The 121,896-nt window shown below is 38.8% G+C and overlaps 1 protein-coding gene and 1 pseudogene across 1 annotated transcript; both read left to right on the plus strand.

Moving 5' to 3' along the window:
* The first annotated feature begins 11,734 nt into the window (after positions 1-11,734).
* CPE (carboxypeptidase E) lies at positions 11,735-120,545 on the plus strand. The gene is made up of 9 exons (XM_030847008.2): positions 11,735-12,224; positions 90,787-90,983; positions 92,639-92,806; positions 101,926-102,043; positions 103,483-103,665; positions 110,070-110,209; positions 115,323-115,422; positions 117,964-118,082; positions 119,686-120,545. The coding sequence occupies exons 1-9, from the start codon at positions 11,921-11,923 to the stop codon at positions 119,782-119,784; spliced, it is 1,428 nt and encodes a 475-aa protein (XP_030702868.1). The 5' UTR covers positions 11,735-11,920; the 3' UTR covers positions 119,785-120,545.
* Positions 88,619-89,558, plus strand: LOC115847313 (ubiquitin-conjugating enzyme E2 K pseudogene; annotated as a pseudogene).
* Positions 120,546-121,896: the final 1,351 nt, after the last annotated feature.

Here is a 121,896-nt window from a genome sequence, read left to right on the forward strand (position 1 = left end):
CATCCAGCAGTAGCTCCCTTGCCGATAGGTGACAGTATCTTGCTTGAAGCCCTGAGGTCTGAGGAAAGGGCACAGGAACTACAATGGACCCTGGTTTGGAGTCAGTTTATTGTGCGGCCTGTCTGTGTGACCTGGGTGGGTTGCTTAACTGAGTCTCTGCTTCTTTGTCTATAAAATGGGACTAGTAATGCTTGCCTTGCACAGTTACCTATAAAAAACTTTTTTATAGCAAAATGCCCAACACAAAATAGAAACAATAGCAACAAAAAGCTGAAAATTAAACAAAGCAACCAAGGTTTGATTTTCTAAATTAATTGACTAATGTTTTTCAAATGCACTGTCAAGGAAATGAAAAATTTTGAACCAATACTGATCGTTTTCATTGGAAAGTCCTATTTTCCCATATGCACGCTAATTGATAATATACAGCTTTTACAAACATTTTTCTGTAAAATGTGGTGGGTAGATATACTCAATAAATTAAATTGATATAAGTACCAAATGCACATTTAAACTTATAATAGTTATTAGTTCACAATATTATAACTTAGCATATTTATTAAAAATAACAACTTGAAAAATTTGTCTTCAATTTTTTTGACTCTTTTGGGGGAGAGGGTGGCATGCTGCGAGGCATGTGGGATCTTAGTTACCTGACCAGGGATTGAACCCGTGCCCCCTGCAGGGGAAGCATGGATTCCTAACCCCTGGACCACCAGGGAATTCCTGATTTGTCTTCAATTTGATTGGAAAGTTTATGCTAGAATGATGTTTATCAGCCATTTTACCAGGTTTTCTTAGTCTAGACAAATCATGTTTTATTTTTCAGCATCTCTTATAACACTTCAAAAATGAAAGTGATTTTCCTGCTGGGAGGAGGACTGTCCTGGACTGAAAGCATAAAATAACTCTGGAACTAGATGGTCCAGGTGGCTATTCCCCCTGACAATTTAGTTGACCAAAGTTAATGGTCTTCTTAAATTGTGTTCATTCTATTCCACTTTATTTTTACCTTCCCTTCCCTCCCTTCCTCCCTCTCTCCCTCCTTCCTCCCTCGGTCCCTCTCTTCCTTCCTATTTACTTATGCAGTTTTGAATTCAGTTTATTTTAGTTGCAACAAAGCGAGTACTGATCAGTTCACCTACTCAGGACCTCACAGTCAATGGACTATATTCCAGGTTCTGTCTGGCTCCAGGTGTATTTCCACATAAACTGGCTGAAGTAGGCAGTGAGGAGGGGGTCCTTCCTCAAGCTCAGAACGCCACTCCTCTCAGATCTGCATTCATCCATAACTATGAGCTGCTTCCTGTGGTGACGGAAGTGGTTGCAGCTTAGTGAACATAGATTTTAACCAAGTTATTTTTGAATTGTTGAGGCGTAACTGGTGGTGTATCAGATGTCAACTGAGAGCAGAGCTTGATGTCTAAGAATTTATATATTCTTTCAGTCAAATTTTTTATTTATTTATTTATTTTTTTTGCAGTATGCGGGCCTCTCGCTGTTGTGGCCTCTCCCATTGCAGAGTACAGGCTCCGGACGCGCAGGCTCAGCTGCCGTGGCTCACGGGCCCAGCCGCTCCGCGGCATGGGGGATCTTCCCGGACCGGGGCACGAACCCGTGTCCGCTGCATCGGCCGGCAGACTCTCAACCACTGCGCTACCAGGGAAGCCCTTTTCAGTCAAATATTTACTTAGTTTCAATTATGTATCAAACTCTGCTAGGCACTGGGATACACTAGTAGGCGTGAGAGAGGTGATTCCTGCCTTCACAAAATGTAAAGTATAAGGGAGATAAAAGTTGATTAAACAAATAATTATGAAAGAGCTCTGAGAAGGGAGAGAGGCACAAGGAACTTTGGGGTCACAGAGCAGCAGGATCTTTCTTGCCTGATGGAGGCTGTTAGAGAAAGTTCACATAGGAAGTCATGTTTATCTGAGACCTGAATGACAGCAAGTTACCCAGGAAGTGGGGGGGGAGGGAGGGCAGAAGGGGATGATTCATCCAAGTCAGGGGACTTCATGCTAAGATCTGGTGATGAGAGAGTATGGAATACAGTGCCATACACTGAAAGAAGGATGGAAGCAATAGGGGTGAAGGTGAGAGAAGCTGTGCTTGTGCTTGTTCTTGGAGTTGTTTGAGAGACACTTTAGACAAGAGAGATTGCCCTGCCCTGTGGCCGGCAACTAGAGGCCAGCTGGATGGAAGAATGGCCGAGGGTCATGTGGCTCATTTTCCATCAGAGCACCCGTGACTCTCACTGGCTCACTCTTTCCTCTCCTACGTAATCCCATCAGTTCAAGGTACCATTTCTGTGCTGCTGTTGCTCAGCCCCTGTCAGCTGCCCTGCTGAGCCTGAGTCACTCGTAGACATCCAGGGGTGGATGAGTTAAATGGCTAACGAAATAGCAGAGGTTGGTAGGCAGGCTGAACAAGATAAGGAGATAAAAACTAGCTCCTAGGAAGAGGTGAAACTAGACTAAAGATGGGACAGTAGTTGGGCTATCAGGGTTTCGCAAGTGTAAAATAAAATATAAGCAAAGTCAAGAAGTCAAAAGGTTAATTTCCTGAGGCCAGGAATCAGACAGAAGTAAGACACTGAAGTTTGGAAGAATCTTTCATAAAACAATTTGAGCAATGTGGTGGCTGAACCTAATTTCTTTACCCAGCTAGGAAGACTTAATGACTCAGTGTGTTTGGTGACACTTCCTGCCACAGGTGGGTTACCAAACAGCTAGAGTGTAGTGCATTCTGAATCTGTGAATTAATTACTTGACCAATCTAGTTATTGGATATTTATTGTATATCGCTTTCCAGGTGTTTAAAACACTCAACAAGTCACTTCTTAATAGTATGTGTTTTTCCCAGACTTTAATTCTGCTAAATCCCAATTAAAACAAACTCTCCCATTCACAGTGAACACACTCATCATGGACAAGACTATCCTGGGTTTCCACACTGAAGAGTGAGCTCTGAGCTCCTCTCTGGCAGGAGCTATGTGTTAATCAATTTTGTATTCCTCACTGACCACATTCCACCAAGTAACTACCAAGTACCTGGTTCTAAATAAAAGTTTGTTGGATGAACGGGTGAATTTAAAGCCCTACAGTACTCCATGGAAATAAAGCCATGTTTCTCTACCATCTTGCTCTCATCACTTCCTATTCATATAAACTTGTACTAATTATTTAACCTCTCTAAACCTTAGTCTTCTTATCTGTAAAATGTGGTAAGTTGCTGGAGGATTAAAGCCAATAATTAGTACAGTGCTTAGTTCAAAGATTTTAGATATTGAGACTATTAGAAATGATACTCTTCTTTTAGAGGTAAATTGGTTATTTCCATGATATCTTTAAAGTTTAAAAGGCACAAAGTTCTTGTGGACTTAAATTAACATGTTAGGACATGTCTCATTTTCCAACAAATATTTATTATCTTTTTTATGGGCTAGACTCTGGTGGTAGGGGCCTACCATTAAGTTGCTCACCTTCTCAAGGGAAAAGAGACAACACAAGTAAAGAAACATTACCTTGTGATGAGTGTGAAGATGGAAATGAGCCTGAAGACTTGACAGGTGGTAACAGGGGTGCCTGGGAGACCTAGGAGCGGAGATGGGAGAGAGGAGATGGGAGAGGGAGGGGGAGGGGAGGGGTGATGGGGGAGAGGAGATGAGGGAGGGATGTGCCATGAACACCTGGGCAATGTTTAGAGTTACCACTGTAGATTCCTGAGCAACTTAACTCACACCATAAATAAAGATCTTATTTATTTACAAGACTGGTTAATTTATAATACTTAAAAATTTGTAAGATGGTCAACATAAACATCATAGCTAAAGAGTGTATTTGTGACGTGGTAGACATAAACTGACAACATAGACAATAATAATGAAGACAGAAATAGGAACTACATTATATAAACTGAGAACATTAGCAAACGACTTGTTACATGCAAGCAACTTGGTAAATATGGTTGATGAGTGCAGAGGGAACTGAACTGGCTGTGTCACACCTAGGAAGGGATCCTGCAGGAGAATGTAAGAGAATGTAAGAGCCCAGGAGTTTGCAGAGTGAGCAAAGCATTAAAAACACAGGCATAAGTCTGAGTGCCAAAGGTAGAAGGTAGATGGTGGCAGTAGTAGTTCATCCACTCTTGGCAAGCCCAGTGGCCGTGGCTCTCACTGTGCTGGCCTGTGGAGGCAAACACACAAGCAGGCCAGTCTCTGTCTCTCAGTGGGAGGGAGTGGATATAGGACTCAATCTTAGGAGCTACAAAGAGGGCAACAGAGAGGTGATACTTGACACCATGAGCACAGATAAGTTCACCCAGACAGATCACGTGAAGAGAGAGCAGAACAATAGGCTGAGTGTGGGCTTGAGGAAGCCCAGGCAAGGCCAGAGGACATTAAGTCTGGTTGGGTGGGTAGAACCCACAGAGTAGAAGTCGAGTGGGAGGGGAATGAGCTGTGAGAAAGTTGAGGTGTTTGGATGATAACTAATGGGGAAAGGAAACTCAAATGAGAATTTCAGGTTTTTTTTCCAGAGGAGAGAAGAGGGTTGACCAAAGGGAAGTGCAAGGAGAGCAAAGAGGTACAGTTTCAGGAGAGAGGAAGCCTGCCTAGTGGGGACGTGGGGCAGGAGTTGGGTGGGGATTAAGGCTGGCCTGGGGAGGGGGAAAGACGGCACAGCGTAAGGATGGGGTAGGTGTAACTACGTTGTGGCTTGGGGGATGACGGTGCAGGAATTTGAGAGAGAAAGTGTGGTAGTGAAAGAAGCAGGAGGGGGCGCAGGAAGGAAGTGAGCTTTCCTAAGGCTCTCTAAGGAATTCTCCGAGGAAGAGGACCACGGCTTTGGCTTTGGTCCCTGAGTGATGGACAGGACAGGATGGTGGATGGCATAATCAAGGTGAATGATGGAGAAGGTGGTTTTGGCAGCAAGATTAGAAACTGAGATTAACTGGTGATGAGAGGAATAATCTCCAGGGGAGGATGTTGCCATAGTCCAGGCAAGAAATAACCAGAGCCTGGACTAAGGCATTAACTGGGAAGATAAAACAGGAGGAATAATTTTAGAAGATAGGAATATAAGAACAGCAATATATCTCAACTGTCCAATACAGCTGTCACCATCCACTTGTGGCCAGTGAGCTCTGGAAATATGGCTAGTCTGAATTGTGATGATGTGAATTACACAACAGGTTTTGAAGACTTAGTATGAAAAAAGTATTTCATTAATATATTTCTATTGTTTACAAGTTGAAATGATAATAGTTGGAATATACTGGGTTAAAAATTTTACTATTAAAATTAATTTCCCCTCTTCCTTTTTACTTTTTTTTTTTTTTAACAACGTGGCTACTAGAAAGTTCCAAATTACATATACGGCTCAAAATATATTTTTGTTGGGCAGTGCTGCTGGGAGGTCAGTAATACTGGGGTGGCCACTGGGATACGGAGGAATTGGTACAAGGCAGAGCTGTAGTGATAAACCATATTTAATTTGAGTTGGTAATTAGGTTTCAGGCTGTGATACCTATACATGGAGTTTTGTCCTGCTGATTCATTCAGGGGGTTCAGAGTACCTTTGGCTGTTACCTGTCTGCTATGGTACATCCACCCTCTCGGCTGATAGAACTGGATATGCGGTGGTGGTTAATGGAAAAAAAATCAACTAAAGGAGAGAATCATAAAAAAAGAAGCACAGGGCTTCCCTGATGGCACAGCGGTTGAGAGTCCGCCTACCAATGCAGGGGACACGGGTTCGTGCCCCGGTTTGGGAAGATCCCACATGCCACGGAGCGGCTGGGCGCGTGAGCCATGGCCGCTGAGCCTGCACGTCCGGAGCCTGTGCTCCGCAACGGGAGAGGCCACAACAGTGAGGGGCCCGCATACTGCAAAAATAAAAATAAAAAAAAGAAGCACAAAGCACACTTTAATTAGTTTATTTAAACTTAAAACATGTGTCCACTCATCCATCAGTTGGTTGTTGGTTGTTGGAACGAGGCCTTCTCCCCACAATGTGTTTTCTACTGTTACGGTTTCTTTAAAGTGACAGGTTTTGAACAAATCTAAGAGCAGAATCCTTAAAGATTTTTATCTTTTCCTCAGTCCTTCACTGTTTTTTCATTCATACCTAATTCCATTTTTAAAATTCAAGTGTTTCCTGGACTTTCCTGGTGGTGCAGTGATTAAGAATCTGCCTGCCGATGCAGGGGATACGGGTTTGAGCCCTGGTCCGGGAAGATCCCACAACCTGCAGAGCAACTAAGCCTGTGCGCCACAACTACTGAGCCTGCGCTGTAGAGCCTGCAAGCCACAACTACTGAGCCTGTGTGCCACAACTACTGAAGCCCACGTGCCTAGAGCCCATGCTCCATAACAAGAGAAGCTACCACAATGAGAAGCCCACGCACCGCAACGAAGAGTAGCCCCCGCTCGACGCAACTAGAGAAAGCCCGAGCACAGCAACGAAGGCCCAACGCAGCGAAAAATAAATTTATAAAAAAATTTTAAAAATTCAAGTGTTTCCAAAGCATCCAACTTTTTTCTACTCTTGTATTTATCAGTTTACCCAGTTTTTTAACTTAATTACACAATGACAAGTAAAAGTGGCATGAACATTTTGGTGACACCTGCCTGACGCTTGGTTTGCACACAACCCAGTGATGAAGGAAATGGGAAACGGGAGAAATGAGAGACCGGTGAGACCAGCTGCAGCCCCGGTCAGGTTGGGGACACAGGCTCCCGACAGTGGCTTCATGGTGTGGACGGGAGAAGGTCAAGCAGAGTTTGGTCAGAGAATTTCTTCAGGGCTTCCCAGGAACGCCCGGCACTGGTGCTGGGAGTTCACGGGGGAGGGAGGATTCTGAAGCAGGATGTCTGGATGGGGCTGCAGTGCCAGTGAGACGTACCACGCCTGAAGTCTGTCCCAGCAGGGAGTGAAGGGGCTCAGAAGGCTTTGTTTAGCCAGCACTCCTCTTGTGAGCGCCCGCCTTGCCGGCGTGGGAGGACGGGTATGACGTCGAGCTCAGCCCTGTGGACCAGGGCTCACTGAGTCTCCTCTGGCCCAGAGCCCCTTCTTCGAGGCGCTGTCTGGGCTGGGAGCCAAGGAGCTGTACAGGAATGCGGGGACGACCACCTGCCGCCCTCGTGACCCGCGCCCGCCTGCGGGGCATCCATGCGGCCTCTGTGTCAGAAACAGAACAGTGTGGTCGTTGAGCTCTTTTACAGAAAATGAAGTGCGTTTGTATGTAGATAAATTCTTATTTATTCAGCACGTAAGCTGGGGAAAAAAAAACAAAAAAAGGCCTTAGTTCGTTTTCCATCTTCTTTCCCCGGCCTTCCTTGGCTTGGCGGCTCTTTCCTCCATCTTCCAAGCCAGGAGCATAGCATCTTCTCTCTTTAACTCTGCTTCCCTCTGCTTCCATTATCACGAGTTCATGGGATGCTCATCGTGCCCCTCATTTTGGGGTGAAGTCACTGAGCAGCTTCCAGAAACAAGCAGACCTGGGATTAGAACGCTGTCTGTCAAACCTCAACACCAGTCTCCGGAACCAGTGTCCCTCCAATCCTACTGTGCATCAGAGTCACCCTGAGGGGATGGGGGTGGGGGGAACTTATTCAAGTGCAGACTTCCAAGCCCCACACCCAGCTGAAAATTGGATTTAACCGGTCTGGCATGTGGCCATGCTCACCAGGTGATTCTGATGCAGCAGGTTCATGAACCCTGAAGTTCAACGCTACATGGCCTCTCCGGGGGGCCAGAGAGGAGGGCCAGCCGGAAAGGGATACTGCTGAGTGAGGAATAGGGCCTGGAGAGGGAAGAAGAGAGATTTGCTGGAGCCGGTCATACCAGCTTGTGTGGAAGGAAAATCAAATGCAGGCGGGACTGCTAAGAGAGCTCTGGAATGAAGCCTCAAGGCCACTGAGGAAGTGATTCCGGATGAAATCTGACCTTTTGACCACTTACTCTCTTAACGCGGGCATGCAGAACACCTGCCCAATGTTCCAGAAACTCGAGACGCTTATTGGACCCTTACCCCAAATATCTGCTTGCACCAGGGTCAATCATGATTCTTGCCAGACAACTTTAACAACCTTGTGGCTTTTGCCTTTATAAGCCCCTGACTCTTTCTCTTTCTTGGAACACTGGGTTTTATCTGAATCTGTGTCTCTGGTATTGTAATTCCTAAGACCCCCCAATAAACTCTTTTCTTATTTGCAGCCTTGTGTGTTTCTTGGTTGACACTTGCAAGAGCCAATTGTTAAAATTAAAGGAATCTTATGAGTCACTTGTTAAACACAGCCATTATTTATAAAAAATAAATTATATAAACTTGCAATTAAATAAATTATATGAAGAAAAAGGGAATAAACACTCAAAACCCACCACTTGTTCATTATGCTGCTATATTTTATTATCCTCTGTGCTCTCGAGGTTTTTGTGTCTATTGTATCTGTACAGGAGAGATGCTGTATGTAGTAGTTATCCTCAGCATATGGAGCTTGAAACAACACACATTTATTCTCTAACAGTTTCTGTAGGTTGGGAACCTTTTGCTGCCTAGCTGGTGGTTCTGGCTCAGGGTCTGTAAGGAGGCTAGAGTCAAGCTGTCAGTCAAGCAGCCCTCCCAGACTTGACTGGGGCTGAAGGATCTGCTCCGTGGCTGTTGACAGCCCTCAGTAACTCACAGCTGCTGGGCTACAGACATAGGTCCCTCTCAGGCTTCCACAGAAGCCTTCCCAGTCCTTGCTGTGTGCATCTCCACAACATGGCAGACAACTTGCCCAGGACAAGTGATATGAGAAAGAGGGGGAGAGAGAGTTTTGTCATAACCTAATTTTAGTAGATATATCCCATCAGTTCTGCCATATTATGTTCATTAGAAGCGAGTCACTAAGTCCTGCCTAAACTCAAGTAGAAGGGAATTAAGCTCCCCCTCTTGAAAGGAAGGAGTGTAAAGAATTTGTATAAAAGTGTGCTGTGTGCCTCTCCTTAACGCTGTGCTCAGTGATATCACATCGGCAATTTGGAATCAGCCACGGTGGGAATATTAATACCACAGAAATCAGCAAACACTCTAAATCAGATTTTACCACGTATGGAGAGCTGAGTGTCAAACATTTACCAGCACACCACTAAAAGGATATAAAGCTATGTGTTTACAGAACCTTTGTGGACTAGATCAGTTTTAGACATGGCTTCGGAAGGAGGGAATACAGGGTTTGGGATATAGGAAGAGACGGTTTCTGGGTTTGAAAATAGTGGAGGTGATGCAGGAAGTGAAGGTTTGGGGAGCTTAAATATGCTCATACAGATGTTCAGAAATAACACAAAAAACAGATCTCTTCCTTGCATGCGTGTGCGTGCATGTGCATGATTTAAAGTGTGGGTGCACACTAGATTTAACTATGGGTACACAGGGTCAAACACATTAGGCAGTTAGCATGCAAGATTTTCTATGTAGCAATCGGGATGGGTATATAACCTTTTACATAATTGCTTATGAAACCACAAAAGTAATTATGCTCCGGTGAAGCTGTCCTACACATAAAATTGCCCAGAAATTTAAAGACAAAGTTTTAATTCCTTTGAACTGATTCCTTGGTGTATGTGGTGTGTCCCAGAGCTTTGGTGAGCAGGAACTTTTCTCAAAAAGAAAACTTCCAGGATCACAGCATTTGAGATTTGAAAAGACTTCAGAAAACCCATAGAACAAACACTTTGTTGAAGTATGTTTGTCAATCAAACATCAAAATCAGAAATACCTGGTATTCTTGTTAAAACCTGGAACATTGTTAACACCTGAAACCCATCGCAGGCTTTCTGCATTGGTGGGGGATTGGGAATCTGCATACTTTACAAATTCTCTAGATGATCCGGCTGCACACAAATGAATCCAAATCTTTCATTTTATAGATAAAGAAAACAAACTTCTAAGATTCACAAAAATCTCCCTCAAGTGAGGCCACAGAGCTGGTGGGATTCCATCCATTTTCAAAAAAAGTTTAAAAAGAAATCCATAAAACTGAGATTTGGGAGAAAATAGAAAACACCCTTTGTTCGAAGAGAAGCTTAAGGGCAACAAGATTTCACTGAATCATATGTTGTTTATGTGTGTCATTACCAGTATATGGCCCACCTTGCCTCTATTTAGTGTGGTTACCTTAAATTGCTAACATGAAAATCCTAACCTTCTACTTCTGAAGTTATTGGCTTTGGCTACACTGTTTTCTTTTTCTAGATTTCCAAGATTGCTCTTTTGGGCATGATTTTAGAAATCTAAGTATAACTCTGGTTTCAACTTCTGGACCATGTAATCAAACTCAGACTGGTCATAGAGAAAAATATATGGTTCTTAGCTCTGCCTACATTGACAAGGATCATGGTGGCGTCCAAATTCAACTGAGTGGCATGTCTTTATAGTGGCAGCTTTTCCCAAAAAAATCCAAAAAAGAAGATCCATGCTGCTGTGGAAACGTAGACAGTCAGAGGGTTTTGAAACCAACCTCTCCAGCAGCATTTTTTTTTTGATCCAATAAAGTCATTTAAATATCTGGATTCTTTTCCAGGAGAAAGTTTTTATTCAGTGCACTGCACTGTTAGACAGGTGGAGAAAGAGTAAGTTAAGAAAAAAAATGGCTGACATGAAAAATCACCCACATGATGTCCAGTTTTACTGTTTGGTTGAAATATCCAATGGGTTATTTATTTATTTAGATTTGTGCTATTTTTTAATCCAAATGGCAACCTCTTCAGAATAACATCTGCTCCAGAGTTGTTCCAGGACTACAAATCCTGTGTAAAGGCTGGGTATTTAAAGCTGTAAATGATTTTATATTTTTGCAACAATTATGGGAATGGAGATCTTATCTTTCACCATCAGAGTTTTCTTTCTATAACAGGATTTGATCTTTTATTTTTTTCTTGGATGAAGACTCTCCAGCCCCATGCAAGCCTTTTAGATGACTGCACTCCTGGCCAACATCTTAGTTTCAACCAGGTAGGAGACCCTGAGCCTGAACCACCCAGATAAGCTGTTCTGGAAAGATTTAACCTTAATATCAAACTAAATCCCTTGTCCAGCACTCCCCAGCGGCACTCTGTTTTCCCCACAGGAGTTAGAGAAGGGGGTAGGCACTGGCAGATGACATTATCTCATTTGTGCGTCCCCCCACCAAGAATCCAGGAATGTGCATAAATACAATTAAAGACAGTATCTACAAATTGATAGAATGCATTTTTAGTCTCTTAAACCTCTGAATCACAGTGCATTGTGTTCTGTTTCCAGCCAGACCTTGCAATCAATGAACATCCAACCCGTGGGTTTGTGTTTGGACTATCAATACAGTTATTAAACACACATCACGGGGAGAAGGCAAGCGGCTGCCAATACTTCTTTTGTGCTTCTTTTTTTCTACAATATTCTCTAGTTTTTGGAGCATCAGGATAGAAACCTGGTCGGCTTGGGATTCATGGCACATTAAAAGGCTGCACTAACAATCCCAGAGTGTTTTTTCCACAGGCAGTAATCACGGGTCTCTCAATGACAGCAACATATCCAGACCCAACCTTAGCTGTCATCCCACATGGGTCGTTCCGGCGCCATTTGGCTCTGACGTAGCTCCGAGCCCGCAAATCGTGCAGCTGCCCCCGGTTATCCGCAAATCCGGCCCGCGGCACCGCCCCGCCCCGCCCCGCCCCGCCCGCGCGCCCGCGCGCCCCGCCCGGCTCCGCGCCACCTCCCCTTCGTCCCGTGCTCGGCGGCGGTGCGTCCTGCGGTCCGCTCAGGCTCCGCGCTCGCTGCTTGGGTCTTCCCTCCGCTGCCTGCTCCAGGCCGCCGGGAGGCGAGGCAAGGGGACCCGCGGGCTGTGCGCCCCGAGGCGTCGGGCATACAGGAGGCCGCACGGGAGACGCGTGGCGCGATGGCCGGGCGAGGGGGCCGCGCGCTGCTGGCGCTGTGCGGGGCGCTGGCGGCCTGTGCGTGGCTGCTGGGCGCCGAGGCCCGGGGGCCCCGAGGGCCCCCGGCGGGCGCGAGGCGGCGCCGGCGGCCTCAGGAGGACGGCATCCCCTTCGAGTACCACCGCTACCCCGAGCTGCGCGAGGCGTTGGTGTCCGTGTGGCTGCAGTGCGCCGCGGTCAGCAGGATCTACACGGTGGGGCGCAGCTTCGAGGGCCGCGAGCTGCTGGTGCTCGAGCTGTCCGACAGCCCCGGCGTCCACGAGCCGGGTAAGGGCGCCGCGCTGGGTGGGCTGGCGGTGGGGGAGGAGGGAGAGGGGCACCCGGGGTGGAAGATGGGACGTGGAGGGAGGGATGGCGATGGGGATTGCCGTCACCTAGTCTCGGCCAGCCGCCCTCCCCAGCCTCGAGGCCCCCCCTTGGGTGAGCACCGGCCCGAGGGGCTGCGGCGGATGGAGGTAGGAGCGCAGCGAGCAAATCTGCGCGCCTGCAAACCCGCTGTCACCCCCACTTCGCTGTACCGAAGACCGCAGAGAATAACTTCGAGGCCTCTGCAAGGAGGTCGCCCTTCCTTGCAGACAGGAGTAGAACGATAAGGTGCAGAAGGCAGGAGCTTGGAGGAAATGAGGAAAAGTCAATTATCATTTGTTTCCTAATTTCCAGTTTATTGGTGCTGATGACTCCACGTACCCGCCTCTACCTGTATGTGCGCATTAGGTACACGCGCTGCTGGGATACTCAGAGAATGTTAAGGACCTTGGCAACACTGGGTGGTAGAGGGTGAGAAAGTGGCCTCTGGCAGGCATTCGGATCTTGAAACTGCACACAGTTTTTCTAAGGAAAAAGGAATATTCCATTTTCTCTGCTCTAACCCTTGGAGATGAGTAGTTTGTGACCAGGATTTTATTCCAACAGATGTTTCCATATGACCATCTTATGCATCTTCCTCCTGAGTGTGTTAGGGCACGTTTTAACTTATGTTAAATGTTATGCATTTGGTATTAATAAAGAGGTATTTTAAAAAATGTTCTTGGTGCTTCTTTTTCATTGCTTTTTGGAAATGATATAACTCTTAAGGCCTGGTCTTATGTCTTATGATCATAAAGGTACTGTTGAAGTTATCTGGGCTAATGACATTAGCATGGGATGCTTGGATTTTTGTTTTTAATGACAAAGAAAGCAAGAAAACAGGTAAAAATTCTCAATGTAGCGCCAGGATAGTTTTATAATGATATTTATAAACTGAGAAGGGATGAAAATAGGTGATCGATGGAGACACTTTGATCCTGAAATGGAAATAGTATGGGTTGATAAATAATAAATCGTCAAATGGGAAATATCTCTTATCTTCAAATAATGTATACAAAAATGTGTGATTTTGCAGTCAAAACCCTAAAATCAGATCCTAGAAAACATTTTCAGTAATGCTCTCTAGCAGGATTCAGCATGTAGAATTGGAAATTTGGAAAATTAGTTTCGTGTTTGTATCTAAAGATAAAGAAAAATTTTAAATGTGACAACTCATTTTCAGTTTTTTCAGATAATCAAAGTCAAGACATCCTAGGCTTAGATGAAGATAATCTAAATATTTGTGATTCTCCTGCCTACTTAATTAGAACCTTTGGTTATTCTGTTGTAGATTGCTCCTCACATTTTGTTAATTGTTTCTTCAAAGAGATTATATGAAAGCGAATATTAACTTTTTGTTGTCTTGCTTCAAGTTTAGAAACAAAATTGTAAAGCGATATTACTGTTAGAATGCGATATGCTTTTGAAAATGAAAACCATAATTTTTTTGCTTAAATATCCGGAATGTATAGTCTGTCAAGATCTGCAGATCCCTCTCAGACTAGGCTCCATGAGGTAGGGCTGTATCTCCAGCACCCAGGCCGGGTCTGGCACATAGCAGACACTCAGGTCACATTAGGGAAAAAATGAATCAGTCATTTGCTGAATAACACAATGCCTTCAATGTTTTATTCCTTTTAAACACAAAATACACCAATTAAATTCATCTTAAGAAGGTGGACAAAGAAGCGTTTACATGTTAAATGAGGGAAACTAAGTTCATGGTATTACTTAATAAATAGAATACAAAATGTCTACCCATTGTATTTTTAAAGGTTGAAGTAAACTATTATGAGCAAACACTAAAAAACCACAGGGTGATTTCCCCCTCCACCACCTTTTTAGAGGAGATGAGCAGGTTGGAAATCTTCAGGGAACTAGTGTTAAAAAAAAATTCAACTGGGTAAATTTTAAAGATCTTATTGACTTTATTCAGTGATTCATGAATTAAATGTCATTCAGTCTAGCAGATAGAAAGGTGTTCTAAGATCTGTACAAAATGAAAGACTTTTATAGGCAGAAGGGAGCAGGAACAAGGAGGTTACACTAGGCAAAAGATGGGTTGGTTATCACAAGGTTACTTTCTTTTAGGGGTTGGCAGGGGTCCTTGATTACCTCACTTGTGCTGATCACAGGGTTCCTGATTGACTGGTTTAAGATTCCATTTCTGGGAGAACCAAAACTGTAATTAAGTTTCAGTTTGGTGATGTGGGACTTAGCATAAGGAACTCCATTTGGGGCCTATTGTCTGGTTTTTAACATTAGTGAATGCAGAGATCTGATCAGTATATGAGTTTGATAGCACTTGTGGGGATTAACTTTTTAGGAAGTTTTGAATGAAGGAAAGTATTCACCATTCTTAAATGGCCTTCATATTCGTTTTTAGATTAAAATATTTTAAGAAATGAGAAGGGAATTTCCATACTTATTTTGAGATAGAAATGGATGCAATCAGTGTGTTTTGAACCATCCACACACTGTAGATGGGGCAAGTTGTATGGGCTGTGCAGCGATACACAGGATGGTCCTTGCCCTGTCGGGGATTGAGAATTGGGAGGTTGGAGGACAGTGTAAAGGTGGTCAGTGCTGCAAGAAGGGAGTGGGGGGCCCAGAGAAAGGAGACTGCGAACGTTAGGTCAGGGCATTTGGTTATTGAAGAATAGATGACAAGAAGCCAGGAAATGTACAGATTAGTGAAATTTACCAATTCCAGTGTAGCTCATACAGATGTATGTTTTAACAGAGCCCCTGCTTTTGAAAGAGGGCAACTGTCTTCACTGTTTTCACATTATAAGTGTTTTGGGGAAGGTTAAAATAATGTTTCTGATGATGCTATTCAGAAATAATATTTAGCTTAACGAATTCATTTACTTGACTAAAACTTTGATCAAGTTGCCCATATTCATTTTATCCTCCAACAAGAGAGAAGTGTCAGGTTTGTTAGTCCTCTTAGTTTAAATTCTTTTTCTGAACTTTAAAAAAATAGAGCTAATGTCTAAGTATTTATCATAATAGAAAAACTCTCCCAAAACAAAACAACATGTATACATCAAGTCTTTCCCTGTGGTAGAAGTTGATGTGGTTAGATTTGCAGATTATGGACAGAGGGAGTTCCTGGATCCCACCAGCTCCCTTCCTGAGTGGGAAAAAGTGATCATTGGACTTGTTTGGTACCAGGCCATGGGCTGAATTTGAACTGATCTCCTGAAAGTGATCAATTCTCTCAGATATTCCACATTTGAATTCATCAAAAGGGAAAGAAAATTCTATTTGGAATTGGTCAGGGAGGAATATCCATACCTATTCTGTCTGCTTGATTCCTGACCAGCTGGACGTTGGGTCTCAGTTTTCATTTTGATCACTTTGGAGGCCTGCACAAATCTACTGGAGGAGGGTGGTGGGTCTCAGCCATTCTCAGAAGAACTGCGCGTGGTCTTGGCCCCAGTCTCATCTCCTCACACATCATGAATCTGGACGCCAGACGTGGGGCTGGGATGGAGCATTGGCTGAGATTGAGTCTCTGCTCTTGGGTATGTTCCCATGAGGTGTGATAACTGCCAAGCCTGATCATGTTTCCCATTTTTCTTTCTGCTTGCTTATATTTTATACATTTAAAATGTTTCTACACATAGGGACTCATGTTCTCAAACCCAAATATATGCGCTCCTAGGCATGCATAGCAATTATCGCAGTACTCATAAAAGAAGCCTTTCTTAATTTATGACTAAGCAATGGAATCTGTATTCCCAGACCAATCCTCCTAGGGTTAAACGTGAGTTAAGATTAGTTTGTTTAAAACACTAATTCTTTCACGTGTAGTTTAAGATTGCTCTTGGGGAGAAAATCTGATTTATAGCTAAAATGTTATCTTAGAAACATTCTTTAGGGCATAGATTTTCCTCTCTCAAAGGCTGGAATGATTATTTTGGACTTGTTCCTCCCCAAACATGTTCACATTTAAAGTGTATGAATGCCAGTGTGCATTTGCCAAATATCGTGAGCAACATTAAATGCTGGCAAAATTTCTATACAACTCAAAAAAAAAAAGTGGGGTTTTGGTTATTTCGTATGGCCTCTTTTAATACCAGATTAGTGTGAACTAGTGGGCAATGATTACAGATGAGTAGCACCTTATAACTGGTGAATATTGACATTAGATTGTGGAGAAGGATCTAGATATACCACATGTGGTCAAGAGTTATTTTTAGACCCAAGTGAGTCAATGTAGCTCTTGCCAGAAATAATGTACTTGATTGACTTGTGATTGGCTAAAGGAAGAGAGGAAATTGAGCTGGCCCCTAACGTTATATCCTGTACTCAGACAAAGTAAGTGTCTTTCTATGGAAACTGATTTGAGAGGTGGCAAAGGAATCATCTGCCCGCATCTCCCTCATTGTGTAGCACAGAGGATATTCCAATACCCACCTTTACCGTTCTTTGGGAAAGATATTTTTGACAAATACAAAAACAGCTCCAGTAAGAAGCGGTGATACATAAACCAGCTTTCCCCAAAGTGTATTCGATGGAACGTTAGTTCAGCTTGGTTTGAGAAGGATTAAGTAAACAAAGATAAACAGGTTTATATATTGCAAGACTTATCAGAGCCTTTAATATACTAATGTATGTTTCAAACCTCCAACTTAGATGTTTGCTGTACAGTATTTTCCAATCTTTTTCAGCATGGAACTCCCTTTTATCCCCCAAGGAGCTTATTTTGTACCTGGTATTGCACTAGTTAGAGAAGCACAGCACTAGCTCATTATTATTCATTATCATATTTTGAAGGATTGATTTGGTAATTCTGTAGCAGAGACACTCAAATAGGGAGTTCCTTAGGGGTGGGGAGCATATGTTTTCCATTTTTTTGCCCATAAACAGCTGACTTATTGATTTATGTAGAGTAAGCTCTTAAGTTATGCTTATTGAATTGAGAGCATGATTTTTGAGGCAACGAGGCATAGGACAGATGCTTTCGATTGGAAAGATTAAAGTGACAAGTGCATTACCATTGTTTTATTGTTACGTAGCTTCATGCTTTTAACTTCTGTGTACCTCCTTTTCTTGTCTATAAAATAGGAATACTTTAAAAACTCAAACCTCACAGGGCTGCTGTGAGGCCAAAGTAGTATAGAAAAGAATTTAATGCAGTTGCTTTCATCTGGTTTTTAAGAACATGGGGTAATTTGTTGAAATGTTTCTTCCCAACTGGAAGTTGGTCTGGAGTGTGCTCCATCAGCTTTCATCATTGGGAGGGGGCCTCCTTGGTGTGTCATCACAGGAGACCTTGGATGCTTCCCTGTTCCAGTGGAAGCCCATCTGCACAAGCCCGGCAGGCAGCCCTAATGGACTTCTACCCTCTCATCGTCAATGTTTCCTTGTTCACAAACGTTTGTCTTCTATCGATTTTTAAAATGTAGGACATTCCTGCTTTGCTTCAGCGTGACATCTTATTTTGCTTCATTCAATGGAAACAGTGTAAGTGCTCATCGTTATTTGATGAACTATATCTTCAGGTAGCTAAACAAATCTAGGGCAATTCCAGCATTTACTTTGGCAAACTAACTTATTTTTCTGAAGAATTTATAATAAAACTGCTCAGGTCCTGACTACTTTATTCTTTTACTGACTCAGTGTAAGTGAAAGATCTTCGAAACCTCCTTTCTCACCCCTCCCTAATTTTCTTACCCCTACTGGGGTCTTTTCTTTGTGTTTCCACAGTTCTTCGAAGAGAGGTGAGGTAGCATCAAGGTTTACAGTATATGCTTCAATGTCAGGGGACCTGAGTTTAGATCAGGGCTTCCTATTTTAAACTAAATGTTCTTGGGCAAGTCACTTAACTTCTCTCAAAGCCCCAGATTCGTCACCTACAAAATGACAATAATGTGATGATTAAATGAAGTAGTAAATGTAAAGCTCTTAAGTAAGTATGTCAACAATTATTATTATCTCTATTATGGCATTTTCTGTTGTTGGTATACGTGTTCCCCCAGTAAGCTGTGAGATCCTTGTGGTCAGGAGTTGTATTTTGCACATTTCTTTATCCCAAATGTCTAGTTCTATGCTTAGGACATAGCAGCCACTCAGTGAATGTTTGTGGAATAATTGAAATTTCTCAAACAGGCAAGAATGGGCATCACAAAACAAAGCTGTGTTGAAGTTCGGTGTTGAGTTAATACATGTTAGCAAGCCAGAAGCATGATATCAAGAAAGGATAGAAATGGTATTTTCCTTATGTGAACACTTGTATTTTGTTGTGATGCATCCGGTTTTGCATAATGGAGAAATCCATCTACTGCATGTCTTTTCGAGTGTGTTTATTGTAAGTGAAGTAGTTTGAGGCTCGTTTCCTCTTGGCCTCTTTCCTCTTGAGACATTTTATTGATAGAAAGTTAAGCTGCTTTTTAAGCGTTAAATAAAAGTTCTGAAGATAATTAGTAAAAATTCACTTAGTAAAATTTTTGGCTTTTAAGATATCTATTCTGATTCCTTAGTATGGCTGTTTTACACATAGAAGCCATACATCTCCAGGTTTTAACTTTCCTTCCCTCATGAAAATGGCATTCAAATCATGCACTTGAAAATGCTGAAGAGGAGGAGATTTATCTGAAAGTTAGCTGATGGGTCAAATGAGCTCAAATTTGAGACATGTTTAAATTTGCTCTTTCCTTCCCATCTCATTAATTACAGGAATTGCTGCCAGTCCATTGCTCTGCAAATGTTTCTTTTGAAATTCAGGGTGTGGTGTTTTGTAGGCCTTCCAGCAGCCAGCTCTTTCTAATACAGTGTGGCCTCAGAGAAGAGACTGTGTTGCCAGTACCTCTGACTATGTTCCAATGCTTTACCTACAACTTTAACTGTCCCTACGTAGTAACTTTTAGGGTGGCTCGTGTAGAGAATTACAAAGTTGATTCTTAAACAAAAATAAATAAGTTAATTATGATAATAAACCCTGAAACAACTTTCTACTACGGGTAAATATTTTGTTATTTTAATAGAAATCTGTTTACTATGAAATCACTCTGAGCATCATAGTTCAATAATAATAATGCCATTCACTTTAAAGCTGTTTGAGTTCAAACAGAAGCTGTTTATTTAAAAAGTGGATACAGATTACTTATTTTTTAAATGGGATCTTTAACTTAAATCCAGGTTCTAAAAAAATCCCTTGCTGTGGTGATTCATGTCAAGGTAATTGGGAAAAGCAACAATTATCTCATGTATTTGCACATGCAGGCAGCTACTCAGATGTTCAGATCCCAAAGTGATGCCACCAGAATGGGCCTACACAATTTCCCTTCCTGCGTAGCCTAAAGTATTCAAAACCAGAAAATCTTCCTTCACTGCCATTCTGTAATTTTTCCCCAAGAAATATCTTGTTTCTAGAGCTCAGTTCAGCAACTTGTACAAATCATAAGCTTTGACCATGAGTTCAGGGTAGGAAAACTTGAATATACAGGTTGGACCATCACATCCCTGACCAATGTCCTCAGTACTGTTATTTTTTTTTTAGATAACTTCTTTTTTTTTTTTTTGCGGTACGCGGGCCTCTCACTGCTGTGGCCTCTCCCATTGCGGAGCACAGGCTCCGGACGCGCAGGCTCAGCGGCCATGGCTCACGGGCCCAGCCGCTCCGCGGCATGTGGGATCTTCCCGGACAGGGGCACGAACCCGTGTCCCCTGCATCTGCAGGCGGACTCTCAACCACTGCGCCACCAGGGAAGCCCAGTACTGTTATTTTTATTTTCCTAGCCAAGGGGTAATTTTTAAAACAACCTTTTCTCATAACCTTTATAAAAATTGCTGTGTATCATTCTAAGCTAAAATTGACTTTCCAAGAGGAAAAGAAGCTGTAGGCTTTTGTCTATATAGCTAGTACTGTCAATTTAATTTAGGGAATAGTTAACAAATGCCCACTCTGTATATGCTATTTTACTCTGTCTGCCGTTCACCCTTTTAAGCAGTTCCTTTGCATATTGAAATATGTATTTGGGTACTGGTCTTGGATTCACTCTTTCGCATGTTGAGCTTAACTGACGTGTTTTATAACCAGTGGACATATCCCTTGATTCTACAAAATATATGCTGCATATAGATGCAAGGGTCAAATAGTTCCCTATACTATTCTTGATGTAGCAGATATAAAGACAGTATCTGTAGGTGAAACTACTGGGAATGTTAGACATTTGCAAAATAAAATGTTTTTTTGCCCTTTTGTGTTTTAGGTGTGGTGTCGGACATCTGATTTTAAAGTACAACAGATCTATTGAAATAGTTCTATTTGTCTTAAGTCGTGACATTGTTCAGCATAATTTTTAAAAATTTTATTGGAGAAAACCAGTGTTATTCATTGTGGGAACTCAGTAAATGTCAGGCCAGATTCTGCACATAATCAGCATCATGGGAATTAAGTTAATGTACTTTTGGAAACAGCACTAACTCTACGTAATCAGCAGAACCTATACAGCAAAATATATAGAGAGAAATTGCTTGTTAAATGTATTTTCTGGAGTCAAATTCAGTTTTTGGAAGATGTTAAAGCAATACAAAATATAGGTAGATATTTCTCATGTGAATATTTTATAGATGTATAGTGACTAATGCTATATTGACACATGGACTGAAATACTGTATAGACATGTAGGTTTTGTCTAAGTCTTGATGACAGCAGGATAATCATGAGTGGAGCCGTCATTTTACAGTATTTTAAATTTCACTTGCATCTATAAAATACCCTTCAATTTAGTTGTTTTTACTTCTTTCTATAGCTTTTATCAGGAATTGAAGAATTTTCTCTTTTATAAGTGGCTTATATGGAAAAAATCATTTCTCAAAAGTTTTTTTCTTTCAGAAAGTTTTCTTGGGCTCTTGTTGCCTTCTTTAAGTACGGTCAGATATTCCACCAGGATTTTAAATATTTGGCCAAATTTGCCTTTACTTTCACAAGGATTCTGACTGGGTACCCACTGAGGCGGGTTTGGAGACCCTAACAGATGGATGTGGCCCTGCCTGTTCTGCTCCCCCGTACCCCTCTGCTTCCCCCTCTTCTGTGGGTATTAGAATAAGAAAGGGTCATTGCCTGGGTGTCAGCTGGGAGGCTTTCATCTGATAAATGTGGGTCATGAACCCACTGGGACACGTGTTGGCTCATTTGTCAGCCATTTACTCGATGGTTCCCCATAAACAACCTCGTTTAGTCCTAAATGAACAGCTTTTTCATACCTATCACAGGTGAGGAATTAGATAATATTTACCTTTATGGGGACTTAAAGGTACAGGAAGAGTCTGCCTATTGTTGAAAAGTATTTAAAAGAAAAATTAGAAATGTGGATTTTCTTGTTTTTTAAAGATCTTGTCACAATGATCTTAATTCCCTCTGAAAAGGTACATAAATTGCTGATATTTATGGTGTTATTAATGTTTTGGAAAATCTTGTGAGTCTTAAAATATGCACATTTTGGTTAAGTCTGTGTAGTCATCCCTCATTATCTACAGGGGATTGGTTCATATGTGTGAGTTATACACAATCTTACTGTATCTCTCAAACCCACATTAGTGCCTCATTTGCTCTTCATTGGTACCTGTGGACTGGCCTGGAGAAACTTCGTTGACAGAGTATATTAATTTCACTTCAGTGTCCACATGGGGGGCTGTATGTTGAGGACAATGCTAAGCCTTGCACGAGTGGTAAAAGCCATGAACTATGTGATAAGTGTTTTTAATATTTTTGAGACCTCTTTTCCATTATTTCTAGATTTTTTGGTGTGCTTTTCATAGTTGATTCAAATTCCTGGATAGATGGGAGTTGGGGGCACCTGGTATTCTAATAAACCATTTCCCCTTCTCTTTGTACTCTACTTCAGTTTGCACAAACTGTATTTTAAAAAGTGACATGTAACTTTTAGGAACATCAAGCATTTTTCCTGAATAGTTTTAAAACTTGTATTGTTGCTGTTGTTATTTTAACATTGAAGCTGAATCGCTGGCAGCGGTAATTCTATGACCTGTGTGCACAGGGAGAGGGAATGAATGAGAATGTGTTTCTGAAATGAACGTACAGGGGGTGAGACTGGCTGGTATTTTCCCCAAACTTATAGAATAAAGGTAAAATGTTTTATAGCCTCTGTAAAGACAGTAGCATAAGCAAAACATTCATACACCTACCAGCATTTCCAAGAGGCCAAGAAGGCTCTCCTTTATAGCCCATACCACATTTTCCATGATGTCCTCAGTTCCCAGACCAAGGTAGTAACACTTTATTATTTTTAGACCCTACTAACAACTTGCAGGTATAAATCACCCTAATTGGACAAATCACCAAGAAAACTAAAGTCATTCATTCACTAGACATTTGGAAACACCAGATAGAAATGCTTTTAAATCAGTTCACGTTTAGAAATCAAACTCTTTTGAGTACTGCAGGTCAGAACGAAGTACATCTTTCATTACTGGTGTGTGTTATTATATTTGTAGTTCGAATGTACTTCACAAGAGTTGCCAAGTACCTGCTATATTAGTGACATTTTGCAAATTGAAGAGATACTTACAAAAGGAGCAAAAAACAACAGTATTTTACAGAGTACTTAAGATGAAGATATTAATTCAATTTCCACAGGAAGTTGAGAGACATCATCAAAGGAGGGCTTTCAGAAGGAGGCGGGGACTTGAGCAGGTCTTAACGGATGAACCACATCTGGAAAGTAGAAGAGAGGACTTCATTCTATGCCAGTGTAAGATCATTCATGCTTCTTGTGTGTTTTTCTCCACTATCCCCCATAGCGGTGACATACCAATATTCAGTAAGTATTGTGACAGATAATTACATTCCATTAACATGTGAAATTTCCACCTTGTTAGAGAGAATATAGTTTTTAGGGTGTTGCCCTTTAGGGTTGATTTCCCTCATCATAAGAGTAAAACTATTTGGGATGGAGATTATGATATATATATATATATATATATATATATATATATATATAATGATATGGCTATATATAATATAAATATAATGATATGAAGCATATAATGTATATTATATTGTAATAGGCAATAATTGATTACAATTCCTTTTCCCCTCTAGGTAGCTGTTATTGAACTCTCTCTTGAAGGCATGGAGTAAAAAGATGTCAAGTAATTTTGATTTTATTAGGCCAATTCCCAGCAGTTATATACTGCTCAATTCATGTTCTGTTTTGATTATGCATTTCAAAAACTGTATTTAACAAAAATAAGAACCACAGTAAGAAAGTGCTATAGTCTGAGTTATTGAAGGAGGATGCAGCCCATAGCTGCATCCATGCCCCGCAGCCACTCCAGAGCATTCATCTAGCTGCTCTTGTCTAACACTTATATACGACCATGTAGTTTGTTGGATGCTTTTGGGAGAAAAATTCACTATGCAGAAATGTTTATTATTTAAAATTTCCAACTATACATTTTTGATTAGGGTAAATTTATTTTGAATCACTCCTTGTGTTAAGCCCAGTTTTCATTAATGTTACATAGAACTGTGAACATTGAATTATAGTTTTTTTTTTTCCTAGCTGGAAGGAACACTTTTATAGATGAATAAATTTTTAAACATAAATTAAAAAAAAATAAATTTTATTTATTTTAAACATATTTTAAACAAATTTATGTTTAAAACAAATTTTAAACATAAATTAAAAAAAAAATAAATTTTTAAGAGATTTTAAACAACCTGCTCGAGCTTGTGTAGCCTCGGAGGAGGCTAGAACCCATTTCCTGATACAGGAAGTTGGGCATTCTTTTCAGAATATTCCTCACAGCAATGTATACAGATGGGGGATAAACATAACTTCTGTGGCCCTTGAGGGTCATGAATTATTTACGTGGACTGAAGTCTGTGAGGGAGTGTACAGGAATGTAACTTATCAGTGTGTTTTCAATTTCTTAGAGCAGTTTCCTGACCTATGTGCTGTAATGGGTATGGATGTTTCCAGGTGGAGGGACCGGGCCTGGGTGGCGGGAGAGTATGTTGAGTGGCAAAAAAATCCAGAAAGGATTGAAGTAAATCACTTTAGTATACTGTAAATATATACAGAAAATATTATTTTTCTTGGCAGTAGAATCCTCTCTCAAGGAAGAAACAAGCTTTTGTTGAAAGGCTGTTCTGATGAACTCCTTTGAGGTCTGGGCCTTCAGAGCTCAGGAATGGGCTAAACTTACTCAGTTTAAATACATAAAAATATTGAATAAAAAGAAGAGGCATATTTTCAGAGACTGGGTGGAGAGTCAGAGAGGGAGAAAAAGACTTAATGGCTGGTGGCTTACAAGAACTTTGGGGATAACAGACATGTTGAATGGTGACGTCACAGAATCTTCTATGCTCTGTGATGCTTTTGTGGTAGATTGCTTTGGGAGATGGGATGAAGTACTTAATCTTGCTTCAAGATTGGCAAAACCAGAGGTTGTCCAAGGAAGGACAGTTACACAGAAGTTATAAAACAAGAACTTATTAACCTTATTAATAAAGATCAGATATATACTATACTATAGTGCTTCCTAGAAGACATAAAGGCAATTTTTTTGGAATGTCAGCCAGACATCCCCCATCTCACTGACCATTTACAGTGAAATCCCACATTCCTGAGTTGTGTATTCCAAATTGGAATCCTGATCCCAGGAGAATGTAAACACTGGGAGAGAGCCTTTAGGTTATGGTTTGTAAGCCAATTCGAGGTTCGTGTGTGCCAAGCAGAATGAATTATATGTTGGAGATTAGGGGCATGGAGTATAAATAACTTAAATTGGGTGAGGTTTCCTTTCAGGAAAGTAGTGCTCATGTTGACCTGTTCATGTGTCTGCATTAAATTTTAATGTTAAAAAAGTTATTTGTGCTAAAGAGGATTACGTATTTGTTCAGAATTTTTCCACACCAACGGTCAGCATACAGTTTCTTAAAGAACTTTCTTTCCATATTTGTGAATCCTTTATAAAACATTACTATGGTATAAGAATTATTGATATATTACATATCTAACAAACAGCCTATATTAAAAGAATAAATATGTATAGGAACGATACCTGGAATAAAGCACCTCCTTAAATTATTGTTCAGGGGCTTCCCTGGTGGCTCAGTGGTTGAGAATCTGCCTGCCAATGCAGGGGACACGGATTCGAGTCCTGGTCTGGGAAGATCCCACATGCTGTGGAGCTACTAGGCCCGTGAGCCACAACTACTGAGCCTGCGCGTCTGGAGCCTGTGCTCTGCAACAAGAGAGGCCGCAATAGTGAGAGGCCCGCACACCGCGATGAAGAGGGGCCCCCGCTCGCCGCAACTAGAGAAAGCCCTCGTACAGAGACGAAGACCCAACACACACACACACACACAAAAGTATAAGTAAGGTAGAAAATAAAGTTTAACGATGAAATAGAAAGGCTAAAAACAAGCGTATTTAAATGTTGTGAAAATAAAACGAGTATACTTTTTCTCCCTCATACTTAAATAATGCTTAGTATATGTCAAGTACTGTTTAAAGGTTTAACTCATCTAATCCTCAACCCCTATGGAGTTGATACTATTATTAACCCCATTCTATAAATTAGGAAGCTGAAGCACAGAGAGATAAGTGATTTGTTCCCTTACCTGAGAGATCATGGGCTTATAAGTGGCAAAACCAAGATAAGAAAAATATATTTATATATAGCTACATTGTTAAATAAATACAAAAAATCAGTGCGTTAGATACCATTTGCTTCATCCCCTTTCCTTCTTCTGAATTGTCTCCTTTCTTCTTGCCTTTCTCCCTTTCCTTTTTGGAGAATTCTTCTTACCATGTGATTTGAGTGGGAGTTGCTGCCATGTTCTAAGATACCCTGTCTCCTTGCTTCCAAAGTAAGCCTCCTTTCCACACCCCCCCATCATATCTTGATTCTACAATATATTTCCAAACATTATTTCAGATACCCTGCATTTTCATGAGGTAAAACAAGATCATCTCCCTTGGGGAAAATTATCATTTCAACTTAAAAATGAGGCTGTATTAAAAGTAAGATTTAATTGTTACTTTGAACATTCATATTAGGTATCTTAGGTAACAATAGGAATGTCATTCTGGTCTTTCCACATTATTTATTTTTTTGATTATTCTCTTGAATCAGATATAATAACAGACTGATAAGAGTATGTACCGGTGAAAAATTTCTAAGTAACATTTGTCATTATATTTAGAACAGTTAGCCTGCAAGTATATGCACATACACACACCCCTTTAAGTGGAGTGTGTTTATCTAGGAAGTCAATAAAGTTAGAAACTGAATGTACATAAATATTTTTAAATGGAAGGGCAAATGGCTTTTCATAGGTAGACCTGATTTGAGATGAGTGAGAAGATCTAGGCAGTTCTTTTAGCTGAAGTATCTGATCATAAGCTTGGAGGATACTGGAGTTTTAAGACGGGTGGCCCATTTATCTTGAAAATCCAATATTTTTTCTGAACTAGGTGTTGCCATGGTGACAGAAAGGCTTAGCAACTGAAGACTAATTTCATTGGTTGAGTGTCTGCAGACTTGCTTGTTGAGTAGCATTAATATGTTGCCTCCTGCTGTTTTGTTATTGAGGAGACCATCTGGCATTAGCCGTATTTAAAGGTACAGTTCTGTTGGACAAAGAATACCGGGTGACACACACTGAGGTGTTAAAAATAGGTTTTGCTGGCGTTCATTGTTTTAACTAGTCAGTGACTAAGAAGTTCTACTTCAAATCACTGCCTATTATAGCCAATTAGTAATTCATAATTCTAGGCTATGACACTAGGAATTAAAGGGCTTTACTTTTGAGCTTGCTTATGTTATACAAATTTAATTGTTTAAATATACACCTTTACGTGGTCACATTATTTTTGATGTACCTGAAAATGGACCCATTCAATAAAATGTTCTCTCACATTGCATGTCCATAAACTATATAGTTAGAGATATATTTTTCAAAATAATGATTACTAAGGATGCTTAATATGTCAGAGCATGAATAGTCAGTTTTTCTTTTGTATTTGAGGGTGATAAACATAATGGATTTTCAAGTAAGGAATGAAAAGATGTCAAGTGCATCTGTTACACAAATGACAACTATCCATTCTAAATAATAAATAGCTGTTGTGTGTCTATTAAGAGACATACCCTAATTTTAAGGAGCTTCCAAAATAGTAGGGAGGATAATGTACATGTTATGTACATGTTATGATAATCAAGACAGAATATGTCTTAAGGACTTGCAGTGCCATAGAAATACAAAGTTGAGTTTGAGATTAAAGAATGACGTGGGACATTCAGTAAGGATACCAAGAAGTCCCTGTGGAAGAAGTGGGGCCTGATTGGCCAGAATCTTAGCCAGTGTAAGATGAAGGGAGAATTCTAGAAGAAGCAGTAGCATTCATTAAAGTTATAACCCCCACCTCTCTAAGAGTGGATTCCCACATAATGTGCAGTGAATACTGACAGAACACTTTGTGTCTAGAGCTTACTGCATGTGTAGTAGAAGCAAAGTCTTAACAGGTAGGCTCTAACCATACCTTGACTACCAGGCTGAGGGTTTAGATGTCATCTGTGTGGCAATTTGTAGAAAAGAAAACATACAGATCGCTGGTTTACAAAGAAGGTAATGTGCAGTTTTGACAGGTTTGGTGATGTGTTGTGGACCAACTACTGGAGAGAGATGTATGGTCCTTCGTTTGAAATGAGGATCTTCATTTTAGGAGAAAGTTTTGAGGACAGAGGAAAAGATTTCAGACTCATTTGTGTGACTGGTGAAGGTGAAAGTGGTGATAGTGGATGAGACCACGAGGGAGAGAGAATAAACAAAAGAGAGAAGGTGTCTCAGGGCAGAAACTTAGGATATATTGATGATTGTAAGGTTAGGAGAGGTAGATGAGAGCAGAGAGTAGTCAGAGAGATAGGGACAATTGATAAAATTCAGTGCCTCAAAATCACGGCAAGAGAGAGTTTCAAGGGCTAGCGGCGTAGGACAATGCAGATGCTGTGGAAGTGGTTGAAGCAGAGGACACTTATTCTCTGCCTGAGCTGGTTGGAAATCACTGGTGCCATTTGGGGAAGCAGTTTCAGTAGAGTTGAGAGGAAGGAGCCAGACAAAGGAAGAAGGAGGAAGTGGGGGGTGGATTCCCCTCCAACAGTAACCTTTTTGTTACCCATCAATCAAACCAAAGTTCTTGAAAGACTAGTCTCTCTCTCTCTACCTCTTCATCGCACATTTCATTCTGAACGCACAGCAGTGTGTCTTGCACTGCATCTCTCTATTGAAACTGTTTGTATGAAGGGCACAGGTGACCTCTTTACAGGGTGTCCATGTGTCCTGGTTTGCACGGGACAATTTTCCATGGTCCTGGGATATTTGCTAATAGAGCCCTCTTTCACTTTGAAAACTGTTCAGGTTTGGATGATAAGTTCTGAGTCACCCTAGCTCTTAACCAACAATTCCAGTGAGCGGTTTTCAATCTTGACTTTACTTGACCTTACTTAATTTTTTTTGCTTTGTGGGTTGATCGTGCTCCTTAACTGTGACTTGAAATTCCTTTTCTCTGACTTGTGCTGGGTAAGTCTCCTGGTTCTCCTCACATCTTCTCAGTATTTTCCGAGCTCCCCTTTTGCTCAGAATTCTGTTCCTGTTTTTTCTCTTTTTATTATACTCCCTCTCTGTGGACAAGCTCATTCTTAGAGATAGGTACAGCTAACCATAAGACAATAACTGCAAAATATCACTCTAGTTTCTCTTCTTGAATTTCAGATTTGCATATTCATCTGCCCAGTGGACAGTTTCGCTGTAAGTGAAATTCAACACGTGGGCAAGAATTTGAGTGTTGGAGTAAGACAGACATAGGTTGCCAGCTGTGCCATTTAGTTGCTTAGAAACCTTGAAGAAGATATTTAATCTCTATGTGGCTCAACGTTCATTCTATAAAATCAGGAAACCTCTCACACACACATTTATGTAGGGAGAGAATGAGATAGCACATGTAATGTGCTTTATGTCGTTCATGGCACATGATAATCTTTAGTAAATAATGGGGACTGTTATTATTCCCCAAACCTTATTGTCTTACCATATATCCCACCTTGATGAAATGTAGAACACCTACCTATCTGAGTGGAGGAGGGTCCATGGTTGCGGGAACACAAAATATTTTTGAAAAGACTGAGTGTTACCACAGTATGTGAGACCCTGAAAGCTGGGCAAAGAAGCTTAGAGACAATGGTGGATAATAGGGGCATCCGTAAGCTTTTAAGTATAGGGGTGGCTCTATGAAAAGTGGTGTTTTACTAAACTTAGTTATTTTATTATCAAGCCAGATGTATTAAAAGTTGGGACAGGGAAGAGGGCCAGGAGGCTGTTGAAATAATAGTGGCATAATTTGATGAGGACTTAGAAGAGGGTGGTGACAGTGGGATAAAGAGGAAAAGATAGGTAGGGGAAGGTGATAAATCTGTAGATTACTTTTTTTCATATCAGTTTTCAGAAGATGATAACTTCATTGATATATTTATTAAATATTTAGTAAAACTTCATTATAGATCAAGATATCATGACTTTTTTGAGCCACTATATGTGTGAGAGAGAAGGAGAATGTGTAATAATGATGGAAAATGTCTTCAGCCGGATTCACCCACTGTTTACTTAGGTGTTAATTTGCCTCTTCATATCTTGCATGACTTTTGTAAATGACTGTTTCCAGTTGTGATGTCTTTATTATTCTTACAGTTACAGAGACTTCTCCTGATACATAATTCACTTTTGGAGGATATTTGTACCTCAAGTGATTCTGGTCTGTTACATGTTGCCATGTGAGTTAAGATATAGACTTTGAAATATATCACAGAAAGATTTATCTCTACTGAAGAGGAGGAATGATTCAATATGGAAATCTAATAAATTTGGCAAGTTGAAGAATGGAAAGGAGAAAACTACCGATGTCTTTAAAGTACTTGTAAAAGTTTTTCTTTTTCTTTGGAATAATTATTGCTTTGAAATCTGGAATGTAAATTGCCAGACTTCCTCCTCTTTTCAAGATTTGAAACAAATACTGGGAGATGGTCTTGAACTGAAGTGTAGACACACCAAATTTGAGCTCAGATTTAAGAAGTCCAGCACGGGGAAAGAACTAAAAATGAATGGTGATTATGAAGAGTTTTTAGGTTGCTACTTGATTCTTTTGTAGTTCTGTATAACTATCTAGACAAGATATTAAAAGGAAAAAGCTGAAGGGTGAATGATTATGATGTATGTATATCACAAAGAAAACCATCACCACCTACCAAAACAACAAAGGTTCAAATGAGCAAAGCTTGAAAAGAAGACAGTGTGAGAAAATTAAGATAAAAATAAATCTGCATACTTGAGGCCATAAAACACATGTTCCAGAAGACAACTTATTAGAATTGCATTAAGTAAAAACTAATGTTTGCATACTAGAGGGGAAGTAATGTGGAATGGTATGAAAAATGGTAGAGAAGTTTATTTTTGTAGAAACTGGGAGTTGAAATAGACAATCACTAGGGCCCCAGCTCCAAAATCTTGCCATTACTATTAATGTGACAATGGTTTAATTTTTGAACAAGATTTAAATGACAGTATATGCCTTGGGAGATGTATTTTCTGGTTGCTAATGACATAAAAAGATGAAGTCACTAGCCCCTTGTAATTCACATTTTTAATCTCATTTTCATCTTTTAAAAAAATTTCCTTTGACACACTGTAATCAAGAAGAATATAATTGAACTGACGTCACAGTTTTTTCCCTGAGATTTCAGTCATTACTGTTATCAAGCTGTATCCTAAACCTTGCTTCTTTTATTTTAATGGCCAAAAAGCCTTGCTGTTTTATTATTATTTTATTACAGTATATTTATTACAATAAATTTTATTTATTGAGATAGATATCACACACCAAACAATTCACACATTAAAGGATGAAATTCATTGGTTTCAGTGTATTCACAGTGCTGTGCAGCCATCACCACAGTCAATTTGAGAGCATTTTCATCTCCCTAACGAGGAACCCTGTATCCATTAGCAATCATTCTCCATTTCCCCATTTCTTCCAGCCCTCGGCAATTACTAATCTACTTTTTGTCTCTATAGATTTGCCTGTTCTAGGTATTTCACATACATGGAATCATACAATATGTGGTCTTTTGTTAACTGGCTTCTTTAATTTAGCATAATGTTTTCAAGATTCATCCATGTTGTAGCATGTATCAGTACTTAATTCATTTTTATTGCCAAATAATATTTCTTTATATGAATATGCCACAATTTATCCGTTCACCTTGATAGACATTTGGATTGTTTTCCACTTCTTGATGATTATGAACAATGCCACTATGAACATTCATGTACAAGTTTTTGTGTGGACATATGTTTTCATTTCTTTTAGGTATATTCCTAGCAGTGAAATTGCTAGGTCATATTGTGACATTTAGGTTAACATGTTTAGGAAATGCCTGACTGTTTTCCAAAGTGGCTGCACCATTTTACATTCTTACCATCAATATATGAAGGTTCCAATGTTTCCACATCCTATTGACCTTGTTATTTTCTGTCATTTTGATATGGCCATTCTACTAGGTGTGAAGTGGTATCTCATTGTTATTTGATTTGCATTTCTGTAGTGGCTAATGATGTTGAGCATCTTTTCATGTACTTATAGGCCATAGTTATATCTTCTTTGGAGAAATACCTTTTCAAATCTTTTGCCCATTTTTGATTAGGCTATTTGTCTTTTTAGTGTTAAGTAGTAAGAGTTCTTTATATATTTTGGAATCAAGTCTGTTCTCAGACATGTGATTTGGAAACTTTTACTCCTGTGGATTCTCTGTTCTTGATGGTGTTTGAAGCACAAATGTTTTTAATTTTGATGTAGTCCAATTTATCTATTTTATCTTTTGTTCCTTGTATTCTTGGTGTTACATCTAAGAAACTGTTGCCTAATCCAAGGTCACAAAGATTTACACCTATGTTTTCTTCTAAGAATTTTATAGTTTTCACTCTTTTACTTAGGTCTTTGATTCATTTTGAGGTAACTTATATATGGTATAAGATAGGGGTCCAGCTTTCTTCTTCTGCATGTGGATATCCAGTTATCTCAGCACCAGTTACTGAAAATTATTCTCTTAAAATAACCTTCCCCCACAGTATTTTCAGCTGTCATGAATGGGTTTTATTGGTTTCCCCAGATATCAGGGATAATTCTGTGAGGTCAAACTTTTCTAAATCCTGGACTACAATATGGGAGGAAAGTTAGCTATTTCCAACTGAAAGGAGTTATTTAGCAAATAAGTGCTATAGTATAAAGTTTATGTGGGTACCATAACTTATTCCCAGTGAGTATTACAGAATTTGGGAGATTGATGGGATATTTATCTCTAACAGAGAATGGAATTCTTATTGTGGCAAAGATATGGCAGGAATTTGAGATTACAGGAGGGTCATTTTGAGACAAAGCAGTCAAGATTACTGACCTGGCATATTACCTCATTGGTGTTTTATGTGACTTTCCTCCTTATCCATTACCTGTATCTTTCAGTGGTGTTGCTTGCAGGTACACTACCGTTTGGTTCCCAGGGGTTGTGTCTATTCTTCTCATTCCATTCAGTTCATTTCATTCAATTAAGTAAGTACGTATGGAGGGCAAAGTATTTTCACAGTGTTGACTAGACACCAGTTTTGAAGATACAAAATATAAAGGCAGTAGTATTTACTGAGGTCTTATTAAATGTCAGGCATTGTTTAATATTCTCTCCATTTCACAGATGAGGAGAGGCAACTCAGAGATGTCAAATGACTTGCTTAATGTCGTCATCAGTGGTACAGTAGGAATTAGATTGTCTGCTTCCAAAACCCAGACTTGTTCAAATATACCAGAGGTTCTCAAACTTGACCCTGCATCAGAAGCACTTAGAGAACTTGTTGAAACATAGGTTGCTGGGCCCTACCTCTAGAGTTTCTGATTCAGTAGGTCTGATTTGGGACATGAAATTTTGCATTTGTAACAAGTATCCAGGGATGCTGATGCTGCTGGTACAGGGACCACACTTTGCGAGCCATTGTAAGACACTGTCATGCTTCCACTATGTATGATTCCTGATACTCAAAGAACTTTCAGTTGGGATGGAAGGAGACTTGAGAGAAAATAATATAAAGTCAATATAGATAAAAGGGGCCTAGAGGGCACAGAGGAGGGAAACATTAATTCTGGTTAGACAGTTGGAAAAAGTTTCTGTAGGAGGCATTATGGGAATGGATTAATTTATGGGTAAACTCAAGAGTGGGGAGAACAGGATCATATGGTAGCTCTATTTTTAGTTTAACGAACCTCTATGCTGTTCTCCATAGTGGCTGTACCAATTTACATTCCCATCAAGAGTGTAGAAGAGTTCCTTTTTCTTCACACCCTCTCCAGCCCTTATTATTTGTAGACTTTTCAATCATGGCCATTGTGACCAGAGTGAGGTGATACCTCACTGTAGTATTGATTTGCATTTCTCTAATAATTAGTGTTGAGCATCTTTTCATGTGTCTTTTGGCCATCTGTATGTCTTCTTTGGAGAAATGTCTTTTTAGATCTTCTGCCCATTTTTTCGTTGGGTTATTTTTATTTTTTTGATACAGAGCTATATGAGCTGTTTGTATATTTTGGAGATTAATCCCTTGTCAGTCGTATCATTTGCAAATATTTTCTCCCATTCTATAGGTTGTCTTTTTGTTTTGTTTATGGTTTCCTTTGTTGGGCAAAAGCTTTTAAGTTTAATTAGGTCCCATTTGTTTATTTTTGTTTTTATTTTCATTACCCTAGGAGACAGATCCAAAAAGATAATTGCTGTGATTTACGTCAGAGTGTTCTGCCTATGTTTTCCTCTAGGAGTTTTATAGTATCCGGTCTTACATTTAGGTCTTTAATCCATTCTGAGTTTATTTTTGTGTATGGTGTTAGAGAATGTTCTAATTTCATTCTTTTACATGTAGCTGTCCAGTTTTCCCAGCACCACTTATTGAAAAGACTGTCTTTCTTCCATTGTATTTTCTTGCCTCCTTGGTCCTGCAATCCCACTCTTAGGCATATATCCAGAGACAACCGTAATTTGAAAATATACATGCACCTCAATGTTCATTGCAGCACTGTTTTCAATAGCCAAGGCATGGAAGCAACCTAAATGTCCACCAACAGATGAATAGATAAAAAGATGTGGTATATATGTACAATGGAATATTACTCAGCCATAGAAAAGAATGAAATAATGTCATTTGCAGCAACATGGATGGACCTAGAGTTCATCATACTAAGTGAGGTAAGCCAAACAAAGACAAATATCATGTGATATCGCTTATATGTGGAATCTAAAAAAAGGATACAAATGAACTTATTTATAAAACAGAAACAGACTCACAGACATAGAAAGCAAAGTTATGGTTACCAAAGGGAAGGGGGGGACAGGATAAATTAGGAGTTTGGGATTAAAATATGCACACTAGTATATATAAATTAGATAACCAACAAGGACCTACTGTATAGCATAAGGAACTATACTAAATATCTTGTAATAACCTATAATGGAAGGGAATGTAAAAAAAGAATGCATGTATTTACATATATATGTATAACTGAATCACTTTACACCTGAAACTAACGCAACATTGTCAATCAACTATATTGCAATACAAATTTAAAAAGTTAAAAAAGAAACCACCTCAAGCCTTTGCCTCCAGCTGGTGAAATCACGGAGCAGAACTATCATGTTTGTTTTGTCACAAATATGCCTAGAGCAGCTGAGCTGTTGAGTGCATGGGCAAGCTTATTGTGGAGGGGGTGGTGGTTGGGGAGTGGTTGATGGGAGAAGTACAGAGAGAGCAGCTGGACTGTGAATCTGAATCAGGAAAGTAATGTGAGTGAGGCTGGTTATAATCTTCTATCCCACAGTCGGGTTCAGTGAATTGACGCCATTTGTATGAGAGACTAAAAATAAGTAATGGACTTAATTTGATGATTCTTTTTGGCTTTAAGTCTTTCAAAGTACAAATGAAATCTCGGTAAAGAAAATATAAAAATAGCAGTGTATCAATGCTTTTCTAAGAAGCTATGAAATACTGTGGTGATCTCGCTCATCCTGCAGCAGACATGAATGGGCCAGTCTTTATTGTTTTACACTATAGTTTATTTAGACTTTATGCTCACCTAGTAACCTTCATATTGCTGAGTTCTGTAAATTCATTGCAGAAGCAGTATTAATGGGATTTACAGAATCTCAGGATTGGACTGGTTGCCCCTCTATCAACCATACAAGGCTTTTAAATTAATAAATTAAAAAAAATCAGAGATCTTAATGGATCAGTCTTGCACTGTATGAGCAATCCATTTCAGAAGAACAATTCAATTTATAAGGATCAAAAAATAATCACTGACGCCCAGAGCTATGAACTGATCCCTTTTTGATGCAGCCTGACTATTAATGGTCCTATTCACAGCTGTGCCCAAAGTAGAACTCACACCCTTGCTGGGTGAGTAAATGAAAGAGACCAGTAACTCTCTCAGCTGCCAAAGACCCAGCTATTAATGGAGATTTATTTTCATTATACATTTGGATGGATTCTTGTCATCCCAGAATGTGCTGAAATAGAATCTCAGTACTACTTGAGTTGAGACAGAGGTTTTATAAGTTTGCCGCTATTAAAAAAAAAAAAGAAAAGATAACTAAGGGGAGTGGACCAAATTTGTCTTCACTTTTGTTCCTTTCCCCAAATGGAAGGTGGAATAATTTACTAACAGATATTTTAAAGGCTTAACTGAAAGCCTGGGATTAGTTTAGATAATGAGAAAATCTTGCTCTAAATTTCTTTTCTTTTCGCTTATGGTGCTACCTTTTGCCCCTTAGGTACATGGTTTCTGTGTGTTTGTTGGGGTTCCCTTTCTGTGGATGCTACCGGATTGAGGCTAAATGACAACAGTTCAGCAGGAAACCTGGTTTGGGGGATGTCAAAGGTGATTGACGGACTACATGGGGAGATGAAACCAGGACCAGAGAGAGTATGAATGGAGGGCATTACTGTCTTTCAGACCTGAAGGAAATAGGGAAGTGATTATTTCAGCATTACCATAGGGGATCTTGACCACACTGTTACTTAAGATAATAATCTAGCTCATTGTTTCTGAGAGTTGGCCTTTTTTTTCTCTGGAGGAAATATTTCTGCCCTTTTTCTCCTCTGTGAAGAGAAATTATTAAAACAAAGAAGTATTATCAGGGAGTTTTTTTAGTCACATAAGAGAGGTGCCGTCAGTACTTGTTTATTTAAGAATGGCCTTTCTTTGTCAACTTTTTTCCTCCATCTTTCCCATTTTCTCTTCCTTTTCCTCTTTCTCCCTCCCTTGCCTCCTTTCCCTCTCTCCCCTCCTCCTAACTCCTTCCTGCTCTTTCCCCTCAACTTCCTATAATCCCTTGTTTCATTGAGTTTATCTCATTTTGGGGCTCACAGTCAACCATCTGGTAGAATCCACTTGACATTGAACACAGTTGGTCAGTCAGTGCCATAGAAATTGCTAAATGGCTAACAACAGCCTTGATCACTGAATGTACCTTCCCCTCCTTATTCTCCATTGAATGAAGAGGGAAACCAGGGTTTCCTCTTTTTTAGGTATGGCCGCTTGAATTCTAATTCTTTATGGTACACAGTGGAAACCTTGTGATGTGATTGAAGCTGCTTTCTCATGGGCATCTAGCTGCCTGTCAGGGGGTAGGGGTACATGGCAAACACATTTTGTTTATGATCAAGTGATTAATTCAATTTTATTCAGAGTGAAGACTTTGCTCTTATTACAGTATATGGTGAATTGTTCAGTGGATTCTGGCCCTGCTGGATGAAGCACTACACCTGTTGCTGGTGATTCGAGGAGAAAACCCTTCTTTACCCGAAAGAGTGGGGAGAGGGGTATGTGGAACAGTAGGGTCTTAGTATCTCTAAATTCCTCCACGAGAATGATCCCTCTCTTCAGATATGAAAGCCCTTTCTTTCTATAGCAGAACCATCTTTTTTGTAATCATTCATAACTTTTGGCACAGCAAGTGGCTGCCATCACCCAAGAAACAGCTCTTCTGGTGGAACAGCATCTGTCCATGTGCAGAGCAGTTTTAGGTGATGTTAGAGGGCATTTGGGCCCCAGCCAGCCTGAAACTTACAGTTAACAAATGCATTCAACAGAAGGGGTTTTGTTTGAAAGAATAAAGCACATTATGGAAAAGTTAAGGAAGAAGCAAAGGAGAAGGATGTAAACTTACATTTTATGTTTAAAAGAACAGATGTGCTGTTAACAAAGATTGTGGATTTTTTTAGTACAGTTTGTTGGTGGGGAAAATTGGAGATGTTAAATACATTTTATAGTTATGGTGACTCCTTACAATTACATAATCCTTTATAATTTTCAACTTAATATTAACATTAATAAGCACTTACTACATACCAGGCACAATTCTAGATGCTGGAGATAAGGCAATAAATAAAACAGGCATTATTCCATTAAATCCTGTCAACAAACACAATTTATTAGGTACCAGTACTATCTCTATTTCACATATTAGGAAACCGAGACACAGAAAGGTGACATAACTTGCCCAAAGTTTCATAGAGAAGGCAGAGCAGACAGGATTGGAACCCAGACTTTCTCAATCCCGAGTCTGTGCTCCTACGCACCGTATGGCCCCGTCCAATGCAGTCAGCACCCCGACTGTGTGGTGTCTTAGCCTTAATGATGGCCCATGAAGCAGGCAGGGCAAGTATTTTTCTTCACATTTAAAAAATATGAAAAAATAAAAAATTTAGAAAGTGCCCTATTTGAAGAGGTACATCAGGGAAGTTCTGGAGACTGCTCCTCCATCTGTAGCTTGGTTAATGCCCCAGGCTGCTCACTGGCTTCCCAGCCTCCAATCAGCACATCCCTCCATCCCCATTCACCCCTCTGTAGCAGAGTGGTTTCCCCCAAACACAAATCTATACTGCTTCTCTGCTCAAAACCCTCCAATGATCCGCTTGTACTCAGGTCGAACTCAAACTTCTTAGCATGTTCTCTCTCTCTCTCTTTTTAAATTGAAATTTAATTGCCATACAACTTATAATGGAGAGTCTGAGGGACTTCATAATCAGATAGCTCTTAATTGAATTATGGCTTTATCACTTACTACTTTTGAGACTTTAAGCCAGTTACTTAACCTTTCAGAGCTTGTTTTCTCAAATAAAAAAGGGATGACTAAAATGGCTTGGGAACTTTTGTGTGGGAAACTGACTTAACATAATTATGGCGCATGATGCATATTATGGGATAATGCTGTGGGAACACAGAGGATGGCAGCTAGGGCAGCCCAGGGGTCCGGGAAGCCGACATTGAAGCTTGTCTTCGTCCTCCTTAGAGCTTCTGGCATAGACGTGCCCAGAGATACTGAACATTGGCCAGCTGTTTATCTCTCTGGAAAAGTGTAGTCCAGGGTCTTTCTGAGTATTGAGATAGAGCAAGTGATCTTCCATTCATGCATATTTATGATTCTATTCTAGGTTAAATTATTAATAGCACTTGGAGACTACTGTTTTTAATATGGACAAGAAGAGTGTTCAGTTTGAAACATTTTCTGAGCTTTCTTATAGCTTACTGGGAAAAAAAAAGTCTTAGCTTTATTATTTTCTCAAAAGATTTGTTTATTTTTCCTGGAATAGAATAGCAAAATAAAATCCATGAAGGATTTAGAATTTTTAAAGCTATGTAATTCACATTTTAAGTTTTTACTCTTTCATCAGTTTTCCTAAAATAACTTGAGGAATTACTCCTTGAAGAGGCTTCATGTATCAAATTGGTCAGATGAACATATTTTGAAAATAGTTCTGCCTCTTTGGATAAAATTTATTTTATGCCAAAGGAAGCTTTTTCATGACAAATGCAAGCAAAGCTATAAATTTTAAAGAATCTTGTAATGAATAGGATGACCTGCTTTAAAGAAGGGTGAATTTAAATAATGAGTGTATTTGTATACAACTTAAAGCCAGATGTTCTTATTGAAAAACAAAATTTCTTATGCTTCTAAGAATAGTTTTTATGTAAGAAAAATAAAAAGTGATGCAGTCAGGAAGCTAAGAATATTTTTCTTGCATAAATTGTATGTATTAACAGGCTGAACAGTGATCCCTTGAAGGCTGCCTGGCTCCATCGTTATAGTAGTTTGACAAAAATCAACTGGTTTATACTATTTGTCCAAAGAAATGTTTGACAAAAATAACCTGGATGACATATATGTATATATACATATGTGTGTGTGTGTGTGTGTGTGTGTGTGTGTGTGTGTATCTATGGAGTAAAGTAATTCAGACAAATGCATCCAGAAATAAAATTGAGCTTAAAAAGTACCACCTCACATGACCGCAGTGACAGCTGGTCATTTGCTTAGAATAATATTTGCATTTTGAAGTGAATTTTAGTGACTTTACAAAGTGCCAGATTGGGAGGGCAGGAAGACAGTTTTTTTGTTTGTAGCAAAATTAACACTAAGAATGAGTTTTCCAGTAATTACTTCATTATTATAAATTAATTCCAAATTAATATGTTTGAGGGCTTCTCTGGTGGTGCAGTGGTTGGGGGTCCGCCTGCCGATGCAGGGGACGCGGGTTCGTGCCCCAGTCCGGGAGGATCCCGCATGCCGCGGAGCGGCTGGGCCCGTGGGCCATGGCCACTGGGCCTGCGCGTCTGGAGCCTGTGCTCCGCGACAGGAGAGGCCACGGCGGTGGGAGGCCCGTGTACCGCAAAAAAAAAAAAAAAAAAAAATATATATATATATATATATATGTGTGTGTGTGTATGTGTGTGTGTGTGTGTGTGTGTTTGAAAGAAACATTGGTCTAGAATCTTTATTTCATCCTTAGCCTTGCTGATCACAAATCTTAAACAGGTAAAATTAGTGAAAATGTTAATAATGCCAAACCTGAAAGTTTCTCTGCATCACTAACCTTCTGGTTGGGAAAACCTTCACAGAAAGGTTTTTACAGGTTTCTGTGGCAGTGAGCTAATCTGCTTCTAAACACACAGGAGTGTGTTTCTTCCCATGTCACTTGTAGAATCAGTTGTTCTCTAGGGAGCGATTGTGTAAGAACAGACTTGGATTTTCTTTTAAAGCTACTACTACCTGGAGGGTAATTTTAATAAATTATTTTACCATTTGGATTAAATACAGCAAAATGAAAGCGTCATTATTTAGGATAGCTGTCACCACAGTCTTTAATACTTTAATACTTTCTCAGTATTATTTTCCCTGAAGGTATGTTTTGGGATAATTAACAATGACTAATACTTAAATTTTCACCACAAGTATAGCCTTTTTGGTGATCATTTATATTCTGTGTCTGTCTCTGTTTCCCTAGCATCACCTAATTATTTCATAACTTGAAAGTATATAATCTTGATTATGTAGAAATGTATAGATCAAAATTAATTCAAGTATATCTTTGTCACGCATAAGTCCTTTGTCTGCTTTGTAAGTAATATGGGAGAACTGGACTAAACTTCATTGTCCTATTATATATAGCTCTCAAAAGGAGACAGCCTTTTTGGTTGTTTGTTTAGCTTTTTTTTTTTAGGATCTAGATCCACTAGATTTAAACAGTAAATGTAAAATAGAGAATTCGAACTTGGCTTGGGTTCTCCAGTTCTAGGCATGGCACTTATGCTGTTTTGGAGACTTAGGTGCTGGTCCAGGTGAGGCACGTTCCCACTTGTGCTCCCTGCCAGCTCAGTCACCATCCACACTCCTGTGCCAACTCAACCATAACTTTAACTGAGACCAAATCAGTGCCTTCTGGTTCAGTGCCAGGAGACTCTGGCCTCTTTAGTCAGCCTGATCTTCCATGCTGGGTGATGGAGGGAGAAGATGTTTCCACGGAGGGTGTAACCAAGCCTGGCCCTGACTCTGCCCACTCTCCTCCACTCACCTGCCCCTCTGTGCTCTCAGCAGTTACGCTGTCACCACTGGGCTGGTTCCGAGGGGCTGCTCTCCTAATGCTCTCCCCCACGTGGGGACACAAAATACTGTTTCAAATTTCCAGTAGCACAGCTCATAGCAGGGTGAAGCACTTACACATGGGGGAGGTAGGGTTAACAGATTGGAAACCAGAAAGGGGAGAAAATGCAATAGACGATTTGAGCCCTTCCATGTAACTTGCTTCATTTCCACTGCTCCAAAACACTGTTCCATTCCAGGCTTTGCACATGCTGTTTCTTTTGCCTAGACTACTCTTCCCACCATTGTCTGACTAGCTTCTTCTCATTCTTCAGATTTCACAGTCAATAAGATGCCCCCAATTCCCAAGGCCTGGCTTAGACTGACCCCATAAGCTCTAGTAAACCCACAGCTGCCTGCTTATCACTCTCTTTTGCAGTCACACATCCCATTAGGCCTTCCATTTGGAGAGGTGGGCACTTTGTCTTTTCCAGCACTGTATCCTCAGCACCCAGAACAGTGCCTGATGCACAGTGGGCATTTAATAAATAGGACGAGAAAAGTCAGAATCATAAATCATTTTCTGTTCAGTATTAGCAAAGTCTGACTTTTTTCCCCCCGTGATTCTGTGTAAGGGGCATTTCACTGAATGTAAATTATGAAGGACTTCAAGGATCAAATTCAAGTGCTACTGTTACACTCACTGTTGGAATGAAATTCTGAGAAGAACTGAGTTTCTTGTCCTCTACACCTTTACTCTAAGATGGAGGATTCCAGGACTTCACTGGTGGTCCAGTGGCTAAGACTCCATTCTCCCAATGCAGGGGACCTAGGTTCGATCCCTGGTCAGGGAACTGGATCCCACATGCCGCAACTAAGGGTTCACATGCTGCAACTAAAAATCCTGCATGCCACAACTAAGCGTCCGAATGCTGCAACTAAAAGACCCTGCATGGATCAACTAAAGATCCCACATGCCTCAATGAAGATCTTGCACATGACAACAAACATCCTGCATGCCTCAACTAAGACCCAACTCAGCCAAATAAATAAATAAATATAAAAAAGATAACAAGACAGCATACCAATGCAGCAGTCGTTCAGAATAATAGATACAGGAATTTAATAAATGTGTTGGCTTAAAACGCAAGCATCATCAGCTGGCAGCAAGGCAAACACATTTTGTGTGAATGAGAGCTTAGCCCATTGATTGACATTCAAAACCCACTGGAAAAACCAGGAACACATGAGTACGAAGAGCTGAGACTTGATCAGACTGCAGCAGCTCTCCAAAAATACAGAAGGCCAGGAGGTGGTGAGAAAAATGCCAGACAACAGACTGTGCAGAAAAGGAAGCAAGCCAAGAAATGTTCTATTTGGCCTTAAAAGAGGCAGAGGGTGACAGGAAGTATTCAGTGAGCAGTGATTGTGCTAAAAATCACAGACTATAAAATTATCCATCGGTATTTTGAAGTTTTGGGGAAAAGTTAAAACTCTTGGCTAGTATTTATTACAAGAAAGGGCGATAGTACAGAAACAGAATATTAAGTGTGTATTTGTGTCAGGATGCATTATTCCATTAGAAGTTTTGTTTACTTAGAGATTGTGACGAAAATTATTTTAAAAGTTTTGTGTTTCATAAAAGGAAGGACTGATTTGTATTAAATCTGTCCCTTTCACATTTTTGTTGTAAGAAACAATTCTCCTAAGAATGGTAATAAGTTGCTAGGATGGCAATAATAATTTTCCAACTGAAAGAATATACAAAATATTTTTTGATTTTTTTTCCCGTAGAAAGGTCTTTGGTGTGGGATATAGAAAAGGAGAAATAAAAATGTTGAGACTTAAGGTACAGAATTTTAATTAGAAAGTTGAGGAAAAAATATAACAATGAGAACTGATCATTTTGCATTATTGGGAGAATTTGAAAAAAAATTCATTGTCAATATTTTAAGGCAGATGCAGTCAAAAAACATTTAGAATTAGGATTTGTTTTTAAGTAAATTAGGACCTAATTCTCTATGCTTCAATTTTTTATTTATTTATTTATATTTATATTGCTTTATTGTCTTATTTTTGATTTTTCTGTGGACTTTCCCCCTCTTTTCTTGACTTCTTTTTGTTTTGACTTTTATTTATTTTATACAGCAGGTTCTTATTACTTATCTGTTTTCTACATATTAGTGTATAAATGTCAATCCCAATCTCCCAATTCGTCCCCCCCCCACTCCATTTCCCCCCCTTGGTGTCCATATGTTTGTTCTCTACATCTGTGTCTCTATTTCTGTCTTGCAAACTGGTTCATCTGTACCATTTTTCTAGATTCCACATACATGCGTTAATATACAATATTTGTTTTTCTCTTTCTGACTTACTTCACTCTGTACGACAGTCTCTAGGTCCATCCACATCTCTGCAAAGGACCCAGTTTCGTTCCTTTTTATGGCTGAGTAATATTCCATTGTGTATGTATGCCACATCTTCTTCATCAGTTCATCTGTCGATGGGCATTTAGGTTGCTTCCATGACCTGGCTATTGTAAATAGTGCTGCAGTGAACACTGGGGTGCATGTGTCTTTTTGAATTATGGTTTTCTCAGGGTAATGCCCAGTAGTGGGATTACTGAGCCATATGGTAATTCTGTTTTTAGTTTTTTAAGGAACCTCCATACTGTTCTCCATAGAGGCTGTATCATTTACATTCCCACCAATAGTGCAAGAGGATTTCCTTTTCTCCACACCCTCTCCAGCATTTGTTGTTTGTAGATTTTCTGATGATGCCCATTCTGACTGGTGTGAGGTGATACCTCATTGTAGTTTTGAGTTGCATTTCTCTGATAATTAATGATGTTGAGCAGCTTTTCATGTGCCTGTTGGCCATCTGTGTGTCTTCTGTGGAGAAATGTCTATTTAGGTCTTCTACCCATTTTTTAATTGGGTTGTTTGTTTTTTTAATATTGAGCTGCTTGAGCTGTTTATATATTTTAGAGACTAGTCCTTTGTCCGTTGATTTGTTTGCAAATATTTTCTCCCATTCTGAGGGTTGTATTTTCATCATGTTTATAGATTCCTTTGTTGTGCAAAAGGTTTTAAGTTTCATTTGGTCCCATTTGTTTTGTTTTTATTTCCATTACTCTAGGAGATGAGTCAAAAAGATCTTGCTGTGATTTATGCCAAAGAGTGTTCTGTGTATGTTTTCCTTTAAGAGTTTTATAGTGTCTGGTCTTACATTTAGGTTTTTAATCCATTTTGAGTTTATTTTTGTGTATGGTGTTAGTGAGTGTTTTAATTTCATTCTCTTACATGTAGCTGTCCAGTTTTCCCAACACCACTTATTGAATGGGCTGTCTTTTCTCCATTGTATATCCTTGCCTCCTTTGTCATAGATTGTTTGACCATTTGACCATATGTGGGTTTATCTCTGGTCTTTCCATCCTGTTCCATTGATCTATATTTCTGTTTTTGTGCCAGTACCATATTGTCTTGATTACTGTAGCTTTGTAGTATAGTCTGAAGTCAGGGAGTCTTGTTCCTCCACCTCTGTTGTTTTCCCTCTAGGTTGCTTTGGCTATTCGGGGTCTTTTGTGTGTCCATACAAATTGTAAGATTCTTTTGTTCTAGTTCTATAAAAAATGCCATTGGTAATTTGATAAGGATTTCATTGAATGTGTAGATTGCTTTGGGTAGTATAGTCATTTTCACAATATTGATTCTTCCAATCCAAGAATATGGTATATCTCTTCATCTGTTTGTGTCATCTTTGATTTCTTTCTTCAGTGTCTTATAGTTTTCTGAGTACAGGCTTTTTACCTCCTTAGGTAGGTTTATTCCTAGGTATTTTATTCTTTTTGTTGCAATGGTGAATGGGATTGTTTCCTTAATTTCTCTTTCTGATCTTTTGTTGTTAGTGTATAGGAATGCAAGAGATTTCTGGGTATTAATTTTGTATCCTGCAACTTTACCAAATTCACTGATTGGCTCTAGTAGTTTTCTGGTAGCATCTTTAGGATTCTCTATGTATAGTATCATGTCATCTGCAAACAGTGATAGTTTTACTTTTTCTTTTCCAATTTGGATTCCTTTTATTATTTTTTTCTTCTCTGATTGCGGTGGCTAGAACTTCCAAAACTATGTTGAATAATAGTGGTAAGAGTGGACATCCTTGTCTTGTTCGTGATCTTAGAGGAAATGCTTTCAGTTTTTCACCATTGAGAATGATGTTTGCTGTGAGTTTTTCATATATGGCCTTTATTATGTTGAGGTAGTTACCCTCTGTGCCCACCCTCTGGAGAGTTTTTATCATAAATGGATGTTGAATTTTGTCAAAAGCTTTTTCTGCATCTATTGAGATGATCATATGGTTTTTATTCTTCAATTTGTTAATATGGTATATCACATTGATTTATTTGCATATATTGAAGAATCCTTGCATCCCTGGGATAAATCCCACTTGATCATGGTGTATGATCCTTTTAATGTGTTGTTGGATTCTGTTTGCTAGTATTTTGTTGAGGATTTTTGCATCTATATTCATCAGTGATATTGGTCTGTAATTTTATTTTTTTGGTATCTTTGTCTGGTTTTGCTGTCAGGGTGATGGTGGCCTCAGAGAATGAGTTTGGGAGTGTTCCTTCCTCTGAAATTTTTTGGAAGAGTTTGAGAAGGATTGGTGTTAGCCCTTCTCTAAATGTTTGACAGAATTCACCTGTGAAGCCATCTGGTCCTGGACTTTTGTTTGTTGGAAGATTTTTAATCTCAGTTTCAGTTTCATTACCTGTGATTGCCCTGTTCGTATTTTCTGTTTCTTCCTGGTTCAGTCTTAGAAGATTATATCTTTCTAAGAATTTGTCCATTTCTTGCAGGTTGTCCATTTTATTGGCATAGAGTTGCTTGTAGTAGTCTCTAATGACGCTTTGTATTTCTGCGGTGTCCATTGTAACTTCTCCTTTTTCATTTCTAATTTTATTGATTTGAGTCCTCTTCCTCTTTTTCTTGATGAGTCTGCCTAAAGGTTTATGAATTTTGTTTATGTTCTCAAAGAACCAGCTTTTAGTTTTATTGATCTTTGCTATTGTTTTCTTTGTTTCTATTTCATTTATTTCTGCTCTGATCTTTATGATTTCTTTCCTTCTACTAACTTTGGGTTTTGTTTGTTCTTCTTTCTCTAGTTCCTTTAGGTGTAAGGTTAGATTGTTTATTTGAGTTTTTTCTTGTTTCTTGATGTAGGATTGTATTGATATAAACTTCCCTCTTAGAACTGCTCTTGCTGCATCCCCTAGGTTTTGGATCATTGTGTTTTTGTTGTAAATTGTCTCTAGATATTTTTTGATTTCCTCTTTGATTCCTTCAGTGTTCTCTTGATTATTTAGTAATGTATTGTTTAGCCTCCATGTGTCTGTGTTTTTTTTTCATTTTTTTCCCTGTAATTGATTTCTAATCTCATAACGTTGTGGTTGGAAAACATGCTTGATATGATTTCAATTTTCTTAAATTTACTGAGAGTTGATTTGTGATTCAAGATGTCATCTATCCTGGAGAATGTTCATGTGCACTTGAGAAGAAAGTGTAATCTGCTGTTTTCGGATGGAATGTCATAAATATCAATTAAATCTATCTGATCTGGTCTATTGTGTCATTTAAATCTTTTGTTTCCTTATTAATTTTCTCTCTGGATGATCTGTCCATTGGTGTAAGTGAGGTATTAAAGTCCCCCACTATTACTGTGTTAACTGTTGATTTCCTCTTTTATAGCTGTTAGCATTTGCCATATGTATTGAGATGTTCCTACGTTGGGTGCATATGTATTTATAATTGTTACATCTTCTTCTTGGATTGATACCTTGATCATTATGTAGTGTCCTTCCTTCCCTCTCATAACATTATTTTAAAGTCTACTTTATCTGATATCAGTATTGCTACTCCAGCTTTCTTTTGATTTCCATTTGCATGGAATATCTTTTTCCCTCCCCTCACTTTCAGTCTGTATGTGTCCCTAGCTCTGAAGTGGGTCTCTTGTAGACAGCATATATATGGGTCTTGTTTTTGTATCCATTCGGCGAGCTTGTATCTTTTGGTTGGAGCATTTAATCCATTCATGTTTAAGGTAATTATCCATATGTATGTTCCTATGACCATTTTCTTAATTTTTTCGTGTTTGTTTTTGTAGGTCCTTTTCTTCCCTTATGTTTCCCACCTAGAGAAGTTACTTTAGCATTCGCCGTAGAGCTGGTTTGGCAGTGCTGAATTCATTTAGCTTTTGCTTGTCTGTAAAGCTTTTGATTTCTCTGTCAAATCTGAATGAGATCCTTGCCGGGTTGAGTAATCTTGGATGTAGGTTCTTCCCCTTCATCACTTTAACTATATTGTGTCACTCCCTTCTGGCTTGTAGAGTTTCTGCAGAAAAGTCTGCTGTTAACCTTATGGGAGTTTCTTTGTATGTTATTTGTCATTTTTCCCTTGTTGCTTTTAATAATTTTTCTTTGTCTTTAATTTTTGTCAGTTAGATTACTGTGTGTCTTGGCATGTTTCTCCTTGGGTTTATCCTGCTTGGGACTCTCTGTGCTTCCTGGACTTGGGTGGTTATTTCCTTTCCCATGTAAGGGAAGTTTTCGACTATAATCTCTTCAAATATTTTCTTGGGCCCTTCCTCTCTCTCTTCTCCTTCTGGGACCCCTCTAATACGAATGTTGATGCGTTTAATGTTATCCCAGAGGTCTCTTAGGCTGTCTTCTTTTCTTTTCATTCTTTTTTCTTTATTCTGTTCCGTGGCAGTGAATTCCACCATTCTGTCTTCGAGGTCACTTATCCGTTCTTCTGCCTCAGTTATTCTGCTATTGATTCCTTCTAGTGTAGTTTTCATTTCAGTTATTGTATTGTTCATCTCTATTTGTTTGTTCTTTAATTCTTCTAGGTGTTTGTTCTTTAATTCTTTCCATGTTTGTTAAACATTTCTTGCCTCTTCTCGATCTTTGCTTCCATTCTTTTTCCGAGGTCCTGGATCATCTTCTCTGTTGTTATTCTGAATTCTTTTTCTAGAAGGTTGCCTATCTGTACTTCATTTCGTTGTTTTTCTGTGTTTTTCTCTTGTTCCTTCATCTGTTACATTGTCCTCTGCCTTTTCATTTTGTCTGTCTTTCTGTGAATGTCGTTTTTATTCTACAGGCTGCAGGATAGTAATTCTTCTTGCTTCTGCTGTCTGCCGTCTGGTGCCTATCTAAGAGGCTTGTGCAAGCTTCCTGATGGGAGGGACTTGTGGTTGGTAGAGCTGGGTGTTGCTCTGGTGGGCAGAGCTCAGTAAAACTTTAATTCACTTGTCTGCTCTTCAGTGGGGTTGAGTTCCCTCCCTGTTGTTTGTTTGGCCTGAGGCAACCCAGCACTGGAGCCTAGAGGCTCTTTGGTGGGGCTAATGGCGGACTCTGGGAGGGCTCACACCAAGGAGTACTTCACAGAACTTCTGTTGCCAGTGTCCTTGTCCCAGTGGTGAGCCACAGCTGCCCCCCACCTCTGCAGGAGACCCTCCAACATTAGCAGGTAGGTCTGGTTCAGTCTCTTACAGGGTCCCTGCTCCTTCCCCTGGGGTCCTCACGATGAGCACACTACTTTGCGTGTGCCCTCCAAGAGTGGAGTCTCTGTTTTCCCCAGTCCTGTTGAAGTCCTGCAGTAAAATCCCACTGGTCTTCAAAGTCTGATTCTCCGGGAATTCCTCCTCCCGTTGCCAGACCGCCATATTGGGAAGCGTAACATGGGGCTCAGAACCTTCAATCCAGTGGGTGGACTTCTGTGGTATAATTTTTCTCCAGTTTGTGAGTCACCCACTCAGTGGTTATGGGATTTGATTTTATTGTGATTGTGCCCTTCCTACTGTCTCATTGTGGGTTCTCTTTTGGCTTTGGATGTGGGGTATCATTTTCGCTGAGTTCCAGTGTCTTTCTTTCAATGGTTATTTGGCAATTAGTTGTGATTCCGGTGCTCTCACCAGAGGGAGTGAATGCACGTCCTTCTACTCCACCCTATGCTTAAATTTTTTAAATTGAAATATTGTTGACATACAGTATTATGTTAGTTTCAGGTATACTACATAATGATTTGACATCTCAGTACCTTATGAAATGATCACCATGATAAGTCTATTTACCACCTGTCCCCATACAACATTATTACAATATTATTGACTATATTCATTATAGTGTATTTTACGTCTTAGGATTTATTTATTATATAACTGGAGGTTTATACTCTTAATCCCCTTCACCAGTTTCCTCCACCCATTCCCACTGCCCTCACTTTTGGCAACCACATTTGTTCTCCGGATCTATGAACCTGTTTTCATTTTTTTTGTTTGTTTGTTTTGCTTTTTAGATTTCACATATAAGTGAGATCACGCAGTATTTGTCTTTCTCTGTCTGACTCATTTCCCTTAGCATAATACTCTCTAGATCCATCCATGTTGTTACAAATGGCAAGATTTCATTTTGTATGACCGATTAATATTCCATTGTATATATACACCATATCTTCTTTATCTATTTATCAATTGATGACCACTTAGGTTGCTTCCATATCTTCACCAATGTAAATAATACTGCAGTGTACATAGGGGTGCATATATCTTTTTGAATGAATATATTTTTTTTCTTTATATAAATACCTAGAAGTGCAACTGCTGGATTGTGTGGTAGTTCTATTTTTAATTCTTTGAGGAACCTCAATACCGTTTTCCATAGTGGCTGCACCAGTTTACATTCCCACGAAGAGTGTATCAGGGTTCACTTTTCTTCACATCTTCACTAGCACTTGTTATTTGTTTTCTTTGTTGATAGGTGTCAGGTGACATCCTGATAGGTGTGAGGTGGTATTCCGTGGTTTTGATTTGCATTTCGTTTTTGGTTAGTGATGTTGAGCATCTTTTCATGTGCCTGTTGGCCATCTGTATGTCTTTCCTTGAAAAAATGTCTATTCAGATCCTCTGCCCATTTTAAAATAGGGTTGGTTGTCTGTTTGATGTTGAGTTGTGAGTTCTTTGTGTATTTTGTATATTAACCCTTTATCAGGTATATAGTTTGCAAGTATCTTCTTCCATTCACTAGGCTGACTTTTCATTTTGTGGTAGTTTCCTTTGCTGTGCAGAAACTTTTTAGTTTGTTGTAGTCCCATTGTTTATTTTTGCTTTTGTTTCCCTTGCCTGAGGAGAAAGATCCAAAAAAATATTGGTAAGACTGACATCAAAGGGTGTACTATCTATGTTTTCTTCTAGGATATTTATGGTTTCAGGTCTTACATTTAAGTCTTTAATCTATATTGAGTTTAATTTTGTGTATGGTGTGAGGAAGTAGTCCAGTTTGATTCTTTTACACTTAGCTGTCCAGTTTTCCCAATGCTGTTTATTGAAGAAGGTTTCTTTTCCACATTGTACATTCTTGCTTGCTTTGTTGTAGATTACTTGACCATATACATATGGCTTCATTTCTGGGCTCTCTATTCTGTTCCATTGATCTATGTGTCTGTTTTTGTGCCAGTACCATACTAGCTTGATTAAAGTACCATTGAAGTAGAATTTAAAATCAGAAGTTTGATACCTTCAATGTATTTTTATTTCTCAAGTTTGCTTTGGCTATTCAGGGTCTTTTGTATTTTCATACAAATTTTAGAATTATTTGTTCTAGTTCTGTGAAAAATGACTTTGGTATTTAGATAGGGATTGCATTGAATCTGTAGATTGTATTGGTTAGTATGGTCATTTTAATAGTATTAATTCTTCTAATCTACAAGCACAGTATATCTTTCAATTTGTTTTATTGTCTTCAGTTTCTTTCATCATCTTATAGTTTTCTGAGCACAAGTCTTTTACCTCCTTGGTTAGATTTATTCCTAGGTATTTTATTCTTTTTGATGTAATTGTAAATGAAATTGTTTTCTTGATTTCTCTTTCTGATAGTTTGTTGTTAGTGTGTAAAAATTGAACAGACTTCTGTATACTAATTTTGTATCCTGCAACTTTACTGAACTTATTGATGAGTTCTAAGTTTTTTGGTGATATCTTTAGGACTTCTTATATATAGTATCAGTTGTGTGCGAACAGTGACAGTTTTACTTCTTTCCAATTTGGATTGCTTTTGTTCCTTTTTCTTGTCTGATTGCTGTGGCTAGGACTTCCAATAATATACTAAATAGAAATGCCAAGAGTGGGCATCCATATCTTGTTTTGTGATCTTAGAGGAGATGCTTTCAGCTTTTTTCCATCGACTATGATATGGCCTTTATTATATTGAAGTATGTTCCTTTAGGTGTAAGCTTAGAATGTTTATTTGAGATTTTTATTGTTTCGTGAGGTAAGCTTGTATTGCTATAAATTTCCTCTTAGAACTGCTTTTGCTGCATTCCATAGATTTTGTATCATTATGCTTTCATTTTCCTTTGTCTTCAGGCATTTTTTATTTCCTCTTTGATTTCTTCAGTGACCCATTGGTTGTTTAGTAACATATTATTTAGCATCCACATGTTCATGTTTCTAGAATTTTTTTTTGTAGTTAATTTCTATTCTCATTCTGTTTTGGTAAGAAAATATGTTTGATATGATGTCAGTTTTCTTAAATTTGTGTCCTAGCATGTGATCTGTCCTGGAGAATGTTCCATGAAAACTTGAGAAGAATGTGTATTCTGCTGCTTTTGGATGGAATGTTATATATATACTTATTAAGTTTATCTGGTCTAATGTGTCATTTTTTAAAAATTTATTTTTATTTATTTATTTTTTTGTGATACGCGGGCCTCTCACTGTTGTGGCCTCTCCTGTTGCGGAGCACAGGCTCCGGATGCGCAGGCTCAGCAGCCATGGCTCATGGGCCCAGCCGCTCCGTGGCATGTGGGATCTTCCTGGATCGGTACACGAACCCATGTCCCCTGCATTGGCAGGCGGACTCTCAACCACTGTGCCACCAGGAAAGCCCTAATGTGTCATTTAAAGCCAGTGTTTCCTTACTGATTTTCTGTCTGAAGTATCTGTCTATTGATGTAAGTGGGGTGTTAAAGTCTCCTAGTGTTCTGGTACTTCTATCAATGTATCCCTTTATGTTTGTTAATATTTGCCTTATGTATTTAGGTGCTCCTATGTTAGGTGCATATAGTTTACAATTTTATATCTTCTTGTTGGATGGATCCCTTTATCATTATATAATGTCCTTCTTTGTCTCTTATTACAGTCTTGTTTTAAAGTCTGTTTTGTCTGACATTAAGTGTTGCTTCCCCAGCTTTCTTTTCATTTCCATTTGCATGGAATACCTTTTTCCATCCTCTTACTCAGTCTGTGCTTGTCTTTAGATATGAAGTGTGTCTCTTGTAGGAAGTATAAAAATGGGTCTTGTTCTTTTAATCCATTTACCCACTCTGTCTTTTATTGGAGTCCTGTTACCTTTAAAGTAATTATTGAAGGTATGTACTTATTGCCATTTTGTTAACTGTTTTCTGGTTGTTGTTGTAGTTTTCTATTTCTTTTTCTTCTTTTGTTCCCTTCACATGTGATTTGATGAGTGTCTTTAGTGTTATGTTTGGTTTCCTTTCTCTTTTGTGTGTGTGTGTGTGTCTATTATGGGTTTTTGTTTTGTGATTACCATGAAGTTCATACATGTATGAGATTATTTTCAATTGATCTTCTCTTAAGTTTGAACACATTTTAACAACTGCATTTTTACTCCCTCATTTTCATTTAATATTTTTGATGTTATATTTTACATCTTTGTGTTTTTTGTATTCTTTGACTACTTATGTAGATATAGATGATTTTACTATATTTACTTTTTTACTATATTTACTTTTTACTATATTTACTTTTGTCTTTTTAACCTTCCTACTAGCTTTACATGTGGTTGATTTACTAGCTTTATTATATTTGCCTTTACCAATGAGATTTTTCATTTTGTAATTTTCATGTATCTAGTTATGGTCTTAGAGAAGTCCCTTGAACATTTCTTATAAAGCTGGTTTGGTGGTGCTGCACACTTTTAGCTTTTGCTTGTCTGTAAAACTTTTGATCTGTCCATCAAATCTGAATGAAATCTAAATGAGAGCTTTGCCAGGTAGAGTGTTCTTGGTTGTAGGTTTTGTCCTTTCATCATTTGGAATATATAAAGCCATTCCTTCTGGCCCACAAAATTTCTGCTGAAAGGTCATCTGAAAGCCTTATGGCAGTTCATAAGGTTTTCTCTTGCTACTTTTAAGATTCTCTCTTTATCTTTAATTTTTGCTGTTTTAATTATAATGTGTCTTGTGGTGGACTTCTTTCAGATCCTCTCATGTGTGACTCTCTGTGCTTCCTGGACCTGGATGTCTGTTTCCTTTCCCAGGTTTGGGAAGTTTTCTGCTATTATTATTCAAACAAGTTCTCTGCCCCTTTCTCTCTCTCTTCTCCTCTGGTACCCCTGTAATGGCAAATGTTAGTACACTGATAGTGTCCTAGAGGTCTCTTAAACTATCCTCATTTTTAAAAATTCTCTTTTCTTTTCAGCTTGGGTGATTTCCACTACTTTATCTTCAAGTTCACTGATCCATTCCTATGTATCATCTAATCTACTGTTGATTCCTTCTAGTTTATTTTTTATTTCAGTTATTATATTCTTCAGCTGTTTGGTTATTCTTTATATTTTCTAACTCATTTTAAAATTCTCACTTCCTTTCTTCTCCTGAGTTTATTGAGCATCTTTATGATCATTACTTTGAAATCTTTATTGGGTAGATTGCTTACCTCCACTTGATTTGGTTTTTTTTTCTGAGGTTTTGTCTTGTTCCTTCATTTGAAACATATTCCTCTGTCTCCTCATTTTAATTCTCTGTGTTTATTTTTATGTGTTAGGTAGGTTGGTTATGTTTCCTGATTCTTGGAGTTGTGGCCTTATATAGGAGCCATCCTTTGGAGCCCAGCATCACTCTCCCCTCTGGTCACCAGAGCTGTATGATCTAGGCATGCCCCCTATGTGTGCTGAGTGGACCCTTCTGTTGTGGCAGGGTTAACTACTATGGGCATGCTAGTAAGCAGAGCTGGCCACTGGCATACTTAGCTGCCAGGATCTGGTTCATGCAGTGGCTGCTGGCCCACTGGTGGATGCTGCTGGGTCCAGGGACAGCTGGCTGTGGGGCTGGGTGCCGAGTGGTGGGCAGGGCCAGGTCCTGGGGTGGCTGCCTGCCAGGGCTGGGGGTCCCATGCTGGTTTTGGCTCACTGGTGGGTGGGCCCCAGTCTTGGAGTGATTGGATGCATGGGCTTGGGGGTCCATCCTTGCCTCCTTGTGGGTAGGTAAGCCTCCAGTGCTGATAGGCTACAGGGATGATTCTGAAATGGCACTTGCCAGTGCCATTGTCCTCATGGTAGAATGAGATCCTTAAAATGGCTGCTGCCAGCATCTGTATCCCCAGGGAAAGTCCCAGTTGCCTCCCACTTCTCTGAGAGGTTCTCCAAGATCAGCAAGTGGGTCTGACCCTGGCTCCTTTCAAAATGCTACTTCTGCCCCGAGTCTCAGCACATGTGAGATTTTGCACACGCACTTGAAAAGCTGAGTCTCTGTTTCCTACAGCCCTCTGGCTGTCCTGTACGGAAGCCCTGCTGCCCTTCAAAGCCAGACATTCTGGTGTCTCATCTTCCTGGTGCAGGACCTCTGGGATGGGGAGCCTTATGTGGGGCTCAGATGCCTCACTTCTTGGGGAGAAACTCTACAATTGTGATTATCCTCCTGTCTGTGGGTCACCTACCCAGGGGTGTAGGTCTTGAGTATACCATGTCTCTGCCCTTCTTTTCCTTCTTGTTGAGGTTCCTTCTTTATGTCTCTAATTATGGAAAATCTTTTCTGCTAGTCTTCATGTCATTTCATAGGTAGTTGCTCTGTAAATAGTTGAAATTTTGCTGTGTCCACGGGAGGAAGTGAGACCAGGTCTTCCTACTCTGCCATCTTGGCCATGCCTCCTTCTATGCTTAAATTTTAATTCAAACCTACTTATTTCATTTTTTTAGGGCAGTATCCAATTTAAGGAATCAAAGAAGTCTGAGTTTTTATAGCCTTCTTCTAGACCACCTAAGCATTTCTGTTGTGTGCTTGAACATGTCTTTGATTTCATATGTAAGAAATATTAGATGCTTCACTCTCCTTTTTTAGAAGAAATTATTAATAATTTAATATATTGGATTCTTATCTATTTTTGTTGATTTGCTCTTGGATTTTTAACCATACTGACCAGTAAGTTTTGTGTTTTAAGTTTAAATGGCTACAGTGAAAGGCTGGGGGGTGGATTGTATAGTGGTGCTTCTGCCTTTTACCTTGAGAACTGAAGGCAAAAAAGCATATATAAAGTTGACCCTTGAACAACATGGATTTGGACTGCATGGATTCACCGATGGGCAGTTATTTTCTCAACAGTAAGTACTACAATACCTCTTGGTCCTCAGTTGGTTGAATCTGCAGATACAGAACTGCAGACAAGAGGAACTATGAATATGGAGGAACTTCGCATACGGAGGGCCAACTGTAAGTTGTACATGTATTTTTGACTGTGTGGAGGATTAGTGCCCCTAACCCCTGCATGGTTCAAGGGTCAACTGTATCATGAAAATTTATTTTACTTTTTAAATACATGGTTTTCCAGACAGAGAAACAAGCTTGTGTATTGGTATATTTTTAAATGAACCAGAATCATGATATCTAGACACTTTACGTAAGTTATTTAATCCTCAAAATAACATTTTAACAGTTATTATCTTCCCTACTTTATAATTGAGGAAACAAAGGATCATAAAAACCAAGTCAATGTCTTCACCTAATAAATGACGGAGTCAGGATTTGAATTCAGTTTTGTTTGTCTCCCAGCTCTTTCCATTGGTAGTGCATCTTAATAGGGGGAGGGGTTTTGCAAATAAATCCCATTGTCCCCTAGACTGCCTGTCCTTTACACTTGTCCAGGGTAGAGCCTAAGCATATGTATATGGAAAACGTTTCAGAGGAGGTTCTGATTCCAGCCTTCAGTTGGGAAATGCTAAAGTTCAAAGTTTCCAAACCAACCAACCGACCAACCCACCCATCCACCCACTAAGTCTTTATTGTATGGTGGTAGGTGCAGACCTAAACATTATTTTCTATAAGTTGCTAGCCAATTGATCCAACCTCCTTTATTGAATACTATCTTTAAACCACAGATTTAGAATGTCTTTTTATCAGGTATTAAGAAATGTAATAGGTTATTTCTGAGAGATATATGTACATATACACATAATTGTTTCTCTCTTGTGCCCATATTTTTTTCACTTTTATGGCTTATATGTGTGGGTATCTCATAATATCTTTCAGGATTAGTGCTTTCCTCACCCTCATTCTCAGATCTCATCTCTTTAATTATTTTCTTTGTTTTGTTATTCTCACCATTTCTGTTCTATAAGAGAACTTCAGAATCATTTTATCATGTAACGAAAATATCCTCTTTTATACTGACTGAAAATGCATCAAAGAACGAATCTGGAAAAAATGAAAATATTTTATACCTTTTGTTTCTTAGAAAATTCTAGCAGTTTATTAATATTGGTAATATACTTTTCATTATAGTCATTCCTATATAAACAATATTTTTATTACTACTGTGGATGAATTGTCTTTCAATTATATTTTAAAGTTATTGCTGGAGTATAAGAATTATCGATTTTTTGTATATGTATCTTATTTTGGGCCATTTTGCTGAACTCTCAAGTCTAATAGTAGTCCAGTTGATTCCTTTCAGTTTTCCTGAATATATGATATAATTTGTATACAATGTTTACATTTTATTTGTCAAAGTTTATATATCTTAATTTCTTCACGTGTGTATATTAAAAGTTAAGAATTTCTAGTGCATTGTTACATAATAATACCATTAGGTGTCTCTTTCCTCTGGCTTTTGAGAGAATCGCTCTTCTGTGTCACTGCATGATGGTCCACATGCCTACACTTCTGTACTTGCAGATTCAATATGTTAAGCCTTTACAATAATTAATTAGTTTTATCAAATGTTGTTTTGACTTGAAATGAGTTTTTATTTAAAAGATATTAAAAACTCTGGGGCAGATTGTTCTTCTAATATATTCTGTTTTCTGATATTTCATTTAGATTTTTATATCTATTTTCATAAAGGAGATTGGCCTTGTCAATGAAAAAATGTTGCCTGCCATATCAGTAAACAAAGGGTGTTGCAGCCTTCAAGCCATCACATAACAGCCACCCTGACAGTGTGCACTGAGGGGACTCAGGATAGAAACAGGGTGCCCTGCCATCTGACAGTCAGACACTGCAGCCAACCCCCACCTGTGCACCTGAGGGGATTCAGGATGGAGAAAAGCAGGATATGGCCCTAGATAGCTAAGATGTGTATCAAAGGAATGATTTCAATGAGACCAGACTCTTGAATCTTCCCATACAAAGAAAAGTGCTAAACTCATTAACTTGAGATGTCTGGTTGTCTTTAATTAACAGTAATCTTTTGATGTTCCGACTGCCTGGTCTTTGTTGCAAAAACTCCTGTGTAACCTGGCTCCTCCCTGACCCCTTCAGAGCCATCTTCAGAGCTGCTGAGACCTGTTTCCCCAGCTTAAGTCCTCAGTTTTGTCTGCCAAATAAAACATAATTCTCAACTTTAAGGTTGTGCTTTTTTTTTTTTAGTTGACAGCCTATACTTTTCTATTTTATATAGTTTTTGTCAGATTTGGAATTAGAGTTGTAATTTATTTTCAGAAAATTATTTAATGGAGATCTACATATTTATTAATGTAATGGGAAATGTACTTAGGTCTGTATCATACAGGAAAATTACATAAGTATTACAGTTCTTAATACTCTGCTTTAATTGCCTAAGACTGGTCAAATTAAGCATGATCTTAAGGCAGACATTTAAGTGCAGTAGTAAAGTAAAAAATATTTTATCATCTAAATCTGTTTTTTTCTACTCTCCCTATAGTAGGATTTGGAGACTTTTCATTGCTGTGATCTGTAGGCTGATGGTTTCTTCAGGGCAGAAAACAACAGGTATATTGAAAGATTTACTTTCAGGATGTGCATGCCTGGCTCCTTTTCCTCCAGTGGGCAGAGAAGGGATTGAATCTTAATTTTTATGTCCCTTGTGTGGCTGGTCAGCAAATAACCTCTGCCCCTATTCCATTCCCTGAACTTGGCAGTTTAAAGCTCCCGTCCTGGTGTCTCACTGTCTGAGGTAGGGCTTATTCCCAATGGGCGAATTCCCTTTTCTTCTCCAAGTTTGACCAAAGTACCCCTAACATTTGCCTAACAAATCCCCTATCCTTGCTTTTAAAAGAGGAACACTTGAAGCTTCTTTGTCTCCCTTCAAATAGCCTATCTTTTCACCTGGGAAAGGACAATTTGAACTGCAGTTATAGAATGCTCACTTAAAATTGGATTTAGGCTAAATATTTTGTGCTCACATTTTCTTCCATCTTATAATCCTAATTAATATCATGTCCTGATTTAAAACAAAAGTTAAAATGAGAAGGCAATGCTTTCTTAGTGTGTTCTCCCATTTTAATTAATGTGTGTGCATAGTACCCCATTTTAACACATTTTTCTCTATATATTATTTCCATTTTATTGTTTCTAATCTAATCATTTCTGCTTTTTTCATTAATAGTTTTGCTAGGGGTTTGTCTAGTTCAGCATTTTGCAAGCTATTCTCAGAATACTAAAAAAGGGGGCAAATAAGCTTGGGAAATTGTAGTAAATACCCTTCTTAAGGATTCAAAGTACATATTAACATAAGAAAAGATCTGAGAAGTTTCAAAGTAAAAGGGAAAACTTGTGAAGTCTATTTAATGTTTTAAAGAACTTAAAAATAAAGAACTTATTTGTGTAGAGGAAGACTTTTTCTTGGCACAGTTATTGACTTTTTCCTTAACACCAATTTGGCAAGTGTTAGTCTATTTCATCAACATCATTATTTCTTCAAGTGAGGAGTTTTGGAATTTGTTTATTCAAGTCATAGTTTTTCTCTCTAATTTTTTTTACTTTTAATTATTTTTAAAGGAATTTTTCTATCATTTTATAATTTAAAAAGTTTTGTCCATTTATTTTAATATTTAAATATGAAAAAAATAATGGCAGTGTCTCTGAGTACATATACTTTTGACCAATCCTAAAGGTTTTGATAAAACAAACTCATTATTGCTATTTGATTTTAATTTTTTCTTTAATCTCATTTTTTAGGAAAACGTTTTAAAATTTCTAATTATATGCCTCTTTTCAAACTTTTATTAATTTCCAGTTTTATTGTATCGTTATTAGAGAATGTGATCTATAGTCTTATTTATACAATTTTGCCTTTTGAAATTTCTCAAAAATGTCTTTATGACCAATTATGTAATTAGTCATTATGTTTCATTTGTAAGTTAGAAGGTGAATTTCCCATTTCTAGATTATCAAATTGGATATGTTTTGATTAATTTTCATCTTTCTTTTTAAAATCTCCCCATCCTTCTTTTTGTCTGCTTGACCTACTGAAAACCGGTGGAGGACAGTTGGTCTCTTATGTAAGTGTACTTTGACCATTTTCTACTTATATCTCCAAAGGTTTTTGTGTATATACTTTTCTTGATGCCTTATTCAGAGTTATATGTACTCAGTAGATATTGTAACTTCAAAATATTACTTACTTCTTAGAAAAAGATAAAGTCAACTTTGCATAATTAGTTCACTTTTTTATTTTTGGGTTTGCTTTATATGCATTATACATATTCTTTTTAAAAAAAAATATTTCCATGTTATTTTATTTTAGGTATATTTACCAGAAGTTGTAGAATTAGGCTTAGGCCTTTATCGTTTTGATAGTAAAATATAAAAGATTTATAAAAGTAAAATATAAAAGATTTATATTGATTGCCATAATTATTATGTTTGATTTTATTATTCTTATGGTTTTATTTTTCATTACTATTTACTTTCTATTTTGCATTTTACAACAAAGGCCATCATCTTTATTTTTAGCTTATATAATGATTTTAAAAGTAGAAGGCTCTTTTTAATTTCACTGTTGCTTACCATAAAGATAATATAGATTTATAATCTTTTTATTCTTATAAAAATATAAATCTTTCAACATTGGTTGGTTCTGTATATTTGTTAGGAGTTTTTACTCTGATTTTTTTAGCTTCTATAGTTTTATCTTGTTAAAAAACTGCTACAGGTCTTTTTTTACTGCATCTTCTGGTTCTTGAATTAATCTCCTGAGTATAAGGAATTTGTAGAACTCTGCTCAAGAAATATTTTGGATTAATATTCCCTTTATGTGCCTACAGATAGAAGATAGGGTGAAAGCTTTGCCTGATTCTTGTTTAGGAAAATAGAAAATTCAACCTGCCTGTTTCTTAGTTGGATAAAGATGAGCCAGAAACGAAAGATAATCTGTCAGAGTTGCTAAGATATTGATAATGCACTCAAAATCATACAAAGATTGCTCAAAGTCAGATATGTTTACAAGCAAAATATTCCTCTAAAAACTACTTAATACCAGTAAGTTCAAGTAGATGTTTTAGATTAGTGGTTTTCAAGGGGAGATTTTGCTCCCCAGGGAACATTTAACAATGTCTGGAGACATTTTTCATTGTTACAGCTCATGGAGAGGTGTTACTGGCATTTATTGGGTCGAGGCCTTAGGTGCTGCTAAACATCCTACAGTGCATAGGACAGCCCCACAATGAATAATCTGATCCCAAAGGGCAATAATGCCGCAGTTATACCTCCTTTAGCTTAGGTGATCCCTTAGATTAAGTGGTTATGTATGGTAGTAGATGTTGTTTTTTTTAATAATGTTAATGTGCATTGTATAACTTTTCTAAGACAGAAGCAAAAATCCAAATACCTATCCATGCCTGAATGAATTGCATGAAGACGTCAGCAATAAACTTTTCTGTATTCTCTGTATTTTGGATTTCAGGACTCTTACTGGCTATGATCTAGAGTTTTCAGCCAAGTCAAAATAACTGGTAATTTTACCACACTGAAAAAAATTCTCTTGGAGAATGCCTTTCAAGAGTAGAAATTTAAGGCTTTATTTTAGTGGCTCAACAAAAGCCTATGTAAATCTATAAATACTGTTTCTTCAAGAAGGATGTGAAGCAAACTTCTGTATTTTTAAATTTTTTTTATTTTTTTATTTTTTTGCGGTACGCGGGCCTCTCACTGTTGTGGCCTCTCCCCTTGCGGAGCACAGGCTCCAGAGGCGCAGGCTCAGCGGCCATGGTTCACGGGCCCAGCCGCTCCGCGGCATGTGGGATCTTCCCGGACCGGGGCACGAACCCGCGTCCCCCGCGTTGGCAGGCGGACTCTCAACCACTGCGCCACCAGGGAAGCCCAAACTTCTGTATTTTAAAAAAGTAAAATTGAAGGCTAGGTTATTGGAAAATTTCTTTTTACTTAGTTTCCAAGGTTAGCCTTTGTTACGTATGGTGATTCATTCTGTTTAAACAGGTAGGAAAAGTGCTAAATCCCACATCCAGTTATAGCGAGTAAGTCATCTCAGGTGCTCCACGCCACCTGCTCCCTGTTTCTTTCCTTGCTGCCTAAAGTGTGGTGCCCACCCCGCCCCCTCTACCAGCAGCACTGACAACACCTGCCTTAGAAGTGCAGGCTCTCAGGCCTTAGACAGACTCACTGGATCAAAGTCTCCGTGTTAACAAGGTCCCAGGTGATTCCTATGCACAGTAAAGTTTGAGACACCTTTTGTTGGTCTTGGTTTTACTTTTCAATTTCAGTGTCTAGTTTATGTAATGTTAAATTATGTAAGCTGCCTCAAATTCTTTTAGAAGTAGGAAGAAGTAAAAATCTCCTGTGTCTATCTGAGGTGGACCATTTCTGGTTTATAAAAGAAAGACATGCACACACATTTGGGAAAATTAAAAATATAAATAACCACAGTAGTGCTTTGGCATTACTCCTTTTTTTGTCCTCTTTCCATGCATATGTGTATGTAGATATTATAGTTTTGTGTATGTAGGTGTTATAGTTTTGTCTTGCCTTTTTAAAGCATTTTATCAGAAACATCTCCTCAACCATTTCCTATAGGGATTTGGAAGACATATTAATGGTTGCATAATACTCCATTTTATGGATGTAGCATAGTTTACTTGTTTTGTGGAGAATATTTTCTGAATTAAAAAGAAAAAATTATATGGACATTGGGTAAGAACCTACAAAATTTTTTGATTCTTTCTTTCTGAATATTAGATCCTCTAAAGGAGACCCTGTCTTCTACAGAATGGACAGAACTCCCTGCTGCTGATGCTTTACATCTCTAAGACTCTGTCAGCAGTATCCATTATCCTTGTTACATGAATACAAGTGGATATAACTCATCTCAGTAGTTTTCATCGAATTTCCTCTAGCAATAGGGGATAGTGATTTAGAATCTCCAACAGTCTCAGAGTGTATTCCTAAGCACCGATACCTTGTACATTTGATATGTATTTTAGGTGTAATTTTCTTCTTGAAAAAAACATATGAATTTGTATTGCATTCTATAACATAAAAATAATGTGTTTTAAAAAATTTATTTATTTTTATTTTTGGCAGTGTTGGGTCTTTGTTGCTGTGCGTGGCCTTTCTCTAGTTGCGGCGAGCGAGGGCTACTCTTCATTGTGGTGCGCGGGCTTCTCATTGAGGTGGCTTCCCTTGTTGCGGAGCACGGGCTCTAGGCGCGCGGGCTTCGGTAGTTGTGGCACGTGGGCTCAGTAGTTGTGGCGCACGGGCTTAGTTGCTCCGTGGCATGTGGGATCTTCCCGGACCAGGGCTCGAGCCCATGTCCCCTGCATTGGCAGGCGGATTCTTAACTGCTGCACCACCAGGGAAGCCCCCAAAATAATGTTTTTATTACTTATTAGTGAAGTGGACTCTTTCCTTAAGATTATGTACTTTATGGTACTTTCTTACTCCTTGGCAAGTTTTAAGTATTCCAAAGTGAAAACACTCAAAGAATGACCTGTTGCTCAAAGAAAAAAGATTTATCTGTAATGGCAGATAATTTTTCCTTTGACGTCATACATAAAGACAGCCTGTCTCCCATATACATGCATTACCCATTGTATTAGTTTCCTGTGGGTTCTGTAACAAATTACTTGGTGGTTTAAAACAACAGAAATTTATTCTCTACAGTTTTGGAGTCCAGAATTTCAAAATTAGCATCACTGGGCTGAAGTAAAGGTGTTGGCAGGGCCATTGCTCCCTACAGAGGCTCTAGGGGAGAGCCCCTTCCTTTCCTGTTCCAGGTTGTGGTTGCTGCCAGCATTCCTTGGCTTGTGGCCACCTCACTCCAGTCTCTGCCTTTGTAGTCACACTGCTTTCTCCTCTTCTGTATGTGAAATCTCCTCATAACATATGGAGTCACTTTTGCTGAGCCCCATATCACCAAACCAAGACTTAATTACAGTTTCAGCTCTCCCAGAAGTGGAATCTTAACCCAGTCAATTAGGAATCACCTGATCAGCACTAGTAGCACTAGTAACCTGCCTGATAGACCCCTGCCATCCACTGGAGGAAAGTAACCTTGCAATAAGCAACCTGCTTCTTTTGCCTATTATAACTTCCTCATTTGTGCTCCCTTCTGCCTGTAAAAATTTTCCATTTTGTACAGCTTCTTGGAGCTCCTTTCTATCTGCTAGATTGGATGCTGCCTGACTTGAATCGATTTTTGCTCAAATAAACTCCAAAAAATTTTAATATGCTTCAGTTTATCTTTTAACAACATCAGTCTTTACTGTTTCTCTTAACCAGTGTTGTCACTCTTCTCTCCTGTATTAGTTCGTTATCTATTGCTGCATAACAAACCACCCTCAATACTCAGTGACTTAAAAACAATCATTTGATTTTTTTCATAAATCTGTAGGTCAGCAGTTTGGGCTGGGCTCAGCTGGGCAGTTCTTCTGGGTTTGCCTGAGTTCACATAGAAGCTGGTGGGTTCATGGCTGCACTTATATCTGCCTGCGCAGGCTGTGGGTTACCAGCAGGCCAGAGGGGATGGCACAGGATGTGGACTCAGGCAGTTGTGATTCTTTGAGAGCCATTAATTTAACAGTTTCTAACAATTCCCTGCATCTCCCATATTTAATACTTTTGGAAATCCAAGTTTGTACAAAAGCATTACCAGGGTAAGTATATTCGGAAGATTCTTTGTTCTTTTACACACACTTTAAAAATTATTAAGCTTCTGTCATGTTACCAACACTTTAAATTTATGAGAAAGATTAAATATACGTACATATAATGTAAAAACAATAAACCACCACGACAAACCATAAGGGATTACAAATTCTTGTTTATGCTGTGCTTGTGGTTCTGGATTATTTTTCATGCTGTATATATGACTAATGGTTAGGTAAAAAAGGTTTTATGCTTAACTTCTAATCCCTGGGGAAGTCATGACCTCATCTGGCATGAGTCCAGCCAGGATTGTGTTGGGACTCATTATAAAGCTGAGTGTAAATATCAAAGAAAAATAGAAATAATGTTATTATTGCTGCCATACTCTTTACAATGGATTGATTTTAGTCTTTTTATCTTTGTATCAGTTTTTAATAGGTATAGATATCACATAGCCCAGAGGTAGTTTTCATTTAAAAAATTTAACTTATTTAATATAAGTAACCATATGTGGCCACGTTGATTGCATGTGCTGACTCAACTTTGGGAAGAAGTAATCTTAGTCATACTTGCTACAAGACTTCTTGTTCCTGAAGAAAATGTCACTTTGGGAAGTTCGCACAATTTTTTTTTAAAGCAGTGCAAAACAATGTGTGACAAATTAACAAAAATATTTTTGGGGGGCCTGATTCCAAACCTAAGTGCTTGTGTGGGATTTCAGAATGATGTTTATAGATATATTCTGCAAGATCCCATTTCAGTGACATTTTGAATGATGTTTATACATATATTCTGCAAGATCCCATTTCAGTGACATTTTGAACAGACTAGAACTGTTGTCAATTAATATTAAGCTTCATCATTTCTAGCACAGATCCCAAAAGGAAGATGATAAGAGCTGTCTGAAATTCACAGTATGATTGATGGTTGAAACTGTGTGCTGGTAAAATGTATAGTTTTCATTCCATGTTGGAGTTTGAAAAAAATATAGATCTGTATGAAAGTGATTTTTATTTATATCTACTATATATGCCTTACAAAAGAAATGTAAACAAAGTTATTTAAGGATATATACTTTTCAGGCTTACTAAGGGAGAATGAAATTTAGAGTGAGGAAGTTGTATTTCAGAAAAAGCAAAAGGAACAATCAGAAAATGATTTCAGTTAAATATTTGGATTTAGGTTGAAGGATGCTGACACAGTCCAGAGGAAACTAAGGACTGAATGGGACTCTGGGCAAGTCCAATGCAGCACCTGCATCCTGTTACTGATGCAGCACCTTCCCTACTAGAGGAAACTCTGGCTTTGGTGGTTGCTCCTGACCAGCCCTGCGCTCTGGCCTTTTCCAGTAAACTTGCCTCCAAAGATAGCCCTTCAGCACGTGGCCTCAGCCCCCTGCTGCACCTGCTCACTCTGGAAAGATGGAGCCCCAGCCCCATTTCCTAGTGAGTTTCCCACATGTCCCCTGCCTTTTCCCAGCCTCCTGGCTTTTTTCCCTTAGATCTCCTTATATTGATCTATGAGCCATATTTCCTCTGAGCTCAGGAGCTGTAGTGTTGAGTGACATCCATACCTGTCAGATCCTGCTCTGGTACGACTCCCTCGTCCTGAGGGGACACCTCTGTTGCCCACTGTCCATGCCTACATTACGCCACCCAGGTTAGCATCAGCGTTTGTTTTTGCATCTGCTCCCTACCTGTCTGGCTGTGCTTTAGGTGTGTTAAAGCTACAAAATCACCCTTACACAAAGGGTAAAGGGCTAGCAGAACTCATTGTCTTTCTGTATAAGAGAGAGGAGGGGAAGGGAAGAAGGGGAAGAAGATAACTTGGGGGCACTTTCCATATGTAATCTCTGTTTTTAATTCCCTCAGCTCTCTATGAAGCCGGTATTCATAGCCCCATTACGTCAGGACACACAGTTAATAATAGGAGGAATTTTTCTGACAAAAATCATTCTTTTTCCACCACAACATGCTGCTGCCTTACAAGTTTGAAACATTTGAAATGGAAAGTTTCTGCTTTTTCTGTATAACATACAATGGTGATAACTGAAATTAAGTACTTGAAGAACTTGGAATTTGGGGTAGAGACTTGTGAAAGCTGATTAGGCTTCTGTTTGAACATGAAGGCATTAAAATATGGTAAAGGATGATAAAGATCCCAGAGTCATAAGAACAGTTAAATATATGAGAAAAGATCTGAAGGGAAGGGCATATATTTAGGACTTCACAGAATAAAGTAGATATTCCCATCCATGGCAGAGGCTAATAGAGAACATAGGTAACAAAGGCAAGAGAGAAGAATGTGGTAGATAGAAACACAGAACAAAACACATCCACAGGGTTTGGTGTCCTAGCCATGGTTTGCTGAGGATCCTGCTTTACACTGTGGCTAGTGATGCTTCTTAAATGCAGAGTGAATGGTGTCAGGCCCCTGCTTAACGCTGTTTAATTGCTTCTCGCAGCTCATGGGAGTAAATTGGAAATGCCCGCGTCTTTGTTCTGCTTATGACCCCCTTCCTTCAGATCATTTTGAGCCAGTCCTTTTGGCCTTATTTCACTGAGGTCCTTGAAAGCTCCAAGTTCCTTCCTGACTTGGGGTCTTTATACAAGTTGTTTTCCTTTCCCTGGAAACCTTCGCTTTCCTAACTCTCACTCAACTCTCAGCTTACATGTCACTTTCCCAGGGAAATCGTCCCTACCCCCTTTCAGACTAATTTAGTTTCTTTCTGCTATATCCATACCTTTTTTTCATAGTTTTAAACTCAATTTAATTAAATAAATACTTGTGTCATTGTTTTTTGTTTTTATTTTTTGGTTGCACTGTGTGGTATGTGGGATCTTAGTTCCATGACCAGGGATCGAACCAGCACCCCCTGCATGGGAAGAGTAGAGTCTTAACCACCAGACTGCAAGGAAGTCCCAATTGTGTCATTGCTTGTCTAACATTTAGCCCCTTACTAGACAGTAAAGCCTGAGGGTCAGGAAACATGTCTGGAGTTTCACCTATGAATTCTCAACATCAAATCCTGTGCCTTTATAGTAGGCACTTAGCAAATATTTGCTAAGTAAATAAATCTATAATTGCTATCTGTAATGTGAAAATTGATATTAGAGAAACTGTTTCTAGTTTCTATTATCAAGGTGAAATGGAGATTGTTGTAGTGTTTGGCTAGCAGCTATGGAGGACATACAGATTTTGCAAGAAAAACTTTTTCTGCAGAGGCTGAACCATATGAAACTGCTTATTTGACTATCCTTGACCTACAAAAAAGGCAATTTCATGTGCCTCAATCTGATACTAAATATTGTGTGCCCTCTTTCTTATAGCTTCTTACTTCCAGCACCTAAAGGACTCATTGGAACCAACAAACACCAACATAGGGATCACAGTGCCCACCTGGACCATATTGCCTTGAACACTGGGTTTAATGAGCTATTGATGGAGATGAAATCCTGGAAGTAAGAGTGAGGGAAACTGCCTGTGAGCAGGTACAAGAGCTGTAGCAACACCTGGTGATTGATGTGTGATAACAAAAGATCTTTGGAGCTAGTTGGTCAAACCTATAGGAAAAAAGATGGAAAAGTTATAGCCTCAAATACTGTATACAGCCTCCATGAAATGAAAAGAGACCGTGATTTTGCACGTCATGACTTTCTGGGAGAATTGAAATGCTAATGCTTTTTGGGCTATAGGAGAAAACATACCTTGAAAAATAATTCACAGATGCAAAGGAAGAAAGGATGAAAGCTTGAGTTTGTGTTTTTATAAAGAATAGATATATAATTAACTCAGTGGAATATGTTATGGGTTGTTTAATTATAGGAAATAATTATAACTATGATGTGAAATATTAACAATTCCTGAAAGTTTTGGAAATATGAGGACTATGACCTCTTGTGTGCCCTCTTAGCTTTATGATTCATAAAAGGTATAGAAAGGGAGCAAAAAATAATATGACATATACATTTGAACATATTTTATATACCATGATTGATACCATGTGTACTGACATTTACTCACTTCATTGGTGTCATGTCCCTCACACATTTTAAATATCAATCTGTGCCATTTTACTGCAAAACCTTTGTGTTGGAATCTTGGCTTTCCTTCCTGTTGAATAAATTCCAGTTAAGCTTTTGCTCCCTCAACCCCAGTGAAAGTTACCATCTCCATCACTGTCAAGACTGTCATTGCCCACGTTGCTGATACGGTAGTAATTGAATTAGCAGTTGACCTTGCTGGTCATTTCTTACTTCTTCAAACAAACACTTTTTAAAAAAAATTAATTAATTTTTGGCTGCATTGGGTCTTCGTTGCTACGTGCGGGCTTTCTCTGGTTGCAGTGAGCAGGAGCTACTCTTCATTGTGCATGGGCTTCTCATTGCGGTGACTTCTGTTGTTGAAGGGCATGGGCTCTAGGCGCGTGGGCTTCAGTAGTTGTGGCATGTGGGCTCAGTAGTTGTGGCTCGTGGGCTCTAGAGCACAGGCTCAGTAGTTGTGGCACACGGGCTTAGTTGTTCCGTGGCATGTGGGATCTTCCCGGGCCAGGGCTCGAACCCATGTCCCCTGCACTGGCAGGCGGATTCTTAACCACTGTGTCACCAGGAAGCCCAAACAAACACTTTTTGACTTGGCTTCCAGGACTTGGTTTCTTAGTTCTCCTCTTTCCTCATTGGCTGATTCTTCTCTATCTGCTTTATAGTTCCCTTCAACTCCCCAGACTCAAATACGTAGAGTATCTGGGACTTTGTTCTTGAGCCTTTTCTCTGTCTGTATACATTTCCTAGTTCAGTGACTTTCAAACTTATTTCGATTCCTAGGTAGTTAAAAAAAAATACATTTTATGACATTCCTGAGTACACACACGCACACACACATACACACTGAGTCAAAGTCCTCACAAAACAATGCACTTTCATTTATTCTTTTTTCTATTTCATTAAAAATTCTCTTCACATCCACTAAATTGATTGCACTACCCACTTATGAGTCACAACTAGCAGTTGAAAAAACATTTTTCTGAGTAGGTGTCACACAGTCTCATAGCTTTAGATGCCACTTTTGTGCTGATGATATGTAAATATATAGGCAGTTTTCACTTTGTGTGGCAGTATAGGATCATAAAAATGACTGGTTATGCAGAGCAGTCTTCATGATCGATGGGAAAACTTACAATCTTTAAAACTTTTTTGTTAAAACATTAAAAACTCTTACTCCTGAATTATATAGGGAAATGAAAAAATAGTAAGCTTGCTATTTTAGCATGAAAACTGGGAAGAGGCAGAGATGCTTGGACTGACTCCAGTGCTAAGACTGACCCCTTTCACACTGAGCAATCTGGCATAAGACACTCCTGTCTAATATGTGTCCTGGTGTTTTAAAGAGTAAGTGTATTTTTCAGAGGTGACTGATTTGCAGTCAGGAAGAGACTTAAACCTTCAGAGAATCTGGCTCGTATAATTGACACAGAAAAAAAGGAATAATGAGAAACCCTTCATTTGCCTGGTTTACTAAAGATGTTTTTGGATAAATAGTCCAGCTTCATGTTTGAGAAAAACCAACCCAACCAACTCAGTTAACAACCACCACCAAACAACCCCACCCCCAAATAGCAAAAACATAAAAACCAGTTGTCTGGTAATTGCCAAAAGTGGCCTTGGGTTAAGCCAACTTTAAAATTTGGCAAGGCAACAAAAAGATCATCTGAAAAGGGAAATAGATAAGGTAGAAGAGGGGGAAAAACATAGAACTAACTGGGGAGGGTTAGGGTTAGGGAGGACAGTAGACCGTGACTTTGTTGTTTATTTTATTTATTTTTTATTTATTTTTTAAAAATTTATTTATTTGTTTTTGGCTGCATTGGGTCTTTGTTGCTGCGCGTGGGCTTTCTCTAGTTGCGGCGAGCAGGGGCTACTTTTCGTTGCAGTGCGCGGGCTTCTCATTGCGGTGGCTTCCCTTGTTGCGGAGCACAGACTCAAGGCATGCGGGATTCATTAGTTGTGGCACGCGGGCTCAGTAGTTGTGGCTCACAGGCTCTAGAGCACAGGCTCAGTAGTTGTGGCTCATGGGCTTAGTTGCTCCGCGGCATGTGGGATCTTCCCGGACCAGGGCTCGAACCTGTGTCCCCTGCATTGGTAGGCTGATTCTTAACCACTGCGCCACCAGGGAAGCCCTATTTATCATTTTGATTTATAAGTCAAGAGGTGGGTCATAAAAGATCTTGCTGTGATTTATGTCAAGGAGTGTTTTTCCTATGTTTTCCTCTTAAGAGTTTTATAGTGTCTGGTCTTACATTTAGGTCTTTAATCCATTTTGAGTTTATTTTTGTGTATGGTGTTAGGTAGTGTTCTAATTTCATTCTTTTACATGTAGTTGTCCAGTTTTCCCAGAACCATTTATTGAAGAGGCTGTCTTGTCTCCATTGTATCTTCTTGCCTCCTTTGTCATAGATTAGGTAACCATAGGTGCGTGGGTTTATCTCTGGGGCTTTCTATCCTGACCCACCTCCTAGAGTAATGAAAATAAAACCAAAAATAAGCGAATGGGACCCAATTAAACTTAAAAGCTTTTGCACAGCAAAGGAAACCATAAACAAGATGAAAAGAGCACCCACAGAATGGGAGAAAATATTTGCAAATGAAGCAATGGACAAAGGATTAATCTCAAAAATATACGAACAGCTCATGCAGCTCAATATCAAAAAAACAAACAACCCAATCAAAAAGTGGTGGAGACCTAAATAGATGTTTCTCCAAAGAAGACATACAGCTGGCCAAGAGGTACGTGAAAAGATGCTCAACATCACTAATCATTAGATAAATGCAAATCAAAACTACAATGAGCTCTCACCTCACACCAGTCAGAATGGCCATCATCAAAAAATCTACAAACAATAAATGCTGGAGAGGGTACAGAGAAAAGGGAACCTTCTTGCACTGTTGGTGGGAATGTAAGTTGATACAGCCACTGCAGAGAATAGTATGGTGGTTCCTTAAAAAAGTAAAAATAGAACTACCATATGACCCAGCAGTTCCACTACTGCATATACCCTGAGAAAACCATAATTCAAAAAGACACATGTACCCCAGTATTTATTGCAGCACTGCATGGAAACAACCTAAATGTCCATCGACAGACGAATGGATAAAGAAGATGTGGTACATATATATAATGGAATATTACTCAGCCATAAAAAGAAATGAAATTGAGTTATTTGTAGTGATGTGGATGGACCTAGAGTCTGTCATACAGAGTGAAGTAAGTCATAAAGAGAAAAACAAATATCATGTATTAACGCATATATGTGGAATCTAGAAAAATGATACACATGAACCTATTTGCAGGGCAGGAATAGAAAGGCAGGTGTAGGGAACGGATGTGTGGACACGGGGAGAAGGGGAGGGTGGGATGAATTGGGAGATTAGGTTTGACATAAATACACTACCATGTGTAAAATAGATAGCTAGTGGGAACCTGCTGTTTAGCACAGGGCATTCAGCTCAGTGCTCTGTGATGACCTAGATGGATGGGATGGGGTGGGGGGAAGTCCAAGAGGGAGGGGATATATGTATACATATGGCTGATTTGCTTCACTGTACAGCAGAAAGTAACACAGCATTGTAAAGCAATTATACTTCAATTAAAAAAAAAAAAAAGCCTGTGCTGGAAACCCTCACTCCAGAGGAGTGGTTAAGAGCAGAGTTTGGAGCCAGATTGCTTAGGTTTGAACATTGGTGCAGCTCTGACTAGCTGTGTTTCCTTGAGCAAGTCACTTAACCTCTCTATGTCTACTTCAAAGGGTTGTTATGGAGATTAAATAAAGCATATATGTGAAGCATTCAGAAAAAATAAGGCAAGAGGAATTCATTTTGTAGTTAAATTGTTAGAAGTAAATTATTCATCTGTGTTCTCTATTGCTAATTTACCACATAGGAAAAACAAAGTATTGTGGCAGAAGTCTGCTGAAGCAATTTTTTGTGTGACTTTGAAGATTTACTTCAGTTTTAAACTTATTTCTCATGTAACAGAAAATTCATGCTGCATTTCCTACTCATAAAAAATTCAGAGAGACTAACAATAAAAGGATACTATTACTAATAATATAAATCTGCAGTTGCTGCTAGAACTTTCCAGAAGATTGGGGCAGCCATCTGGTTAGAAAAGGGGAGCAGATTTCTTAAATTGAGAGAATGTCAGTGTAATAGGTAAAAGAATGTTGAGGTGATGGGGAACTGATGGAGTTATGAGTGAGCTAAACCATTCCCGACATCAGCTCATTAATCCGATGAATGAACAAAATGCAATTTGCTTGTTTGAAGATTTACTTCTCTGCTTTCTAGATATTTTTAGATTTTTTTTAGATTTTTTAGATTTTTTTTCTAGAAATTTTTAGATACCTTAGCTCAAAGACTATCATTTGCATAATATAATTAGGCTGTTATGTAGCTTCACATAAGACTTCCACATCAGCCTTTCTTGCTTTGTTTAGTTTTTCCTACTAAAAACACTGTGTGTATATGTGTGTTTTCTGTTTTTATTTTCTGTGTATCCTCTCCAAGTTTTCAACATGCTTCTCATGCTGTGATGTCTTTAACCAGAAAGGCTCCTAGTTTTTTTGTCAGTGCTGAATCACTGGGCAGCAGGAATATTGGTGGTTTTAGAGTTAATCTTCACCATCACAGAAAAGAACTTTGTCTCTTTAATTATTCAGAAGTCAGATCAGCTAAGCCCCTCTTATAACATACATGTTGGCAAATGGAAGAATTACCAAGGTATTCATTTGCAGCAGAAATGAACAAAGCATAAGTTTCAGAATTCCCCCAGCTACTGCCATACCCCTTCCCAAGCTGTGGCTTCTGGAGCAGTGGCATGACTTTCAGGGTTTTGGGAAATGTCACTGATTTTATGATTCATGTAAATACCATGCGAATGAACAAGAGTAAATTTTTATAATAATTTATATACTTTAAGCCTTATCCACTTTACAGGGTATCCTCTTCATACCCTCCCAATTGAGCTCCTTTATAGTGTCACTATGACCTATAGTCCTTAGTAAATATAAGCATCAATGCTGGGGGAATTCCAAGGAGTGTGCAAGAAAGTATGGCCACCTGTGTCTTTGTATTTCCAATGGAGAAATGCTTGCCTTGAGGGGCTTGCCTCAGGGACCTGTGAATTTTTGATAAGCACTGGCTACTGAATGTCTGACATCCCTCTCTGAGGTAGGGGCTTCTTGGTTCCCAGTGAGACTCCCATGCTCCTTATCGCATGGACAGCATTAGCAAATGTCAGTATGAGGTAAATCTTAAAAGTCCAGCCCCTACAATCTAATCTCATCAGTAAAAGAAGAATGTAAAATGCTGTTACCTTAAAGGAACTGCAGGATGTCACTGGATGGAAAATTTCCTCAGTACAAAGGAGACAAAGTGAGGGAGATACAGGTGCTGAAACATCTCCTGACCGCAAACTGAGGCCTTTGCACCAGATGCCCAGCATTGCTAGCATAACCACCTATCCTGGTTTGCTCAGGATGGGCTGGTTTATGACTGTTTCCCTGGAGTAATTAGTCATTGAGAACTCTTGCACTCTCAGGAGTCCCAGTTTGGTTGGTTATCTGCTGAATGTTGAAGTGTTTTTAATTGCTCAAATGCATAAGTATTGTTTATCCAGAGAACTGAAGCAACTTGCAGAAGAGGTGGCTCGTGTATATCCTGAACTCATAGAGAAGGCTGATCAGCACTTGGTGGATCTCAGCTTTCCTGTGACAGAGGACATCACAGTAACTCAGCTCCATTTTGCTAAAGAATGATGCCATCATTTGAATGTCCTGTCAAGGCCTGCCTCTGGAGTAGGCCACTGTGGTCCTTTGAGTCTTCAGGGCACTCACTTGCAAGCCAGCTCCACACACGCACTAACTCTGTTTTCCAGGTAGCAGTCTAGAACCAATAATAGTAACTTTCATGGTGGGCATTTTCCATAAGGTCCTGGTTTCAGTTACTCTCAATTATTTAACACATCATATTTGGGCTTTCTTTACAGATCCTTTTTATTTTCCTTTGACTTCACTCAGAATCTTGGGTTTGACTTTCATCACGAGCTGGAGGGTGTGGGTTATGGTTGAGGACCTATGGATGTTTTGACCACACCAAAATGACCTCTATTGCTTCCATTCTCTCGCTGCTGCCCTAGGTTGTGGATGCAGATGTGTTCAAGGTGACTTTTGTAAATGGTTCTAATCATTGGTCATCTCTGCTGCTAAAAAAAGGGAGTAAATTCTTATTATTCAGATAGAATTTCTGGTTTGGCAGAACCTTTTAAAATTTCCCCACTAAGGACAGTTTCTTTCTACAGCAAAACAATGAGTTTTTTATTCCAAAATATAACTGCAGCTTTTGCTTGTTTGTCCACAGTAGTGCTTCTGAGTTTCCTTCCAGTACTCCTCAAACCTTTCTTTTTGTAATGTAAATAAACTCAGCATACAGAGAATTCATACAAAAGTGCCAAATTCGGTTTCCAGATTTTAACAAACAAACAAAAAAGCTGTAAGGAGTTTAGTCTTGTGTTCTTCAGTATGGTAGCCACATCTATTTAAATTAAAATTAAGTATAATTAAAAATCCAGTTCTCAGTTGCACTAGCCACATTTTGGGTGCCCTCGTGTTACTATACTGGACAGCACAGATGTAGAAGATTGCCACCAGTACAGAAAGTTCTACTGGATGGCGATGACAAAGAGGAATAGGCAGAGCTTGTATAAACAGTCCTTTTATTCTCTGGTGAAAATATAGTTGATCAACCTGCAGTGTGTCTTCAGTTCCGAGTCTGTGCCAGTGAGTCAGAGCTCTAGGAGACGCCCTTGTGTTAGTTTGAAGAAGAGCAATGAAACCTAAAAGTGGTCCCAGAACTCAGAACCCAAGGTCCAGGAGACTTGAAATTTCATGAACGTAAGGTCTACGTCTGCTTTGTTTTCCATTGTAATTCCAGGGCCTGGCTCATAGCAGACACTCAATACACACTTCTGTTAGTGAATAAATGAAAGAATTCAGCAAAGACCAATTAAAGGGTCCTTAAGTACAAAGATGTGAGCATCTCTTGGGGTTTGGATCATTTTGAAGTTTCTCTAGAATTATGAGAAGGAGCAGGTAAGAGTCATTGGAAGTGTCTTCCATGTAGAAGTCAGAACAAAGAATTTAGCAGACAGTTTTCTGAGTGCTTCCTCCTTTTTCCTCTCTTCCTTCTTCTCCCGTCTATCCTCCCTCCTCTTCGTCATCATCATCATCATTATCAAATAGTTAACCTTTTGGGGCATTTATTACATGCAAGCCATTATGCTAAGTGCTTTTAATAGATTTTCTAATTTAATCCTCCCAGTAGCCCTATGAAGTAGTAGTATTGTTATTCCTGCATCCGAGTTGAGGAAACTGAGGTACAGAGGATAAATACCTTGCCCAAAGTCTCCCAGCTGGTAAATGATGGAATGCAGATAAAAATCTAGCCTGTATGCCTCCAGAGCTTGCATTTTTAACCCCTTGGAGACGTACTGCATTTTCTTAAGCTGGCAACCCATTTGGATTTGAAATGTATTAGAAAGAGAAATAACTGTTGATTGAGGTGGAGCTTTGGGGGTGATGATGACCAAGTGGGGAAAACAGGTCACAGGTTAGATGTAGTCCCACTTGTTTATTTATCTTTTGTTGCTTTGGTTTTTTACTACTATTAAAAGTTATTTTAACTTTGTCTACATTTATAGTTCTTTTTCCTTTTTTCTAATAGTATGTAAATTTCTTTTATCTTTTTTTTCGTTTCAGACTCAACAGAATTTATATTTTATTAATATTTCCTATCTTAGTGGTTAATTTTTGCTTGTAGCTTTGAAAATTCCCTACCTTCTTTTGTTGATTTTGACATTTTCTTTGCATTTGAAAAAATAAAAGAAACAACAAAAAAGTTAACAGTTTTTTAAAAATAGTAGCAATAATAAGTTACATATCGTATTGGAAAAATATTCCTTTCACAGTTATATATCCATGAATAAATTTAACAAGAAAGGCGCAGCTTCTATGTGAAGAAGGATGTACAGTTTTATTGAGAGGAGTTGAATTAATGGAAACTGAATTCACAGAAATACTTAAAATCATGAAATAGTAATTCTGAAACTAGTAATCATGAATATAGTAATTCTTCCAAAATGAATGTGCATTTTTAATGAAATTCCAGCCAGAGTCTTATGTTCCTTATGAAGGAAATTATTTCCACTTTTACGTGAAAGAATGAATGTATCAGAATTCTAGAGAAAATCTTGGAAAAGGAAAATTATATTGTCTTACCAACTGTTAAAATATACTTTTAAGATTATCTAATCAAAACAGCATGGTGTAAAGTCCAGAAAGAAATAACTAGTAGTATAGAAAGACATCCAGAAATAGACTAAAGTATATATGGAAATCTAATTTGTGATAAATGTATAATTTAAATTCAGGGGGAAAATGATGTTGGTGTAATTGGCCTCCATCTGGAATAAGATAAACACTACCTCACATCATATTCATATATGGAAGTGGAATAAAGATCTAAATGCAAAAATTAAAATGATACAGTAATAGAAGAAAATTTAGGATTACATTTGTTTAATTTTTCTTAAAAGAAGAAAAATCTAGATGCCATTTAAGAAAAGAGTTGGATAGTTTTTGACTAGCAAAATTAGGAATTTTTATGTGGGAAAATATATGACAAAAAGTAAAAAATTAAAATTATAGACTGAAAATATTTACAAGACTGCATGATAAACTAGAAACTTGTACTTAATGTACTATGAGCTTCTATAAAAAATAAGAGAAACAGAAACGTGATAGAAAATAGGCAAAGCTTGCAATTAAGCAAGATACATATGATGGAATGCAGATGGCCAATACAAATGAATGAAATATAGGAAAAAGGTTCAACTTCTTTAATAAAAGAAATACAAGTTAAAATGAAATTGAAATTATTATTAAAATTAAAAACAGACAATAAGCTCCATTGCTGGCCATGGTATGGGTAAACAGATACTGTCTTACATTGCTTATGGGCGTGTGAATTGCTATAACCTTTTTGGAAGAAGCTATTGAAATATACTTATCTATCTGCGTAGATAGAACTGTATACATTTTTGTTTGTTTTGATTTCATGCAATTTCATGTGCAATTTTTCTGTTTTTTTTTTGTTGTTGTTATTTAATTATGTTCCCAGAAAAGAAATTCTTTCTCTTTTTGGGCTTGGGATACAGTTATTTTTCTTTTTCTGAGCTGTTAAGCAATTAGAAAATCTTTTTAAATGGAAAATTTTGATACACATGATGATTTGTATCATTAAACTTGAAAGCAGACAACTTTATTTTGTTCACCAAGAAATGTTTCAGTAAGACTGTTTTTGACAAGATATCTCAAACCATCCAAATACAAAATCTTAAATAGCTTTAAAAGAATTGTGAATAAAAACAATGATAGCAAAAACAATAATAAGGTTCAATATAAAACTTTTTGTTGACATTTTGGGATTCTAGATATGGTTTATTTGTGATCACATGAAATTAAAGATGATTAGTTAATATTTAGGACATTATTTCTTCATTGTCTTTATTTCTTCATTGAAGCCATGTGGCTTATATTTTATTTAGCAGAACATTTCAATATTATTTTTACTTTTGAATGCTTGTAGAACATTTATTTAAATTAACATAAAAGAATCCCTAAGGGAAGGAAAAGTTAAAATACTAATATCGATACAAAGTAATATAAAATATTATAAGATCGGAAATCTCTAGTCTTTTGGGGGCCACGTGTATCTGTTTAGTTGTCTACTTGACCTCGTATGAGATTTTGTCCCTTATTTTACCTCTTGTCTTCATTGTAGAAAAACCCCCACAAATTCTCTATAGGTTTTATCTTAGTCTCCGAAGAAATAAAAAGGGTAGCAGAAAATGGGTGAGATGGAGTGGGAGGTAAAAATAGAATAGTTTCAATCAGTGAAAATCTTGAAAGTACTTTAGTGAGAGAACTATAAACAAAATAAAAATATGATAGTACATAATCCTATATGACTCTAATTACTCAATTTATTCATAACTATAATAAAAATTTAACCCTGTGTATAATTATTTAATGTATATTTAAAGTGTAAACATTGATATTAAAATCGAGAAGAGCAGTATACTTTCCTATGATCTGAATAGTTCCAGAGCATTATAGGGTTATTTCAGTAAGCCCTGTAATAGTCTACCATCTTCCCACATCTAACATTGGGTTCAGTGTACACCAGCAGATACTTTTTTGGTCATGCAGTTTAGCATTTATTGTGAATCTTAGACCTAAGGCCATGTCATGGCCTCCAGAATTATGCTGTGTCCCTTTGGGGAGGTAGGGACTCAGGTTGCTTGGAGTAACCCAACAATAAGAAGAAGCACTCAAGTTTCTAAAGGGTTTTTTTGTTATTTAAAAGTCAGTCTCTCTTGCTCTTTCTCTCCACTACTCTTGATTTTAGAGGTTTCAAATAGTCTTTCTACACTGAAAGAGTGGTCCATAGACGAGCAGCAGTATCTCTGAGGAGATTATTAGAGCTTCAGCCTCTCAGGTCCCGCTGCAGACCTACTGAATCGGAATCTGCATTTTAACAGGATATCCACATGATTCACATGCACGTCCAAGCTCGAGGAGCCTGCCATATGGGATAGGTTGACACTAGGCTGAAATTATTATCTACACTCCTGGAAGGACTGGTTAGTTTTCCAAAAACATTTACATTCCATAGCTCTTTGAAAGATCCCAACGCACCTCATATTCCTGTTGGAAGCTTCTAGCTTCTATATGCCTTGAGTAGAGAAGATTGTTCATATTATAACAGCGTGGGTCATGGGCAATATTATTTCCATTTATTGGTTACCTACTATTTGTTGGGCATGGTGCAGAATGTCTTGTCTATATTTTCTCATTTAATCCTCAACAACTCGACAAAAGAGGTTTTAGTAAGCCAATTTATAGAAAAGAATACTAGGGCTCAGGGAAGGGGTTGCTTGCAGAAGTTTAGATATGTTAGAGCTGAAATTCAAACCCAAGTTGGTCTCACCAAAGTCCATGCTCTGCACCTTCCCAACGTTTTAAAACAGTGCCAAGTTGCTGCTGTGCTGCCATGTTCCACGTGCAGGAAGGAAGTGCATGCAATAGTCTCCTATTTGTCTGGAACAGAAAAGAAACCTGTGTAAGAGATTGATATTTATGGTGGCTATGATTTCCCCTCTTTCTTGACACATAACTGTTTAGTATAATATTCCTTAAGTTTGTAAGATCTTCGCATAATTTTGTGGATTTTTTTTCCTTGCAAATGTGAGGGAAGAGAATTCATAGTTTTGTTTAAATCAACTTCTCAAAAAAAGTCCACGACCCGCAAATTGTTAAGAATGATCACCCTACTCAGGCTGTATCCTGATGGAATTGGCTGTTGGAATTCCCACCTATCTGCTGGCATTATCGACCTCCTCTCTACCTTTAGACTTTCCCTGCACCTACCTCCTTAACCACTCCTTCTCAATCCTGGAAGGGCATCAGAATCACCTCTAGATCCTTTAAAAAATACATGTGTTCAGGCCCCTTCTCAGACCTTTTGAAGTATGATCTTTGGTAACGGAGCTCAGAAATCTGTATGTGTAGGAAGTCCACAAATGATTCTGACCTACAGAGCTGTTAAGTCAGCACACTTTTCTTTAAAATCTTTGAAAAAAGAGGATACTTCATGCATGCCCTGGTATGGAGTAATCTCTTGGAGGGAGACCTGGAGTAGACTCAGTCCTCCCACAGGTGAGTCATCACCAGCTAGGTATTGAGGCAGCACAGAGACCAGACTCCATTTGGCCCTTTACTCATCTTTGAAGATTCCACTATGTTGCCCACTTCTGCTGAGACTGGTATATATTTAGCACTGCAAGTCTTTAGTTATGATATTGCAAAAAATAACATCTTGAAGATGTTTTGACAAATAAATTTGACTTTTCAGTTATTCCTGAGAGAGGTAAAAAGAAAGTTCCAAGGAGTTTCTGGGGAGATATTGTTCAGCTAAGCTTTTACATTGCTGATTTTGCTTTAGGTAGTTACTTGTGCTACTACTTTATCTGCTTATTAGCAAATTGAAGTTTTTCTTCTTCATTCATCCTTGTCTGCTAGAAATGCTTGTCATATTCCACCCATACAGGTTCTGATGACTTCACTTTACTCTTCCTCTCAAATATTCATCTTTGAAGTAAGATGAGCTCTTTATTCATGGGCATAAAGAGAGATGATTGGTAGAAATGGACTCGTGCTTTTCCATTACATTTCATAATCATGTCTTAGTTCACTATGATGATCCACCATTTTCTCTGTTTCAGAGAACTATCAAAATTGTCAACTATCATGTATTGAGGGCTATGATTTGTACAGGACAAGTTTAGAAGCTTGAGTACCAATAGTTTGTCAAAGGTCCTGTTTCAGTGGAATCATAGGATGTTTTAAGAGACCATCCAGTCCAACCTCTATACCGTATCTCTGAGATAGCTTTGTGCCTTCCAGGGGAATTAATGACTTCATTGCAACCATTCTGTCTTCCGATTGCTCTAGCTGAAAGAAGGTTTGTTCTTCAGCTGTATAAAATGCTCTCTCTCTGAACCTTCTAGTTTCGATTCTAGTTTTGTCCTTGGACTTTTGCAGAGTCAAATCCTTCCCCACATAACAACCTTAGGAAACTTAAACTTCAACCTTCAGAAACTTGACGCTGCATCTAAATTTCTCAAGCTACAAAAAGAGTTCCTCATAAGCATTGTTTTCCAGAATAAACATACCAGTCACAACCAAATACGTTAGTGAGAGAGTTGGCAAAGACCTGAATCATAATCACTTGTCTGAAACTGGGTCCTTTCCTGTTTCCTCTCTTCTAGTGCCAGTTCATTTAATTCTGTTCCTGGCCTCTTAGATAAATTTAACTTTACATTTTATTTTATTTGATAAGAATACTGGTGAAAGACAGCAGAATCTTTTAAGAGAGTTATCTAAAATAACTAGAAATTAATATTTCTGAAGGATGCTTTAAGGTCCAAAAGCCACCTTTAGTAAATGAGTGTACAAAGGCATCCTGCCAAGCATTTGGGGAGATCCATAACTGTTGCAGTGCTTTAAAGCAATTCTGTGATTAGTATTACAGAAAGATAATCTATCATGAAACTACATCATTAAAATAATCTCTGCCATATCTCATTTCTGTATTAAAAGTTCTCTGTGTTCACTTCAAGATGCTCTTAAAGATTTTTCTGAATCTAAAGGCTTTTGTAGGCAGTCTCTCCTCAGTAATTATAAAGTGTTTCATGTTACTAATTTTAATTTAAAAAATTTTTTAAAAGTTATTTTATTTATTATTTTTGGCTGCATTGGGTCTTCGTTGCTGTGCGCGGGCTTTCTCTAGTTGTGGCGAGCGGGGGCTACTCTTTGTTGTGGTGCGCGGGCTTCTCACTGCAGTGGCTTGTCTTGTTGTGGAGCATGGGCTCTAGGCGCGTGGGCTGCAGTAGTTGTGGCACATGGGCTCAGCAGTTGTGGCTCGTGGGCTCAGTAGTTGTGGTGCATGAGCTTAGCTGCTCTGCGGCATGTGGGATCTTCCCCGACCAGGGCTCAAACTCATGTCCCCTGAATTTGCCACAACTGTGCCACAAGGGAACCCCCATGTTACTAATTTTAAATAACTGATTTCTGTGAGTGGGCACAGAAATTATATTGCCTTTTCCACTGTAAAGATAGCCTTATAGGTCAAGACTGTAGGAAGAACTTTGAATATGTGAAACTGCTGATAAATATTTTAGAAAAACTATTGACTAGGTTAAATTTTTTTCATTGATTTATTATGGGCAGATTTAGAGCAAAGGGTGATATAATCCAGTGCATTAGTCCCTTCTGGGATAATTAACTCAACCAAAAAAATTCCCCACTTCTCTCTATCTTCCCTTCCTCCTAGAATGAATGGATGATGGTGCAGTGCTTAGGAAAACAGCTCTATATCAATACAAGAAAAAACCCAAACAAACCTCTTTTAATTCTTCCTGTATAAAATTAAACATAAAGAAAGACAGTAGAGTAGAGACTAATCTGATTATATTTCTTATCATGTGTTTGAAAAGTCTTCAAATATCCTAGACTTCAGATTCCCCTTCTGGAGAACTTATGAGGAAACTGGGAGCCATACATCCCAAATAATTGCTGTCCAGTGGTGTGCTAGAGTAGGCTTGTACTGGCTTAGGAGACCTATTTTTACTATTCAGTAAATTTGTGAGCTAATTGACCTCATATAGATAGCTTCAAATTGGCCATGGTAGGAGTATTTACACCATGGAAATTGGCATATGCTACAGATCAGAGCTGGTTGTTAAACATTTACCAGCTTCTCACTGTATCTGACATACTCATGTGAAAACAAACATTTTAATTAAAAAAAATTGAATGTATTCATTAATATTAGAACTCTTACATTGTTTTATGGACTTGTATGGCTAGAAATATCTTCTGGTCTTTTGTTTACCCTCTTCAAGTAGAATATTACTAGAAACATTCTGGATGTTATATGTAAGAAAACTTTAAAATTATGTGTAATGGCTAATACATAATATTTTCAAAAACAATTCTGTAATGCACCTCTACAGAATAATTCTGTAATGTATTCTATATTGACTGCCCATTAAAAATCAGGTTTCCCTTTCAAGATGTCATTTAATTTAATTATTTAAAAATATTACTCTGAAGGAGGGAGTGAGGGGAGATAATATCTTCTAATTCTGTAATTTCTTCTGCAGCTGTTTTTTATACTTTTGCCTTTCCTTGGTTTCTCTTTCTCCCTTCCTTCTTTATTTGTTCCTCATCTCTTCTGTAGAAGAGGAATCATTTTTTATGAGTGTACCCATCCTCTTCCATTGTTTCTTTGGACCCTGAAGATCTGCATTTCTTTTAGGAATTTGCTCAGCATTTTAGGTTGCTAAGATGTGCTAAAACAGGAACCAATTTATGACGTATTTGTCCACGAGTTCTAGGAAACTTGCAGGGTTCATTCTGCAAGAATGATTTACAGGCTATAATATGTTAGAATGTCAAACAAGTGGAAACCATTACCAGCACTAATGTCTTAACCCCAGTTTCACAACTGAGGGAGGAACGTCATCGATTAAAAGGTCCATCTGTTCCAAAGGTGTGTTTGACTTGCTTGCCCAGTGTTTTGTGAATCAAGTCAGTTCAGTGATTGTGCTGCTTGCGTAACTGCTTATCAGTTTCTCAAAATCATTGGTTATGAGAGCATTTTACCATGATATCTTTGAGAAATGGGGTTTTGTTTTTAGATGCTATAGTTGTTCAGCAATGTGTTTAGTATATTACATGTGCCGGGAACATATATTTTGAAATTGTCCCTAGCTCTAAGAATTATGTAATCAGTGAGTTAAGTATATACACTTCGAATGAGTTAGTGAACTTATATTTTGGCAATAATTTGATGTTGGAGGATTCATCTCAGTGTGAGTTTCATCTCTATTTACAGGATGAAAGATGAAGGGTTCTGTTACTATGATCAAGTTCTTTCTTAAAATACCCTTAATCTACTTATATTTTCTAAATAATGATGCTATACCTCTTAGATAGAACTTCACAATTTACCACCCACTTTCACATTTATCTCATTATTAGATATTTTCCCTCTGCAGTTTTCTTCCCATATAAGGTCATTGAATAATTGAGATGTGAAAGGGACCTTAAATTTATCTGATCAATTACTCTACCCAATAGTCAGCCTGTCTGTTAGCTATTTCGAGAAGGAGAAAATATTAGAGAGACTAATTGGGTCAAATAAGGAGGTGAAAGTAAATTTTGCTTTTTGTGGGAAAGGCAGACAGTATTATTTTTTTACTTTTGCCCCTTTATTTGATCATTTTTTTCAGGATCAGCCTATTGAGTATGGATTCTGCTTCAGAGTCTCTGGTCACTTTGAGACCGTTAATTCTCCCATTTGGGGGCTTTGCCAGTCTGCTGTCAGCTGCAGACTTGCCTCAAATGCTGAGCCTAAGGGTGTGGGGTTCTGGGGTGTAAAATACTTATGTTTTATTTTTAAAGCAATAGAAATTAATTCCTCCCTCCCTCCCTCCCTCCCTCCCTCCCTCCCTTCTTTCCTTCCTTCCTTCCTTCCTCCCTCCCTCCCTCCCTCCCTCCCTTCTTCCCCTCCCCATCTCCCTCCTTACTGATTTAGTTATTTCAAATTACATCAATACACAACGGGCAAGTTAAGAGTTACAACAAGTATGGAATTTAAAATTATTTGCTTGCTCCAGGTGGGGATTTATTATTTCTGACTTCAATAAAAGTTTGGATCTTATGTTTAAAAAGTCTTATAAGTTATTCTTATCTTGTTATGATGAAGAAAATACAGATCCACTCAGGTACATTGATTGTTCTATGGCACAGATGAGGAAGATAGAAACGCAGCCCAGCCAGGCTGAATGTGGTTGGTGAGTTGATTGTCTTTTAATGCTAGCTTGACTGATGACTGTGTGCCATGTGAAGTGACTGGAAAACTGATAGTTACACAAAACTGTGGAAAAATTGGTGCAACAGGGAAACTGTACTTCCTGAGCCAATGTGATGCAGGCTGTGCAAGTGTGATTCCTCAGGAACAGGGTAACTACTTCGTAAAAAGATAGTGAGGAAAGTAAGATGAAGGTAAAAACAACTGTCCCCCAGTGTACTAGGAAGAGTGCCTGCTGCCTTTTCCTCCCGTTGCCAGGAGAGAGATGAGCCAGTGCCTGGGTACATGTGCGTCACCAGTTATAAACACAAGGAATGACATCTTGGTTAAACCTGGCATCTGGTCCACGCAGACACTATAAACAGGAATGCATATGTCATCCTGTTGTAAACTCCATCTTTATAGCCACAGAAAAGAAAATTAAGTGCTGAGGAAAAGCTGTCACCCCTTTGTTAAACAAATTGAAAGTAAATTGACAGCGAGAGGCTTATTCCAAAATCTTCCATTTTATCTCTATTTCTGGATTAAACATTATGAAGGCAAAGTCTTTTCAGAACCCTTTGTTTAGACCTTACAACAAAAATAGCCTTAGGGAAGTGTATGCCTGGAGAGCTTTATGGTTCTCTGTGACCATGGAGATTAATCTTTTTGGGAAATCAGCTATCCACAACACTGCTGCCTTCCTCCCCAAAGAATTTCCATTCCTGTCTGAGAATGCAGGATGGGGCAACAAGCACTGAGGACTCGGGGCGCAGCCTCCCTGACACTGCCTCAGGCCCCCTTCAGTTATTCAGTTATTCCCTTCACTGTTCCAGAAAGGAACATCTCAAGGGGAAGCTCTACTCTCAGCTATGCTGCTGGGAGCATGGGATTTAGGAAAAGACCATTCCTCTATTCATTTAGTCATGAATTTATTTAACTGATGTATCTGTGCTCTCACTGCATAGATGCCAGGCACAGGTGATACACACATGAGCTGACATAGACACCATCCCACTACATACAGTGTGGGATGGGGATTAAGCACATAATCACACTGATTAATGTACATTTTCCAACTGAGGTATTAAAAATAACAGAGGAACTGGACTTGGATGAAAGATACTCTAAGGAAACCATAGTTATCCGTGATCAGAGGGATGAGAGGGCAAAATATATGTGAGGAGTAGACAGCATCACAGAAGAGCCCTGTGCTGAAGGAGGTGTGGCTGGAAGACTGGAGAGGAGATGGTGCCTCAGGAGATGAGAGGTCCTCAGGCCAGGCCCCTTGGGGGTTAGAGATCCTATTGTTCTTGTGAAAGTAAGGTTCTTGTCTCCTCACAGAAAGAATTCAGAAAGGAGACAGGGAGGTTAAGAAAGTAAAGTGAGAATTTATATAAGCAAGAATACGCTCTCAGAGGGAGAGTGGGCAGACAGGTAAGGAGCTGCCCTGGGTTTCTTTGGCAAGCCAGTTATGAGGGCCATACAAATGAAGGGGTGGAATTTCACTGGAGAAGGAGAGGTTTGGGGGTCATCTTCCCTGATTTTCATCCCAGCTCCACCTTCCCAAGGGGAGGAGGGATTTCTGTCCTTATTTAGCTTTGATTGGAAGTGTCATAGCTTTGGTGCGTGATGGGAATTTCTTATCTGCAAGGCTAATTTTATTGTAATGAGAGCATAATGAGCAACAGGTTACATTCAGACACTGGAGATTCCTGCCTTTTCCCACCTTTCTTTGTCTGTTTCCAGGACACTTATAACCCCAGAATGTGTGGTTTCCTTTCAGTCTGGAAGTTCCTGCTTTTCTTTATCTGCCCGTGAACCCGCACTGTTTACAAGAGGCGTGGTTTCCTGCCACCTGGCCCCTGCCCCGCTTTCTCTGCTCACACCTAGTTACCTGCCTGCTCTAACACTATGGAGAACTTTGGTGTTTATGGTGAAGGCCAGTGGGAAGTTAACTGATGGATTTTCAGGTAGAGGGAACTATCTTTTGAAAAGATAGCTCTGGCTTTGGGAGGATAAAGGGCCAGAGAGAGGCCAGAGAGGTGGTGGTAACATTTCATTTTGGAGCCTTGAAGCTGGTTGGTTGTGGATCCAAAGTTCCTGCATGGTTGCCTCCCTCATAAACACTGTTCGCATGTCAGCGCCCTCCTCCAGACCCCGTGTTCCCTGAGTTCAGGAATGCTGCTTTACTTGCTTTCGGGGTCCCTGTAGTGTCTGACACTGGGCTTTGCATACATTCAACAAAGGCTGTATTTAAACTGTGGCTCTTCCCCAACTCACAAGACGTGTCAGTCACCTTAAAAGATCACAGCCCTTCTGTATTCTGGTGACAGTATTATCTAGCGATCTAATTTGTTCCTTAAGACAGAGGAAGTGTATAAAAATACACTTTCCTTTTCTTTTGCTAACTCATATATGCCTTGTACTTTATTTCCACACATTAATATCTTCTATAAAATGACCTTTAGAGTCTATCTTTATGTCAACCTAAAGCATTGCTAGTGTCATTACTACCTCCTTACAAATATAATAGACATATTGGGGAGATTGGTTCCTGAGACTTCCTACAGAGCAGGAAGCAAAACCACATTGGAAATTTTCTGACTCTGGAAACATAAATAAATAAAGCAGTGATATGGAGTGGTTCGGCCTGTGGCAGACTGGAAAAAGCACGCTCTATCCCAAGCATTCAAATTCAAACACAAGATAGTCTCTGATAGCCAAACAAAACACTGGGATGCTAAGTTTAGCTGCGTGACTATGAGTTTGCTATTCCTCCTTCAAGTGATTAAAGAATTTTAGTTTTTCAATCCAGAGGAATAATAGGAAATTTCAATGTGCTCACGTATTCATTATGAGTTGTGGGCCAAGCTCTTTTGAGTGACGAAAGCTCCAAAGTTGTGTTGGGGTAAAGCAGCAGGACCAGAAAGCCTCCAACACTGCAATCTTCTCTAATAACTTTGGGAGGCAGGCTTCTGAGACCCCACTGGCTTCCTGGTCTCTTGCTTTCTTCCATAGTGGACTGGTGCAGTGTCCCCTGTGCCTCAATCCCACTAACACACACACTGAAGGGGTGAGTTTGACAGAAAGGAGGAAGATTATTATGACTTGAAATCAGAAGCAAAGAAAACATCTCTTCCCACATGCATACCTTTGGCGCGTGTCTCTGGAGGTGGTTTAAGTGAGGCTTTCTTTCCCTCTAAGTGAAAAATGAGGGACATATAAATACAGCCCTGACCCTGCTCCCACCTGATCCTTAGATTAAGATTAGCTTCAGCTCAGGCTGAGAGGTCACACAGGACATGGTTTCTGCAGCTGGCGGTCACTCAAATCACACACCCAGAAATCTCATGCAAAGAATATTTAGGTAACATATTTCTAAGAGAAGGATAATTCCAACTTCTTTTTTTTAACCAGGGGTGGGCAGTCCTAGTGATTTTGTAAATGGGAGGATCTTGTTCACTGCAGAAATTGGGTCTTTTGGATGGATGAAGCAGAAAGGAGCAGAACAATAGGATTAATTAAGATTATTTTGGATTTTGGGGGCCGGGTGCGGAGGTGATTGCACACTCAGGAGAGCGCGGCGGCAGGGGTGGTATTGGCAGCGTTCGTGCGCTCGGGTGTGAATCGCCGAGGGAGGAGGCGGTGGAGGAAGAGATGGCGGCGGTCGTAGTGGTGGCGGAGGAGGTGGGCACGAATCAGCTGCGGGCGGAGACATGGCCAACATCGCGGTGCAGCGAATCAAGCCGGAGTTCAAGGAGGTGCTGAAGAGCGAGGAGACGAGCAAAAATCAAACTAAAGTAGATCTTGTAGATGAGAATTTTACAGAATTAAGAGGAGAAATAGCAGGACCTCCAGACACACCATATGAAGGAGGAAGATATCAACTAGAGATTAAAATACCAGAAACATATCTATTTAATCCCCCTAAGGTCCGGTTTATCACTAAAATATGGCATCCTAATATTAGTTCCATCACAGGGGCTATTTGTTTGGATATCCTGAAAGATCAATGGGCAGCAGCAATGACTCTCCGCACGGTATTATTGTCATTAGAAGCACTACTGGCAGCTGCAGAACCAGAAGATCTGCAAGATGCAGTAGTAGCAAATCAGTACAAACAAAATCCCGAAATGTTCAAACAGACAGCTTGACTTGGGGCACATGTGTATGCTGGAGCACCCGTGTCTAGTCCAGAGTACACCAAAAAAATAGAAAACCTATGTGCTATGGGCTTTGATAGGAATGCAGTAATAGTGGCCTTGTCTTCAAAATCTTGGGATGTAGAGACTGCAACAGAATTGCTTCTGAGTAACTGAGACATAGAGCTGCTGATATAGTCAAGCTTGACCCTTCTTGAGGAGCGTCAACATCTGCTATTTTTAGGATTCTGCATAGATTTCTTTTAAACTGGCATTCTTGCCTAATGATGTTATCTAGGCACCATTGGAGACAAAATAATCTCTGCTCTGTAAATAAAGCTAATTAAACATCTCTGTAAATTAAAAAAAAGATTATTTTGCTGCCATGCTCTGCAATTTTATTACTCCTCCTAAAATGCAATGGGATAGGCAGCATGATTTATGTTTGAATTCTGGGGCCTTCAGCAAAATTTATCCTCTTTGGCTGCATTTCTACAATAATGATAATAAAACTATCTGTCTCCTGTATTTTAGTGGGCTGTTATAAAGAGAAAACTAGATTATGTATGGTAAAGCACCTTACAATGACAAGACAATGTGATGTAATAATAATAATATTAAAAAAAATAGCAAACACATAGCACTGTTTTTTGCCAGGCACTGTTCTAAGCACTGACACTCATTATTTAACTTTATAATAAACTTATGAGGTAGAATCTAGGATCTCATTTATAAATGGGGAAACAGAGCCACAGAAAACTGAAGTAACTACTTGAGGCCAGCCAGTAAGAATTGGTGCCAGGATTTGAAACTACCCAGTCTGGCTCTAGAAGTTAATGCTTTTAGTCACTATGGTTTAAAAAAGAATGAAAAAAAAGTAGATTTTTAACTAAATGAGAAGACCAGCGTTTGAATCCTGGGTTCATTGGCTGTGTAACTGAAGTCAGGCCTCTCAAGCAGTCTGAAATTTAGTTTGCTCACCTTAAAATACAGATGGGTAATAATACCTATTTTTAGCTGTTTGGTGGGGACTAAATAAGAAAACATGAAAGTTCACTGTTTAATGGTAGGATGCACACGATGTACTATTATTAGTTATGGGGGGGGTGTATATTTGTCTGCTCGGGCTGCCATAACAAAATACCACAACAGACACTTATTTTCTCACAGTTCTGGAAGATGGAAGTCCAAGGTCAAGGCACCTGCAGTGTTAGTTTCTGATGAGGCCTCTCTTCCTGACTTGCAGGCAGCTGCCTGCCTGAGGCGTCCTCATATGGCCTTTTATTCATGCATGTGGAGAGAGAGACAGAATCCTTGGTGTCTCTTCCTCTTCTTATAAGGACAACAATCCTTTTGGATTATGACCTCATTTAACCTTAATTACCTCCTTAAAGGTCTTATCTCCAAATACAGTCACATTGGTACTTAGGGCTTCAACCTATGATTTTGGGGGGCATAATTCACTGCATAACAAGTGGGAAGCTGGGGAGAGAGAACTAGAAGGACAGAGGGGCATTTGGAGTATTTTATTTTTAGCGCAGATTTCTTAGGCATCAGCTGTGGAGGGCAAAGAAGTTATCAGCTGTGTGTAATAAATTGGTAACTATACAATACTTTTTACACTATGTCATTTGCCTTCTCTTTGGTGCGATAGAAAAAGTCTCCATACTATCTATTTTTGCGCTTTTAGGTGAGCCTGAATTTAAATACATTGGGAATATGCATGGCAATGAGGCTGTTGGACGGGAACTGCTGGTTTTCCTGGCCCAATACCTGTGCAATGAATACCAAAAGGGGAATGAGACAATCGTCCAGCTGATCCACAACACCCGGATCCACATCATGCCCTCCCTCAACCCTGATGGCTTTGAGAAGGCAGCATCTCAGGTGGGTGTGGGCCAGCTCACAACAGGGCATGCTTGCTTTTTTTTAATGGTTTGTACATATATGCTCACATATAAGGAATATATGCTCACATGAAGCTTACAGATAGTGCAGGGGCGGGTATAAGTGATACGGTGTTTAATTTGCTGGTAAGGAAAAAGTGCAGAAGGTAAGGGATGGTGGGCGAGGGTTTCTTCAGCAGAGATCGTGAATGAGAGATTTTGTTAGTCAATATTAAATTAATGTTTTGTTTTAGTTGTTAAATGAATCATATTTATTCATTCATGTGTGTGACTAGGTAAACTTCTTCCTAAAAATCTAGAAGTTTGAAAACTATCTACTGCCATGTATTGAAGAGTGAGGCCATTGCTGTCTCTGAATGAGGCGATATCATAGCGCCCTCTACTGAAATCAAGGAATGAGGATTTTTGGCCAATGTTTCACTGATGTATAATCCTTATCTATATGTGATGTGTAAAGTAAAAACAAACAAACAAATCAAAACAAAACCCTCCTATCTACAAATCAAAATTAATTTAATACATTTTAACTGTTAGAGAAGCTGGGAAGTAATTATGTTTTCACAGTTAAGTGTGCTCCCTTTTTGTTTAGACAGGGATGGAGGACATTTTATTTTCTACAGTTTGAAATAATTTTTCTTATTTTACGGGAACATATTAAAGCATATATTTAGTATGTTAATCTATAGTTAAGAAGTTGTTTTGTACCTTAAAAATAAAAGATCAAGTGACCAGACAGTGAATTTGTGTAAGTATAATATTGATATAATTTCTAAAGTTATGAGAGAAAAATTCTAGTAACATAGAGAATTAAATTATTGACTATTTTAAGGTGATATTCAGAACTGTAAGACAGGATAGACAAAAAACTGTCATTGCTATGTTCTGTCTTACAGGTTTTGATTCCTCACAGTCTAAGGTATCTGAGTTTACATGACTTTAAGAATATGGGCATTATCTCTATATTAGAGATCTAGTAAAATTTAACAGTAAAACAAGAAAATCTACATTATGGAATATAACTGAATATTCTGGAAATTTATTAAATTTCCAGATTATATCATTAGTGAAATGAAAGGTTTCAAATTGAACAAAAAATTTTCAACTTACAAAGTTGAAACAAAAGTTCTAGAGCTCATATATTTTCATGAAGACGGTAAGAGAGAGGTATATTATTAATATGTAAACAATTCATGTTAAACTCATTTTAAGCATCTAACCTTCTCTAGTAATTTATTCTTTTGAATATTTAGAAGTAGTTGCTGTGGTTTTCAGAGGCAGTGAGTATTTTACTTAAACCAAGTACAGAGTGGCATGCTGTGAGATGGCATGCCATCTACTACTAACACACATGGACTTTTTTTGCAGTTTGATGTTGAATATCTTTTAAATAAAATTATTATTGACATGTAAAATATCGTTCATTGAGAATATTTTCAAAATATCCATAATATATACTTTAAACCTGATACTTTCATGTGTATATCAGTAAGATAGTGAAAATGCCATTGTAGGAGGATATTGTTGAAATGAATAATCTTAATAAATTATTTTAAAAACCATTAATGAAGACCTTAAATAGATGGTAACAATAATAATAAATAACTGATGATTTTCCTCTGATTTTTTTTTTTTCAGCCTGGTGAGCTGAAGGACTGGTTCGTGGGTCGAAGCAATGCCCAGGGAATAGATCTGAACCGGAACTTTCCTGACCTGGACAGAATAGTTTATGTTAATGAGAAAGAAGGTGGTCCAAATAATCATCTGTTGAAAAATCTGAAGAAAATTGTGGATCAAAACACAAAGGTAAAGAACATGTATGGTTTTCCTGGGTTCTGTCCTCCAGCCTAAGGAAAGATGTCTATTATCTTCATCACAATGAAGGACACAGGAGTGTTGTGAAAGCTTGTATGGGATAGTTCACTATGGCTGTGAAAGTCAAGGCTGGGATGCCTGGGGCCTGGAAACTAGTCCTGCCCCTAGAAGTGGTCAGGGGTTTAGGGAGTGGGAGGCAGGGACAGGGGTAGGAGGGAGAACCCAGTTGTCTAGAAAGTCTTTTTGGCCTCTTTAGAGGCCCTTTATCAGCACATCTGATTAGCAACTCCTACAGCATTCCACCTTGTTGAACTTTTTCTTATTTTCCAGAACTTTCTCCTCTTCTGCCTTGCACAACTGCACTTCCTCCTACCTCTTCTAGTACCTTTCAAACCACTCCTCAGTTTCTTTCCCTGCTCCTTCTGCCTTGGCCTAAATGCTGGCCTTCAGGGTCCCATCTGCTACCCTCCTGTCTCTCCTTGGGTTTCCATCCTTTCCTGGACCTTCAGTGTTGTCCATTATACAAATTCTCCCAGATCTCTTTTGCCTGCTCACTGAGTCCCTTTATCTGGTGACACCTGGGGCCTCAAGCTCAGCATGACCAGAAATAAATCATTCCCTAAGAAAACACTATTCTCTCCTTTACTTGATCGTCAAAGCCTTGATTTTTCCGTCTCTGTCACCACTCACCACACATGTAACCAGACCTTGGCGATTTGGCCTCCTGACACCTTTCAGCCTCTCCTTCCTCTGCCAACTCAGGCCCTGTGGTTTGCTCTGACGAGGAAGGGAGCCCCCATTCCTGTTTGGGGTTCAGCCTCTCCCAGCTCCATTCAGTCTTCTCAGATTCCTCCAGAGTGATCTTCATACACAAATTATTGCTCTATTGCTGAAAAACCCTAACCTTGCCGGGTCTCCACCGCCCAGAGGATAAAGGAAAAGACTCAAAATGTCAGAATAGTGTGATGGTTTAGTGTGGAGACTCTGGAGGCAGCCACTTTGCTTCAAATTCTGGTTCTGTCCTTGCTGTGTGAGTTTTGCAAAGTTCTGTAACCACTGTGTGCTTCCTCCCCTTCATCCGAAGTGTGGACCTGACAATAGCATCCAGCCCATAGTGAGGTTATGAGGATTGGATGAGCCAGTACATGTGAAGTGCTGGAGGCCAGGACCTGGAATTGTTACTGCTGTGTCAGCGTCATTGCTCAGTGCTCTGTTACGGACCACAAGGTCAGATGGATGCACACACCCACTAAACACTGGGTTTGAACACTATTTTCAGTTCCACAGAGGGGAGGCGAGCCCATCACAGAGGAACGGCAAGGACTGCTGGGGGCAGCCCCCACTGCGTCTTGTGTCTTTCCAGGCAATTCAACTCTGGCTTATCAGCTTCTTCTAGTATTTTTCCTAAGTGAGAGCTTGGAAAAGACGGTGTCTCCATTTTATTACAGTTCCAGGGCCATTCAAATTTCCCTTGGCTGCTGGCAGCTGCCAGCTCAGCCACTCTTTAATCTGGCTTTGATATGCCATGTACTCCATAAGCATACTGTCTTCTACTAACTTTATGTTCACAGTGCTCTTCCCTTTCCTTCCATGTTACCTCCTCTGTGAAGCCTTCCTCTCCTCCTCCAGACAGATCCTGTTGAGCCTGCCTTTATGTTCTTTATATATATTTCCAGTCTGGTGCTTATAGTTGTATAGAACTTTATAGATGTTATATTATTATTTGTTTACACAGCTGTTTTTCTTTGTGATTCTAGATTTCAGTACCTTGATTACAGGAATTAGAATTCCTATTTGAGTCTGACTCATAGTAGGCTTGAAGCCTATTATGAATGAGTGCAGTCCAGCCTGGCAAGCAGATTGCAATGCCAGCTGCTGGAGTTCCAGACACGCACTCAGCACGTGGCTGGGACACTGTGTAGAGGATCCAGGAGAGAGGGAGTCTCAGCTTATTGGTCTAAAATTCTTCAAATTCTCCTGCCTGTATTTAAAGTTCATCCCAGAAACCTGGACTGAGCCTAAGTGGGGACTGGCCTGTGAAAAGGGCTGCCAGGGGCTGAGGATTTTGGCAGAACTTGATAAGTGACTCTCTTAAACACTCCTGTTTCTTATTTTTTTTTAAATTAATTAATTAATTTATTTATTTTTGGCTGTGTTGGGTCTTCGTTTCTGTGCGAGGGCTTTCTCTAGTTGCAGTGAGCGGGGGCCACTCTTCATCGCAGTGCGCGGGCCTCTCACTGTCATGGCCTCTCTTGTTGCAGAGCACAGGCTCCAGACGCGCAGGCTCAGTAGTTGTGGCTCACGGGCCTAGTTGCTCCACGGCACGTGGGATCTTCCCAGACCAGGGCTCGAATCTGTGTCCCCTGCGTTGGCAGGCAGATTCTCAACCACTGTGCCACCAGGGAAGCCCCAACACTCCTGTTTCTGAGTCACAGATTTGCAGTTTCTCAGCCCCTAAACCATCTTTCCCTGGAGAAGGGAGAGCTGGAAAAGCAAAGGGCAGGGGTAATTAGAGGGGAAAAGAGGGTAGTCTTGTGTGATGACCTGTGAGGCCTAAGACTGAAATGAAAAACTGTTCTGGAAGCCCAGTGTGGGTATCAGCCCAAACTTTCCCCCTTGCCCATGCTGTCTGTTAAAACTAAGAAGTGAGAGAAAGAATTCCTGTCACCTATCATAGAAGAATTGTGAAATAAACTCACGTTGACAGGATATGAGATTAGCAGCCTTCATGTAAGTCCCTTCATTTTCAGCCAGCACTGCCTTCCTCTTCCTCAATGGGACTTGTATAATATTTATATTAGATGTTTTCATATTTCTAGTTTAAGCAATACTTTTTAAAAATGATGTTTGTTCAAGGCACTTTAAAAAAATTAGAGCTTTTATTTTAAATAGTCTCAATGTCAATACTTTTTCTGGGTAAAGGTAAAATTAAAAAAATGCATAAAAATTAAATTTTAGTCTCTTTTCTGGAACAGAAGTAAGATTTGTTTACATTTTACTAAATCTTCAGTAAACCTGTTTAAATCACGGGATGATATTGCCCATGTCTGGCTCATCTCCTTTTTCCATCTTTGTCAATTAGACACAGATAGTGTTTGGACCCAGCCCAGTACAAGATACATAGTAGATATTTCATTAATGTTATTACACATCACCCCTTTCTCACTTCGCCTTCTTGGCCTTGTAGTGGTGTGTGTGTTTGTAGGTATGTGTGTGTGTGTGTGTGTGTGTGTGTGTGTGTGTGTATGTATTTACTGAGATATAATTTATAGCATTATTTAATTTGAGGTGTACAACATAATGATTTGATATTTTATATATTCTGAAATGATCACCATAATAAGTCTAGTTAACATCCATCACCATACACAGTTACACATTTTTTTTCTTGCGGGGAGAACTTGTAAGATCTTCTCTCTTAGCAACTTTCAAATATACAGTACGGTATTAACTATCTACTCTATGCTGTACATGGCATGCCTAGGACTTATTTATTGTTTAACTGGAAGTCTGTACTTTTGACTCCCTTCACGTATTTCATCCACCCCCAGCCTCCTGCCTCTGGCACCCACCAATCTGTTCCCTGTTTCCTTAGAGTGGTTTTAAAATCTCTATGGTTGTAGGAATCAGGGGTTAAATATACAGATTCCTTGTTTACAACAGCCAAGATATGGAAGCAACCTAAGTGTCCATCAACGGAGGAATGAATAAAGAAGATGTGGTACATATATACAATGGAATATTACTCAGCCATAAAAGAGAATGAAATTTTGCCATTTGCAACAACATGGATAGACTTGGAGGGCATTAGGCTAAGTGAAATAAGTCAGACAAGAGAAAGATAAATACTATATGATATCACTTATAGGTGAAATCTAAAAAAAGAACAGGCTAGTGAATATAACAAAAAAGAAGCAGACTCACAGATATAGAGAACAAACTGGTGGTTACAGGGAAGGGGGAGGGGCAAGATAAGGGTCGTGGATTAAGAGGTAAACTACTATGTATAAATAAGTAAACTACAAGGATATATTGTACAGCACAGGCAATATAGCCAATATTTTATAATAGCTACAAATGGAGTATAACCTTTAAAAATTGTGAATCACTATGTTGTACACTGAAACTTATATAATATTGCACATCAACTATACGTCAATTTTAAAAACTGTAGATTCCTGTGATTGCTGAATCAAGAAGCCTGGGGTGTATCTGCTATGGGAATGAGTGATAGAGAGGAACTTACATTTTACCAAGTCCTCCAGAGGCTCTCCTTGCTCTTCCGAACCTCTCTGAATACAAGGTCTCTCCTGCTCCCCGGAGTTCTTCCTGCTAAGTCATTTCTCATCTGCTCTCAAGCTCTTCAGCCTGGTCACTTCCACTATTATCTGGGCTCGGTACATGAGCCTTGGCTTGGACTGCATGGAAACAGAGTGATTAAATCAAATAATTATATTAAATACTTGTCTTTAATGGCTAAAGTGGTGAAGAAAATGGAATAAATATAGCTTTGATATATTTTAAGAGCCAAAGCCATCTACTTATAGAGCATAACATTTGAGTTTATTTACAGTCTTTATGTAGTTTTTTTTTTTTGCTGTACGCGGGCTTCTCACTGTTGTGGCTTCTCCCGTTGCGGAGCACAGGCTCCGGACGTGCAGGCTCAGCGGCCATGGTTCACGGGCCCAGCCGCTCCACGGCATGTGGGATCTTCTTGGACCGGGGCACGAACCCGTGTCCCCTGCATCGGCAGGCAGACTCTCAACCACTGCGCCACCAGGGAAGCCCATATTTACAGTCTTTAAATGGAAGTTTTAAAGATAGGTCATAATTGGCTCTGGATTCTGTTAAGGGCTCCATCTAAGAGGTGCTCCAAAGCCTTCTCTATGGATTAGTTAAATATGTGATTACAATACCCAGGAGATTTCAGCATTTAGTCAGCCTAAAAGACTCTATTAATAGTCAAAGAGAAATGAGTTCAACTTATCAAATTGTGGAGTTTGCTTGCTTGCTTTTGAACATCTAGTAACATGAATATTAGCAATAGTGTATGTAATAGGAATTAACAGTAGGCTAAACCTAATAGCCACATACGACTTTGTGTATTCGGGACTGTATCTTTTTTTTTCTTTTTCTCTTTTAAAAAAACAGCTTTGTTGAGATATGATTTACATACCATAGAACTCACCCATGTGAAGTGTACAATTCAGTGGTTTTTAGTACATTCACAGGTAATGAGCAACCAATACCACACAGTTTCGGAATATTTTTATCATCTCAGAAAGAAACCCCATACCCTTTAGCTATCACCCCACTATCCCTCCAGCCCCACTCCAGCCTTAAACCACTAATCTGCTTTCTGTTTCTGTGGACTTCCTTGTTCTGGCCACTTCATATGAGTGGAATCATATAATATGTGGTCTTTCGTGCCTGGCTTGTTTCACTGAGCATGTTTTCAAGGATCATTTATGTTGTGGCGTGTGATATTTCAGGACTGTATCTTTAAATTTGCGTCAAAAAACATTTTCTTTAAAAACTTTTTTATTAAAAAATTAATATTTTATTATAAACAAAAAGATAAAGCAAATATAAATAAGCAGAAAAATAACCCATTACCCAGCATTCTTAAATGACCACCATTCACATTTTGGTATGTGTCCTTCAAAATTATTTCTTACACATGAATCAACATATAAATATATGGAAACATGCCATTTTGAACCTTTTCAGGTGAATAATAAATACAAGGGTACAGTCTGCCGCAGAATGGTGTTGCCTCCTGAGCTCACATTCAAACCTATCCTTCGCTCCAGGGAGTATTTGCTTGCTTCTCTGTCCAAATCTACCTTATTTTTCCCCCGAGACATTGTGAAGTTCTACCTCCTTCCTGAAATCCTTAGTGATTTTCCAAACCACAGAGATTTCTGTCTCGTCTGAACTCAGTGAAATATTTGTCAGAGCCAATCACTGGGTTTTGAATAAATAGGAAAGATGGGGCAGATGTACAAACAAGAGGACTGACAAGGAATTCAGCAGTAAAAGAAAAACTTCTGAACAGAATATTATAGAAGGATGTGTGACAAACCCATATCATATAATATTAATGCCATTCTTGAGCAATCGAGCCTAATAAACCGTAAATTCGTTGCAAAAAAGCATAAACGTTACAGATTTTTTGATTAAATTGTCCTATATTAGTTATTTTAAAGTTGATTTAAATTAAAATTTAAACTGGATTTGATTTAAATTAATTTAAACTTTAGAAACAAATTTAAGTGTATATAAGAATTTAGTTTATGAAAAGGGAGTGTTTCAGATTATTATGGAAAGAATAGATTATTCAATAAATGGAATTGAGACAAATCCATCTCACAAATATTAGCATAGATCAAAATAAAATCTAGATGTATTATGACTTAAATATAAAAAGTATGAACCTAGTAAAAGAAAACTTTGGTAAATTTGTCATTTTTGGAGTGGGATAGAACTTTCTAAATCCCAGTATAGAAAACTGGCTTATGGTGGCCGCTTAATAGTTTTTGAATAAAGGAATGAAATATAAAAGCAAAGGACAAGACCATAAAAAAAGATCAGTAGATTTGACAACATAAATATCTTAATGTTTTATATTTTAATTATTATTATTCTTAAATTTGAAAGGCAAATAAGAAACTTAGAAAATATCTATAATATGTAGTAGATAGAGAGTTAATGTTTTTAATAAATAAACAACTCTTGCAAATTAATAAGAAAATATGCATTTCAATAGAAAAATCAGTTAAACCATGTATAAACATGTCACCAAAGAATAAACCTAAATGGTCACTAAACATATAAAAAACTGCTCTAGTTTTATTAATCAAAGAATGAAAATTAAAAAAATTCTATTTGTCATGTATCAAAGTGACAGACTTAAAAAACACATATCCCATGTTGGTAAGAGTAATTACAAATGACAGGTTTATTATAGTGTTGCTGGGTATATTGTTGTATCTTTCAGGGGTGCAGTCTGGAATACATTAAAAAATTTTTTTCTAAATGTGCTTAGTTTTTGGTCAGTTCTTTCCATTTCTAGGGAAATTTCCCTTAAAAAAAATGTGGATCTGCACAAAGAGTGCAGTGTGTGTTCACAGCATTTTTTTTCATAGTAAACAAGTCAATACCCAGCAATTGGCGATCCACTCCCCACAGCTTTATTGAAGTATAATTGACACATAAAAATTGTATAGATTTAAGATGTACAGTGTGCTGATTTGATATACATATATGCTGTGAAATGGTCACCACAATCAAGCTAATTAACACATCCATCACCTCCCATAGTTATCTTTTTTTTTTCTTTTGTGTTGAGAACGCTTGTGACCTACTCTCTTAGAAAATTTCAGGTACACAATACAGTACTATTAAGTCATCTGGGGATACATTAGATTCCCAGAGCTAATTCGTTCTGTAACTGAAAGTTTGTACCCTTTGACCAACATCTTCCTATTTTCTCCTCCTCTTCCACCAAGTGGAGGTCCCTAGTGCTCGTGTAGTAGCTCTGAGCCATACTGCTGGGTTTGAGTCCAGTCCTACTACTCCCAATGAGGTGGCCTCACGCTATTCCCCGACTTCTCTGTGTCTCACTTTACGCATCAGTAAAATGGGGGTATGTGCAGTCCCTATCTCATAGGGTGGATGTGAAAATTCAGTGTGTCACGCAGAAAGTGTTTAATAAGTATTAGCTGTTATTTTTTCCATGTTTAAGAATATGTCCATACATTGGATACTACTCAGCCATTGAAATAATAATTCGGTGACATGAAAAAGTGTTATCTGTTGAGCAAAATAGGTGGCATACAAAATGGTATATAAATGATATTAATTTCCTTTGTGTTTATCTCCTCTACATTTTTTACAATGAACATATTTTTTATAGTGAGAATAAGATAAACCAAACAAATAATAAAGACAATGTCCTATTCTAAATCACAATCACACTTTTCCACAATTAGAAGTAGCCTACATGAAAAATAGGATAGTTTTGATACATTAAAGCTGACATACTGAAAATAATGTGGGACTTACAGTTTATATACTGGATTTGAATCTTAAATGTCTGAACTTGGACACGTCATTAACACTCCCAACTCTCAGATTCTCCCCTGCAAAATGGGGATGTATATCCCCTATCAAATGGGGATGTTGTGAAGCTCAATAAAATAGTGTATGTGAGAGCTATTCATAAACTGAACAGAGACATACAAATACAAGATCTAATTATAACCATCAAAACCTACTGATGCTTTTAGTTATTCTGTCCCAAAGAACAATATGAATCACATCTCCAGTAAAAAGCTTTATTTTTTTTAAATCAGAGGGGTACTTGGTAGTTTGAGAGTCTTCCTAGTTGCTATTAAAAACTCATCACATAAAGTATCAAGCTTTTGGCTCAGTTTAATTCTTTGGTATACATTTCGTTCCTCCTTTGTTTTGCTTCCAAGGTATGAGGGGCTGTGAATCATTCAAAAGACAACATGAATTCCTGAAACTTTTGCCTTTGTTTTAAAATTTAAGATGATCATCCCAAAGTAAACTATTTGATGGTGAAATCTGGAAGAGACCCAATTTAATTTTTTTCTTAGGAAAAATGTTTAAAGTAGTTGAAGGGAATTGGAAAAATAGTAAGCAAAAATTGGAAGGAAAATCAACCATGTTTCTTCAGTTGCACCACCACAGAGAAGGAACCCTGTTCTGCGGCTCAGCTATTTTCTTTTCTCCTTGTCTTATCCTTAGTTATTATTAACAAAGATCAGATGGAGTTGTGCCCAAATTTGTAAGTGATTTGTATGCTGTTTTTCACGTTACAAAGAAAGAAAAGCTGGCAGCTTTTAAGTAGAACTTTCAAGGAAATCGAAATATTTTTTATAAGTCTGAGAAAGATAGAGATGGGGAATGCTGCTCCTTTCTTTCTACGAAAACAATCACAGAGTTCTTGGAATATGACCAGCTTTCAGTTGTTGTTTTTGGTTTTTGTTGTTGTTTTTACCTTTTCTATGTCTTTTCTGTCAAGTGATCCCACCAATGACTGCCACATTTAGAATCCTTTTAATCTCTAATCTTTAATACAGCTTGCTCCTGAGACCAAGGCTGTCATTCATTGGATTATGGATATTCCTTTTGTGCTTTCGGCCAATCTTCATGGAGGAGACCTTGTGGCTAATTACCCATATGACGAGACACGGAGCGGTAAGTGTCCTTCCTGCTTCTCTAATTGGTTCAAGGTTTACAATTCGTTTACAAGAGTTTATTGGATGATTTCTGTAATATTCTTTTAAGGGACTGGTCATTCAGTGATTTTGCCTGTAGAAATACATCTACTGAACTGGAATATCCCCTATTTCATGTGGTATTGGCATATATATCTGGCAGAAAAAGACTATAAATTAAAAAAAAAAGTTTAGGTGAAGAGAAACATGATCTTGACTGAATACTTAGAGAAGGGAGAGGGAGAAAACAGACGTCATGAACTTGGGTCACTCTTGGACTGTGGTAAAATGGAGGAGTAATGGAATTTATGTAGGTTTATGTACAAGATAGCTTAAAAATGGAGGCAGCCTTTTGCCGCTCCATCAGGGCCCATATACATCTCTGCATGTGTCTTTTTGTGCACTCACACTTATGTATTTGGTTTTTTTTTTTTTTTTTTTTTTTTTTGTGGTACGTGGTCCTCTCGCTGTTGTGGCCTCTCCCGTTGCGGAGCACAGGCTCCGGTCGCGCAGGCTCAGCGGCCATGGCTCACGGGCCCAGCCGCTCCACGGCATGTGGGATCTTCCCAGACCGAGGCACAAACCCGTGTCCCCTGCATCAGCAGGCGGACTCTCAACCACTGCGCCACCAGGGAAGCCCCCACTTCTGCATTTGGAACTGTTTCTTGGTGGTGTCAGGGAGGGGAAGTGATGCTTTGGTTTCCTTTAACTAGTTTTAGTTAAGCTTTAACTAGTTTTAGTTAAGCACAACAAACTTTAGCCAGATAGATATTATCAGCTTAATTTTTGTTGTTCCAGGAAATTTCCTGCTTTGAATGGATTCTTAGGAGCCTTTGAAAAGTCAGGTCTTTGTAAACACAGGATAACTGTAGGTATTGGAAACTGAGTTTTGAAGAGTCTTTGGTAAAACATCCTTAAAATTTGGAGATTTTGTGGTTTGTCAATAGCTGGAAATTTAAAGGACTGGCATAGTTGATAATACAGAATAAGAATACCGTGTACTAAAATATTTATTTATTTCAGTAATACACATAGGAAATTTTTTAAAACTGTAAATTTAGATACTGAAAAATATGTGTGAGAGTGGTTCATAGTGCCTGTGGAGTTAACAATGGAAATATCCTTGCTGTCTTCCCAAGTCCAATTTACTATGAACTTGTCACCTTTTCTTGTGAAGCTTTCAATTCATAAGCAGAATGTACATTCTACCCAGTTTCTGCTTTGTGGTATTAGGAGTGGACGTTATACAACCTAAAAACTAAGGTGTAATTGTTGAGTACGTAAACCTTCACTCCTTTCCCATAGTGATGTAGTTAAAAAATACGTCAGCAAGAGATCAACACCAAATCACTCTTCAGAAAACACGCAGTGCTCCTCAGCCTGTGTCAGTTTCTTTAGTCTTGTGGGTTTATTTTCCAGGTAGTGCTCATGAATACAGCTCCTGCCCAGATGATGACATCTTCCAAAGTTTGGCTCGGGCGTACTCGTCCTTCAACCCCCCCATGTCGGACCCGGATCGGCCCCCGTGTCGCAAGAATGATGACGACAGCAGCTTCGTAGAAGGAACGACCAACGGCGCAGCGTGGTACAGCGTGCCTGGAGGCGAGTTTCCCTTTTGCTCTTTATGTGATTAGTGGCTTTTAAAAAATAATTACCGTTTACGTTTAGGGAAACTTCAATCTTCAGTCATTAAGAAATAGACTGAACCTATAGTTCATCCATTAAAATTAGTCTACTTTATGCATGGATGATTGCTATTATAGTTTTTTGTTGATTTTTAAGAATCAAGATGCTAATTGAAGAGCTGTAGTAAACGAACTGAAGACATCCGCTGGGAAAATATAGATTGAATATTGTTAATTACCCTACTTTTCAAATTCTGGCCTTAGGGAATAAGATACCATCCCGGTTATATGTTAGTCATGCTTCGATTGTAGGTAAATGTATATTTTAGAGGGCTGGCTTTGGCCTTTAGTATATCTTGGTCCACATACCATTTGTTTTTATTTAAAAAATTTCACTTCATGTGGAATGTTTATTTTGTATTCACTGCTGCAGTAAACACTATTATTAGATCAGGAAGCACTTCACCTTTTATTGGGTCTGAAAAGGGAAAAGCCCACCTCAGCACAGCTGGAGGAAGCATCTCTAGACACCAAGGCAGCTCATGTGGCAATCTAGCATGGACTTTGAAGAGTTCTCGTTTTTTGAAGAGCTCTCATTTTTCGGGCTGGATCACTCATAGTTGTGTAATATTGCCTCTACCAAGGATGAAGAGTGAAATGTAAAGATACTGATTTTTTTTCTCTGCCTAAGAACAATTTTCTGTGGCCTACCTGGAAGTGAAAACAGAATTTAGGACAGTAGCAGCAGTGGCTAATTATAGGATTTTGGTTTGTTTAATATGTTTTTTTTTTTTTTGGTTGAATTATGCCCTGAGAAAAATATTCTTCCAGATATTTTCTTTCTGATATATGTTTATTCTGTTTTTTTAAAAAATTGAGGTATAGCTGATGTACAATATTATATAAGTTACAGGTGTACAACATAGTGATTCACAAGTTTTAAAGGTTGTACTCTATTTATAGTTATTATAAAGTATTGGCTGTATTCCCTGTGCTATACAATATATCCTTGTAGCTTATTTTATATATAGTAATTGTACCTCTTAATCACCTACCCCTAGCTTGCTCCCCACTTCCCTCTCCCCACTGGTAACAACTAGTTTGTTCTCTATTTCTGTGAGTCTGTTTTGTTGTTGTTATAGTCACAGCTTTATTTTTTAGATTCCACATATAAGTGATATCATACAGTATTTACCTTTCTCTGTGTGACTTATTTCACTGGGCATAATACCCTCCAACTCCATCCATGTTGCTGTAGATGGCAAAATTTCATTCTGTTTTATGGCTAAGTAGTATTCCATTGTGTAAATATACCACATCTTCATCCATTGATCTGTTGATGGACACTTAGGTTGCTTCCATATCTTGTCAATTGTAAATAATGCTGCTATGAACATTGGGGTGCATGTAACTTTTTGAATTAGTGTTTTTGTTTTTTTCGGATATATACTCAGGAGTGGAATTGTTGGGCTGTATGGTAGTTCTATTTTTGGTTTTTTCAGAAACCTTCAAAATGTTTTTCACACTGGCTGCACCAATTTAAATTCCCAACAACAGTGTTGGAGGGTTCCTTTTTCTCTGCATCGTTGTCAACATTTGTTATTTGTGTTATTTTTGATGATAACCATTCTGACAGGTGTGAGGTAATATCTCAGTTTTTTTTTTTTTGCGGTACGCGGCCCTGTCACTGCCGTAGCCTCTCCTGTTGTGGAGCACAGGCTCCGGACGTGCAGGCCCAGCGGACATGGCTTACGGGCCCAGCCGCTCTGCGGCATGTGGGATCTTCCCAGACCAGGACATGAATCCATGTTCCCCACATCGTCAGGTGGACTCTCAACCACTGTGCCACCAGGGAAGCCCTCAGTTTGGTTTTGATTTGCAATTCTCTGATGACTAACGATGTTGAGCATCTTTTCATGTGCCTTTAGGCCACCTGTGTGTCTTCTTTGGAAAAATGTCTATTCAGGTCTTCTGCCCATTATTTAATCAGGTTGTTTGGTTTTTTTTGATGTTGAGTTGTATAAGTTCCTTATGTATTTTGGATATTAACTCCTTATGCAATATATGATTTAAAAATACTTTCTCCCATTCCTTAAGTTGCCTTTTCATTTTGTTGACCATATCCTTTGCTGTGCAGAAGCTTTCAGTTTGATGCAGTCCCACTTATTAATTTTTGTTTTTGTTGCTTGTGCTTTTGGTATACCCAAAAAACTTTACTAAGACCAGTATTGGGAGCCTTGTCTCTGTTTTCTCCTAGGAGCTTTACAGTTCAGGTCTTGCATTTAAGCCTTTAATCCATTTGGAATTAATATAGGTGTATAGCATAAGATAAAAGTCCAATTTCATTCTTTTGCACATGTGTATCCAGTTTTCCCAAAACTTTTTTTTAAAGAGACTGTGTCTTATTCCCATTTAGTATTCTTGGCTCTATTGTCAAGTATTAGTTGAGTGTATATATCAGAGTTTATTTCTGGGCTCTTGATTCTATTACAGTGGTCTGTGCATCTGTTTTTATACCAGCACCATTACTGTTTTCATTATTTTAGCTTTGTAGTATAGTTTGAAATCAGGAAGTGTGATGCCTCCAGCTTTGTTCTTCTTTTTCAAGATTGCTTTGGCTAGTCATTGTCTTTTGTAGCTCTATATGAATCTTAGGATTGTTTTTTTTCCTCCATCTCTGTGAAAAATTCCATTGGAATTTTGATAGGGATTGTATTGAATCTATAGATAGCTTTGAGTGGTATGGACGTTTTAACAATATTAAATTTATGAACATTGGATATCTTTCCATTATCTTTGTATCTTCTTCAATTTCTTTTATCAATGTCTTATAGTTTTCAGTGTACAGCTCTTTCATCTCCTTGGTTAAATTTATTCCTAAGTATTTTATTGTTTTTGATGCTATTGTAAATGAGATTGATTTCTTTGTATGTTTTTTGGATAGTTTGTTATTAACATATAGAAATGCAACTTATCTTTGTATGATGATTTGGTATCCTGCAACTTTTATGAAATATTTTATTAGTCCCAACAGTTTTTTTTTCTTCGTGTGTGTGTGTTTGTGGAGTCTCTAGGGTTTTCTATACATAAGGTCATATCGTTACAGACAGAGATAATTTTACTTCTTCCTTTCCAACTTGGATGTCTTTTATTTATTTTTCTTGCCTCATTTCTCTGTCTAGAACTTCTAGCACTATGTTGAATAGGAATGGTGAGAGTAGGCACCCTTGTCTTGTTCTTGATCTTAGAGAAAAAGCTTTAAATCTTTCACCATTGAGTATGATGTTAGCTGTGGTGTTGTCATATATGGACTTTATTATGTTAAGATATGTTCTTTTTATACCCAATCTGTTGAGGGTTTTTATCATGAAAAAATGCTGAATGTTTTCAAATGCTTTTTCTGCATGTTTTGAGATGATGATATCATTTTTATCTTTCATTCTATTAATGCAGTATATTACATTTGTTGATTTGTGTATGTTGAACCATCCTTGCATCCTAGGGATAAATTTCACTTGATCATGGTATATGACTTTTTTTTTATGTACTGTTGAATTCAGTTTGCTAGTGTCTTGTTGAGAAATTTTGCATCTGTATTCATCATGATAATTAGCCTGTAATTTCTTTTCCCATAGTGTTCTTATCTGGCTTTGGAATCAGCATAATGCTGGACTTGTAAAAAAGAGTTTGGGAGTGTTCCCTCCTCCTCAGTTTTTTGGAAGAGTTTGATAAGGATTGGTGTTAATTCTTTAAGTGTTTGGTAGAATTCACCAGTGAAACCGTCTGACCCTGGGCTTTTCTTTTTCGGAAGTTTTTGATTACTGATCCAATCTCCTTACCAATAATTGGTCTGTTTTGATTTTCTATTTCTTCATGGTTCAGTCTGGGTAGGTTGTATGTTTCTGTGAATTTATCCATTTCTTCTAGGTTATCCAGTTGTTGGCTTATAATTGTTCACAGTAGTCTTTTATGATCCTTTGTATTTCTATGGTATTAGTTGAAATGTCTCCTCTTTATTTTCGGATTTTTTTGAGTCCCCTCTCTTTGTTTTCTTGTTAAGTCTAACTAAAGGTTTGTCTATTTTGTTTATCTTTTCAAAAACCAGCCCTTAGATTTGTTTATCTTTTCTATTGTTTTCCTGGCCTCTATTTAATTTATTTCTGCTTTGATCCTTATTATTTCCTTCCTTCTGCCAATTTTGCCCTTGGTTTGTTCATTTTCTAGTTTTTTGAAGTGTAGGAATAAATAAATTGTCTTTTTTCTTTTAAATGTAGGCATTTATCATAATAAACTTCTTTCTTAGGCCTGCTTTTGCTGCATCTCATAAGTTTTGGCAGGTTGTGTTTCTGTTTTCATTTGTTCAAGATATTTTGGCTTCCCTTTGACCCACTGCTTGTTCAAGAGTGTGTTGTTTACTTTTCTACATGTTTGTGAATTTTTCAGTTTTACTCTTATGATTTCTAGTTTTGTACTACTGTGGTTGGAAAAGATACTTGGTATGATTTCAGTCTACTTAAGTCTGCTGAGATTTGTTTTGTGACCTATCATATGATCTACCCTGGAGAATGTTTCATGTATGCTTGAGAAGAATGTTTATTCTGCAGCTGTTGGATGGTATGTTCTGTATGTCTGTTAGGTTCATATGGTATAAACTATAGTTCAAGGCCAGTGTTTCCTTACTGATACTCTGTCTGGATGATCTATTTATCCATTATTGGAAGTGGGGTACTGAAGTCCCCTACTATTATTGTACTATTGTCATTTCTCCCTTCAGACCTGTTAGTATTTGCCTAATATATTTAGATGCTCCAATGTTGAGTGTTTATATATTTTTGATAGTTATATCCTTTGACGAATTGACCACTTTATCAAAATATAATGACCTTCTTTGTCTCTTGTTTCAGTTTTTGGCTTAAACTGTATTTTGTCTGAGATAAGTATCACTACCTCTCCTCTCTTTTGGTTTCCATAAGCATGGAGTATTTTTTGTCATCCCTTCAGTTTGAGCCTACATGTGTTCTTAAAGCTGAAGTGAGTTTCTTGTAGGTGCCATATAGTTGGGTCTTATTTTTTTATTTATTCAGCTACTCTATGCCTTTTTTTTTTTTGTGGTACTTGGGCCTCTCACTGCTGTGGCCTCTCCTGTTGTGGAGCACAGGCTCCGGACACGCAGGCCCAGCAGCCATGGCTCACGGGCCCAGCCGCTCCGCGGCATGTGGGATCTTCCAGGACTGGGGCACGAACCCATGTCCCCTGCATCGGCAGGCGGACTCTCAACCACTGCGCCACCAGGGAAGCCCCACTCTATGCCTTTTGATTGGAGAATTTAATCTATTTACATTTAAAATATTGATAAGGACTTCCCATTTTATTGTTTTCTGTTTTGCAGTTCCCTTGTTCCTTTCTTCCCCTCTTGCTGTCTTTCTTTGTGAACTGATGATTTTCTGCAGTGGTAGGCTTTGATTCCTTTCTGTTTAGTTCTTTTTGCATCTACCATAGGATTTTGCTTTATGGTTACCATGAGGCTTAACATAAAACATCTTATAGCATAACAGTCCATTTTAAGCTGTCAACAACCTAACTTTGATTGCAAACAAAAACTTTACTCTTTTACCTCCTTCCCCCCACATTTTATGTTTTGATGTCACAATTTACATCCTACCATTTTGTGTATCTATGAACAAATTATTGTAGCTATTGTTATTTTTAATATTTTTAAACCTTTATACTAGAGTTAAGTGATTAATACACTACCATATTAAATCAGAATATTCTGAATCTGACTATATACTTACCTTTACCAGTGTGTTGTATATTTTTATATGTTTGCATATCACTAAATTAGGTCTCTTTGGCACTGAGCTGTGCCACCTTAGAGAAGGGGGTGATGCACACTCCCTTCAATGTGTCCAAGCTTGGATTTTTTTTTTCTCCAATGATGTGCTTTAACTTTTCCATTAGATTCCTGAACTTCCACAAAGGCACTCTGTTCATGAGTAATTGTCAAAATTGGTGTTCTTTGGGGAGGGAAGACAGTAGAAAACTCCTGTTTCACCATTTTAATGACGTCACTCTCAGTCTTCAAAGCTGATTCCAGCATTGTGGAATGTGGCTGATACTTGCTTTAGCACTGTAAAACAGCAATGTGTTACACTAAATGACTGCTTAAGAACCTGAGAGAGTTTGTGCTTGTGAGGTGGTAACTATTTCCCAAGTATGTTGTTCCATCGCTTATGGAAGGTGATTTCACTTGCGATTTCCCACAGTCTCCCCAAGATGCACTGGTTGGTACATATTTTACTTGGCCCTCAGCAGAGCAGTCTGTGTAGGGTTTTAGTCACCACATGCATATTTTGACTTTTCATTTCTTTTTTTTGGCAGGAATGCAAGATTTCAATTACCTCAGCAGCAACTGTTTTGAGATTACCGTGGAGCTTAGCTGTGAAAAGTTTCCACCTGAAGAGACTTTGAAGAGCTACTGGGAAGATAACAAAAACTCCCTCATTAGCTACATTCAGCAGGTAAACACAGTCTCTAGCATAAAATGGGAGATTTAAGAACATTTAAACCTGGAGTACAATAGTTTCCTAAGAGGATCCCAGCCTACAGGACTCCATCTGACCCAGAATGAGGATGCTGCGTTTGGAAAATGTGTCAGTAGTGATTCAAATAGGCTTTCATTTGTCATAGGTTTTGTGGTTCATGAATATTCACTGAGAACTGACTAAACTGGAGAGTTGTGGAGAAGTGAGGTGACACCCTACCTTCTTTCATATTGCACTAAGCAAGGGCAATCCTAGGATCCTCCTCCACCCTTATCACCTTGTCTCTCAGGCATCTGAGGCAGGACCAGAACTAGAATGAGGTAAGTGAGGCACCTGGGATGCAAATTTAAGGAGCCTTTCACTCTCAGGGTCATGCAGGTATAGGATGTGAGCATCTCCTTAAATTCTGTGCCCCACATGCCTAACTTGTCTCACCCTAGACTCAGCTGGATCCATTAGCATCTTCTACTCCCTCATCATCATCATCCCCGAATTAAAAATGAGGAATCAGAGGCACAGAGAAGTTAAACAGCCAGAATGTCTAGTTCCAGAATCACCATGCCATGTTGCCTCTCATGACATAAGCTTAGATCTTTACCAGAGAGTCACTGTACAGAATTTGGGGGAATCTCACAATGTGTCAGAATAAAATACCTACCTACTCAGACTTAACCCAGGCCAGTGCCCTGATAGCCCTAGCCCTCTGTACCAGGTAGACACTGGCACCAGGGGCAGTGCTGGTGGGAAAGACCTAAGGACTCTTTTCTTTGCCTGCAGTGCCTTGACAATTTCACATTCCATTCTGTATGCGGCCATTTACACCCAAAGTCAGGGAGAGTGATGTTAGTTTCACATGCTGGCAGGAAGTCCAGACTAATGTTTAAGCTAATTTAACATAAACAAATGCTGTTTGCATATATAGGTACATATAAACATATACACATGAACCCAGTGCATTAAAAAATGTAAAATCAGGGCTTCCCTGGTGGCGCAGTGGTTGAGAGTCCGCCTGCCGATGCAGGGGACGCGGGTTCGTGCCCTGGTCTGGGAAGAAACCACATGCCACGGAGCGCCTGGGCCCGTGAGCCATGGCCGCTGAGCCTGCGCGTCCAGAGCCTGTGCTCTGCAACAGGAGAGGCCACAACAGTGAGAGGCTCGCGTACCGCAAAAAAAAAAAAAAAAAAAAAGTAAAATTAGCTTAAGAATTCTTTTACACATGTCACGTATACATATAATACCTTACCAAAAGGAATTATCATGGAATACATCCAATGATGACAGACAGTGATTAAAAAACACACATTACACAGGATTTTTTTAATCAGTGGGATCCTGCTGCATGTTAACATAAAAAGGCATTTTTCAACAACAAAACTAAGGATAATTAGCCATGTTGACCCTGGAACAAATGTAGTGGGTACCCCTGTAGAATGTCCTTTGAGGAGAGCTATATTTGGATGGACCTTTATTTATTTATTTTTTTTGCGGTACGCGGGCCTCTCACTGTATTGGCCTCTCCTGGTGGACACTGCGCCACCAGGGAAGCCCTGGATGGACCTTTTAAGAGCAAAATTTAAACATACAGTTTTAGGCAGAGGAAGTAAGATGGGCCAATTTGGTGTGTTCTTTGCCTAGGTATCAAAGAATGCCTCCTTAATACAATGCTTTTCATTTTATGTACATATTTTTTCAACAAAAATTAAGCTATTTTCATGTCCTAGGTACCCTGTGAGGTACTGGGGAGAGTGCCCTCAAGAAGGCTTTGTATTAGTGAGGTTCAGATATCAATACCTAATTACAAGAGAGGATGATAAATGCTAAAATAAAGAGCAGTGGCAGTACACAGAAGGGTCCCTAACCCAGTCCTGCCAGTTCAGAAAAGGCTTATTGGAGCTATGCTATAGGATTCCCTGTAGTCCATGTCAATAAGATTATTACCCTGTCAACAATTAAAAAACTAATTCAGCTGCTACTTAAGTTCTCTCTTAGTTCTTGAGAAAAAAATGCAATATAAAACAAAACCCAAATGTGCCATTAGAAAGAGGAGAATGCTTGTCATATTTATGGTGGCAGGTGCATTAATTCATCTAAAAGCTGTTACAATTTATGTAAGAATAAGCTGAAAAGAAGAGGGACCAGGTCATACAGTCCTGTTTTATGCCACTTGGAATGAGAACTTGATCTGTCCACAGATACCTGTGACCCACCCTGGCATGACATCAGTGTTATGGCGCAGACTATATAGAAGCAGTAAGAGTGGTATTTGCAGTGAGCTCACACAGCTTGCCTCGGAGGACACTCTAGTTTAGGGAATCAAAGGCTGGCGGAAGATCAGTGAAGACTGCCAGAAGTTCTGTGTTGAAATTTTCTTGACAATGGAACAATATGGTGGTGATTAATGATTGAACACCTGGGCCTAAAATCTAAGTGTGGACTAATTTTAGAACTCGTGGAAAGTAGGTGATTAGGGGATCCAATTCAGTAATTGGTTGAGAGGAAATCTCTTGCAGAGTTTTAAAGGAATGTTTGCAGGAACTGGAACTGTAAAGTTAATTAGGGTAAATAGTTTGCTAAGAAGAGCTCCCACACAACAGCTTTAGAACCATCTAGTTCTCAAAATTTCCAAAGAATTTTTCAAGAATGGTTCATGAGCACCTGCATCAGAATCATCTAGATTCTTGTTAAAAACGAGTTTCCTGTCCTAACACTGAATCACACTCCTAGCAGGGCAGGACCCCAGAGTCTCCATTTCAGCAAGCTCTCTGGGGGGCATTTAAGTATTCGAGGATTTAAGGGCTATTGACATAACAGTTCTAGTAACAATGAAGAATATTCTGGATTTTTTTTTAAAGCCTTGGTTGATTGAAATGTCCTGGAATCTGGGGAGAGAGAATTATAGGAAGGACAAGTGTAGTAAAATAGCTTCCCCAGGTATGAGTGAAATTTGAACTTCTGGAATTTCTTTTGCAAAAGTCATAAAGTGACAGTATTTTCTAGTTTGCATTCCTGTGGAGTCGTGACAGCCTATAACACTTCAGTTGAGATTTATTCCTACAGTGGAAAATTTCAAACAGAAATATTGTGCTTCACAATTGGCATATCAGAGATAGACATTTACTTATTTAACTATTTGTTAATCACATACTGTAATTTAAGTCTTGGGTTGCAGAGGCAGAAAAAAGTAAAGTTATGAATATTAACTGGGTATATTTGTGCCTAATGTAGGTGCATTATATGTTTTTGAAATGATTGATTTATTTTCCAAAGATGAGGAAGTTTAAAACTTTCATTTCTTTAAGGTTTATAATATATCAGGATTATAGTGCCTCAAGATGAATAAATTCATCTCCACAATTTTTCAGATCCCAGTGACTTTTACCATGTGAATTTCATTCAGAAAGCTAACTTTTCTTGTTTCCAGTGGCTAAATTTCAGCCTCTTACAATTTTGGTTAGCTAATCCATAGGTAAGTCTTGGGGAAAAGTCTAAGAATGTCTTTTTGTTTTAAAAAAGTGTTTACTCTCCTCTCACTATACTGGTTGCCATTAAAATATTATTTATTATTACTGACAACATGTATAGCTTTTTACCATTGGTAAATTGCCTTTAGAGAAAAGAATTGTGTGTTACTTTTATAGAGTTTCAGAGGTTTTGCTTTTTTAAAAAATAGCAAATGGGGGCTTCCCTGGTGGCGCAGTGGTTGAGAGTCTGCCTGCCGATGCAGGGGACACAGGTTCGTGCCCCGGTCTGGGAAGATCCCACATGCCGCAGAGCAGCTGGGCCCGTGAGCCATGGCTGCTGAGCCTGCACATGAGCCTGTGCTCTGCAACGGGAGAGGCCACAACAGTGAGAGGCCCGCATACCACAAAAAAAAAAAAAAAAGCAAATGAAAAAAGAATTTGCTGATATCCAGGGCTATCTCTTTGATAAAACATTGTACCGCTGCCAAATTTATTCTCCAGTGACAAAGGGATACATGAGACTTATTCTACTTTCTGTAGGGAAATATTCAAATATCATCAATAGCAAAAGAAAATTCATTTTTTGGGGCCAGATGAGTGAGGAGCAACTGGAGCATTGGGGAGGGGGATGTTTTGTTAGGTAATCAAGCTTAATAGATTATCATTTGATATTTCAGAAGCAGTACCTTCTCAGAGACCTTAAGTGGCTCTCCGTCACTTCAAATACATACTGACTTAGTTGAATTATCATTTAAAAATAAAGCTGTTTCTGGGGTTTCCCTGGTGGCGCAGTGGTTGGGAGTCCACCTGCCGATGTAGGGGACGTGGTTCGTGCCCCAGTCCGGGAAGATCCCACATGCCGCGGAGCGGCTGGGCCCGTGAGCCATGGCTGCTGGGCCTGCGCGTCCGGAGCCTGTGCTCCGCAATGGGAGAGGCCACAGCAGTGAGAGGCCCGCGTACCGCAAAAAAAAAAATAATAAAAATAAAAAGAAAATAAAGCTGTTTCTGTAGTTTGCATTGCAGTAGTTAGTTGATGACAGCAACTTAATTCACGGGCTTGTCTCAATAAAAACTCTTCCATGTTATTTCTAAACCCAGTTTTCAGTTAGTAAGTTCACTGACCTTTCATGTACTGATTATCAACCAAAATGATATTATTAATTGGTTTAATGCAAAAGTATTCACAGTGTATATCCTTTTATCTAGAAGTAAAAAGTATTGAAGGGCTGTAATGTGGTTATCTTTTTAACTGACAGCTGCCATATAAAGTATACGCAAGTGACCAAATTTAAAATAGAGAGAAAACAATGAAATGTGCTAAGACCAGAACTGTTTTACACATTGACAGACCTTTTTGTTTTGTTTTTGTTTTGGTGGTTTGGAAGGTACTTCAAAGTCTTCTTTGACTCAGAACAAGATATCAGTTTTCAGGGGATTACTTCTCATTTGTCTGCTTGCAGAAAAGCAGAGTAAAGAGTACACAGAAAATTCAGTGGCTTTTTTTAGCTTGTTTTGATTCTTAAACAGTGGGGATCTGCAGTATTTTGCTAGAAAATAAGATGTTTGATTGAAGCATGTTTTTAGGTCGTTTCTAATACAGATTTTTTGGTTATTCTTGACCATCACAGATACACCGAGGGGTTAAAGGATTTGTCCGAGACCTTCAGGGTAACCCAATTGCCAATGCAACCATCTCCGTGGAAGGAATAGACCATGATGTCACATCTGGTGGGTGTTCTCTGCCGTGATCGGAGGCTCTAGTATTGCACACGAGAGCGTGGCTACTTCTTAGCATAGTTATACTTCTTACACTGTTCTAAGCAAAGCAATTAAATGCGTCATGTCTCTTTACCCCCTCTCTCCCCCCAGCTTTGATCTAGTTAAATTTTTTCTGGGGAGCAGGTCAAGCAATTACTTAGGATGGCTGCTGCGCTTAGAAATTGGGGTGCAGCAGGTGGCGCCCTTTCCTCAGCTGTCTCACCCCAGAGCTGTGAGGTGGGGCCATCTTCGGGAGTCTCTGCAGTTGTCGAGGCAAAGGAAGATGAACCAGCTGGAATTAAAATACTGATCTCTTCTAAGAAGAAGTACTAATGAGCTGTTAATTGGTGAACCTCAGGAGGGAGCAGAAGAGTAGGAAGGACGGTAACTGCCAGTGTATTGTGTGTCTAGGATTTCCCATCCATTTCTTCATTTAATCTGTATCATAAATCCAGATGTATTCAAGGCTGAACAGGATGTTACAGGATTGAGGTTGATGTTAGTTATTTCTAGGTTTAAAGCCTCATTTCCATTTTCCTACTTTGGGGAAAATGATGTATTTTCCTGGCAAACCTACCTACTCCTGTTAATAAATATCTATCCAGCTCGTTTTAGTGTAACTCTCATTTGTTGGGATCTTTTCAACAACAACAATATCTTTTTAGCTATAAACTCTACATGTTTGTACACCTTAGCATTAATGAACCTTTAGTGCCCAAACATCCTATGCCATTACCTATTTCTTAACCTCCACATTTATAACGTGTATTTTTAAAATTCTGAATATTTGTTCTCTAAAACTCCATTTATTTATTCATTAAACAATACTTATCAACACCCCATGAAGTGCCAGCCCAGCTTCCAGACCAATATGCCAGAACCTGTGCCAAGTTATTGCTCCCTTCGCCCCCAGGGAGGGGCTCCTGAAGGACCCAGGCCATGTCCCCTGTGGCCACAAGTAACTGCTTCTGTTAACTCTAGCATAACATACAAACATTATTTTCTCTGCATTCCAGCTATGAAAAATTTAGAAAAATCTGGACGTTGGGAATAATTATAGGTAGAAAGGAATGAAATCTGAGGAGTGGGCTCTGGGACACTGCAGCTTTTCTAGGGCAGGGTGAGGTAGTAGGGAGGGATGAACAACGGGGTCTAAGGTGGAGAGAAAACCCAGTGCCTTGTTCAGGAAGGCTGGAATGTTTCAGGAGGGAGAGAGTGTGAAAAGTGTCAGGAATGAGGCAGAGTGGAGAATCTTGTGGATAAGGCAGAGTGGAGAGTCTTGATGAGTCTATTTCCATGGACCAGCGGAGCCCGATTGGGGAGGGTCTAAGGAGAGAGGAGGAGACACATTTGAAATGAAGAGTAGACAAGTCTTTCCAGAGATTTTGCTGTAAAGCAAAGAAGATAAATGAGGCACTAGCTGAAAGGAGATGTAGAGTCCAGAGGTAGAATGGAAGAGATGGTGATGGGGGTTTATTTTTTTCTGATGGTTTCCATATTCACAATGAAATACAATGTGAAGCATCAACAGAGAGTGAGGATGAAGAGGATGCTTTACAGGTGTTAGGAAAAGGGAGACTGTCCACTAGGTCCTCGGTATTCAGAGTATGACCCCTACCAGCAGCTGAATTCAACATCACCTGGAGCTGGTCAGAAATGCAGAAGCTCAGGTCTCATCCCAGAGCTAGTGAATTAGAATTTGTACTTTACTGTTTCCCAGGTGATTGATGCACACTAATCTAGGAAATGGGAGAGTGAAAGGGCTTGGGAGGAAGACAGGGCAGGACCAGGGCCTGTGGAAGGCTGGTGTTTGTGGACAGGAGACAGCCCAGCTTGGGTATGTGTTTTCCCCAGCCCCTCACAGCCACAGGGGCAGGCAGACAGTAGAGGAGGTGGGTGTTACTCAGCGCTGGTGTTTTGCCAGGCCTATAAGCAGGTGGGGAACAGCACATAGGTTGAAGGATATGTGTATCGTTGACTGGAGTGCCCAGGAACCTAAGCTGCTCAAGGAGAAGACGGGGGTGTGAGGGGAGGAATGGGAACAGAAGTCCTCTGGAGGGCTGATTGTAAATGCAGTTCCTAGAAGGCAGCCAGACCAACTATTCTGAGTCTTTAGAAATTTAAATTTCTAACAAGTCCCTGAGGGTTTCTGACGAGGTGCCTTCAGCCACACTTTCTGAGACTGACCTAGACTCGGCAAGAATCAAAACATGGTTCCAGATGGTGGGATCCCACTGCTTGGGGACTTGATATATCTGTTAACCTGTGTTACTCCTGACATGATTATGATGATTCATCATATTAGAAGATTTATTAGATAACTTAACACTAATGTCTGTAAAATTGCTGTAAGTAACGATGCCCTCTAGAGAGTGTCATGCTCTTTTCAATGGAATTTCATTAAATTCAGTAAACATCTACTTTTTAAACAGGGAATCAAAATTGAACTTAGATGGCATAACTATGCATTTCATATATGTGCCTGTGACTTGAAATTTTGTTGCCCTGCAGCAAAGGATGGTGATTACTGGAGACTGCTTGTTCCTGGAAACTATAAAGTTACAGCCTCGGCACCAGGCTATCTGGCGATAACAAAGAAAGTGGCAGTTCCTTACAGCCCCGCTGTCAGGGTAAGTGATCGTGATAATAGCTAAAATGTATTAAGCACTTACCATGGGTCAGGCATGTTTAAGTGATTATATTTAGCTCTCATAATAATTCTGTGAGATAGAAGCCATTATTATCCTGTTATCCATCTGTTAAAAGATGAGAAAACTGAGGCCTAGTAAAGTTAAGTGACTTGCCCAAGGGCTCAGTGATTGATTTAACACCACTCAGTGTGAAGCTCTATTACCATTTCTCAGTTTTTGAAGAGATCCACCAGAAAATCAAATAAAACCTTAAAAAAATGAAGCTTTTATTTGCTGACCTTGATTTCAATCTCAATAATATTCTGTTCAATTTATCTTTTTATCCCTAGCACCTAGTATAATACCTTACTCAATAAGTATTTGGAAAAATAAATTAGGCCTGCAAGGTAAATTTAGGCATTAACTAAACATTTATTAAGCACACACTATGAGCAAGGCCCTCTATGCTAAGAACTATCAAGAATGATACCTATTTAAGTAAATACCATTTATTTTACTAGGAAGGTGGTGGTGATAAGACCAAAACTCCTTTAGAGAAGGATTTTACTATTGTCCTTGTATTACATTTACTATGGAATGGCCTACAGAGTTTCCAATTAAAAAGCTTGAAAAGAATTTATTGTGTTTTTGTCTATGTCCCCAAAGTTTGGAGTATAAATGCTTGGTTTTGCAAACTAAATATCCTGAGTTTTTAACTGTTGCTTTGGTTTCGATTGTGTGTATGTATATATTAGGCTGGATATGTATTAAAATCAGGAGGTAAATTTGGGCAAATAAAACCTGGACAAAGGTAGCTCCAGAGCCAGGTTGTAAAAGGTTCAACTATTTTGACCCTTAGCCTTTCTAGCCCATGTTGAGTTCAAGGAGGTATGAGTAGTCACTTTCTTAAATAACCACAGGCTCAAGTGGCCAGATCAAAGAACTCTTAGATCCATGTGGAATGGGGCATGACTATCTCCTGGGCCCGGGGAGGACTGGGGTTTGGAGCTGCGTATTTTGAATAGTCCTTTGTGCAGAAGTGTATGAATTCTCCATAGACCTGATGAGGATGCCCAGTTCATAGGAGAGTTGAGTTCCTGGACTACTGGCCTTCGTGGTGGTTTGGAGATGTGTGTATTTCCATCAGTTTTTTTTAGCAGACTCGAGGTTCTAGAAAGCAGAACCTTGTGGTTTGGAACACCAGGACACTGAACTGCATTCTTCCATATTTCCCCAGCTTTTAGGAGAAAATTTAAGGTTGGCAGGAGAAGCTCACTGAATAGTCAAAGGCAGAAAACTAATTATAAGTTACAACTTTTTATGGGGGAAAAACTGCCTTTAAACAATCTGCCTCTAAATAATCTGCTTTCCAATAATTCTAGAAAGCTATTAGATCAAAGCACATTTGAAACATAATGGCTTTTGATATTCTTTTTCCCTAAAAGTGTCTTGTTGCTTATCATGAGAGGTTTTTTAGGGTATATTTTAATTCAGGTGGCTGGATTGAGCTTATTTTAATAAACTCTAAACCTGCTGTTCTTTTCTCAGTTTTTAAAAGTACGTAATCAGTTTGATAACAATATACCCTTATTTTCTCCTTTAGGTTGATTTTGAACTGGAGTCATTTTCTGAAAGGAAAGAAGAAGAGAAGGAAGAATTAATGGAATGGTGGAAGATGATGTCAGAAACTTTAAATTTTTAAAAAGCCTTCTAATTAACTGCTTTTAATCTATATAATGTAGTATGATGTAATATGGCCATTTTCTTTTAGATTTTGTGCAGTTAATATTTAACATTGATTTATTTTTTAATCATTTAAATATTAATAGGCATTACTTAAAATAGACTCAAGTAAAAATATAAGAACTTGGTCTATAATGTTCATTTTCCTACATATAAGACACAGAGGACCATAGAAGAGATTTAAGTGATTTTGCCATTTTAGGTGTAGATGCAATAGTCCATGTATTATTTGCAATACAGAACTTTTTGAGTAATTCTAGATTTTAAAAGTTAGTGAGTCCTTTTAATGTAATTGGTGACAATGTCACATAATGAATGCCATCGGAAAGGTCAACAGCTATAGCTTGAGTTGTGAGCACTCTACTGCAAGACTTAAACCAGACCTGTGTAAATTGTCATTGTCTCTTGTGCTGACTAGCTATATAAGCATGATCTCGTTAATGCATTCTTGATGGGAAGAAAATGTAAACGTTTAGCAAGAGGTTTTATGAAAGGAATGGAAATTGACTTCTTGGTTGTACATATCGGGGCAATACTGTTATATTATTCAGCTGGCTAACACTGCTTCACAGTGTAGGGTTTCTCTTGGTTGTTGATTGTCCCAGAATTGCATTCTGAATGATTAAATATTAAAAAATCCCTATGGTATATATTTTAATTCTCTATGATTTTTGGTCTAGAGTTGTGGTCTTGTGATAAAAAACATATGTATTCCCTTGAGAGTGGCCTCTCATTGGTTCATCCTGTATATTTTTAAATTTATTAAGTGACTGTTGTATGCCAAGCACAGTGCAAGCTCTGTGTATATTATTTTGGTGGACAAAAGGTTCTGATTCCATGGATCTTATGGACCAGCTGTGGACATAGACTTTAAATAAATATACACACAAATGAATATGTAATTAAGCATTGTGATGAGTAAAGTGACAGGAAGGACTAGTGTGTGGAGAAAGAGAATGTCAGCACAACTTAATTTAGAGTGGATGAGGGGATTCAGGGATGGCCTCCCAATGCGTGTAAGCCCAGACCTAGGCTATGAGTAGGTGTGAGCAATGCAGAGTTACTGAGTGTAGGGGTGCGTGTGTGTGTGCATAGTGGTGGTGGTATGGTTGAGCAATGCTCCAGGTACAGGTTTTTGATTAAATAGTGCTAACCATTGTAATAATAGACCCCCAAATATATACTGGCTTAAACACAATAGAAGTGTATTTCTTACTCAGGTACCTGTACTGGGCAGAAGACAGAAAGATGAGATAGCTTTTCTCCACGCAGTCATTCTGAGTCTCTTTCTGACAGATGATCTTCCGTCTTCTGCATGTGGCTGCGAGAGTTGCCTGGTGGTCATCTCCATTGCAGCCAATGGGAAAGGGGAAAGAGCACGGAGGAGCATGTAGGGGATGTCTGTATGGGCCAGGCCTGGAAGAGGTATACGTGACTTATGATCACATCATATTGTCTAGAATTGTATCCTCTGGCTATAATGACTGCAAAGGAGTCTGGGAAATATAGTCTAGCAGCACACCTAGGTAGGTGAAGAGAATATGATCTTTGGTGAGCATGTAACAGCCTCTGCCAGATAGAAGGAAGAGTAGGTGAAGATGCATTAGGGTAGGAAAGAACATGGCTTGCTGGAGGACTAGGAAAAGGACAGAATGACTGGAGCAGAGATGTGGGAGGTGGGAAGTAAAGGCCAGGAAAGTTGACAGGTACAAAATCATGCAGGACCTTATGGACCAGAATTGAGGATTCTGTTTTTAGAATCACTGAATGGTCTGAAGCTAGGAAAGGACATGATCTAATTTAAGTTTTAAAGGTCGTTCTTGCCACTGTGTCCAGAGTAGAAGCAAGAGTAGAGACTAGTCAGGAAGCTATTGCAGGGCCCAGAATAGTGGCGACTTGGATCAGGTTGTGGCAGTAGAGATGAGAAGATGTGCGTGGTTTGTGATGTATTTCAGAGGTGGAATTGACAGGCCTTGGTGAGACATTGGATGTGGGCGATGAGGAGGCAGGTGTCACAGATGACATCATGTTTCTAACTTGACCAAATGGGTACATGGCATGTGGCATATTG

Source organism: Globicephala melas, chromosome 5 (assembly GCF_963455315.2).
Source record: "Globicephala melas chromosome 5, mGloMel1.2, whole genome shotgun sequence".
Taxonomy (NCBI): Eukaryota; Metazoa; Chordata; class Mammalia; order Artiodactyla; family Delphinidae; genus Globicephala; species Globicephala melas.

Coding starts and splice junctions, on each gene's coding strand:
- CPE (XM_030847008.2), top strand. CDS start 11,921: ATGGCCGGGCGAGGGGGCCGCGCGCTGCTGGCGCTGTGCGGGGCGCTG. Junction 12,225..90,786: donor CCCCGGCGTCCACGAGCCGG/GTAAGGGCGCCG, acceptor TTGCGCTTTTAG/GTGAGCCTGAATTTAAATAC. Junction 102,044..103,482: donor ATATGACGAGACACGGAGCG/GTAAGTGTCCTT, acceptor TTTATTTTCCAG/GTAGTGCTCATGAATACAGC.